Raw genomic sequence first — 144,179 nt, 5'->3', positions numbered from 1 at the left:
TCATATCCTTCTTTTATCATTAGAGAGATGCAAGTGGACTGTAGATTGTTTTCAGAATAAAAAGTGTTTGGGGTCTTTCTGTGTTTAACTGTGTGTTGTATTTGATATTTGCTACATACTTATAGCAAACCACTGTGGAGACAGTAAATATAAGGTATTTTATCAATTAAGCTATTATTATAAATCCAAAGTATATAAAGTATACAGCCCAATACTGAAACGTGGAATTTTTGTGCTCCAGTAAATTCCAGAACATAATACAGAACTTCTGTGTTGCAAAAATTTTGGAATCCTGGAATTCCAAATTCTGATAAGCAATCAGATTTAAAAAAAAAAAAAAAAGAGAAGTCACAAAATGCTATAAATATGAACAATTTTTAATCTTCATTAAAGTTTTACAGGGCTAACAAACACTTCAGAAGTGTTTTTGAATAATCTGCTATTGGTGTCCAAAGGGACACCCTTGTATTATTTTTCAAGAGTGGAATTTATTTAATTTGCTTTTAAGTTGGACACTGATGTTACCAAAGTTATTTGTACTCATGAAGTAACAAGAAATGCATCTTGACATGAAGTGTTTCTCTCTGAGATTTAGAACTTGATTCTGTTGGATGAAGGCAAGAGTGCAGCAGCTGCAGAGCACTGTTTCCTCTTGCATTTTCTTCCCACTAGAGTTTTTATCACGCTTATAATATAGTAACGTTATGCTGTTAATTCCAGATTTCTGTTTCTTCAAATCTGGTTAGTTGGACTGGAGAGTCTATGTAAGTTAAATTGAAGATTCTGTTCCTTATGCTTTTCTCCTCATTGTCACTGGTCTGTTGGCAAAAGAGAGTAATTTCTCTGGAAGATTTCTGGATCATGATGATTCACCTACAGTTCTTCAAGTGGTTTTTCCCTAGTGCCCTGATTGTTTTGACTATACATGCACATACTTCAAGAGTTTCTACAGAGCAAAGTAGAAGTATAACCTTTGTTATAACTCCTCTAAGATAGTGTTACTTAATTTTGCTTGTTAACTGGTATAAGATCATAAGCAGCCAAACTAGTTTACTTAAATAAGGTTTTTATTCCTATTGCCTTACCAATTTGCCTGATGGAACTAATCATCTGAAATGTATATTACCTAATTTAACTGCAATGTTACCAGATAGCCATCTCTTCTAGATCTGCTTGCCACCTCTTCTGACGTTGTTCACAGATCCCTATAAACACAGTAAAGGTGTACAGAAGAGTCTGCCTTTGCTGTAGGCAATTATTGGCCTTATTATCTCACATAATTGACACAAACACAGAAGTGACATTTATTCTACCTGTACAGATGACTCCTGTAACTGTATATTACAGCTATGAATGATGCCTCCCAACAGAAAATAACTACTGTGTGATCACGTTCTGTTTTGTGGATCTTGTAAGTGTGAAATGGTAATTTCTAGTTAACTGATATGTATTTGGGTAGCAGCAGAATATGGGGTGTCTCCATCAGTTTTTCTCTTGGAGGAGAAACCTGGGATATGCACCTGCAGTTGTTCTCCCAGTGCAGCCTGTGTGTTTACAAAACATAATGTTCTGTTTCTTTGAGAAGAAATTTTAACAAAGGAAGAAGGAATAATTTATAAACAAATTTAAGTGAGATCTCATCTCTTTATTACTCCTTGTCTGGCAGTACTGTAACTTTCTGAGGAGGTTTTTGCCCTGAGTGTGTGTGCTAACCCTGGAGTCAGAACAGTTTCATGTAGAAAAGTGTTAAAACCATTAATCCCACTTCAGTGTGCCTTGTTATAAAGGACATACTGTGGTTAGAGAAGGTACAGGGAGGAGTGCTTAAAGTGTTTAAGGGGATTGAACAACTGCCTTATAAGTAGAGACTAAAGAAGCTGTAACTCTTCTGTGTGGAAAGGAAAAAGCTGAGGGAGGGTATGGTCAAGATTTGCAAAACCGTGAAGGGAATAGAGATGGTAAATACACACCTGTTCTTCACTAGATCCTGTAATCCAAGAACCAGGTGACACTAACTGCAGCTAGTATCAAAACAGATTAAAGAGATGAAAGGAAGCTCTTCTGGAAAAGCAGCTGACCTTGATTCTTTTATTACCACAGAAAGTTATAGAGGCAGGCTGTTTCAGCAGGTTCAGAAAGGGTGTAAGTAGCTTCATGGGTAACAAGTCTATAAACAATTATGAAATGCAGGGTTTTATTCTGTAACTGTCCAAATGCAATAACTGAACATACTGTGTAAGTAACAGGGGAATTGATTATCGGAAGTGGCTGTGCTGTCTCTGAAGGGTATTTTCTTTTCCTGTTGTCAGAAACTGAGTAGTGGCTTAGAGGGACTTTGTTCACACATATGGTATTTCTTGTGTTGAGAACTTCCAACTAGAGCGCATACAAACTCATGACAGTTAAGCTATGTTTATGTCTGAGTATTTTAAAGTCTTAAGATAGTATAGGTGTTAGGTTGAAATGTAATAGGCAGGCAAGAATTGCTAGGTGTGGTGTAGATATTTGTTGACTGAGTAGGGTTTTGTTTATGTTGCCTATTCTGGTGACTTTTTGTTCACTTGTTTTTTCTATGATTAGCTATGATTCACTGGTCAGTTCAAAACCTGTGCAACACTTTGTCATTCTCAGGTTCTAAAGTTACTCTTTTGACATTGCATGCCTAGTTGCGTCTTGAATTGTGTAATAACCACTTCCTCATCATGCTTTTAAAAAGAAATGTAAAAATGGCAAAATGGATGTTTGTGTTCACGTTTTGACAAAATTGTTTTAAATTCAACTTCAAAAGAAAAGTCATTAAGTATATAAAATATCTGCACATGAAAAATCATGCGTGAGGTTTCACTTATTATTTTTTCTATCCATAAACTTACCTTTTCAGTTATGATGTTTTCTTTAATTCTTTGGGAGTTGAAATTAGAGTCAAACATTGGAAAGCCATCGGTATCATTCAGATAAAGGTTGAAATGCCAGATGATTGTTACATCTCTGACCAAGCTGATTCGTATAAACTCACAAACCATCTATGTGGATTTAACCTGATTAAAAGATTGTGGCTTTAGTCACAATTAAAATGTTTTATTACTTACAAGCTTAATTTGTTGCTTTGCAGGTTTCTAAACTGCATGTAAATAATGCCATTTTTAGCCATCCTTATCGCTTTTAAAAGAAGGTAAAGGCTACAATTTTGTCTCAAGCTGAGGAAGACAACATGTAACAGATGTTGGCAATAGTCTTTTGTAATTTTAAAGTATCAAAAGGTATTCAAAGTCTGTTACCTGATGGGGTTTGTTTAATCTGACTCGTTAGACATGAAGAAGCAATTACAAAATGCTGCTACAATAAAGTCTCCTTTTAGAAGGAAAAAAGAAACATCTTTTAAATACTTAGCAAGGCTTGGAGCTAGTACTAATTTTATACCTAACCAAAGCAAGTTGCTTTTTCAGAACCAACTGACATTCTTCTGGTCCCTATTATCTACATAGTGTAGCAAGTACTGAGTTTAAAATCTGACTGCAAGGAGAGTAAATTAATCCGACAAGATGCCTGGATGTACTTTGTTTTTTCATTCCTTGATAAGTGACTTTAGGAAGTATGGATTGGGCTTGCAGATACAGTTATAACTTAAATCATACATGATGGTAAACTGTGGTTTATGTAATTTTCCTGTATAGGCAGAAAAGGTTAGTAGAGCATGACCATAATAAATAAGATAAATAATAGTGCTTGGATACTCTGTTTGACTGAAAGAAAACAAAGGGGGGGGGGGGGGGGGGCACAAAAGAAACAAATGTATTATTCCAGCAGTATTTTATTATATTTGCTTCTTGCAACATTTCTCAATAAGAAGAGCACAGTCTCACCACACCTATTAAAAAAAAACCCCACCAAACCCAAAAAGCTCTGTGCGTCTTGTTTGTTCTCTTTACCTCATCTGAAAGACGGGAGTAATGAATAGACCTAACATGTAGAACCTCAATAGGGACTCCAGGAAGTAGTTAATTGAACTGAGATCTAGCTGGTCATTTGATACTGGGATAATTGACAGGGGTGTGGTATGGTGTGTGTGTTCAGTTTTCTGTTTTTATAAATGGTTAAGAGAGTATTCATAGCTGTAATTGTAGAGTGGCAAAAGCTTGACAAAACAAATAGTTATTAATCTCCTTTAAAAGGAGTTCCACATTTCTTTTCTGTCTCATGCAGGTGGGTAGTTTTCTTTTTTCTCATATTTTCTTTTTTATTTTTCCCCCCCCGTTGTCTGAGGTAAGATAAGATGAATAGGCCATACGGGCTCAGCATTGTTATGTCTATGTAGTCAAAGAAGACACTAAGCAGTAGTCTGAAATAGTTTGCTAAACAGCGTTAGAGTCTGCAGAAAAGAATTCATGTCCTTCCTTCCTTAGATGTCTGAACACATCTTCTGTCTCCTTGGTCATTGCTCTAGATGCATGCTTATAGGCTGTGCTTGGTAAACTAGTAACAACTGTAACCTTTTGTAGCTTTTCCATTTGTCATAAAAGTACTCTGTTTTTAAGATGAGCTTGGTAAGTCTATGAAAGGCATTGTAGGACTGAGTTCCTGCAATAGTAGGATAATAGTTCAACCCACGAGGTCCCTTTCAATCCTAAATTGCTGATTAGAGACTTTTAAGATCTCTGAGAGAGAAAAACAGAACAGGGCACTTCAGCCTTCTTTTTAGGATATTTGCAAGGGGTACAGGGAAAGATCCTGAGTTCAAGCTCTGGTGCCAGGTGACTATTTACTATAAATACTCTATCTTAATATACAAAGCTAGGAGAGGTAGAGAACAGTGGTTTCCAGCAACTGATACGAAACAAAATGACCCAACAGCATGATTAATCAAAACTGCTAAAGTAATGAAGTATGGCCGTTGATGCAAGTCCACAGAGCATGAAGAGAATAAGGTGTTTCAAGTGTCATGAGTCTATCTTAACAACTCTGCAGTACTTTGGTAAGTCAGTAACTTTGAATATTACATGCCTTGCGACAGCTGTGGGCCTTCAGTAGCAATGCCTGTTAATCTTGTTACAACTCTTGCATTGGGTGTGATGGGAAGCGTGCCAAAATCACGCTCTGTACCTGTCACATACCGAGAAGTCGTTTCCCAATGTTTGGGTAGCCACCAACACATCCTCATGCCAGATATCCCAAACAAATTCCTGACTTCTATAATCTGTGTGTTTCATTCTGCAGACATTATGATGTACTCTTAGAATGTCATACTGAAATCACCACCATCCACCATTTTAAAAATCAGAGGACATCTTGGTGTTTCATTTAGAGAAGTCTTTTCAGAGAGCTATCCCTTTTTGTTCTTCAGTTTCTACAGTAACAGGCATCTTCACAGAATTTCCTTGTCCCTATTTCATCTTTGTGCGTTCTTCTACATCTTATGAACTATTTGCCACCTTCCTTGCTTTTAAGCAGCCCTGGTAATAAAAGCAGTCTGTCAAGCTCTCTTCTGAATGCTGCAGAAGCCTTTTTTCATCTTGTACCAAATATCAGTCCCTCTTTCTTCATCATATTGACATGCTCCATCCACTCACAACTAAGAAATGCATCCCTACTCTGCAATTCCACCATCAAAATCTGGTTTAGGGACCAGAGCCATTCACATCTAAGGCTGTCTCTTGGTTTTATAACTACTCCTTTTGGAACACCTGCTGTGTAATTTTACATTGCCCCTTCTTTGCAAGTCGCTTTGAAATTTCTTACAAATACAGCATGTAATTATTCAAATATTAATTTTGTACTGCTTTATCTGGTTTTAAGAGTGTATCTGGTATCATTTCCTAAAATGGTAGGTTTTCCCTGTTCCTCTTCCACCTCTTTTATGCTGTTCCTGGGCTTAAAGCAACCAGAAGGCTTGTAGGCCTGAATGTATAGAATCATTCATTTAGGGCAGGGGATCTGCTTTGGAACAGAGAGCAAATTGAAAGTCCTTTTCTCTCCAAACTGCTCTCATTCATTCAGTTTTCCATGTAGCCTACTTCCCTTGTGCTTAGGAGGCAAGCTAAATACCAGAAGGATGGGGAAGAAACTTTTAAGATCAAGAATTCATTTCCATTTATCTCAAAACTATAGAAAAGAATAGTCTTAACAAATTAGAACTCTGACAAGCTATAAAGAAAACTGAAAATTTTAATTATATACCTAACATTTCTCTAGATACTAGAAATCTGTTGTGTTTTTTTCCCCACTGATGGCATACTTACAATTTGCTTTCAGGCCAAAGGTCTCAAGTGAGTAATCGTATGTATATTTGTCCATGGTTTTTTTATGACTATCCCATGTACTAACCTTTGAACTTTCGTAGATTTAATAGTTTAGATGTAATTCTGCACAGCATAATGCCAAAAGGCTGTATTAAAATAAGAGTATTAAATAGAACAAGGAAATTATTTTTGAACAAGTAGAAACTATGTATCACTGATACTGATATTCTATACAGACTAACTCTAAAAACTTGGTTTTAAACACTTGCAGAAAATAATATTTTGCACTACTGACATGTGTTATCCTTCCTTTTCAAACAAGTATTTTATCTGCTTTTATTTTCCAGGTATCTTTTCTTCTTTTCTCCTCCTGGAGGGGAAATTTGTATTAATCCTTTCAGTTTATTTTCTTTGCATCTTCTTTTCATTAATACATTCTCAAATATAGTTGTCTGGATATGGAACCACTGAGCTTGTGTCTTGCTTGTATCATATATATATATATGACCTATGGAGAATTTCATTAACCACTTTTAATAAGCATGACTCTACATCTCCTACACTGATTAATACTTAAGGTTTTCTTGAAACTGTGGTTGCTTTCCTTTAACTTTACAGTTAAACATTGTTGTAATCACATAATCAAGAATCCTAGCCAGATGCTACAGCTGAATTACCATAGTTTTGGTTTTGGTAAACCTGCTAGAGCAGTGCAGTTTATATCTTTTCTTCTAAAGAATTCACAAGCATACAATTTCTGTTCCTTACTTAGAGAATAAGATGAACTAGATGTATTAATTTGAATGCAGTAAAGGCTTACATTTTAAATCTGAAGTCCTTTAAGATCTAGAATCAGAAAATCTGAGCTCTGATTTGTTTTGCTTGAAATGAAATGAGGAACAAGAGAAGAACTTATTTTCTACCCAACATGGACATCTCTGCTTAGAAACATTCAATTATGATGTAAACCCATCTGTGCTTATGAACTACCAGGGAAGCCAAAATTGGACAGGAATAGTAGCATGGGTAGATAATTGCTGACAGAGACTTGTTGGCCCTAATTTTTGACGGAGGGGAGAGCAGACGCACCATTTCTTAGTACAGAAATCTTCTATCTCCTCTGCAGTCCTGTGCTGATGCTATCATAGAATAATACATTTCCTGTGTTTTCCTCCTCATAGAAATGCTCATCTTCTGCAGGACCTTGTCCTTTACTGAACTTTCAGTGTTTTAATTGATACCATTAAGTGTCTCTCACTCTGTACATTTATAATAAAGCCCTCTTGGGAACCTTGAATAATATATTGAACATTTTTCTAAGAGAAATTGAATCTTCTTAGTTTCATTCCACGTCTGTGTTAAATATATGCAAGAGAATCAAGATGTTTGGACCAGTGACCTGTTATATTTTCATTTGTCCCATTACCCTATTAATCTATTAGGTATGGCTGAACACCAGTCAATCAAAACTGTATGTTTAGGGAAGAAAATTTGTCATTTAATGAATAATCTCTTTCCACACTGTAGTTCTACCAGCAATTTTGAAAGGTTGGTTCTTTTGTTGGTAAGGCACAGCAAACCTTGATCAATTTTCAGTTAGTGTAATATTTACTTTCTCTGTGGTGAGAGTTGTTGTGGCCTTCCCCCCCCCCCCCCCCCCCCCCCCCCCCCGCATGATTATAAACTGAGATTTTTGGGTTTATGTGCTGTGAATGGAGAAGTGTACCAAAATCTATTACAGAACTGTGTCACATCTGGATTTGAGTATCTGGAAGCCTTAACGTATCTTCCTTATAGAGAAGAGCTGCTTTTGTTACCCCTGTAGAAGTTGAGGAATAAAGTTCTGAAGATTCTTTGTATCCAGAATAGCTATAGGCAGTAACAGAGAGATCCTTGAGCATGGGAATCATAAAATAATTTACGATGGAAGGTATGTCTGGAGGTCTAGTCCCAACCCTGCCCAGAGCAGATCATACTAGTTTTGGGTGCTTAGGGCCTGACCAGCTGAAATTTGAACATTTCCAGGGATGGAGATTCCACAGCCTATCTGGGCAACTTTTTCCAGTGTTTGACCACCCTCATGGTAACAGGTTTTTTCTGGGTATCTAATCAGATTTTTCTGTGTTGGCCTTTGTGTCTGTTGCCTTCCATACTACCACTGTGCACATCCAAAAAGAGCCTTGCTCCTTTTTTATACTATCCCATTAGATAGCTGAAGACATCAATAAGATCTCCCCTCAGTCTTCTCTTGAGATGCAGGACATTAAAGAAGCCATTAATCTGCATTCTTTCCTTCTTTGCCTGAGTGTGGGTTTTGGGTGATAGAGTGCCAATATCCCTCTGTACCTGCTTAAATCTTGGGCCTGTTTTGTAAATCTGGGTGTAGAGCGGTTTATGTGGAACAGGAACAGTGATTCCCAGAAGGACAGTGTTTGGAGACTGAATTTAAATCCTATGTTCTTGACTTAGATCAGATCTTGAAATCTGCAAAGGCTGGAGGGATGACAGAAGTTGTTCCTGCCTTTGATTTATTTCCTACCTGTGAAATATCTGAGAAAACACTCATGACGGAACTCATTACAGAGGAGGCAGTTTGAGGGGTGGAACAAAAACCAAAAAAGAAGAGACAGGATTAGTGAAAATGAAGGCATGACCAGAAGTTAAGTATAGAGGATGCAAATGCAAAGAGCAAACTGGAACTACTGTGTGGTGGGCAAATGGTCACAGAAATCACTGTATACATCTTAACAGGATCGGGGTTTCATAGATCTAAGTCATAGAGGAGCAGGAAACTACTTTTTTTTTTTTTTAATTTCACACTAATTTATTTGTGGACAAGGAAAGAGTAAAAAAAATAATACAAATATTGCAAGAGAGGAGTCATGAAAACCATTGAGTTGCATTTCTCTAGAGTAGTGGGGGAAGATTATTGGTAGAAGGGGGAGGAGTCGTTTGCTTTTCAGCCACTGTTTTGAATAATGAAATATTTATTCCCAGGGAGAAAAAAAGCTGAAACAATAGAGCTGTGTTTATAGAAAAATGGTCATTTGTCCAGACTCTGATTTCTGGTTCATCAATACCTCTTTGTGAGAGGTACTTCCCTGAAATATGCCTTTGTTTCACATGGAATGCAACCAGGGGCGTGTAGTGCAAGGATTCTTAGTTGGACAAGCTTAAACAAACAATAAGACAGTGCAAAGCGTGAAATTAAAATGTATATTTTTTTCTGTGCCATGTTCTATTCATTACCTGATTAAAGCACAAGGCAAACCAATACGACTTGAAGCTTCCAACCAGATAAATTGTATGTCTGTACAGCAATGTTAGATGTTTTTTAAAACGTAATGCAACATCATTCAAAAGGCAATTGCCAAGCTTTTCATACTGTTTGTTTGATGAGGTTCTAAATGATGGAAGTAACCAGCAAAGCTCTCTTAATTTGTGTCTGTTCACAAGGACAAACACCAACTTTTTCCTCTTTTCCCAGACTGCTGAGCTCAGTGATCCAGTGTTATACTTGGAGGAAATATGACAGGTGGTAACTGAGATGGGTTTAGGTCCCTTTCAGTGTAATACATCTATGTTCTCAAAGTGACATCTGCTTGCCTAGAGGCTGCACTAGTCTATTTTCTTCTCTCCATGCCCCAGTATTGTTTGTTGGAAGCAATTAAGAGCTAAGAATATTTATTAATACGCTGTTGTTGGTCATGTCCCTGTTGTGATGACAGTGTACGTTAAGGCTTCCTTTTTCTGTCACAGAACCACAATGTGGCCTAGTCATAGCAGAAATCTAGGATTGGTAGTTTAATGGCATACGGGATATGCTTCTAGTTGGATTTGTTGTACTTTTTTCTCTCTGTAATGGCATGTTGACCTTGGCTGGTATTTTGACTTTTGTTGTTTGATTATTTTTGAAAGCACCATCTAGTGGTAAAAACTCACAAGGAGATTTAGGAATAGAGTTTTGTTTCTGCTTTAGTGCTTGCTTTCTGTGGTAAATCTGTCTCTCTTGTTTTCCCTTTGCTAAAAACAAGGCTCAAGAGCATTTCCCTAGATTCCTCTACAGCCTAGTTCCCATTTGGAAGCTAATTGGCTGCATCCCACCTCTGTGTTGCTTATTTTTTGCCAGAAGCTTAAGTCAAATGGAATGATCAGCAGGAAGTGATATATGATTTGATGATAAGTTATAAGAGATGATTGCTGTATTATAGTCAGATAAACAGGTGGTACTGTACCAATGGAACCATGTATGTGCTCTAGAGGCAGGTTAGTCTGCAGTAGGGCTAGATGACGGAGAGCTGCTCTTATGTCAATTATTTGGATTTTTTGAGTAAAGTGATTTATGTATATATTTGATACAATGAAGTAGTAAATAAGATGAAAGGATACTGCAGTCTCCATAGCAAAAAGACACATAACAGAAGGGTGGCTTCCAAGGAACAATGTGTGCCCCGTTGAGAAGCAGGATGTGAAATAAGGACAAGGATGGCAGTCAGGGGAGAGACAGCTTCTGTCACCTATTGTAAGAGCAACAAGTGCCATAGGATAGAGGAGTGGGAATGACCAAGAGCCAGAAAGTAAGGAACTATGTGAATGATAAATCATAGAGAATATGAATGTGAAGTCAGTGAATTCAAAGTAGCTGAATACAACACTGCTTATGCATGGGGAATTCATTGAGAAGTCAGGACAAGCAATCAAAGAATTTCTCAAATGACTTGCACATGTTCATGACAAGGTTGGCAATAGTTGCTTTATTGTATCCATATGACAGCCTGGTTTAACAGTATGAACATCATTATGTCTGCACAAATAATTGATTTGTTCTGGTCGCTGAACAAAACATAAATGCATGCAACCCAATGAAATGAGCAATATTTTATTTTGACTATTTAAATACAAAAAAATAGGGATTTTCTAACAAAACAGAAGAAATGTTTATGAACAACAAAATTTCACTACCATTGACAACCACAGTGATGAACAGATGGTGTCACACCTTGCTGCCTTGCCTGGATCAAATACTTCATTTGACTAATGGGTTGTTGAAAATCTATCTCTCCCTCCCAGAATATGGCTACCTTCCCTTCTCATCGTCACCATATTATAGAGTACCAGAAGTGTTTTTAAATGTCATTAAATATAGCAAGGAAAAAATGTTTTCTGATGATTGGTGAGTATGCAAATACATAAGTGCAACATCTTAACAGATAAATCATGAAAGACTTGTCCTACAGTATGCTATGGCCTGATTTTTTTGAGCGTTTGGAGAGGAAAATGTGAGGTTGAGCTTCTTTAAATAGGAAGGCATTTGAAATCCTGTCCAGGGAAAATGGCACATAATTACTAAGATCAAAATAAAAGGTTTAGTGTTGTTGATTTTAGAAGTATTTTCAGCCTAACCTGCATTCAGTTTTGAACGAACTGATACCATGTTTCTGGTATAATCGAAAATCAACAATGAAAGAAAAACATTGCTGTGTTATTATTGTGCTGCACACAATATATCTGAAATGTAGGGAGCCAAAACACTCCTCAGTTTTATCCTTACCAATCACGGCTTTTTGTTACATCAAAGTTATAACACAAAGATAGATTATATCTATATGTATGTTAACTTAGGCATAGGATTCATTGTTAGCATAAAGACTTTGCTGAGTTCTGCCATAATACTGTAAAATTGTATTGCCATGTATCTTCCAGGCACAGATGTGAAAGACAGATGTGGGTGCCTCCTTCTGTTTGAGTAAGGTACAGTGGTGCAATTACTTGTATTTAAAATACATAGCAAGAAAAACATTACTAACAGGCCAGTTTCTATCTGCTGTGGGATAAAAATCTCATAATTTTCTTAAGTCATAAAAGAGGGTGTATCCTCACAACATGAAACTTTGAGCTATCACCAGATCTTAATTCTTGGCTTAGCCATCAGAAAGGATCACTCCTTTCTTGTCAGAAGAGATGGGACAGAGGCTAAAGGTGCTTGAATAAGTCAGGTCAAGTCAGCAAAGCAGGTAATGAAACAGTGTCTTTACAATATGTGACGAGTAAGGACATGATAGTGATAGTGACTCAGAAATTCTTTTGCAACCCATGATGCAGTGTAAGTCTTGATTAGAAATAACCCTCAAAAACTTGACTCCAAATTATAATTAGATGTGAATTATCACACAAACCTTAAGGCACCTGTGAAACAGTGTGTAAGTGTGATGATTAATGTGGTGATTGTGTAGTGAACTGCAACTGTGAATCGTAGACAGGAGTTGCTGAAATGCTTTCAAGTTGCGTAGTAAATGCATGTGAAATTAAACCTATGTTACCTGTGATTTCTGATGTATAATGTGTGGTTATCGCTTATGTTGATAAAACCACGTATGTGGAGTTGAGCAAGTAGTGCAAACAGTAAGAAAGCATTGCTATCTTCCTGATAGTTTCCGGAGTTTCAGTGATAAGATTCTTGCACAGCAAGTGTCCTGCTTCTACTTAGCTGGAAATATTTGCGGATAGTAGTACTCTCATACCTCATGTGCCCGGTGAGTGGATACGCTGCCTAGTGCAATTAAGTACAGTCGGTGTTAGGGGTGCTCCAAACAAATCTTTCCATAATAGCAATTGACTACACTTCAAAATTATATTCCAAGTTTTGATAGGTCACTAAATTTCTAAGTGCAGGAAATGGTAATTTAACTAATTCTTGCATTATTGATCATTAACATTGTTTGTCTAATGGGGGATTTTAAAAAAAGGACTGCATATGAAAATAGACAATTACTTTTGGACTAGGATCTTTAAGGCTTCTTACCACAGGGGCAAAAGCCTGTAAATCTCCTGGTCACGGGCTGTAGGTATACGTGTGAATGTATATCTGTGCTTAGTTTGCCCTCTGACAGTCAGATAAATTTCCATTCATTTTAGGTTTCAAAATAAATTTTTGCATATTAATGTTATCATAAAATACTTTGTTTAAAATGCATTAACATTTTCCCAGTGAAAATCTATTTTACTTTAAACCTTCTGAACATCTCTAAACATCCCCAGCAACTCTTCTCATATATAGATATTTATGTTGTATTCTGCTATTGGCTTCAAAACTCTGCTCAGAACTGTAGTAGAACTACATGGTAAACTTCACAACGGTGTTAACAGACAAGAATCTATATATATATATGTTCATTGCGGTAGGGCACCTGTGCAATCTAACAATTATCTTTTGGATAGCCATGTAATGGAAAGGAGGAGGTTTCATTATGAATCTGGAAACATGCGGGCTCTGTCTAGTACAGAGGATTTGTCACTTCCAGCGATGGCCTGACAATAGCATGACAGTTGTTTCCCAAGAAGTGCGTTAAAGCTTTTCACCTCTGGTCTAATTCTCATGGGAAAAGAAAGTGACCATAAATGTCAGTTGAAATTTTGGCAAAATTATGTAGTATATTTATTGTGCATATTGTAGAGAAGAACTGTACAACATGACACGTTTTTCAACAGACTTAGGCAACAAAATTCAGCCAGACTACACTTATGTTAGTTCTCGTGTCTTTTTGGTAATGATCTGCCACTCACAGTCCTCAGAGGATATTTCTTGATCATTAACATACAGTTGCCAGAAAGTACAACTATCCAGGAAATTTACTTTGGCTCAGAAAACAACAGGCTCTGTTTCTTGGTGCTGAGAGGTGATGTGATTTACTCTTCAGGAAAACATTCCACTCAGCAGAGCCAAGATGTTTTTAAACAGACAACTTATGTTCAAAGACATACTTAAACAAGCAAGAGGGACCAACTGTTTTCTCTGTAGAGAGAGGATAGGATGGGTAATGTATGCAATATATAGCACTACCACCATTTGACTGATGGCATTAGCAACATAAATTACACCCCATTGCGTCTAATATCATGACACTAAACGCCATGAAAGGAAACACAGAATGAAAATCTACAGACTGAAACAGGGAAGATGAAAGCATAGTAAGCAAAACCTGTTGTGGAAATGCATTATACCTAGAACATTGCTGTGGCAAGAACAATGCAAGTAAAATGTAAGTACATGAACCTTGCCAAAAAATAATACTAATCCCTGTTCCAAAATGGTAACGTCCTAGTAGATGAAGCCTTTAGTAAATAGTCACACCGTTAGAAAAAATTATTGCTAAAGGTTGGAAGCTATAATATCATACTAATTTTAAAATTTGCATCTAAAGGTCAGTGTTATGTAGCGTTACAATGTCAAATAATGTGCTAGAAAAATAAATCATTTATATACCAGCTATATGAGATGGGAAGCTACAGTTAATGCTCTGACATCCTTGTTCTAGACTAATCCCTTGGGTTTTAGAGGTTATATTTACCTGGTCAAGCTCATTTGGGGCCTGCAGCAATGCATTTTAGCCCTGAAAATCAAGGAACCATGGTGGTATTCCGCTCTTCATATGCCACAAAAAAAACCCTCAAACAAACAAACACAAAAAAACCCCTAACCCAAACAAGCCAACCTGCCCACTGCCCCCAACCCCAAGAACACCAAACAAAAAAAACCCAAAACCAACCAAACAAAAAAGACATACAAAAACCTGTTCTGTAAAGCAGAATCATTTGTTCTAGCTAACATTTCATATCCTTGCAGATTCTGATCAGCTTAAAGACTAAATAAAAGCAAGTAATTTATTTAAGGTGTTGTGTGTCAACAAGGTAGAGATGGAGTAATGACTGTTGCTCTCTTCAGTTCTGTATGTTAGCAAGTTGGTAAACTAATTTCGTGCAATTTTATTTTGGCTGAGTTGATTTTCATCTCTGAGGTAGTGTTTGCAATACCTGACTGATGCTTCTGCCGTAGTGTGGTGGGTGATGAATAACCTAATTTCCCAGTTGTAGTTGTATTGATACTACCTTTTGTTTGTCCTTTCTTGGATTGGTCTGTGCAATGGATGTCAGATTCTGTTGTTATTTTCTTCATTTTCCAAAATGCTGCTAATCTGCCATTAGAAGGGAAGGGTGTGACACACTCCCATGAGTCTGATTCCACTATAATGCAGGTAGGCTAAAAGAAATGTTGACTGTCCACTGATCTGACTACTGAAGGTGATAGCTTTTAGAAGAGCAGGCTTATTGGCAAAGATCTTACCAAATGTGATTTTAGTGATGGTTTTGTTCAGACTGATATAAAAAGAGCATTTATTGATATTTCAGAGGGAAAGAGAGATACATTGCATAACAACATGCTTCCATTGAAAAATGGATGAACCTCCAGAAATACCTCAGAATTAGCTGCCATATAATGCACTGTAAACACTTACGTACCAAGCAAGAAAGCAGGGTTTGTGCTGGAAGAAATTGTATGGGAACAAAAATATCTTCTCAGCTGTAAGCTCCTGCACTAGTTTCAGTTTCTGCTTCTGTACCCAAATACCTCATCAGATACATGAGATCTGGCATGTGTATCATTTGTATGCAAATTGTTTAATTTTCTAACTTGTAAGACATTTACATATAGTAGACTGTGAATTTATTCTAATGAAGATGGGATATATCCTAGGCAGATTAATATTCCTCTATACATATGGGGCAGAACTTGCATGTGGCGCTGTTATAAAGCTTCACATTAGGAAAGAGATTTTTGCATGCTCAATCACCTTATTCTGGTATTTTCCAGTCTCTGTGAATTCACACAGGTGACCTTTTACTGAGTCTTCTGTGATTGCATGTCCAAAGGTTTGCCTAATAGAAGACTACCTCTCCCTATGAGCCTTACCTCTCCTCTATCCCTACCCCATCACAGCAACAGAATTACTATCTTAATTTATTGTTAAAGTCTTTGATTGGCATAGCTCTTTGGACAAGCACCTGCCTGTCTTGCTCCAAAGAGCCTATTAGCCATATGAGGCATTGCCTTGGAAGTGCATGGCAATTATTAGCAAGAACACAAATGTTATTTTAGAACCTTACTAGGTTCAACCTAAGGATTTTGGGCAGGATGAGCTGGATAAGATTTTGGGGAATGCACTTCCCTCCTTTCAGTAATTTCAGGAACAGAACACTGAAATGAATGTATTGATGTAAGGTTATACATTACACAGTGTTTTCAGCATGTAATTCTCCAGATAAGTTGTAGGTCCATGGTCTTTATGTCTTCGGCATGAGATGCTTGTGTGATGTTTAATATGTATACAAACATATGCAAGTTTTTTTATGATTTTTCATATTCTTTTTCAGAATCACTTTAGTCAGAGTTCCTGGTACTACCTTGGTATAAATGAGGAAAATATCTTCATCTGTTCTTCTCCTTCAAGGCAGATCAGCTGTGAGGGAAACACTGGGAAATATGTTTACAGAAACCTATTAAGCAGAACTCTCAAATGCTAAGTGTTGTCCATGGGTGTGTTTTTCCATTCCTATTCAATTTATCTCTTTTTGTAATACTCAAGATATCTCTATGCCATGCTTTTTACCTGGTGTTTTTTTGGTTACTCTTCTTCCAGTTCTACTCATCTTGCTTTTGCTTGAATCCATTTTAACTTGTTTATTTATGATTCCTCTGTCAGTTGCAAATTATAAATATATATGTAAGTATTAATATATATATATTTAAGAAGATAGTCTTAACTTGAGAGATGGATCTGGACCCAAATATTCAGTCTCTCTCCCCTTCATTCTGAAACATTCTGGTGAAATTAGGATGAGAATTTAGAACCATGAAATTGATAGTGACTTGTCCTTTGTGAGATACCAAAAGGACTTCAGTGGGGCTTAAATAGAGGCTTAACTGGCTCTCTGCACAGGGGCAAACCTCCTTCTTATTATCAATAGTTTTAAACATTACTTCTTAGACTTGGCAGGGGAAGCAAAGGGTTGTTGATATGTGATACTATGTAAGGAATCTTACAGTAACAAGCTCATGTGATGTGAGCCATGCTGAGCCTTCAGATTTCCTGTACAATATTCAAGGACATCAGGCACTGGGTACCACATAACTATGGGTTTTAAATAACCCTCCAGATCATCTAGTCTACCAGTCATCTGTACAGAGAAACTCACTTTCAACCCCGAGGAAGATCTGAACAAACATTTCAATTCTCTTTATTAATGGTATAATAACAAATCATTGGTAAAGACAATTCTCTTCTTAATCTTCATGCTTGACATAGTCTTAGGCAAAAATCACTGGATTGTGTCATAGCCTGATATTTGCCTTGACAATCAATGCCATCCTAATATATTCACAGTGGCTGAGCTGGATTCTTCCCCAGATAGGCCTGTAAATGTCGGTGTGTTGATACGCATCTATCCTAGATGCAGATCTAGCAAAAGCATCATCTGTTTAAGAGGCATTAGCTTTTGCCTACATGTGGACCACTGGATCCACCAGTGTATTTTGGAAGCCATTCATGTGTGTGACGAAGTATTGTGAGGACTTGGAGAGCAGAAGTAGTTAAAGAGTCACTACTTATTCTTTGCATAAGTACTGCGGGGAGGGAGAATCTTAATGACATAGTTTCTTTCCAGCAAAGAATGGTTTTCTGGGAACTGGGAGGGCTGTATAGATTATGCATCAAAATGAAAATGCAGATGCCGCAGACCATCATGGCTCCATTACAGTAATTTAAGTAATCTATAAGAAGTTACAGGAAGTTTTCAAAAAATATTATTTCCTAGTACTTCTTCCCTGGGAAGAATAGCATCTTTCTTGCCTTCCTTGAGTCGGGATGTTGGCTGCTGTCTGTCTTGTGAGATACATCTTGAAAAGATATAAGTAGTGAACTGGGGACTGCTGATAAAGCAGAGCATTCTAAAAGCAATATATCAGAAGAGAGCACTGTCTGAATTTTGGCTCAGAACATGAGCACACTGTCCTCTTATTGTATAACTTCACAAACTTTGGGTTGGATAAAATTACTCTTGGGCTTCATTTCAATGTGTGTACTAGGTCAAACTCTATTAAATCTGTGCTATTCCACTGATAGGTAAGCTAGGGATCTTCCTGCTTATTGAATGTCTGTAAATGCTAAATGAAGCTCAGATGCATGCTAAGGCTTATCATGGGATGAGTACGAATCATCATTAAGTCATATCTTACCTCTTAATAACTGAATGTATCTCAAAAAATGATGTATGTTGAACATGCATATATAATAAAAACATTACAGAACAAAATATTGGGGGAGGGGGCACTTTAAATCATATTGGGAAATGTGGTATCCTTAACAGCATTTTACATTCAGTGGAGCTTCAGAGGTATAACTGATGAAAAATGTGATAAGATCAGGACAAATCAACCCATTCTCTCTACGTGTCATCCTTCATTCTTGTGAACCAAAGCTGTTACAGATCCACCTTAATCAGGTAGAGAAGTCAGGTAAAAGGCTGCTTTGCCTCACCACAAGAGCATAAAACAGCTGAGTGAATATGGTTTCATTTCATAAATAAAACAGTAGGTGAGCACAACCTTCAAATTATTGGGCTACAAGGAAGTCAACAGAGTTACTGGGATTATTGTAGAATTTAGTCTGAAATTTTTTTTACTCTTACTGACTTAGGAGAAATCTGAAAATGGTGGTTTGTGGGAATCCTACAGAACTTCTATAAGACAAAGTGATTTCATTCATAAGAAATTAGTATGAGTATACTATGAGTGACAACCCCTAGCATTATATATGCCCAGACTGATGTTGTGCTTTGCTACAAATGTGTTTAAAAAGCATTGGACTTGGAAGTTTAATTATGTATTGAGTTAGTACTTGCATACCTATTAAAGTCTGCCAAGCTTGAGGCTGCCTGAAGTTTCCACAACAGAAAAGTGATCCTAACAATGAGTAAGTCAAGGTAATTAGAGTAATGTGATAAATCAGACTAGCTGTAGCAGAGACTGTTTTCCCAGCATGCCACCATTTGCTTAGTCATTGCAATCTTTTGTAAGAGAAGTATATGATCCGTATCAGGATTTTTCAAGTGAAACTGAAATCCTGTGTCATAAATACCTTGTTCGCAATGCTGAATTAGCTGTACTGGGTTTATAGTGGCTTTTTGGTTCACTTGTCTGCAAAACTGTAGTTTATGAAATAATTTTAGAAACTGCTCCAGCAATATATTTTTGGAAAGTATTTCACATAAAAATTGTACTTATGTACTCCTCCCCCCCCCCCCCCCCCCCCCCAAAAAAAAGTGTTACTGCAATGCAATCATAACTTTGGAAAGTCTTGATGTATTTCTGATAGAAGCTACTTTATCATGCATAATCTGTATCGCTAACTCCACATACTTTTGTGTACTTTGCTTTTGTGTATGTAAATGGTCAGTAAAATCAACATATTCATAGTTTCCAGATCAAAACTCAGGAGATACAGTTCCAGTTTCTTCCTTTGCCAAATTTTCGTGACCTCATTCAGATTCCTTCATATTTTGCTGTCTCAATTTAGTGCCTTTGAAATGAACATAAACCCACTTATTTCTTCCCTAAACTTTATCCACCCATCTTTAAGGCATAAAAGATAACTACTAATTTTAAATGTTCTCCTTAGCAGGGTTTTGAAGGAATGCCATCAACTTTGCAGTGTCATTCAGAAAAAGCTGTTGAGGAGAAAACTGCAAAGGGTTCAGTTCAAAAGTAGAGATTGTATCATCATCTGTGCATTGAATAGTGATTCTCGACAGTGTGTGACACCAAGAAGAGATCCCTGGACAATCAAATGTAAACTTTATTGAATTGACCTTTTCAATATTTGCTTTCAACGTTAGAAGATAGCTCTAGATATGCAACTACTTCATATTCTCACTACTAAATGGCATTTATTTGCTTAAAATGTAGCGACCAAAACTAAAAATCCAGGGTTTTAGAAGTTCTTTATGTTCTAATGTTATCGGTCAGACTTACTCTATTGAACTATACAGTTAAGGAACAATTTGTTTTAACCTTATTTAAAATCTGGGTCAGGAATGTGGTTAAAGATCTTCTTTTAAACTAAGTCAGACAATGGTAATCTTCTGTGGTATCAGAAAACCCTCTCTTTGCTGGAATGCTTTAAGAAAAGTTGACTTTGTTTTACACATTTCCTGTACAGAGCCACTACTGACCTTGTATCAGCTTTTTCCAGTGTGTTAAGTGGTGGTGGGGCCACACCTGGGGTACTGTGTCCAGTTGTGGGCTTCTCAGTATGAGCGAGACATGGACATACTGGAGGGAGTGCAGCTAAGGGCCACACAGATGCTTAAGGAACTGCATCATCTCTCCTGTAAGGAAAGCACTGTGGATGTTCAGACTGGAGAAGAGAAGGTTCAGGGAGGATCTTATCAATGTTTACAAATACCTGCAGGAAGGCTGCAACAAAGACAGAAGCAGGCTCTTTCTGTGATGCCCAGTGCCAGGACCAGAGGCAACAGGCACAAACCGAAACACAGGAGGGTCCCTCTGAACAGCAGGAAACACTTTTTTCCTGTGAGGGTGACTGAGCACTGGCATAAGTTGGCCAGAGAGGCTGTGGAGTCTGCTGTGTCAGAGCGTCGGATCTGTGAGAGAGCCTGGGACAGCACCAAAGTCCCCTCAAAAGGCATCAGAGCATGACTTCCAGAGGTCTCTTACAACCTCAGCTGTTCTGTGATTCTGTTAATGATTCATGAACTGTGACATTGCAGGTCCAAATTAGTTATGCTTTAATGCTTTAAGATCTGACACTCTGACATAGCTATACTAAATTGATGCATTAGTGTAGGGAAGTGTGACTTAGCCATTATGCGTAGTTAAAATAGTACTAGGTCTAGGAACTTCTAGTTAAATTATCGCATCTTTCTGAATCAGTGTGTAAGTCAATAGCTTGTCCAGCTGTATAGTTTGGCCTCTTAATCTTCAAAGGGCAAAATTCTGAGCTTCTGAGCAGGTGATGTGACAGCAGGGAAACCTGGGACTGTATTCAAGCAGTCTGACTGTAGGGGCATGCTCTAGCCACATCTGTGCGTACCTTGGGACAGGCCGAGAGGGCATACCAGCCCTCTGTAACACCTCACTCTCTGTTGAAAGACGACCAAGGCCCAGGAACAGGGAGGCAGTTCTAGAGGAGGCAGCTGAACAATGAATGAGGAGAACAGAATGGCAAGGTTTGTGAAGAGCAGTGATCAGCTTGCTCCGCAGTTTAGATTAATCCTAAAACGGATGGGATGTATGGAAAACCTGGCTGTCCATTTTGTTGACTACATAAGAGCTTTAAAGTGCTATTTGGAAAATCCAGTTCTAATCTAGTTCAAAATCAAGATACAGCTTTGTTTCACCTTCTTTATATGTTTTGGATTTTAATCACTGCAAAGTCTTTTTTTTCAAAGTTACTTTGTGTGTTTACAGAGAAATGCTGTTTTGTGATGCTTATCATATTAACGAATTGCTCATTTGATGAAGAGCGCTGATGTCAGGGCAATGCAAGTAACTCCTTAGTTGCCTTTGTCTGTGGAGCTCTGTAAGCTTTCTCTTTCATTACCTTACAGTGAGAATTCTAACTGTTCTTCCTGTTAATATCAACTGTATGCATTGTCTAGGCCTCTAAAGAATAATCATAAGAATCTAATAATCCAACATGCAATTGAAATCTAAAACCCCACCCATTTTATACTATTTTATATTTTTCTATTTTAATGGGATTTTTTTGGATTAGCCTAAAAGCCTTTTGTTGTATCTCTTCCTTGTCTCTGACTTCACTATGTCATTAAACACTGTGCATTCCATACTAGACACCAGGAAGTTACACTTTTCAAGGTTTTACAAACAGCAGACTTATTGTAATGTCACTCATTAACCAGTCCTGTGAGCCATTAAAAGCCCACTTTCCATTTACACAGTACTGCTCTTCCCAAGCAGGGCTTTGAGGAACCCTTGAATTCACCCTAGCTCTGGCTGTATAGAATAAGTATGTGGTGTTTATGCCTCTTCAGTGAAAGGTTAAGAATACAACTCTAAGTATATTTGTGATTCTAAGTATAGGATCATAGAGTAGTTTGGGTTGGAAGGACCTTTAAAGGGGTTTTTTTCTATCATTGAGGTCTTAAAGACGTGGCTATAAGGTTGGTGAGTAATAATGCTATGAAATAACAAAAATCCTTTGTATAAATATTTAATCCCTTGGCATTGTATTAATTGTATACTTGATGCTCTGATTTGAGACAGCATCCAAAAAGCCTACATAACACCATAATAGGTAGCATACTGTTTTTTAATACAAGTCACAAGCATGCACTCCTAGGATGCCTTCAAACTTTCCTTTAAAGTCAGAGCCTATACAGATTTCTTACCTTTCAAGAGAATGCACTCAACCTTTCTTCTAAAGTCAGGGTTTGTCAAATTTCTTATTTTTCAAATGCCACTTTTTCAGCTTTGGCTATATAGTTGTTATCGTTTCATTAAAAGAATCATGCAGAGAATTACAGTGGGTTTTCTGGGTTTCTTTTGTCAATTTTTTATAAAATACTTTTTTATATTGGTTTTTCCAAATCTGTTTTATGGTGACTGCAATAGTACTAAATATGAAAACAGTCTGTTAAATATATCAGTAAAGGAAAGGTGAAATTTCATTCATATCAATAGGAAATAATAAATATTATCATCATGATTAGGAAAACTCCAGAAAGCACTATTTATCCAGGCAGTTTGTAGATAATGAAGACTATTGTTTAGTTTTTATTAGTGCAGTTATTTGTATAAAGAGTATTGTGGTACTGCGGCTTTGGGTGCCTGGTTTCATGATTTCATGCTCATGTTGCGGCTTATGTAGTAGACTTCATTGTTACATACAACAAATTTGGGAAGCTCAGAGAACTGATTTTGCACGTTCATTAAAGGAAGCACTTCACACTCACACTGACCCCAAACGGATGGTGCTTCTGTATCTTCTTGGAAAGAAGAGAGGTTATATAGCAGTATCATGTTGTGTCATTATGGGAGAAAAGGTGCTTTTTTTTTTTTTTTCTTTAAACCTTAGAAAAGTAGTAAAGAGATCTCATTCAACTGGTGTAATAAAATTGTTCTATGGAACAGCCATGAACTAGCAGCTCTGAAGTAGGCTTTCAAATAAACGTGAACACAGACAAGATATTTAGCCACTTCCTCAAAATTTGTTCAGTTTGAAAGGTACACTTAAAGTGAGAGGATGAGCAATCAGAACAGTGAGATTAAATACTTTAAATTATTACAAATTCTTGTTTCTCAGAGCTCACCAGGGAGACTCCAGTGTAAGTTAAAGTAAACAATGGGGTTGCGAGGGGAGCAACTTAAACCACTACGTACTTTGGTACTGGTGCCTTGTTAGCCACACTATGGAGAATTTTGTTTATGAAGAGATTTCATGACAGTAAAACTTGGGTCTTGATGCTCTCAGTCCTTTTTTTTAATTCTTTTTCTTCTTTTTTAATTATTTTTTTTCTTATTACAACATATTCCCATTCTTGCAGGATATTTAGTAGCTGCCTGAGTGGTTTTACTGTAGTGTTGTTCAGCCCACACAAGGATGTTTGGTCTAAACACAAATGAAGAGTTGATTTTAGCAGCAAAGGATCAGAGGGAGAGGTGTTAAATAGTCTTTAAAATTTAGATTTCTTTAGGCCTATGCTGTGTGATTTTGAAGCTCTGTGTCTCTGGCCTTGCATTAACTGTTTTTTAGTTAACTCTGTAGTAGCGAGAAGCAGCTAAGAACATTGACACATTAATATTATATCTCATATGTCTGTTTATATAGAGACAGACAAAAGTCTGTCCCTTGGAGTATCTGGAATTGAAGATTCATGACTGAGCAAGTCTAAATGATCGTCTGTGCTCCAAAGTAACAACAAGAACTCAAGGGGCTCCCACTGCCCCACTCCTCTTTGCCTTCTCAAGGGCCCTGAGTGTAGTTAACTCCTCATATTCTGCCAAGAAGCTTTCCAGAAGTCCATGGCAATGCAGCACCAGAGGACAGCATATTCCATCTCTAGCCACCCACTGAGCCTCCCTCCCATCACTCACTCTAACAGGACTGTTATGACTGTCACAAAGTTTTCTAAAAACAGTATTGTAGTTTCAAATACTCTGGATGTGCTAAAGGAATGTATGTGCAGTAAAGGTTATTTGTGAAAGAGTGACGGATAACATTGTAAAATAATTTCCATGTCGTATGAGTTTAAAACAAACAAAGAAACAAACATCTCCTATTTCTAACCAACAAATTAGGTTCTCATGTGAGGTCTTTGTGACCAGGTCCCTTTGTAATTAAGGCATTATATATTTTTAGGGCAAAGTTTGATAACTCGCCTGTATACCTCTTAAAAGAATAACAGGCCTGCGATAGTAAGTGTGAAGTAAAAATAGCATTCTGGGTATAGATCTAGATTTGGTGAGGAATCCTCCAAATCATTAGAAAAATTATTTAATTCACTAAAATGTAGCTTAGAATAACAAGAGATAATCTAACTTTTCTAATCAGCTCAGACAATTTGACTAAGGACACGCAGTTTACCATTTTCTTGACATCTGATGGCAACCTTGAATATTGGTAAAGCTCCTCCTTTTCACAAAAAATAATTATTTTTCTACTGCTGTGCAATATCCACTGTGTTGGACCCTGCCTTTGCAAGGCTGAGCACATTCTCTGCACATTCAGAATTGCCACTGGAATAATCCCTCCTCTTTCCCAAGCCTCTGCCTATCCAATGTCAGGGCCTGTTATTTCCTCTGCTTACCACCCTGGCTCGTGGATCAAGCAGGGAGAGGACATCAATGTCCTCTGGCTGTTGTGTTCCTTAATGGCTGCTGCTGAGAAGTCCAAAGTTGAGTTTGCTATCTGGGGTTTAAGTTATAACTAAGATGAATCCTTAACACTAAAGATACATAGGTAAGCAGAGGAGGAAAGAGATCGTAAAGAAAAGCGATCTCTGTTTAACTCAGTTTCTAATACTCTATCTATAAATTTTGCAGCATTTTTAAGAGACTTGTTTTTTAATACAAGCTTCTGAATAGCTCAATTACCCTGCCCTACCCAGGATTTTCAGCTGTTGAAAGTAAGCAAATAAAACTACAGTTTCAAAGGTGTAGACTGAATTTGATTATTCATAAACTGTACTTTCATGGGTGTTGCCACTATACAACTGAGTAAGTCCCTAGGGGGATGTTCTGTTACCTCTCACGTTTCATTCTTAACGAACTATTTCAGCTCTCTGTTGCGTGGCTTTCCCTTTTCAGGTCTAGTTCTGGGAGTTTTTGAGATACCGCTATTTGGAATTCTGCTTTAAAGATGAAAAAGTAGATATTGGTAATGAAACGTTGATGTTACTTCCACTCACGTTGTTAAAAATGTTGGTATTTCCCTAAAGTTAGCAACTCAGAGCTTCTTTTGCATTCTTTTCTTGATTATTTTGCATTCCTGTCTACAAAGTAATTGATAGCCTGACCTGGTTACCTTGCAAATCCTGTTGTGTGTAGTGCAACTTCCTCACAGAATCATATATATCATATATATTCCTGAAGACTTTCTCACGGGATTAAGGATTCTGGGTTTGGCCAGAAGTTGTTTCAGTCATCTATGGTCCTTTGTCTAAGACCGGGTAACCAGGTGTGTCAAAGCAGGAACAAGCCCTGAGGAGCTGTGAGATTGTGCAGATACAAAGATTTCACAGAAGCTGAGAACCTAATCTGATAGATTTACATCCGTATAAACAAAGCCAAAAGTTTGTCTTTGTGGGGTTATTCCTGTAGAAAGGTGTTTATCAGTGAGACTCGACCTTGTGCAGTGAGGCAGTGTAAACTCTCTGGGGTGTTGGTAAAGTGTGGTTGCTTAGAACTGGAACAGTATGTTTTAAGGACTAAGCTATCACCAATGTGAGTAAGATACTGTATACAAATGGTGGAATCAGACACTTTAGATCCCCTCTGACTTGGTAAGATGTAAGTTAATAAAATGCATCTCCCCCTTTGTTTCAATAGAGTTTGGTTGAAAAGTTTAATGTGTTCCTGGCTTGCACTGTTTTGCTGTTACCTGTAATTGCAGAGGATTTATTTTTTTACTATTCCTTGATATGGTCCTAAAAGGATACAAAAAAAAAGAATTGTATTGATCTGATGAGCAGGATAGTCACATTTAGTACAGTAAACAGATTTTTCTGAATAACATACCTTTCACTTTGTGTCTTGTTCCCATGTAAGCATGTTCATGTTTTATAAGCAATTTCTTAGTGTCCTATTCCTGTTAGAAGATATGATCAAAGTCTGTCAAGGAATGTACACTCTGCTGAAGGCCCACAGTGGCAGGAAGGTGCTAATGGGAGTCCCAAGCTGTTGGAAAATACCCTTTCTAGGTATTGTGTTTGGTGGAAAAAACATTAAAAAGGAAGAGGCAGAATTACATAAGAAATTAAGTAGGAATGAAAGTGAACTTCTGTCTTTCCTTGTGTGTGGAAAGGTCATCTAATTTGGGTTTTTTACTGCCTGTGAATATGCTCAGAGCCTGTTTTAAAAAGGTGGTGACCCTTCCTGGGACCACAAGCTGGTTTTAATCTGTTAAATGCTAGAATATTGCTCAATGAAACTAGGCATCATCTGTCACTACCTGATTGTTGTTTGTTATTCTTGCTTTTATTGTTTATCAGACTCATACCAAGGCAAGGCTGATTGCGGAGGTACAATAGTGTTGGGGAGGGAGTGGGCTGAAAAAAACAACTTCATTTCTTATGCGCAAACGGGACTTGTGATCTACTCTTCTGTCTGTAGAGAGCAGAAAGCATCATGACAGGACTCAGGGGTATATAAACTGCAGCTTGATGAGTTAATGCATTCATCTGAGCTGCCAGAACTGACTTAGGGCATGCTACTAGCCCAGAGCAAGCTATGTACGTAGGGCCTGCCTACGTGATCTGCTGTAGTATTTCCAGATCCTTGACATTGCAGATCCACTGAAAAAACACTAAGAAGGCTCCAGAGGTGGTTTTTCGTGTGTGAGGAAGTAGTGTGAAACTTTACTGCTGCAATCCTGGTCTTGGCAGATCAAAGGTGGCCTCTTCCTAATGGGGAGGGTAGGTTTGTCTGCAGTTTTCTTCCACAAGAGAAGCCTATTATTTAGCTTAATTAGAGTGAAGTTATATTATCAGCAAAAAAACTAATTAAAAAATAACCAGAAGGTACAAAGGTATGGGTTTTAGTGATGCAGACATGTGAGCTATACCAAGGCATTTTTCTTTTTATGGTGGACTGCATAGCTTTCATTTGTAAACTCACAATTTTCTTTTTTTTTTTTTTTTTTTTGGGGGGGGGGGGGAGAGAGAGAAGAAATGAGGAAGATAATTCTAAAGATCATTAATCATGGCAAAACTAGAACTGTTTCAGCTAGTTTTCTGTTGGATGATTTTTTTCTGTGCTGGGTAAGTTTGGGATGTTTGCATTTCTGCTTATTTTAGTGCATACAAATTAACAAGTAGAGCTAATATTCTGAGATATAAAAGCATATTTTAATGAGTAACTTGATGATCATTAGCAGAGATGAACCGATCAGTCAAAATCCAAAGTACAGCTCATGATTTTGTATATGGAAGCTACATGTCTCTGATCTGGTACTAGGCTTTTAATCTTTTTATTGAATCAATATGCACATTTCTGTGTATTAATCCAAAATATGGGTATTTCTCATTTGAAAAATGATTGTGCAAAAGTGGCATTTTCTTTATTTCTACAATCACAACCATCTAGCACATTCTGTTTCAGTGAACCTGACAGTTTCCAACCAGAATTCAGATCATGGTGACAGAATTAACTCAGTTTCAGTTACCAAAATTACTAGTGCTGCTAAAAGGATAGGTAGATGTTAGATGTTGTTTGGACAAGTAGCCTGGTGAAGATCACAGATCTAGTTGATTGTATCGGCAGGAGCATGACTGTTTTTAAGGACTCCTGTGTTTAAGGACTTTAGCACAAAGCTAACTCATGTAATATGGTACTAGTCATGTCATCCTTGTGCCAAATCAAACAGCAGATTTCAGGTTTGAATGCCAAAACTTTTGTTTCAGGAGGAAAGGTTTGATGTGAGGATATTTAACAAATTCATAGACTGTGCTTTAGTTATGTTTAGTTAGTAGGTCTGGGGTGGTTAAGGATGCCCTTTGGGTTTCTGACTGCTCCAAAAAAGAATCAGCAGTTGAATGAGATTTGTAAGAAATTTTGGGAGGATTGCCTGAAGGGGAAGGTTATTGCAGAGGTAAAAGAAGCATAGGCCATGCTCACAACTTGGTCACACTGCTACACAGACTAAAAACTACTATTACGTGGAGAGTAGAGGCAGACAATATGAGCAAAATTCACAAAGAAATTAAGAATATTGAGAGAGATATCAATAATGTGACTGCTTAAAAACAGGTATTTATTACCATTTGAAATTGCCTAGGCTATTGAAGTCATTCAGGTAGAGCTGTCAGATGGCACAAGACCTAATAGAGGTGTGTACTTTTCTACAGTGAAATCTGGAAATTGGGCAGGAAATCCCAAAATAGCTTTAGGATGCCAAACTGAATCTTAGCTGTACTAGCCACTGGTTTCAGAGAGTTGGATATCCAAATGTTTGGGCAAATTAGGCTTTGGTTTCTGTTGTGTCCTATTCTGGTCAGAATTTTGTTCTTTCAGAGTTTTGTTCCAGCTCTGGGATGCATCTACATTATGTTACATTACGGTCCTACAAAACTAACATGTATAAATGTCACCATTTTGTAATTTGCTTCCACTGGGATAAGTTTGGGCCCTATCTGAGATATTGTATGTTATTACTCATTAGTTGGGGAAAATAGAGAGAGAATGGGCTTAGGTGGAATCTATTAAATACCATGGGTGAGAAATTGGTGTCTGATCCCAGATGGGACTATTATAAGATGCTTTATTTTTTCCTCCAGTGTGAGCTGATCAACTTCTGAGCTGTTCAACTTAAGGAAACTTTCTAGACTTTAAATTAATATTGCATAGTTATTGTAAAAACAGTGTTAGTCAAGTCAACAGAAAATTATGGATATAGCTGCACTCTTGTTCCAAGCACAACTGGTCATGTGGAGTATAGTGAAAATGATGCATACTGAATTCTTAAGTCCTAGTTGTTTCCAAATGGTCCACATTAAAAAACCAAAAACATTCATTCTGAAAGTTCAGTCATGCATGCACCCTGGAACTGCTGTCACAGCAGGAAGAGCCTAATTTGAGCAGCTTGAGTAGCACGATTGCTCACAGCATTGCAGCACGCTGTAGGTCAGTCCTCTCAAGGTCTCACAGCAGCAGTTTGTTTACTTTTTTTTTATTCCCAGGGAATTATGATGTGTAGGCAAGCTTGTCTATATTAATAGTATTCAGAAAACTTAAAAAAAAAATTTAAAATGTCTGTTGTCTTAAGTCCTTTCAAAAATAATAAAACAGGATATTTGGAAAATAATGGAAGAATGCAAGAATTTATTAGAAGTATTCACCTTTTTTCAGCTAAATAACTTCTGACTATACAGGACTTCTATCCAACAATTCCATTTCTGCTTAGATCAAAACTATAGTCCCTTTTCTGCACTCAGTGCACTCACTAGGCCCTCACTAGGCAGTATAACAGTATATTTATACATCACAAATGCTGAAAATAGTGCTGCTAGACTCCAAATAGAGAATGATGGATGAATGAGAGGCAAAAAAAAAAGAAGAGTTTGCATTAGTTTTTGACAGCTATAGTTACATTCGTTAATTTATAGTAAAGTTTTACAATGTACAAGGTCATGTTTGCATACAAACAGGATCCTTCCTTCTTCCTTCCTCATTGGGGCGTGTATACCAGCCCTTGCAGGCTGGCCGTGGAATTGGGGGAAATCTTAAGTAATACTGTGAATAATAATTGATGGGGTCCAAGGGAGAATATCAGAGTTAAGTAAGGAGTTAAGAGTTATTGCTGCTTTTCAATAGTAAAGGAGACTTACAAAGAAGACAGAGAATGACTTTTTACCAGGGCATGTAGTGACAGGACAAGGAGCAACAGTTTTAAACTGAAAGAGAGTAGATTCAGTAGATATAAGGAAGTAGATTCAGATTAGATATAAGGAAGAAATTTGTTTATGATGAAGGTGGTGAGACAGGTTGTCCAGAGAATTTGGGATGCCCCCTCCCTGGAAGTGTTCAGGTTGGACGGGGCTTTGAGCAACCTGGTCTAGTGGAAGGTGTCCCTGCCCATGACCAGGGGGGTTGGAACTAGATGATCTTTAAGGTCCTTTCCAACTCAAGCCATTCTAGGATTGTGATTCATTTTAGGCATCTCTTAGGCTACTTCATCCAGCCTATGGGCTACTTTTCTGAAAGAGGATTTTTCTCTGTTTTAATTACAAATTTTGCCACAGTCCAGTATCAGATACTTGGGATAGGTCAAAACTGCAGAAATAATTAAATGCAACTACGTCAGTGATTACTGCTGATACAGACAATTTATGCATTAATCACAATTATGTAGTATTACAGATGTGTGAAGTCACAAGGTAACAATTAAATGAAGCTGTTTTCCCTGTAATTAAATGGGAATTATTAGTTTTTAGTAAGTAAAATTTGAAGCCTAAAATAGTCAGAAGCATTTCTTCACCACTGTGATTATGTACCTTACAGAGCATTATTATTTTGGTTCTAGAAAGTGTCTGAAAATGCAAATGACAGCACATTATGCATAACTATTTAGTCCTAGAAAAGCAAAGCTCTTATTTATGTCTTCGTTTCAGTTTTAAACAAAAAATGTTATTTGAGGAATAGGCTGGCTTTGTTTATGTTTACAACACTTACAGAATTGAGGCAGTATGATCAAGTTGTAAGTATACAGAATACTCTGTCAATGTGAACTTTTCTAAAACTTCTTAATTATTTTTTAATACTTTTTTAGGTATTTTTTTCTGTAGCATGTTTCACAGACTTTCATCTTATGGTCTCATTTCAGTAATAGCAGATGCAGCTCTTTGTCTCTGAAAAAAACGCTTTAATTGCAGAGCTAGCAGTGCTAAACCTTCCTGTGGAAATATTATATTTCCATACCTCTCAATCCTTATAGAGAGTGTCCAGCTGAAAGTTATATGGCCTGTGAAAGTGGGGAAAAAAGTAGCATCCTCTCAGGTTTTCTTGCTATTAAAAAAGTAATGCCCTAACATGCAGATAACCAATGATGTCCTTGTATTATGTGTACATTATCTTTTCAGGCAGTGGAGGAAGCAAATAATAAAGACCCAAAGAACTAGCTGCGATGTCAGCACTTCTCAGAAAACATGCATTAGTATTATTAGACAGTAGGTACATTTCTAGAGTCCAATCTTTTCCAGCCTAACTCAACTAGAATTGAGGTTGCTGGGAACAGGAGCTAGCTATGTACTTAAAAATAACATTTTGTCATTTTTACTACTTTTGCTCCTTGGATAGGAAAATTACTATCATTCAGAAGAGGCTATATGAATAATATTCTATACACAAGTACTTATCTGTCTATACACACATAATATTAGAGATAACAATACATAGTATAGAAAATGGCAGGTAGGTTCTAAAAAAAAGCTAAGAAGGTAATTAAGATGGATAGTTTATATTTCTGTAAGTAAAAGGATAATCCCCCTGGCAAAACACATTTAAAAACAAGCAACCATAGATACAAGTATGCAAATTTACTTTTTTAAGGCATAGTTTAGTAAACAAAAGTACAGCCTCCCAGTATTTCATCTGCAACCCTAAATAGATGTATAGGTTTCATTTGGTTTCTGTCATTTGGGGTTTTTTTTATAATTAGGACTTGACCTTTTGTTTGCTCTAATATTTGGTCAAGGCTTATGTGATAGTGATATCAACTTGTGCAGAGTCCTGGGTTGTGTTGAATCTTTTTTTTACATTTTAAGTACAGTTTAAGACAGGAGTTGGCTTTTATTATCTTGAATTCTTAAATTACTGGAGCTGTAACACAAGCTCACTTGTATTCTTCTGATTCATATTCAATCCAAGCTAATAAATATTCTCTTACTGATCATGTGGAGACCATATGAACAATTAAAAATATGGAAATGTTTTCTAGGAATGCCATTATACCATAAGTATTAACTGAATCCAGCTCAGGTGTGCTCAGCATCACATCAGCCCAGAACTCCTAGCTATAATCTCTACTAATACTCAGCCTATTGCTGATATAGCTGCTGCTATGTAATGGGGAGTTTTATAGTTCCCAGCTATGTCCATAGTTAAAGATGATTTGCCAACACTGTTTATAACTGTTGACTCAGTAAAAACAGCTAGTGGCCAAACCCCAAGATTTGTTCTTCATGGACCATGGTCAGTAGAACCAGCAGTGAGACTTTTGTAGCTCAGAAGACTAGCTATGCTGAGCTGAATACAAAAGCTGGCCATGCAAACTGATGGATGAAAGGAGTAGTAATCAGTCCACTCTGTCTTTAGTTGGTGGTTGTGTTCTTTCATTAGGAGTGAGCAGCTTTAACTTTTAATGTGCCTGAAAGACCTATTAGCTGAACATGTTTCTTGGTTGTATCGTTACATCTTAAAGAAGTGCGTTTGGAAATTATTTGTGTTACCAGCACAAGTGTCATCTGAAGAGCTTTAATAATTTTCTTCAAGGAGTTTTAAAGCCATGACAATCACACAATCAGTAGGACAACTGCATTCATTTTTAATGTATTTCTATATGTAGTTCTTAAAGGTCTCTAGTCCATGTTAAAAAAAAAAAAAAATAAAAGTAACTGCTTGACTGCTTGCCTTCATTATGAAGGTATACTAAGTAGCACAAGTAACTAACTCAAAAAGAGTCAATACTCACGTCAGATCTTTTTATGCTGAGAAAAGGGGATCGCAAGAAGAGGCATGGATAGTGAATGGCTCTGGAAAAGAGGAAACCGACAGATAAAAGGGGTAAAGGAAAGCTGCGTGGTGTTCCACATAAAAGTCTATATTATTTAGGAGTAACAGAGAGGTAGGTTTTCTGCTGTGTGGCTTCTCCGGTAGAATACATGCTGTCGTAATTCTAATCTGATTTGATTGATTGATTTATAATCAATTATATTTCAGTAGATTGTCTTCTGTTTCCCCCCCTATCCATACTGTAACTTTGACTTGCATAGTCCAAAACCAACTCATTAGCTGAAGAACTGTGATATAGAATATTGTACTTTGCCCCTGTAACTTGCAGAATTACTTTTTATCACAACATTGGTTGTAAATACATCTCAAATTACTTTACCACTGCTATAGCAGTTGGGTTTTTTTTTTTCTCTGTTGTATTTGTCACAACCATGTGATTATGAAACCAGAGATTTATGAAGCATGGCAAGTCAGAAGTACTAATTTATTAGTAGTAAAAACATGTCAAGCACTGAATAGTATGAATGAAATAGGAGATAAATTCTGTGAAAAGCTGGTCCATCTTGATACTCACCAATGCAGTTGGATTACCATCCAATAATTTGACTGATGCTTGTAATTCAAGCACGAAGTATAGGCTAGGATTTTGGGTTCTGCTCCTTAGATGTTGTAGGGAGCAAAAAACAGCAACATGAGGTTCTGGTAGAACAGGATGGTATATTTTTTCATTCCTTCCCCCCCAACTACTCCTCCCCCCAGAAATATGGGGAAGACATGTATCTATCTCTATTCAAAATAAATGTCAAGTATGGAGGTAGAGGGTGTGAAGCTATAGAAATAGGTACTGGTAGGTGAACTGCCTTGGTATATGTTCTTATATATCCTGTTGGCTGTCGATAGGGTGGACCTTGTTGTTTCTTCTGTGAATAAATGCTCATTGAAAGTGTGTATTTCTCCATGAATAACACCTGGCATATTGCCATGTAACCTGATATGTTAAGAGTTGAGCACTCCTTTCTTTTTTGCTACTTTGTGAAAAGCACCTCCTCCTCCTAACCTATTTGTTACTTTGAAGAAGCTGGTGTCTCTCTCTACCACAGTTCTATTTTGAAACAGAGAAATACTTGCAGCAAAAGTTTTGTTTGCAGTGGTGTGAACTTGTTTCAACAACTAAATCTTTCTGAGACTCTGCAAAAAGAGAGAATTAATGATCAACTTCACTTATATTAGGAAATATTGTAAAACTTGTTAATGACAGAAGCAGCTCCAACACTATCATGTTTTCTTTCTACTCTATTTTGCTTTTTTCTTATCCAGTGTCCTAAACAATAAATATATTTGTTTTCCAAAGACTTTTTGGAAATAGCATATATCACTTGAGATGTGTGTTGTACTATATTTGACAGCTCTGTAGGCATTCAAATAGGTAGTGAAGTGGAAATCTATTATTGCCTAAAAAAATATTTTGAAGGCAGAAAAGAAACACTTTAATGAAAGATATTAGCCTCTAGGAAAAAAAAGTGTGATTTCGTATTTTTAAACCATTTGACTAACTGGAATTACTGTAGTTTTAATGCCTCTCCACTTTTATTCAGATGGGGGGGGGAAGCAGGAAGGATCTGAGTTTTCTTTTAAAGCTCCAAAGCTAAGAGGGGAAGAACAAATGAGTGTATTCCCATTTTGATTAAATCCACCCTAGTGTCAGGAGCTTCAGCAAGGCAAATGCACTACACATAGTCTATTTCTGTGTAATTTTTGAGACTTGTATGCAATGAGTGTTCAGAGTCCTTTGCCTTGGAGGGTTAATTCCTCCCTCCAGAAGTTTAAGATTTAAAAAGTGTGCTAAGTGAAAGTAGCATAGAACAAAGTGCTTTGATACAGCACTGGATTTTTTTTTTTGTCTAACAACAAAGAAATGCATTCATTGTATATAATGAATTTCTCTCACAGTTCTGGAAAAGCTCATTGTTTATTCATGAAGGAAGGTCAGTAAGGCCCAGCTAATCCAAGCATTTCTTTTTTTAAATTTCTTTCCTAAAAAGGACGACTTTTGCCTTAAGAAATAGAAAGATTGATAGGAAAATGTGTGTGGCTTACAGAAGGGAGAATGAGTGGGAGATGCTAAGTGAATGTGTGTTTAGAGGAATTTTTAAGTCAGACCAGGTTGTAATTTAGAATTGCATTTTTTATTCTTCATGATCACTGACACCAGTATCACTTGCTGCATGTTAATTTTCTTATGTGTTGTAACTGGCCTCCAGTTCTACCAAATAGTTCAAATGTAAGCCTTTTTTTTTTTTTTTTCAGCTGGTAGGGCTGGGTCTAGTGACAAAAATCTGTAATTGGAGGCTTCCAGGGGAGAGTTCTGGAACAGGAAGTGGCAAAACCCCAGACAGACACGTGTAGTAACAAAAGTTAAAATGGCAATGGGTGAAGAGGAAAAGAGTATGCAGCAGCGGACAGTTCATGTTCTGTACCATTTTCAATGGGGAGAGCAGTTTCTTAAACTTTTTCTCTAGAAACATGACCCTGAGGTTACAGAGACATTATCTGCATCGTTTTAATGACCAAGGAACACCGATTCCATCAAGTAAGAAGGAGAAGGTATATGTAGTAGATGCCATGACCTCCAAGCTGCTTGGAGCACAGTGCAGTTTACCGTTTCCTAGACTGTGACTGTGACAGATGCACATATTGCCTTTTGATTTGTGCCCAATGTAATTTATGTATCAACTAGCCTGTACTTTTTTTTAACAGAGTTGCTTCTTACCTTGTATATTGCCCTTGAAAAATTAAAAAGCCTATTAGATAGTTTAAATAATTTAATTAGAGGAAACCGAAGGGCCAGAACTCTCTCTAATCCTACTGAAATGAGAATAAAATGCCAAACTAAAGGAAATTTCAGCTCCTCAGCGTTTCATCCTGACAAGGTTCTAGTGCACAATGATAAAATTTTCCATTCTCAATTATTAAAATCCACTTAAGCAGTAATTCACAAGCATTATGAAACACTATTATCTACTTTTAATAATTTGTTTCTAAGTGCATGTTATAAGACTTCAGTGTTAAAGGAAAGGTAGCCAGTAAATGCTTTTTTTTTTTTTTAAATTATTTTTTTAAGGCAGCACTGAAGCCTTTTTCTTATTGACATTGTTAGTGCAGCTGCCTCTGTTTTGATTTAGAGTTATTGTTCAGTGTAGCTGAGAGAGTGAACTGAGACACTGACTGTGGGAGTATGCCTCAGAGACAGAGATATCAAGTGAGCTATTTGAGCTGGTTATCAATTGTTAATTGTCTACTGATCCTTAAACTAGATACCTAAACTGAAAAGACCACTATCAGCAGCAGATGCAAATTATATGGATCCTGTAGGTGCGCAGGTCCTACAGTATAAGTGGGATACTAAATTTTTTATTGCCTATTTGAGCTTTCATATCTAGGCAATTCTCCTAGCATGGGCCTCCAAACCCAAGGTTGTTCTAAATTCACTTGTAACTAGAAGATAACACTTGAATTGAAACTGCATTAATGGCTGCATATTGACCAATTGTCCATAACTCTATTTATTGTTGGATTTCCTATGTCAAATACACTTCCTCTAGGATAGCCTGGTGCAAAAACTTGACTTTTTTGTGCTTACCATGAGAGCGGTTTCTGTGTTTAGATATCTCTCTTGAACCACCTGCCTATTGTTCTTTAACATTCTCAGCCTGACAGTTTTGTATGCTGTGGTGAGTTTAGAGCTTGTTGCTGGTACAACTCCATTCAAGTACTGGCTACCATTTTTCTGATGTAATATTTTACTTTCTAGGAGAAGGCTTAGCATCTTCAAATGGCAGAAGGAAACAAAAGAAATAGATCCCATCTGAATATTGCTCTTGCCAAGTAGTAGTGATTATAAGCCCAAAAGCTGAAAGTATTTTGTCTTTGGAGGTTCTGTGATTGTAGTTGTTTACTGTCAAATGCCAAAGCATGAGACTTCCAGTCAGGGTGACCAGCCATTTGGGATGTCTTCCAGCCCCCAAATCATCCTTCCTTACCTTGTCTCTATGGGGGTAGTTACAGAAGTTTTCTTCAGTTGCTGCTGAGTGAAATAGCTGAAAACCTTCAAGAAAACTTGCAAATCAGCCATAATTCATCTCTTAGTTACTGTTGCTTGTAATGATGTGGATTGGGGTAGGGAAACAGAGTAGGCATCTGGAGACTTCTGTCAAATAGGGGCTTTAAGGTAGAATAAAGCACATCTGGAGGGGGCTTCTTGACAATAATTCTGTGGCTGTCCCTTCAGTGTGTGTGGAGCAGGAGAAAACATTTACTTCCTGTCCCTTTTTAAAACAGCCAAAACCAACTTCAAATTAATCATCCCCTCACAAGCATCCATAGCAAAAACTGCCCAAGTAATAGTGGTAATCATTGGGAAACCCACTTAACTGAAGAGATGGAGATCTTGTAGATCTTCTCCCTAAACTGGAAATTCTAGGTGCCATTTCAGCTATGCTATTATTCATGCTTCAAGATAATACAATGCTACTGTTGTTCATGAAGGTTACCAGTACTGTTGAGGTTGTTATTGTTTGGTGAAGGAGTTACTTGTATTCAACATGATACAGATACTGTATTTAATGATTCAAACTCCTTAGAATGTTACCTGTTTGCTTTCAGTGCTATGAGATAATGTGCTGATGTTGGGATTTTGTAGTGTCAAGTTGGAGCAGTCCTTGATATATATCTGTGTATGCTTTGTTTGATTATCGTGTATGCCAGAGGAGAGAAGCACTGCTGGAAACATGTTAAGTGATGTTGTTAGGTGACAAGATATATTGTTGCTGTAAAATGACCCTGTTTGGGGTTTTTTATTAAATAAAAACAATTTAGAATTTGGCCACCTCTACATCAGATTTTTTTGGACAGAAGCTTAGGAGAAGAATAGGAGCAAAGAGAACACCCACTCAAAGGGATGGATCAGGCTATGACCTTTAAAGACACTATCATAGGGTGGAGTAAACTTCAGTAGTCTGAGTCAGTCTCAGACATCAATGAGTGAGCCACTTCCCACCCTTGGACATAATTCTCTTGCTGCAAAGGGTGGTGGCCATTCCAAAGGTGAAGACATCAAATTACATGTCCCCTCTTTTCTTTTTTTTTTTTTTTAACCCTGTTCTCCCAAATGGTCTCTTAATCATTGTCCAAAAATTTTGCACTGCCACCTCGCCTCTCCTGCTGTAGTCTGTCATGTATGAGCCAAAATAGTTGGGTATTGACACTGCTCTTTGCATTGCACAGATACCTGAGGACAGACCATTAAATCTGTGATCCTTCTGAGTGCAGCAGCACTTTTTGTCAAGTCACAGCACATGCTGCTGTTCCCTGCAATGTGGAAGCCTGACTGAAAGCTTTTCCTCATGGTACATTAAAAGTCTATACAGATAAATTAAGACATACCATTCCCTGAATAAACTTGATTAATAAAATAGCAGTTTGACTGAAACCATGTGGTTTTTCTTTTTGTTTGTTTGGGTTTGGGGTTTTTGGGTGTGTTTTTGTTGTGGGTTTTTGTGTTGGGTGGGGTTTTTTGTTGTTGTGGGTTTTTTTGAGAAGCCCTGGATGAAACAGTTGCAGTGCATTTCCCACATCCCTTGTGGTCTGCTTTTTCTGGGGTTTAGGTATAGATGCGTTCAGTACTCTGGAAGTTACCAGCTGATATCCATTAACTATAGCTTTGTGTTCATAACACTTTCAGTACTCGGTACTATAAAATACCAAATAGTTACTGTTTTCTTTATCCCACCTACTATCATAGACTATTACTTATTTTTCTATTTGAAAGTGTAGTTCTGTGTTTATCTGAAAGCCAGAACAGTCTTCTGTAATATGAGTTTTTCAGTGCCTGAGATTGCAAATGCCAGCCTCATCTGTCTTCCATGTTCCCTTTTCCAGTCTTGCATGATGGAACTGCAGCAATTTCACCATTTCCTGATTATTCCTTGATCCACAATATTGACAATTTCCCTTTTGGAGACAAACCTCAATAGGATAATTGCATATACTTTGAGATAAGATATTTAGCTAGAAAGGGGTAGTTGCATTTCTGCTTCAGTTTGCATGTTTTGTCTTACTGAATCAGCTGTGTTTTAGCTTGGCTGAAGACATTTTTGAACCCTTTGAGGATAAACCAAAACTCCCCCAAGACTACCTCCTGTCTGTGGTATTGTTATTCATATAACAGTGCTGAGGAGAAATCTCACAAGAACACAAGCAATGACCCTAATGTCCCATTCCTGATTACATGCTATTTCATGCATTCACATAAAACTTCCTTTGTAGGGTACCCAGAAGTGTCTGGGTTTTCTTTACAACCCAGTAAGCGTCATTCACAATTTGGTGCTTGATGTCCCAAACAAGATTTTTTCATTGAAAGTTTCTGGTTGTGCATCTGTTCTTGGTTTATCATTCTGTAATGCTTATGTTTAGTCAATGCATGTCTCTGCAGCCTCTTTTTAAATGATGACTGGAGGCCTTTTGCTGCTTTATAGAATTTGTGAAATCAGGTAAGCTCTTCTTGTCTGACTCATAGCCAGTCCTATCTTCAGTCAGAAGTGGGACCTTCAATTTGAAACTTATCTGTACTGCAAGGGGGATTCTACTGGGTGCAGGTTTCATTGTTGGGCTTCATTGAAAAGTAGCAGTTAAAAAAGGACACCCTAGATATTGTCAACTTTCCAAACTTTTACTCTATACAGTCTGCACTGTCCTTTCTCTTAGTTTATTTTTTCTTTATCTCTGTTAATTAGAATATTGAGTTTCTTCCCTCACCATAATGGGCAAATATTTCTCACCAATTCAGATTTTAAAATAAGCAGATGCCTTTCACAAGCCTTAAACTGATGCCCCTATGATTTACCATAGTTTGCTAAGAGTCCCTTAAAATGTGGTAATAGTTTGTTCTTATCCACAAAAGCTGCAAAACTGTTTCTTTTGAAGAGGGGTAAATGCCAATCTGCTAATTGCCTTCCCTTCTCCTTTGATCTTTCTGACCAATCTTTCTTAACATTGCAAGACTTCTCTGAATTCAGAAATGAAAGGAGGCATCTTCTAATCAGTCTTAATGCTCTGCATAATGCTTTTTCCCCAAAGAAGCTAGTTCATAGCTCAGCTGAGCAAATACATTTAAAAACACAGCCTGGATCATCTAAACAATAAAGCAGCTGGATGTCAGCATCCAGTTTTCTTTCAAAGGCAAAATTTAGGAAAGTAAAGCAGTCTGCAGCATATATAATTGGGTGAGTATGAGAGATTTTGTAGCTTGTTAAACAGTATATCCTGTTCTGCTTGTACCTTTGGCGGTGAGGATATGGACCATCAGTGGGTTCCACTAAGACACTGTTGACCTCCTTGCTTTGGCATAGGAGTATGCAATAAAGATGAAGTTGCCAAGTTGCTGACAGATGCACTTCCTATCATTTGTCTGATCTGAAGAGACACTGAATCAACAGAATAAATATCTCAGGGCTGCCTCACTGCAAACAGCTATGCCCTTCAGAATGATACCTTTGTCCTTCAGTGTTCGCTCAAGTGCTTTTAGAAAACGATAGCCCGAGCATTAAAATAGCACAAAGCATCCAAGTCCTCCAGAGAAGGGGAAAAATACAGATGTAACATAAAATGATACGACATTGTTTTCTTCTTTTATCCTTTTGTCTTTCATTTTGAACTTTTTTATTTTTTATTGATAAGGCTATTCTTTCTCTGGCTGCATCATTGTGTTTAATCACTTATGCTCTGTTTTGTGTGTCATATATAAAGTTTAAACCTATGTATGGGCAAGTCCCTTCCCTACTGCAACTGCAGAAATACACAACCCAGTTCAGATGTCACCAGTGACTGCAAATAAAAGCATGACAGTTTACATCTCCGAAGCGGATCCTGTTAGATCCCTGTCTGGTCCAAGCCCATCCACTGAATTTTATCTACAGGTGTTTTCCAGCTGAACGCTGCAAATCCCAAATTATAAATGCAAACTTGAATATTGGAAGAAAAAGGCAGAAACTAAGGAAATCTTTCATGAGTGCACCTTCTCACAGGTGAAACGCAATTCTGAGATTAATGTTTCGCAATCTAATGAGAGGTAACACTGCTACATGGTGTCTTCTCTAGAAACAGGGACTGCAAGGTTAACAGGTAAACATTTGTTTTGCACAATTCCTGAGTGATGGGCAATGAATGTGCCTTACACAGCAGAGCGAAATTGGGTGCAACTTCCTTTGTAAATAATTATCATCTGTCTTTTAATAGGCTACAGTTATCAAGTACAGTAACAGTTTCCACTAAGTGGGTATTCCTGAGTGATAAGTAACAATGATATTCTTGTATGATCATGTAATCTATGTGTTATATATATGAAATCAATACTACATGTCATAAGGAATGCTTCAGCAGTGACACTTAATGGTTTAGTGTTTAAAATTAGATTTACCAGTTTGACACTTCCTTTAAGTATAAAAAAGGAGCACCATTGAGATTGGCAGTGTGCAGTGAATGAACCTGCTATACATTAGCAAGATGTGTATCTAATACTGCAGATTAATGTACTTCTCACACTGGTCCCTTACACTAAGTATTCTTGTTATTTAAATGTTAACAACAGTGCATCTCCAAAAAGAGTCGTCTCCTTACAGCTTCTTACAGCTTATCCTTTAAAGCACTAGAAGTTGTGGAATACATAGAATACTGTCATTAAAAGATACTTATATATTGATAGTATTTACCTAAACAATTTGAAGTAATTTGACATTTCCTGTTCTGTGGGGCAGCTGCCATATCTCTAGTGGAGTTAATAAATCCCCTCCAGTGTGAGCACTGTGGCACTGTTTTAAAGAGCAGTTGGCACTTGGGTAATTTTCTTTTTCCTATAACAGTGTGCCTTTCTATTTGGTACTCGTTTTCTAATAGGACTCAGTCTATAAATCAGGCTTTAGTCAGTGAAATTGATGCAAGAATGAGAAGAGTGTTAGTTGCTCTAGGCATCACGCTCACAAGTTATGAGTTAAGTGCACATTGCTTTTGTACGTTCTTTTTTTTCCATGTGTGTATGAGAGAGACAGAGGCAGAGAAAATTGTGAGCCAAAATTAAATTATTACTTTACACATATACTGTATGATGTTGCTAATGGGTTCTAAATTGTGAATGCAGTATGTATGGTTGCCATGACTGAAGTCCTGTTTCTATCATAAAATCCAGTGGAACAAATGAAATGCTGGCATCTATTGTTGCTGTTCTTCTCTCTCTTATGGTAATGTATCTTTTAAATTTCCCAGCCAATAACTACATTTTACTTTCTTAAATAGCGAACAGTGGTTCATTTTAGGCTGTATCTGAGTTTGAATACTAGGTAATTTGGATTATTTTTTTCTTCCTGTGGAACTATGAGATTACATTGAAGTTTATCCCTGCTATTTTGTTACGCTGCCTTGAGACATTTCTCTTGTTGTATATCCACACATGTCTGTGCAGCCTCTAAATAATTTTTCAGAATTCTAAGATACTGTCACAGGGACCAATGTTTTCCTATGTGGCTCTATGGTTTGGTATTGTTTTGTTTTGTTTTTTTAAAATTTTTTCTTTTTCTCTGCAGTGGGGCACATAAGGGTTTGGATCTGGTAATTAAGCTACCTAACTCCCGTGGTTCCTCGTCTTGTATTTTGTCTAGGTTACTTTCAAACAAATATTTGGCACAGGTGAAGATACATTGCTGTTGCTTGTTTCCAGTTGTGAATGCAGACAAAAAGTCTGCACATCTGAAGTTGCAGCAAGCAGGCATGGTGCTGTGATTTTATATAGCTTTTGATACCTAGTGATATAAAAAAGGAGAATCAAGATGATGGTAACTTGCTAGTTCTGTTTGCAGAATAATTTTCAAGAAAGGCTGTACTTTTCATGATTACTTCATTGGCTTAGAAATGGAGTAACCCTGACTGATGATGTCATTTTGGGGTGAAGATTATTCAACTGCCCTGGTTGGTTCTTTTATTCTTACTGGTTTTGGTTTTTATTAATCTTGTCAACACGCAGTTGAACATGATACTGTAAATCAGAGTAGGTTTCATAGTACTCTTCTGTACTCGATAATGTGCATCATGTAACTTTTGATTTCTGCCATCTTCATAATGCCAATATTGGGGAAAGGGCTTGAAGAGGAGAACAAACAAAATTCAGCTTAGAGAATGTAAGTGGCTAGAGATGTTAAAGGGCACTGATGACTGTTGATTTGATAGAGCAAGAAAATAAATTTTTAAACTGTGAGTCTCTAGAACCTGTTTTGAGTGTAGTGATGAGAAGGAAGGGGGTTAAGTGGTAAGGACACAGTCAGAGTCTTTGATCCATACAGTCTGGTAACAGGCAGACTGTTTAAACAGAAGAGGGGTAAAACCCTTTTAACTCCTTTCTCTGTGTAATTGCAAATAGAGCACATAACAGTAACTGGCACACCTCCCAGGGTTTCTTAATAGATGTGGATTTTTGCTGTTACCTTGACAGCTGTGTGAATAACTGACCCTTGCATCTTTCTTGTGCTCCATGATGGCACTGACCACAAAATTACAATGATGGCAGGGATCCTCTTAACATCTTGATCTCTGCTACTGTTAGAGCTCCTTTCATTGACTTGCCATTAGAAGCAGCTTAGGGGCACCTCCTTTTGTCTGCTGAACACTACCTTGGAAATACCTGCATTCCAGAGAGTCCTCTGTGCCTGGGATTAAACTGGCAGGACTCCAGTGAGAGCAGCCAAGTCTGGGAGTAGTTTTCATTACACAATGAGAAGAATCAGAGGAGAAGAGGGGTGGCTTTAGTAGGTAGGCAAAATGACTGTTGCCTCCAATCACAGGGGAGATGATACCCAGTTGGAATGATCCTGAAGCAGCGGAGAGCATTAATATACAAAAGCTGATCAGTTTACTTATAAAGCAATACTGAACTGATTGAAAGAGTAGTTACAGACACTTCCCTATGAATTGTAAAGCAAAGCATCTCTGTGAATCCAAGACCCTTTTTATAACAAGCATTACTTTCTTCACTGTCAGATGTCTCGTCATTGATTTCAAAGAATATTTGTGCTGTGGGTATGGTCTACTTTCAGACTTGCCAACTAGTTCATAAGATGCAACATGCCTCTGGAGATAAAATGTACAATGATAGAGCTATGGTTCTGTAGAAATACATGGTACATTTTAAAATAATTTAGAAGGAAGTGCTTGAAAGTGGGTGTATCCTGATGAAATCTGTTTTTTCAAATTCAAATTAACACATAATCCTACTTTTTGGAAAATAAAACAACCCAGTTCCAGGATACATGAAGTATTATTAAATTTACATGAGCAGGAGGAATATAAGAAATTATTCCATGAAACAGCATCAGGCAAAACTGAGAGTATCAAGGTGGTGGTCTTTTAGGGGATGAGGAGTGTGCAATTATTTTTTCTAAAGGACCAATGGAAAATGAAGTGTGATTCAGGGTCTTTTGGAAATCCTGATTAACTTCATGAATTTGATCTGAAAGGAAACATTAATGGCATCTCTTTGACTAATGGCACCGGTGTCATGATACCCACTGAAAACCTGTTTCAAGTAGTGGGTCTACGCTATACCACGCCATTCTGTACTACCACTGGGAAGTGCTCTCAGGTGTTTAGTAGTTTATTTCCCCAAAACTTTTGCAACTTGCAATTCTTCCATACTTCTTTAATGTGTCTGTTACGTTTATATTTTTAGATATGTTCACCAAAGCGTTGCCAACTTCTACCTATAACTTCAGCACAGAGGAATGCACTTTTGGGTGCTGCTTTCAGTAGAACAGGAAATGTGAGTCTTGAATGAGAAGAGGCACAACCTTCCAACTTCATATCAGGTGGTTCTTCCTCCAGTTTGGGCTTGTGCCAGGAGGTTGCTTAATCACTTAGGTTAACGCGGTAGCTTAAGACAAGCTCGTTTTCAGTTCAATGTCAGTCAAACATTAAATGTCTTCACTGTCTTGACTTTTGTGTGCTTTGCTGTTGAAAATGGTCTGTTGTGTTTTCTGTCCACTTCTGGTTTATACTGTTCAGTACAGATTTGGTTTCAAAAAAATGAATTTAGAACTGATTTTTCTTCTTTTAAGCTATGTTTAAGTAAACTCTGTGTAATCCTTTATCAGTGATGGTGCAGTTGTTCTATGTAGCAAGAAAAAATGCTAAGTGTATGAAAACTCTGGATTTTTTTTGTTTGTCCTGCATAGTCTAATCATAAATATACATAGATCACAAGTATTAATTACAGAAGAAAGTGATAGTGCCATCTATTGTTATAACTGCTTGGTACTTTGCATCTTAAAATCCTGTCTTGTAGCACACTAAAGTATTTCCTCTTTTCAACAGATTGATCTGAAATTTTCCGTGTATTTTTGCCTGCCTGTGGCTAATGATCTTATAATTTTGACTATGATATGTTGGCCATTTGAAAAAAGAGATCAGGATGAATACACTACTTTTTCAAAGTTAAAGAACAAAATATTAAGGATCAGTAAAGCTTTACTACCTCTATTCTGAAAAGCGGGGATTTGTCATTTGATAGAGGAATAGTTTATTGAAAAAATACATATATTTCAGAAACATGATAGATCTTTACATGCTTCACAGAGACTTACTAAAGTTTGGAAGCTAAATTCTGCTAAGATTGTGTGCTCTATATCACAGACCAGGATTGCAATCATTAAGAAACTCTTTTCTGCAATTTAATTTCCTGATAAATAGAGATGGTTGTGGCACTGATTGTTTCTGGAACTGAGAACCCCGGGAATCAGTTTCTGCCTGTAAATAAAGACTGTACTGTAGTGTATATGCATACAAGGGAGCAAGATTAACTTCAGTGCTCTATACTTCATCTTTGACTTTGTAACATTAACATTTCTTTTAACTACTTTCTGGCAGTAATGCATGTCTATTCTGAGGTATGCACCTGTTCTCCTCTGCTATTAGTATACTAAGAAAAGTGATTGCAAGAAAATGAGGGAGTTCATGAAAAACAGCAGGAAGTCAAAAAGCAGAAGAAAAACTTGAGGGGGCTGAGATCTTTCCCTGTTGTTATCAGTGTCATTCACTTTCTTAACTGATACTTTGGCACAATTGATATGAGGAACGTAGTGCCAAAAGCTCTTTTCCAAATGGAGAAACGAAAAGGAAATTGAGTGGGCATATCACAGGGATTTGTCATCATTTCTGAGGTAAGATTATCTTTCGCAAGGTTTTGCTATGGAAAATTTTCTTTATAGGGTGTGTCCCAACATAATGGGTGACACTTCATGATTATTGTTCTCCCTGTCCTGCCCAGTAGTGTTCCCTATGGGCTTGTGTGCTGTATGACATTCTAAATCCCAACTAATCCAATAACAAGTAAAGTCATTAAAGACACAAAGTTTAAGATTATGTCTAAATTAACTAGCTTTTCTTTTTTGAAGGGTGACTTCCTGTTCCAAAGTTTGTACACAGAACAGAAGCTCAGAATGGGTTCATGTGTCTTAAATTATGAGCATCCTCCAAACGCTTGCTATGAAAGTACAGGAATCATATCCCAGTGCCATTTCTCCAGACAGAACAAAAATAGGAGTAATACATTCATAATGTTAGAGATTCCAAGTATAAATGAAGTGCTATATTTTAGCTGCAGCTGAAATCTACTACCGAAATAGTATGTGGATAGATTTTTTTTTCTTATATCTTTGGAATTTGCAGATTATGTCAGTCTGTAAAATATGTTTGAACTACAAACATATTCTGATGTTGTTGTGTGAGATGCTGTAGCTTGTGCTATATGAAAGGTCATACTGTACCTTTTTCTCCTCCTGACCAATGAATAAGGGGTGGGAAGGAATGAAAATGAGAGTAAGGATTATATCCAATAAACTCCGAGATGCTGAGTTAATAAGGAGCATTATGGAGTTGTCCACATTCACAACTGAGGCATACACTTTGCATGGAAAACCAGAGTTTACAGATATGTTTATTTGGTAAGATATTATAGTATAGGAACTGTATCATTTATCTCTTGATTTGCTTTGGTTCCCTTTGAATTAAATACAATTTTATTAAAAAAAAAAAGTTCAATGACTTAAGCAAATATAAGTGATGCTGCAAGCCACTCAAGAGAAAATAAGGATGAAGTTTGAAAGTCAGAATAGCATAGCAATGGATGAAGGTAACACAGGGCATGTCCGCACCAGCTGCAGAGGAACAAAAGCTGGTCGTGCGTGCCAGCTAGATACAAGTGAGCTTCAGGCTGGAAGCTGAATCTGTTGCACCAGTAAGCTTATCCTACTGTCAGGATAACGTGAAGCTGGACTCAACAAACTGTATCCTGTGCTGCTTGACCCAGGTGATTGCACAGGGTAGAGTGCCTTTGCTAGCTCAGACTACTTCACTGCAGTGTCAGAAGGAAAGAGGGAATGCAGAAACCTTTGCATTCCTCAATCAGCCACATAACTAGATAAGGCCTGTGTTAGGGTAGAACTGTGTTGCAGAGCCAAACTGAGCTTTTTGTATGTGTACTAAATATTGGAAGTCTTTGTACTTCCTTCCTTTCCTATTTAAGAATTTAGTACACTTACAGGGCTGAAAGATGGCTCTCATCCCTAAACATGTCCTGTTTTGTAACTCTGAACCAACAAATACTACTTGCATCAACCTGATCTTCAAAAGTATTTGTGAGGCGCAGATATTTTTTCAGAATCTACATGGCTACCTGGTGTTTATTACATATTTAAATTGTGATTTATATTCTTAGCTTTATACAATCATCACCTGAAAACACACATACACAATTCTTTTTTTTTTAGCTACCAAAATAATTGGAATTGTTCCTTTGAGTGGTATGTGGCTCTCTTTTGTATCCCCATATTACTACCCTACATTGTGTTCTGTTGCACTATTGTATCCAGTTGAACTTGATGGAATACATTATGCAAATCTGTGACTGCTTCTTGTGTATCAGCAAGAGAGATCTCTGAAACGTAAGCAGTACTGCAGAGTTACTGATTAAAGTCAGATGCAGTCGAGCCCTAGCACAGTCCACCTTTTGTGAGAGGAAAGGGTGTTGTAGATAGTATGGAGCCTTAGCTGCTAACTTATTCTTAATAACGCAAAACAATTAAAGTTTGCTGGTTCTGATCTGATAAGTAGTTTCTAGTGACCAAAATAGGTAAGGTTCTCAGAGTTGGAAAGTTTGAGAGAATACTGTAATACATACTTAGCAGTGCTGAGGTGGGGGGAAATCAACTAATGGAGTGTCAAAGGGACATTCCAAGACTTTTGGGAAAATAGTATGTTAGAGAAGCAAGGAAAACCATACCACACCAGCTTGATCCTGTGTTCTGTTTCCTATCACTGGACAAGGATAAAAGTAAGGATGGGTGCCATTAGGCGGAGATTCATAAAACTACAAGACTGGAGAACAGCAGTCAGAGGAGAGATGTCAGCCAGTCCTCTATGGAACTGCAGCAAAGGGAAAGAGTTATCTTGGGAAAATGGGAGAGGCAAAGCCAGGGTTGTGCAATGCACTGGAGCTGAAATAATCATTGATTAAGACAGGCCTACTTGATTTCAGCTGAACAGTGCCTCAAGGAAGAGGACAGGGCACAGAACACATGCACGGCTGAGCTTGCCTGAAACACAGTTTGAGCTATCTGTGAGCACCATCACTGGGGGTCTGTGATGATGGGGAAAACGAATCGGTGCTTTTAATTTATAGATAGGCAAATCACAATTCTTCTGTTTATAGTTCTTCACCCAAGCTGACATCCTTGAGCTGTACATCTGAGAACCTTGCAGTTAGGGATGTGATAACTGGACATTTTTACAAGCCACAGGTTCATCTGATATTAGGTAAATGCAGTTCCTAATTGAGCCATGAGCTTACTAAGCTGTAGCATCTCATTCATCATGTAGTGCCATAGTCAAATACCTCAGGTGCTACTGTCTTTGCTTGATATTCAAGTAATGTTGGAATTCTCTAATCTGTCTAGGAAGAGTGGTTGCTGCTGCTGTAGCATGTCAGTGTTTAGTCTCGATTGTAATCAAACACTCTGTTACAGTCTTGCAGTTGCTACCCTCATTGATGTCACAGTGAGATAATTTGCAAAGGAGTTAGTTCTTCATTATGCACCTCCATACAGACCTACGCCTATTATGTGGGGTGTGAAATCATATCCCAGTATTGAGGTCTGTATGTATTCCCCAACCTGGAATGGGAATGAGACTTGAATATATCCTTTCCTGCTCCCCTACAGTGATCTATGTACTCTGTACCTTGAGGACAACCGGGAGATCAGAGCTATAGCATGTCATTGATACCACATCAGCCTTGCAGCCTAGACTGCTACAGAGATTTAGTGCTATGAATCCATCACTTTTGTCTTACAGCTGAACTGTTGTATGCTCCACTTCTGTTCTTACAGTCTATGTTCTTTCTATCCCACATGCATTTATCCCATTTCTATCCCATATGCATCCTGTCCTTATACTCCACATCCCTGCAGACAGGAGAGAGATTGCACAGTCATATATGCGTGGCAAAAACACTGGACTGAGTTTAGGACTGAAATAAACAAAACACCCCTGTAGCAGAAAGCAAGAAAAGGAAGAGATTTGTGACTTCTAGGGTCTAGCTCTCCCCCTCATCCCAAGCTGAGCAGTAATTCTGTGACAAACTTGCATTTTCAAGGCCACTGAGAATGTCATTCTCCATGGACTTGCTGAGGTTAAAAGATCCATGTATCAAAAAAGGTTATTTCTGTCTCATGTGATGATAAAGTTTGAGAAGACTTAAGGAATTCATTTAGGATCCTAAAAAATAAATGACAATTTGAGATCCTTGCTAAGGTTTTTGGGATGATTTCTTAGCTACGATGTACACTGAAAAGATGATGAAAAGCCCCTAAATACAGGAACGTGTCATATTGAAAATGAGTTGGACGTATACTCCTTAGGGCTTGTGTGTCATTTGCTTTTTTATTTATTGTGGAACACTAGCTAGGCCCTAACCAGCATAGATTAGAAAAGAATAATCTTTGGTTTGTTAACTACTTGAACTATTTTGCAGCAATACAAGCCACAGGTTGTATGGCTGGAGTAGGACATATTCATGAGACATTTATAGGGAGGGTGTACTTTATGATGAGCTTATTCATCGCTCAGCTTGAAGTCCTTCTTACTTTTCCAGGACAGCATGTCTTGTTTTCTGAGGTTTTACAAAACAGAAAGTACAGTGCCAGAATTTATGATTATGAAACTCTAAATTGTATGTCAAAGCAAACGTGGAGGTGACAACGTTGAGAGGGATAAATACTTAGAAATGAGTTGGCAAGGCTGCAGCTAAATCATATTCATATGCTTACACCAAACAAAATGTAGGACAATTTTCAATATCCTGTAAATGTATTCTCAGTCTGAGCCCTTCAGAGCTGTCTTAGGTAATGAACAAGGTGTTGTGTTCAGCAGACAAATTTGTTGCAAATTCTTTTCCTCCCAACTCATTAACTACTGTCAACAATTGCGACAAGTTTGGTGATTCACACCTACCTAAGTGGTTAGCCAGAAATAGTGGGAGCAGGGGAGTTGTACAAAAAAAGTATGATAAACTCAATGCCCGGTGTGGATCAGATACTGTCATTTGCAGTAGTCATCAAGTCTGCTGTGCCAAGGGGTTTCCGAGGCTTGTGGCAAAAGGTTGCTGAAATCAGTCTCCCTTGCTCTTACTTTAGTGGGGATTCATCTGCTTGGCTCACTGAGCAGCTGTAGTACCAAGGAGACCCTTCACACTCTGAATGCAGATAGCACTTTTTATTTTCTCTTTTACTGAGTGTTTATCAGTAAGGTAGCCTATGCATAAGCACAAACTTCTCAAGAGTATGCAAATCCTTTTGGGATGTAAATTAAGTGCTTGTGAGGAAGAATTGATTTTCTTTCTGTTTGTGTGTTATCTATTTCCATGTGTATTAGAGAAGGCTTATTGCTGCTTCGGAATCTCATTTCACAATGAAGTAATGTTCCTGAGAAAAGGACAAAAGTCTTTGGCATTCACATTGCACCACTGTCCTCTTTCTGTAGAAACTATTTCCTTGAGCACAAATAACATGAATTGCCAGTGCTGGGTATATGTTATAAACATCTCCAAGGTCCCATGGCGCATTCAAGTGTGCAGAGCTTGTCAGGTTGCCACAGAATCAAAACAGTCAAGCATGGGTCTAATTTTAAAATTTGGTTAGTGGTCTCAATAATATTATTATCAAACTAAATACCTTTGGAGAAAGGTGTTGAAATCATTCTTGCCCTGAGGAGTGGGTTTATATGCACTCAGAAAGTGATAGCCTCTGAATTTAGGCTCCCATAACTGAGGCCATAACCATCCCACTGTGGATGTAGAGGAACCATCCTCATTGCTGTCTCTGCTTCCACACAGTATATGATTCTATCCCTAGGAAAAAGAAATCTGTCCCGAATATTTAGGGAAGTCAGGCCAGGATCTCAAATAACTTCAGGCTGACTGCATTTGCATTTCTACGCACACACGTGCGCATATGCGCACACACAGAGGCTTCTACTCAGATGCTTGTCATTCTTCTGCAGTTTATTGCAGTAGGCTGTAGATGATGCTGACTCTGAGCCCTAAAGAATGTCTTAGCAGCATGCATTCCCTCCCAGACAGTCAGAGTGGGCTTTTACTGGAATGTATGCAGACCTCCCCTGCCCCTTTATCTTCCAAAGAATACACAATGTCTGTACTGGAGATAACTCACATAATTAGGTGCAGTTTGCCTTTTATAAAGGGAGTGATTATATTTTCAAAACTTAGTAGTTTCTTTTAAGACCATGAGCATATATGCTGTTTGATGTTTTGACAGAATATTGATCCATAACAAGTGCTTGTGATGGTATTCTTTAATGCAGTTTAAAATGCCTTTTAGTAGATTTAGTTGCCAGAAACAACTGCCCACTGCAGCAAGTAGGCTGAAGGCATTTGTTTTAACTTTAAAATAAAAAAGGGAGAAAGAAAGAAAAAGTATTGACTGTAGTTGTAGGAGTAAAGCTCTGTGCTACTCAGTAATAACTGTTTATGAAAGATTTCTTCTATTTACGAAAACAAATGTTACGTATCCTGGCGTTTGAGCTAATTGTTTAGTTCCACCATATGAAAAATGAGTAGGTGTCCTGGAAAACAACTCTATGCCAATGTCCAGACTGGAGCAAATGAACTCAGAAAAATGTGTGTGGGCCACATGGTCATCTGAGGATTTGTTTTTATTTTTCTTAGTCCTTCTAAGTTGCTCTGTTGTCTGTATTGTGATAAATTGTTCTTCTGTCAGCAGGATGAAATATTCTGAGCAGCTGATTTAATCATGCATTTATTACATTCCATTTGCTTCTTGAAGACTGGAAAATTAAGAAATCATGGTGATAAGCACAGCAAGAGAGCCTAAATGGATAAAGAGGGGGAAAAGAGAGGCAAAAGGGAAGAGAGGTATTCTGGCCTATTCCCCTGGAAAACCTTACCTCAGCAGTCTGTACATACCCAATCCTGTAACAAGTTGAAAGGTCCGTTAGGACATCTGCCTATTTGCATACCTGACTGTAGTGAGGGAGAGCAGTTTGTTTCTGCAGCTGCATAGTTACTATATTGCTGGAAATAACCTTTGCTGTCACCCTAGCTGTCATTGTCTCATGGGGCTGGCAGTGTCTGTCCTCCTCTCTTTTATTAACACACTTATCAAACTTATTACTTATTTCCCTTGACTGAGATTGCATGTGCCTTAAAAAACACATGAAGAAGGGGTAGAAAAAAGTAGAGAAAATACTCAGTGATGTTCCTCAGCATGCTGTTTAGGGACCCTGAAAAGTGATACAAGAACCCAAGTGTCATATACTAAATTGTGTCTTCCATTGTACTACTCATATTCTGCTACTTTACTACATTTTCAGACAAGGGCCAAGTCTTAGCTAGCAGTGATTTGTTCTGAGTTCAAACACAGCTCCACTGTTGAATTAATTTTGAGAGGGTCAAATACAGTATGGAAATTGGTATTTGTTCTGATCTTCACTGTTTTGTATTGCCTTGCTAGCCAGTCAGAAAGATCATCCACTGTTCTTGCTTCTTCAGGACAGAAACAATACAACTTCTAATAGAAAACCCCAGATTAAAATACATAAGGAAATAAATACAGGCATGCTGACACTAGAGCATACAGTGGGTTGCACTGTAACTCAATGGTGGTTATACTAAACAGTTTGTAATTCACCACGCTATCTCTCCAAGTTGGGAAGTCAATTCTACTGCAAATAGTTTTGAAAATGCCAAACAAGAACTTCAGATTTCAGTAGGGAGTGGCTGAATCACAACCCAACTACCACCCAGGATGGACATCCAAGTAAGAATTAAAATGATCATGTAACAATATTGGTGCTCTCAATCTTATATTTTTTCACTGGGTGGAACCGGCAATGTTACTAGTGGTTCTTGAAAGAGATATGGGTGTATCAGCCTTTACCTACTAGGGCACTGTCTGGCCATCCAGATCAGACGCTTGCCTGAGAGTACTGCGTCTTCCATTATCTTGCACATCTGGAGAATTGTTGGTTTGTTTGTTTTGCACGGAGGTCACACCACAGAATACGTAATGAGGTCAGATTACAACACGAAGTCGTCAGGCTGTCAGGGTGTGCATCCAGTATCCAGAATCTGCAAGCACTCCCAAATCCCCTAAACTACATGATGTCGTAGAAGAGGAATGACATCCCCCCAAACGTGTCACAGCTCAGCAAACAAATTGCCGTATGTTTAATGCAGCATATATTATTGGCTAAGAGATCTTCCAAGGAAGGCTTAACCTGTATGTTTTTTCCTTTTGGAAGAAAACTGCTGGAAGTGCCAGAAATTTGTATGTGCTCTGTGGGTGTGCTCAGGTGTACAGTAGGCTGGGATGCAGACCAACAAGTAACGGGTGGGCTATCAGAAAGAAGATTGTTGACATTTGCAGATGTCAGAGCAGAAGGCAATGTGACATAAAGCAGTACAAGAGAGAAGAGGGACAAATCTCCATCCACCCAAGAATAAACGTTAATTTATGTATGTGTGGGAGAATGGCAAAAGAAGCTAATATGGTGACATGATCAACATGAGTGTTACAAAGTGTGTAATAAGCCATCCCACAAACACTATTATGTAGGAGAGAATTTTGACCTGCAGCTATATGCCAGGGAATCGTCATTATTCCTGAAGCTACCACTGGTGAAGGCAGATTACATCCTAAACTGCTAGTGAAAAGTCATGGAAATGTGGGGAAGCTGTTTTTGTGTAGTTTTCATTTTCATCTGTTTATTCACTTATTTTAGATCTCTCTTCTTGTATTTCCAGAAGGAGGAAGAATGTATGACTATCATATTAATCTCTAGTAACATTGTTGAATACATGCCAGTTTATACAGTATTTAAGAACAGGTTTGACCAGAAACCTCAAACATTTACAAGTTAGCTTTTTAAAGTATGAACTACAACACTAATTTATATCTAAAATAGCATGTGTGTGTTGTCTCAAATGCACACACATTCTTCAGAAATGGCTTTAAGATCCATAAGAACTTCAGAAATGCTTTTGCAATTGTAACTAAACTGTGTTCATTTAGCAGTTTTACTGCTTTCTCCCCATATTGCTTTCCCAGTGAAGAAACAAATATAAAAGTCTCTCTTTTTATGTTCCTTTAATACGTAAATATACTATTTCCCAGATTACCTGGGAGGTGGGTATAATTGTATAATTCTAGATACGCGATGAGCTCCATACCCCATGGACTAAATGGAATATTCATATTCTTGCAAATCCGAGGGTTTCCTTACCATAATTTTTGTGCATACTTTTGAATCATATAAGGTATGGTTCTGTCAGTTTATCAGAACTGTTGAAAAACTTTCATTTTTTAGAAAAGGGCACGCAAAATGCAAACTAGTTAAACACTGTGCAATTTAGGTCCTGCTGGTAGAAAGTGTGTGTGTGCTTGTCTGTGTATTTGTAATCATCAGTGTTTTCATAGTCCAGTACTGGGATGTGAATTTAGAATGTAAAGAAACAAATCACATTGTTTCTGTAACTTTGTTTTAAGAGGGGGTCTGTTCATGTAAAAAGTGCAGTAGATTTGAGAAGTCTTGAAACCGGAGTTAGGAGAGAGCTCAATTTGCACAAAGGTTGCAACAAATTGTAAAATTATTTCTTCACTTTTAAGAACTGTTAACTGTCCTACATTGCTTCAAGAAGAGGAGCAGGCTCAGCATCATCCAAGATGAGGTCCGCTATACTTACGGTAGATGACAGCATTGAACTTTTAAGCTTCTGTTAACTAAGCAGCGCTCGAGCTAAAAACCAATGTCCAACTATTTATCTGCTTCCTGTCCCTGTTTAGACTGAATCTTGGAAAGTATTTTGCATGCTAGTAATCTGTAATCCTTATCCATGAGTTCTTATGTCAGTGAAGACTGGGAGTTTGTCTTTTATTGTTCTGAATTAATAGTTTGTGAAGCAAAACTTGTTATATGTTGTACAGCATAATGCCCAAAACCATTTCTTGTCAAGAACTACTACTCTCTTTCATTTCTGGAGAAAACAATGTCACCATTTTTATTAGGAAAAAAGATGGATAAACTCAGTACTGTAGATTTCAGAGCACTGTAAAACTATAATTGTAACTTGGTAAATGTTAGATATTGATACTTGTTTTGTAATAAATTGAGTCTGGTAGCAGTAACAGCATCCTTCATTGATGTGAACATTCATAGAGGAGGAACTCCTGCTGATGAGCAGTTTAACTACTTGAAGTTTCAGTGATCACAGTTGCTATGTTTGTTGTGCAGTGTGTTGTAGCTGAATCCTGCAGCACCCTTTTCTACACCTTTTTCCATTTCAGCCTGCCCTAGTGATATGTATCTTGCTATAAAAAAAATCACCTTAACAGTATCTCATTTGCTTTAATAGCAGAAGTAGGAAATTATTGTATAAAGAATTTTTTTAAAAGTCTGTTTTATTTAACATTCTTTACAAATACAAATTATTGACTTGAAACAATTAAGGGCAAACTCAGATGTATTACCCACACAGACTTCAGTCACAAAAGTGGTCTGGGGTAAGGACTGTAGATTGTAAGAAAATATTGAAAGAAGTGTCGAATGCCAGGAAAAGCATCCCAGACTGTAGGGATACTGAGCTATTGTAATAAAGTCCTTTCAGAATCTATAGAAAAGCCATAGAATCCCCTTTTTAGAAGTTTCAGAAGTAATTAGATAATTCTTATTGCAAGATTGAGTTGGAATTCTTGATCCTGTTTCTGAGGAAGGGGATAGGCTTGATTACTTGGACTTAGTTCTATCATTCTCTTGAATCTGTATCATGCAACAGCTGCTTTGTAAAGTTGAACATTAAAGAAAGTGTTGGTTAGATTCCTCGTCTTGAATTGTAGCTTGAATTTGCTTGTGGCTAGTTTACATTCTCTTGCTATTGCTTTAACAATGTTCTGAAGTTTAAATAGTGTTTCTCTGGTGTTTACTGTAATGGATGTCAGGAGAAACACATTGTATCTTCATATTGCTGATTTGTTTTATTGGTAAAATTTTAATTTATCTCATTCATTAATGAAAACGTGAAGTGAGACAGTTCATAGGAGAATATCAATAGTAACCCCATTGCCATTTCTACTTTCCACATCTCCTGTTATCATCTCTCCTTTAGCCAGTTACTGCTCACCCAATATTTCTTGTTGTAATCTCTCTAACATGATTATTTGTAATAGAGCATTTCATCAAAGCCTGAGTTAAGCTAAATTAGATTTACTGTTTCCTTGATTTCCTTTGATGCTATCACTGAAATATTCTGCTTTATAGATTCTACATTTACTAGGTTCTAGTTGTATCATGCTACCATTGTACGATAGAGCCTTAAAAGTCTACCAGAGTTTTGTTGCAATTTGATGTTTCGGTTTTTTCAAATTATTTATTCCAAAATACTGGAGGGAATCAAGAAAACTGATTTTCCCCTCAATCTTCCTGTTGATTTTTATTTTATTTCCGTGGAAATTTCTTCCATATTTACATCTTTTTACCTTTGTACCTGTCAATTGTATGTTAACATATCTAAGACTAAAAATGCCTTACAAATATTAAGATACATGCGCTGCACTTCTGAGAGGCCACGAATATTATGTCAGTCTTTGCAGACCACTGTCACCACAGTATACAGTTAAGAGTTGCTTGTGACAGCTTCAATGCAAGTATTTACTTTGCTTCATACTACTATCTTTACAGCAGTTAAGAGGTTCATAAGGAATAATGTCTGGTTTTCATCCAAAAATAAACAGCAAGCAGACTTTTATTTAATGTGAGGGAAAACATGCAGTTGTCCTGAGGATACGGTCTTCAGTGTCTCTGTGGCCATATTAGAGAAGGATCTCAATCTTTTAGATTGAGTTAAGGGGATATTGCTATGCATTAGAATAGCTTCCAAGTTCAACCTACTAGAGAATATTTAAATCATATTTCTCCTTCGATTTTCAATTTGAGAAGTTAACTAAGCAATCTAGCACAAGAAATGTAAGAAAAATGTAAATAGTTTTGACAAATTAATGCAAAAATAATGTGTTATATGTGGTTATATAGCTAGCCAGATTTCATTTAAAAGATCAAGAATGAACCCTATTGCCAGTTGTGATGCACAAATGAGAAACAGTTTGATTTTTTTGTTTGTTTGTTTTTAAATCATGACAATGCGCAGAGACAGGGATGGGCTATATGTTGTCCAATTGTAAAAGGTAATGTAGAAAATAGTAAGTTTACAAACTTGACTGTTTTTAGAGCACAGGAGGAAGAAGAAATTTAATGCATATATAAAGCTATATAAGTACAGAACAACCAGGCCCAGTCAGCATGAGTTTATAAAACGCAGGTCCAGCTTGACTAATCTGATTTCCTTCTGTGATGAGGTGACCCACTTAGTGGATGAGGGAAAGGCTGTGGATGTTGTCTACCTAGACTTTAGTAAAGCCTTTGACACCGTTTCCCACAGCATTCTCCTGGCGAAACTGGCTGCTTATGGATTGGACAGGCATACTCTTCACTGAGTAAAAAACTGGCTGGATGGCCTGGCTCAAAGAGATGTGGTGGATGGAGTTAAATCCAGTTAGTAGGCGATCACAAGTGATGTTCCCCAGGGCTCAGTATTGGGGTCAGTTCTATTTAGTAGCTTTATCAGTGCTCTGGACGAGGGGATTGAGTGCACCCTCAGTAAGTTTGCAGATGACACCAAGTTGGGCAGGAGTGTTGATCTACTTGAGGGTAGAAAGGCTCTACAGAGGGATCTGGACATGCTGGATCGATGGGCCAGTGTTAATTGTATGAGGTTCAACAAGGCTCAGTGCTGGGTCCTGCACTTGGGTCACAACAAGCCCATGCAACACTACAGGCTTGGGGAAGAGTAGTACCTGGTTTAGTGGTGGACTTAGCAGTGTTAGGTTAACGGTTGGACTCAATGATCTTAAAGGTCTTTTCCGACCTAAATGATTCTATGATTCTAAGTTTTAATTACAATGCATAGTTTATAAAATATGCATCAAATTCTCCATATTTTTTCCATAATGGCTATGATGGGGGGTGTCAAAAAGAAGTTGTGTTTTAATTAGCCATTCGATGTTACTTGTTGACTTCAACTCATCCATAAAACTAGATTCAAAAGGAAACTTTTCTGTGACACTTTTTGCATGGTATTTTCCCATTAATCAAAGTATCAATTTGTAAATGGGGATGACAAAAAGAGATTCAGCATATTCTAACTTGTGCCAACATAAAAATACAATTGGTACTCAAAAAGTCGAGGCCTATGTATTCACCTCAAAAGAGCATGATGGAGTAAGTGTGTTTATGGATGTTTCTATTCTATTTTCCATTTTGTGGAAGAAAATATAGTGTTTGGAGAAAAAAAAAAAGTAGTATCTTTATGAGATTTTAAAATTAAAGTTCAAAGAAATCCTGGTACATTCTGGTATCAAAGCTTAATCGAATTTTCTTCTTTTAACACATCAAATAGTAAAAATAAAACAACTGTTCACTCTAACGCATAGGCTTCCTTGCATTGCATTGAGAGAACAGCCGTCTTCCTCACTCCCCTCCACTACCCTTGTGTTAGGCAGGGTTGAGTCACATAGAATTTTGACTGTATTTCTGTCTCCAGCATGCCAGGGAGTAGTGTAAGCCAGCATTTCAGAGCACTTTGTTGTTTTCTTCAAGAATATTAAAATGCTTACGTAAAATACCAGCAGAAATAAGAACCATATTGGACTTCTTAATAGTTTAATGAGGTCCTTGTCCTGTTCCTTGACCAGATTATGAAAAGAAGTCCTATTAAAACTTGTAATATAAGTTCAGTTTGGTCTTCATATGTAACTAATGGAAAAACACATCAAATTATCCTATATCAACTATTATTTCTGCAGTGCTTTTCAGTACAATCACATTACTTGGGCTACTCATGTAAAAGATATGGATTTAGCTGCCCTACCCTGCTTTAAATTTTCAGTTCTGATATCTCATTGCTCCTTTTATATCTCCTGTGAATAGCCAAGTATGTACAGAGAATTCTTGCTGAGTAGGCTAGCATTGGTACAAAGTATACATTTTGAATTTCACAACATCACAAATGTCAACATCACAAATATTCTACACCCCCATGCTACAGCAAAGAAAGCCTATTTGTGAGAATAACTGATTCTATTTTACAATCTATTTCTTGGAATGTTTTAGATATTCTGTAATTCGGAAATAATGAAGCAAGTCAAAATACTTGAGGGTAACAGAAGTCTTCTAGTAGAGTAAACTTTTGCTCTGCTAAGTAGTAAGGATAATTAACTTCAAAGGAATATAGAATGAAGTTCTGGCTCCTTTGTACACTGATTAGGTAAGACAGGTGTGTCCTTAAAATTAATTTTGAGTGACAATGAAGCTCTCTTTCTCTTGAGAGCACATGAGAAAAATTGATTAGAATTTTTTGTTGCAATTGCTTTTAGGTAGCTTGCTGTATATGTTGAATAGTTGTTAGAACAGCTTTCACAGTATTTATTTAAGATAAATAACTCTGTGACCTCTTGTTACAGAATACTGCAACATGTAATAGCATGGGCCAACCTCTAAAAGAGATGTATCAAAAACCTCTGCATTTCAGAATGAACTTTAATGTACTTCCAGTTACACGAGGTAGCAAGGGATGGAAAGAGAGGTTTTCTGCTTTCAGATCAGCTTAGAGATCTGTCAGTACATCACTTCTATAAGAAAAGAGGAAGAAAAATCAGCCAAGAACCATTACTAGTATGGTATGCGAGTTTGCGTATTCTAACAGTTTGCTTTGTGCCCATTTCTGAGGCTGGCTTTTCAGACTTGCAGTGTTCTGCTTAGATAACTCAATAAGCACACACGTGCTTTCAGTATCAGTACATTTCTAAGAGAGACACTCAGTTCAGCACTCTAGGTATATTTTCACATGGTGCTTTGTGCACTTCATCTTCCTTTGCACCTTCCCTCATCTGGCAGCCACACTGCCAGTGGTGACTTCAAGCAGCTTGACAAACCTTGTTGAAGACTGAACACGGCCTTCACAGACTGCAGTGTTTGCAGGGGCTAATGTTTCAAACTATCGATGCTATCATTAACACTGAATAGTCAGAACAAGTTTTTGCAGGCCTCAGTCAACACTCTGTATATTTGTATTGTATGTATATTTGTCATATTTGTATATTCAGGATTTTATATGAATACATGGGTAATCTTGGCAATACAACAGCTTCAGAAAAAACTAGGTCAGCTAATTTTCCTGATTGATCTGAAAGTTAATCTGATGGAAAAAAGGGAAAGAAATCCTGAATGAATGATAGGAAAATGATTCCGACCTTTGTTTGTGGAATTGTTTTGATGTTGTTTTGTTGCTTTTTTTCTTTAGGTGGTATATGTGAATAGGGAGGGAAGAACTGTCAACAAAGCTAAACTGGATTAATACTTTTTCAGAAGGGTCGTAGTGAGGATGCAATGCAGAATTGAGTCCTTACATTGAAATTTTCTTTAAGACATTTGGTACAAAACCTGTACTTTATAAGATACTGAACTCTGTTGTAGTAATTATGACTAGAATCTTCCAGTCTAACAGTTGAGGTTAATTTAGTAATTAAATAGAAAAGGAAATAAGGTTTGGGTATAGTTTCCATTATTTGAATAATCTTTTATCACTTTTTCAGTCCTGCATTAAATATTTTATGTATCCCTTGAAAGTAAAAAGTCATGAGAATCTGATAATTATCTGCTTAAAAAATAAAATAAAACTCTTTATACTGATATTGTATGACAGCCAGTAAACATTTAATTAACATCTCTTTTAAATGGAGGTTACATTTTATAGGTTAATTAGAAGCCTAGGTTATCATTTGGATTGCAGTGACGCCCAAAAATCAGAACTGAGACCCTATCATGCAGGCTCTTGTACATGGAGAGACATGGTCCCTGCCTTCAAATACCTCCCATCTAATTAGAAATGATGTATGAGCATGACACATTGTAGGTGGGAAAGATGAGATTGAGGATAAGAGTAATTGACAGTATGATCAAGTTAGGTTACCCTTCTGCACAGAGCAAAAGGGTATAATTATCATAGTGATTAACGAACACAGGCCTGGGGAATGTCTACCCCACCAGCCAAGAAGCAGGGCCGTATGGAAAGTCTGCCAGTTGACCAAAGTAGAATTTATTGCTCTTCCAAGATTCCTGTTTCTCAAGTTGATGGCAGGGAAGAGATCCCATACCATTACTCCAGGGTAGAAATGTTATACTGCTGAACAGTAGCTCTAATGGCTTGTCAGAACTGGCACTCGGAGATCAGAAGTGGGACTCCTGCTATGCAGCTATGAATGAAGCAAGTCTATCAATGAGGAAGGAAGAGTACTTTAGAGATTATGAGATTAGAACTTCAAACTCCAGAGAATTAGAGTGAAAAATGTTACTTTAAACTATTATTGCACTTTCATAGTTCAGGAATGCCCATATACATTAAAGCCTTGCTTTTCCGTGTTTAATTATTTCTCTCCATCTTGTTGTACATACGAACTTTAAATGAGCAAATTTAAGTTAATGGAGCTGTGCATCTCCTTTAAAATGATTATTCAATTCCACTTATTTCTACTTAATTAGTGATGGTTTACAACAAGCCCAAGAAAGTTAAACCAGCTGTGTAACAGGAAAGATGCTGCAGCACACCTATATTTTTGTAGTGCTTCAATGGAAGATGTCCTACCAAAATAGGCAGTTTCTATCAGTTCCTACGGCACCAAAATTGGTGATTATAGAGACAACGTGGACATTCAATGATCTTAAGATGAGGCTTGGTCAATACATCCCGAACATGACCAGGAAGAACAACTGACTCAAACTAAGAAAGGAACGGAAATCATAAGTAATCATAGAGAGCAATTAGGCTCTGTTTAGATAGCACTACAATGAATATGAAAGGAGAACATTCTATGACGTAAAAAGGAAAAAAAGGAGTTTCATTTGTTTGTCATCTGCTGATGACCGAATGACAGCAGTTGCCAGATAATAACCCACGGAGGCTGTTATCTTCATAGCATTTACCGTATCCTGCTTTACAGTCCTTATTGGGAGAACAAATTTCTGTACTGCACTCTTCCCTTCTGACTTTGCTATATACCCTTGAGTACTCCTGTTGAAATTTGTTCAGGGAAACTTCAATTTTTAAGTGTGGTTTGTGTTTGTTTGGGTTTTTTCTCTCTCTTACAGTTGTAACACAGCATCACAGTCTTTATTCAGTGGCTTCCACAGGCACCCTTGCTTCTCAAAGGGAGAATCATACTTTCAGGCTGATGCAAGCAGGGGCTGCTTTTGTGCTGTCATTGCCAAAAATGAAGTTGCAAGGCAGGACCAGAAAGCACCTTCCACTGTTGAAATGGAGTTCAATGAACTGTGTTAGTGATAACTGCTAGTTTGGGGCATACCTGTGATGACCTGTGATAGTCACTGCCACCATATTTTTACAATTGGTCACTTATTAAAATGCAAGTGTGATGAGTAATTGTTCAGGTGAATGCAGGAAGAGAGATGATATCTTATGTTATGGATATAGAGGCATGAAGGTGCAGATCTTCTGATGCCTCTCATCAGCATAAATCCTTACAGAACCTTAAAGTTAAGGCAATTGCAACTCGTGGAGGACCTCTAGAGAGCAAAAGTAGTATGTTGTCATTCCTCTAGAGAGAGGAAGTGAGTCATTTCTTATTGTCCTGTATTTGTATACTACACAGAACAGTGAGTCAGGATGCACAGCACTATCAAGATAAGAAATCCATAGGTGTTGAAGGGGTTTTTGTATTTACATAATAGTTGACCCTCCTTGTCTAAACCTGATTTTTACAGTTCATGCAGTCATGCAAATTTTAAAATTGTTTTCAAATTATTAAAGTGTCTGAGAACATAAGTAACCTTTTCCTTAGCTTTGTATTGTGATTGTTCAAGAGTTTGGATGCTAGATGACCTGCACTGGTACTTCAAATTCATATTTGTGTATGGCTAAAATTTACGATCTCCGAAGTAAATGCCTGAGGATTTCGGTGAAATTACAATTTATATTAACCATTATCATGTCAGTGTAGTAGGCATTTAATAACCTATCAGTCTTGATTGTTGTTGCAGCCTTGGGGTTTAGGAAGGATGCATCTTTGCAGAATGCCCAGGAATGCGATCTAGTGCATTGCATACCTGATCAAGAATGTTGACATTTAAGTTCTTTCTCAGTCTTTAACATGCTGATTTCAATTCATTCATTGTTTATTTTTTTTATATGGTAAAGTGAATGATATGCTTAACCTTTCAATTTATATGTCCTTTTAAAGATTAAAAACATTGATGATTATAAAGCAATCAAAGTGCTGTAGAAATGAACTTTGCAAACAGTCACAGTTTACGCTCAACTTTGTCTGAATTTCTTCAGTCCTAAATAACACCAACAGTCTTGTAATAAGTTGTCTGAACAATTAACTAATAGCATAACGGAGCTCTGAAACATTTGACTGTGTACAACTAACTCTAGATGTAAAAGTGGTTTGGGGGTTTTTTGTTTTTGTTTTTTTCTTTTTCTTTTCCTCCTCTTGCACATTTAAAACTGGAAATAAAACATTTGGGAGAAGATGAGCGAGGACAAACATAGGGGCACTGGTTATATATGATGAGTGATTATGATATAGTTTTCCTTTGAAAAATAAGCAGACTAATCTTCGTGTGTCATCTTCATGGTCATGTAGCTTCAGTGTGTGAAATGAGAACTTTTCTGGAACACTGAAGCTCATAGATTGTGTGATTAGAAGGGAAGAGTTTTGTTCTCTTGTCAGCTATAAATTGAAACCAGTGGTCAGCAGCGAGCCTTTGGCCTGCTGTGCGAGGTCTTACAGGATGAACCTCATGACTCATTGAGAGGAATCGCATAATCTAAACAAGAAATCCAATAAGCTGCTGAATTCCTCAGCAGGAAGAAAAGTTTAAAGAGATTTATTCATCTGAGTGTTGTTTGTTCAACATTTCAGGTTGTTTCACATTGCAGCTGCTGTGGCACAAGAAGGGTTGCTCTACAAAGGTGAGCTCCTCCAGCAGGTAGCCTTGCTAGGCTGCCCTGCGCTGCCAGCTGATACCCTCTGGTGGGAAGAGGCAATATTCTGCATTTTCTTGCTTTTTGATATTATTCTGCCCATTTTATGCCTCTTTTGTCATTCTGAATGAGTCGTCAAAAATATAGTTTCCATTGGACGGATTCCCAATAAGGAGAATATTTAACAGAGTTCTTTGTTAATAGTCTTCTGTTTAATCAGATGTCTGCAATATCTGTGTCCATGTTTTTATATTTGGTTTGTGGTAGTTTTATTCAGAGATGAGTGCTTGCTTGTTGCGGTTTAATAAAAATTGTTTGTGATAATACTTTGACTTACAGATAAACAGATTAAATATTAAAATGCTTAAACTTGTAAGGACTTTGCGAAAGGCCTTAACATTGTTAGGTTACCTTGTCCTGAGTTTCTCAAATAGGTTAACTTTTCTTGAATCACCTATTACTAAGACATCCGAGAATCATCACTTTTTTGCTTTCCTATATAATTATGGCCTTCAAATCCAGAATAATATTCACCAAAAGTCCTTATTATGAAAAATCTATTATTTTTCCCTAATAACAGCTGCCTGAAATGTCAGGTAAGCACCTGTATACTGAGAATGACTGTGAAAAATCTATATTAACAGTTTCTTGGTTATACTGAATTTAGGGCTACTGGACAGATACAGATTTGGAGATGAAAAATAAATTTTCTGCAAGTAGGCAAGGATTTGGGGGTTTATACACATTCTGCTGTAGTTCCTCTTAAGACTGTATAGCCCGTGTGGATTTTTCGCTATGGGAGTTAGGTATCTTTCATCAGTCATTCTACATAACGAGGAGCCAGTGTGAGTATCGCAGTATGACATTGCACTTGGGCAGATCTGTGGAAAGTAGACGGTAGTTTAGAGGATATATGAATAAGGGGGTAGTGATCCCTTCTGGCCTTGAACTCTACTGAAGGCTATGAAACTGAAGAGAACAGCACCACAAAGCCATATTTTAATTTCTTTGTCATGACTGTAAGCCCAGAATTAGTCTGTTTACTTGACTTCAGTCAAATTAATCCATATATCCAGAGTGCACATGATTAAAAAGGCTGACTAGAAACAAATGAGGAAATTAAAGGAAAACTGTGCTTTGTTCACTTGTACCAAGATTATAAATTGATTAGAAGAAGTTGGCTTTCCCATAAAAAGTAAATCCTTTGAAAAAGTGTTTCATAAAGAACTGTTGATTTTATTGACCTTTTCTAGGATATTTTGTGAACCTTCATGTCTTTTTACACATATTTAAAACATTACTCAAATCACATATTGGAAAGGCTGCAGGCATTTTCCATATCTATGTTAACACTTTGAAAATATATATGCAACTGTGCATAATTCATTCAAAGCGAAAAGAGTCAAGTTTTAAAAATCTTCAAAGGAAAACTCCTGTTTCAATAATTATTTCTAATGTGAATGGTTTATATTAAGCCTATCCTATTATTTATGTACTTCAATAGCTCTTTCACCTGAAGATGTCAGTATTTTACAGTTGTTGAACTAAACCCTAGTGAAATAGATTGTATGTAAATTATTAAAACCCTGAAAATTATTCCTGTCAAAATAAATGCCTAATACTCTTTCATTTTAATATGGCCTTAAGAGAAATCTACTACTGTTTCAATGATTCCAATTTGATTGCACTTCCTATATTCTTTTTCTAATTTTCTTATTTAATTTGCTGTAGAAGAACATTTTTGTGTTAGGCTTTAAAAAGCAGAAATCAGATTATTTAGCACCTGCTAAATATCTTTGATAATCTGAAATTATATAAAAGCTAAAGAACCTAGAAGGAGAGAATCAAATCTGGAAGGCTGCTATCAAATACTTTATGAAAGCTGTCAGGTTCTAGAAGATAATCAGGTACCGAGTAGCTTGTCCCTTTGCTAAAACATCTTATGGTAAAATTGAGCAGGCATGTTGATGTAGAAACCAGAGACAAAAGACAATCTATATTTCGTTCATTTAAGGTCTATTTCAAAGGAAATTTACTTTCATCCATTAATCTAAATCCTTTTATTTGTGATGCAGGGTACAAATAATGTAATTTCCATTCTTGAACAGCCACTCTTTTAAAAGATGAAGAAATCTGTATAATTTGGCATTGTACCTCATGGCAACTCAGATACACAGAAAAGAGGAAGGTAGAATAATCATAGTCAAGTCCTCAAGCAGTCCTGCTAAACTAAAGGAGAAGTTTTAGTTCTTTGATTCGGTGTGCAGGCTCTGTTTTGCAAACAGTGCTGTTTCTAAAGAGATGGTGTCAATATGTGGAACAGCTAGTTGTTACCAAGTATGTCATCCATTTTTCATGTCTGCTTAGCTGCAGCATTCTCATAAGGAGATCAAACAATGAAGTGAGCATTATCATTTTCATTTCATCAGTGTGAAAACTGAAAATTAAAGGTGAAGTCATTGGTGTATGGGTTGGTATGAGAGCTCAGGTAGATTCCCACCTCCCCTTCAAAATTCAAGAGTGCTCTTTTATTATCATGAAGATAAGAAAATAAATTTTATTGCAAACTTTTATTATCTTATTAATTTTTATTATAAACTTCTATTATAATTTTATTATAAACTTTTATAATCATAAGATAGAATAAATTAGCAGAGAATTAGCAGGCTTTTCAGTTAGGTAAGCATAGCTGATCCAAACATACCAGCAGTGTCCAGCAGGTGACACTCCAGCAACATGGATATAGTCAAGCCATAATTAAATTGGTTTGGGTTACTGTGTCATAGAATTGTAGTGCTTTTTAAATTGAAAATGAATATTTTAACTGATAGTTTTATATTTTACTTCTTATTCACCAAACTACAGTTTGTTCATGCAAAACAATTTTCTGTTAAGTATATCAATTCCTGTCATGATAAACAATACAAAAATACTTTTATCACTACTCACTTTACTAGCTGGGAGTTTAAAGAAAATGCTAAATTTTGTGGAAGGCGTTCAGCATTTTTATATTAGAAGATAATTCTATTTCTTTGCCAAAATAAACTCTCTTAACAATTTTTAAAATTATAGAGGCTCATCAAATAGTTGAATCAATCATAGAAAAAAACCTAAATGAGAAATGTAAGATAGAGAACCAATGGGGATCTTTCTGAGTTACAAAGTGAATGCCATCTCGTTGTGTGCAACATACCTACGTGATCCTGTCTATACAATTTGTCAAGATCCGTACCTAAGTTGTCTGGCTGCTTTGAATCTCCTATGAATCTTTGTGAAAGCTTAATACAGAATTACATGTCTCGAGTAATTTCAAATTTTCTATTTTCCAGCCTAATTGTAGTAATAATTGGTTTGTAAGTATTCTTCTTGTCTCTGTGTTGTTTTACACACTCTGCACATAGTGAATTGTTCACAGAAAGCAGTCTTGTCTCCTCTCAGCTTCATTTTGGAAATTGACACCAACTTCTCTTGACAGGAAAAAGGCATGGCTGGTTCATGGTTTGTGGCTGGAAGTGTTTGCAGAACCAGAGTTAATATATCACTGGCCCCAGAATAGCTCTAACAGGTGCAAATTAAGGGTTACAGTTATGTAACAGGAATAAAAATTGCAGGACTGACAGTGAGAGAAAATAAAGACATCTACTAATCAAATACAAGTTGGTTCCAAGATGTATCTGTGAAAGAAAAAGATAGCATCCCATTTCTCAGGTACCTTACATATGCAGAGTTTTTGATCCCTATGATTTAACTGGAGTTTTCCAAGGTAATACCGGATATGTTGTGCTTACTTCCAAAGACATAGTTGCTTTAAATCTTGTACATGCCATAGCCAAAAGATCATCCATGTCAGGAGTAAGAACTATTTGGTCTTCTACTTGATGTTTTACTACCAGATCTCATAAATGCATGTGATAAGACTATGAGAGTAAGGAGGCCTAGCTGCTGTTTTGATAAGCAGAAGAAATGCGCTTCATAAATCTTCACTGTTCTGGTCTCAGAGACCAGACTGTACTGGTACTTTAACATTTGTGCAATTACTCTAGATTTACACCAATAAAATAGTGAATGAGGATGTCCAGAATGTGTGCTGTTGTTGAAGTAAAAACAGTATACGAGCTTGCTAATATATATGTGTCTTGATATAAACTCTTGATTCAAGCACATTAAAAGAAATGTATTTTTTTTCCCCATTCAGTTAAAAGGCTATTGGAATAATATTTTATTCAGCATTTTTTATTCTTTTTCAATATACATTAAGTAACTGTAATGAGACACAGTGAATAAGATTCACCCTCTATGTGAGGAAAATTTGGGACAAATGCTAGTGAAGTTGAGTCATGGCTAAATGTTTTATTGCATTATTCTCTTCTCTTTGGTTAGTGTTCATATCCCTGATTACCCAGTTTTGCATGCTTCATGTGTGTTATTTTTCCAGACAATTTTCTGGGAGAAGAAAACATGTTTAGGAAAGGTAAAAAAAGACCTGGGTGGCAATTAAAGTACCTGGCAGGTGTTTCCTGGTTTTAGATATTTGTTTTGATTACTTTACCTGTTCATGGTATTTAGGTCCACATGACCTTCTGCATATAAAGTTGACTGGAAAACCTGAATGCCTGGTATGGAATTGTAACAGTTTGAAAGAGAAGAAAATCCTAAATTAAGATGAAAAGCCAAAAGGTATAGCATTTTTGTAGCACTCAAATCCCTCACAGTATTTTGTTTCACTTGATGAAATCCTTGGGAATCTCAGCAGTTAATCAGGCCGTGCAGATTCAGCCTTGTAGGGCTAGGCAGTGTTGTGGTATGAATTGTTACTTAAACTAATCTTGCAAAATATAAAGTCAGAGCTTAATGTCCTCTTATGTAGAGGATAGCAGGAGCTTTCATGAAGATCACTGGGGGTTGTTGCTTTTTTGGATTATTTTTTTATTTTAAGCTTTGTTATCCAGGCAGGAAACCTTAGCTTTTATGTGCCCAACATTAAAAAAAAAAAACAACCCTCATGATTTGCTTTGTAAGAGTAGAGGTTTTACCTCTTGAAGTTGCCTGAACTTCCCTTTCTTAGTGTAGCCAAATCCAGTTTGCCCAAGCTATCTGGCAGCTTTCACCCCAGATCTCCATCCATAACCAATAGCAAAATTGTGCTCTCTGCAAGCCCTTGAGCTTTCTAAATGTTTCCCTCTGCTGTGCTTGCCACCTAGCAATATGGTTTTGCTCACTGTTGTTACATTATGTTTTCAGAAAAAAATATTCTGACATAATAATTGTGTGGAGTGTAGTTTCATCCCCTCACTTTGTTAGATTACTGTAAGTGACAGCCAAAATAACAGTGGGAAGCAAGAGATTTAGAAAGATAGCTCACTTCTGAATTCACATCAGGGAGGAATGTTCCATCTATTCCTAAAAGAAAGAGAGCCTTTATAGGCTCTCTGTGGCTTCTCAGCCTGAAAAACTGATGGCTTTAAAGTCTAGGCAAATATCAGAGAGGCTTAGCACGTAAATAAATGTGCCTTTGTCTTTATCCCAGGTATCGAAAGCTCAAAATCGTAATCAGAGAAGACTGTGTGGACATTATTTAAGGCTATAATTTATCTAGCGTCCAAAAACATGTCAGATGTTTCTCAGAGTAAGAAAAAGGTCTGTGGCCATAGAGATTAAATATGATTATTCATATATGTGTGCCAGAATCTTACATAAGCACAGCAGTATCTCTAAAGAAAATTATTAATATTAATTGTTTTTTGTATTGGGATTCAGTTTTGGGATGCGGAGAGATCTGCTGGCACCATAAAAAACTCATAAATGTCATTGCATTATATGACACTACTAATATATTTCACTGCTATGGAATGGCCTTAATTTACCAGTTCCTTTGATCCTAACACACAGGATCTGATTCTGAAAATTATTATTTCTCACACAATGAATTTGTTTTCTCTCTGCTCCCCAGATGGCTGGGATGCAGTTGCATCCCCTTCGTTTTTCTGGCTTGGGGGTTGCTTTTTAAATGCCAGTGACACATACTACAGCCTTTGATCTTCCCCTGACTCCCTTCCCCCACTACCTTAATGCCTACCAAAGAAGCAATAAGTCTGAAGACAGCATCACTTGTATAGTCAAGCACGTCTGGCAAAAGTCAGAGTGTGACTAGGAAAGCTCATCAAGAATTTCTGTCTTGTCAAAGCCAAGGGATGAGGTTAGTGTCAGTCAGCTAAGATTCTGTGAAAATGTATCTTCCCAGAACATCCCCAAGCCTTAATGAGAGAAAGGATTCATTCTCAAACAAGTCAAGATGCTGCCAAGTTCAAGAAAAGTCAAATTAATCTCTTACTTTTTGCTCCTCAACTCCTACTTTCAGCTTCTCTTTCACTGCTGGTCATGAGTTCTATAACACCTCATATGAAGTTTTTGCATTCTTCCTTAAAACCTACAAATACTGATTTAGCATAAGGAACAAACCTTTGTAAAATAGATTCTGCTTAATCATAGGCTGAGGTGGAAAAGGCCAGCAGTTAATCTGGGAAGCTTTCTTTGCACCAAGCCCCAGGACAGGAGACAGAATTATCCAAACTTCTCAGTGGAGAAAAAAGATGCTGATTTGCTAGTACAAAAATGCAACCAATTAACAGCATGCTGTCCTGGGAATCTGGTTACATGGCTTTCTTGGTATTCAGTGTATTAAAAAAAAAAAAAAATTAAGAAAACATTTTTTATGATAGAAATAGCTCAAAATTGGCCTGAAATATTGATTTTTGATGTTCGGAGTAACCCTCTTGGCAAAGCATTCTTCACGCAATAGAAATCTGTATGGAGCAGGTCATATGTAAAAGTATATACCGGGATGAACAAGTCATCTCCAAGACACATTTGGTTTATGAACAGAAGTAAATTGAAAACACTGATTGGAACATCTGGACACAATGCTTTTAAATGACTCTTTGCAGGAAGGCATGAGCAAGAGTAGTGTATATTATGTTTTTAGGTCTGTTTGCAGACAAGAGTAAGATTGCCAAGAGTTGAAGACTCATGAGTGTTCCTGTCACTATTTCCAGTGCTGAGGTAAAACAGCAGCTAGCAGAATTGAACACCTTATTGTGTCAGTCAAAGCTAAGTTAGTCTATTCAGCAGTCTACTGAAATGTTTGGGGTTTTTTTTTTCCTTCACAGAGTTTGCTGGCAAACTTTTTCATTTTTTTAATACAAATGTTGTTCTTATGTAGCAAAGCCATTTGCAATTCTCTTTCAGATGGTATGTGTTATTTCTGCCTTGTGATGTGTGAGGAGGTCTTTGAAGTACACAGTATAAAGAGAATTAACACAGTAGAGGCTTAATCACAGAAGGATCTGTTTATTGGACAAAGGATGTATGCAGTCAGGTCTCCAACAGAAGGACTCACCTCTTCTATCACTGAAGCGTATCTGACTTCTGTAGAAGTAAGCCTGTTGAATTCAGACACTGTTGCTTGCCCAGCAATTTGCTATACCTGGCTGAGGTGGAAAAAGTTCTTAACAGTCACAATAAATGAATCTGTTTAATTAGAAAAGCAGATTGACAATAGCATAAAATGCACACAGTATGAAATAATGGCTGAGACAAATCCGATAGTTTTAAATACTATTTTATGAAAGGACTAGAGTTTCAAGTATGCGCATGGGATTTTGGAATGGTTTTATTCTTCTCTGCCATGGTTTCAGACTCAAGTGGGCTTTTTTGATGACCATTTGCTACTCACTAATGTGAAGCGAACATGATCCAAAGCAGTTCATATACATAAAAGCCATGAAGAAATGCTGTCTCATAATAATGAAAGATGATAAACTCTTGTCTTTGTTGCTTGAAAGATCTGTTCTAACAAGTATGTAGTGACCACTGAAAGGCAAGATGGTGGAGGCTGTGGGGAGGTGAGATGAATTTTCATTACTGCATTGGCAGCAGTTGGCATTTTCATTGGCACAGTGGTTTGTATGCTTACTTGAAATGTGAAAGACTGACATTTAAAATTCTGCTGTGCCTGAATTACAACAGAGTTTTGTATTCAAATATGCTTGAAGTATTTTAAGGAAGCCTCTTATCAAACAGTAACATTTTGTACAAATAAGTAGTTATTGGGGCAGGAAAGGAAGGAAAAACAGCAATCTGCAATCATATATGAGAGAGCTTGACTTAAGTCCTTGACGCAGTGTATGTTCTATTTTATGTAGCGATACAGTTTTGCCACCTTTTTCCAGTATGGTCTGTTTGCCTGAGGTGTGTATATCTATCTATCTACCTAGATGTATATCAACTCACCTTCCATTCAAGCAGATCCTCCTGAGAATATTCAAAATTATCTGCATCAGGAGGGAGAGGTTTGAAGACCTCTGAAAAAGGTGAAAAAGCAGTGGCACTGAAGAAGTGCCTAATTCCATGGGAGACTTAGAGATAAAATGTCTGTGTGAGGACAGGCATTACTTGCTATCACTGAATTAACTGCTTAATCAACTTTGAAGGGTAGGACTTAGCTTCAACTCTTCTTGGCATTTCTTCACTCTATTATCAACTGACGGGCCTATTCCTTAGGCATCTGCAGAGAGTCTGGGAGTTTAACATGGGACTGTGAAGAAGCTAGCTATTGCAGAATTCACTCATACAGCTCTTAAATTCCTGTGTGACTGAAATGAACTGTCTTGAGTGGTTCATCTAGGTAGCACTAAGGATGGGAATACAATACAGGTATGGATAACCAACTCCTACTGCCTCTTAATTCTGTGTAGTCCTGCTCTTAATTTGTACAGGTCAGGCAGTTGTAAAAACAAAAATCAGATTATAATCTTGGGTTTGTTTTTATTTTTTTAATTTTTTTTTACATTTTTGCAGCATATAGAAAAAATTCACTCTGAAGAGCTATTTTTCTAGTTCCTGACTAACATTCAACCCCATCTTCTGAAAATCATGTCTGAGTGTTGAAATTGTGTTTAAAAAATAGCATTTCTGCTTAATGATTTCCACAGTTCCTTTTTTTTCCAGGAAAGAGAGTATCTATATGAAGAAGGTTATGTTTATAAGTGACTGGGAAAGAGGTCTTTGTCTATTAAAACTGTATGCAGGACTGAAAATGGTAGGAATTTTCAGTCTAGGAAAGACAAGCATTTCTGCATTTGTGCTTGCTCTCAATGTTCAAAATCACCCATGTATAGCACTTTTGGTGTCTTTGTATGTGTTTGGTCCTGAGGGATGTCTTAATTCTATGCACCTTTGCTAGTCTTTAAAGTCGTCTGGTGAAGCCAGTTAATCATTTTCTGAACAAAAAAAAGGAAATTCAGAAATTCCAAATCGCAAAGTTAATTGAAATCAACTGAAAATTAGGGTCATGCAATTACCAGTAGGACCATAGAACTTGCCTGGCTTTAGGTGTTGTTTTCTTTCCTCAGAGACTCTTTACAAGTTCCCTTACCACAGCATCACATTTCTGATTATTTTGTTCACCCTGTCAAAACTGCATCCTAGACTCAGTTTTTAAAAATGCCATTTGTATACAAATTCCTGTGAAGGCCTGAAGGTCCTTCTGTTCTTTGTATCACTGACTCTCAGATCTTTGCTTTATCCTGGATGTTTATTGATGATTGGGAATTACTAGGGATTTTGTAGATGGTAAGGAGGAACTCCTTATTTCTCTTCAGTTTAAAAGAAAAAAACCTGAAGAAACCCTGCAAATGACTCAGAACCATGAGCTATGTGGCAACTCAATATAGAAACGCAGGTTATAGGGAGTAATTAGACTTTCATTTTTCCTTTTCATTCAGTCACATTAATTATTATTATTGTATCTTGAGCTGTCAGTACTTAATGTCATCTTCTGCTGGCAAGGCATTTTGATCTTAAATGGACCTGTGTAGAAAGAAGGGTGTGGAAAAAAAGTAACTATGGAATTTAGTGAAAGGTCATTTCCTAAGTATATGGGTTTCCATTTTTTTGATTCTTCAGTGTAGACATGCCACTTGTAAATACATTGCATCTCTTTCACTTTCTTAAAGAAATCTACTTGGAATACTTGAATAAACACAAAGTTTAAAAGGATAGCTTGGGATGCTTGATCTGAGAAGAAATTGCATGAAATTGTTTTGAAAAACCACTTCATGTTTAATATTGACATAGATGCCAGTATTATATCTTTCAAGAATACTTATGTCTGCCTGAACATCTCAACCTTAGCAAATTTATTTCCTCTTGTGTTAATAAGTAGGAGAAAATATACCCCAAACATTCCTTTATCTTAAGGATGGAGGAAAAGGAGTGAGAAACCATAAGACAAAATACTTCAAGCTGAAGTCTTCTGGCAGATAATTCTAGGTGGGTGCATACTAGTTTTTCTTCTGTTTGCAGCAGAGAAACAATTCTCATTATGAACCTTTTACCTGGCAGTTACAGTAAAACATATGGTCATCATTTAAGTGATTATTTTCCATTGCTTGCTGATAGACTTGTTTCCATACCCAGTTCAATGTGTCCTATTCCCATCAGTCTAACACATAGAATACTATTCAATAGAATGTACACAAGATAAGTAATTTGATGTGGTTTTGAAAGAATTTGTTAAACCTTTCACTTGCCGTTATACAAACGGTAATTAATTTTGAATTAGTAGGCCAGAAAACTGAAATGTGTGGAGAGAGATGGGTGGTTTGTTTTGATTTGTCTCTGCCTCCATGCATGTATGTCAATATCTCTCCATTTCACCATATATGTAGAGAGCAGATATAGATTGGCAAATCTTTAAGTTGAATTCCCATCTCAATAGCAGTGAATCAGTTCTGTTTTCCACTGTAATGACTTCTGAGGGTTAGAGAAAAACAAACCTGAAAATCACTAGAATTTGAGATTGTTAGGTGAAGCCCAAAGATGTTGGTATGTGATCCTTAGAGGCCAATTCTGCCAGTATGATTTGCCCAACTCTGCATCTTCTGTGCATTGCAGAATAGGAGATTTACAATATATATTTGAAAGTTATTTTCAAAGTTCTTGTGTCTTTTGAAAAATTTCTGTTTGCTTCTGTATTCTTCAGCTGTTCCTCTTTGTCTCATTCTAGTAGCACTGCAAGTCTTCATTTCGCATTTTACCACTGCAGAGAAAAGAGGGCAGCTGGCATATCTAACCAGAAAAGAAAAAGAAAAAAAACCCAAAGATGACTTAAGCATACTAGCTCTCTTTTAAGCCTCTTACATATTAGGGGACTGATTAAAAAAAAAAAAAAATCCACTGAAGCTAATAGGACTGACTGTACTAATCTTATTGGGTTTTGAACTAGACTTCATATCTGCTCTTATATTAGCCTTTAGAAATAAAAATGGAAGCTGTATTTTTTAATGTGCTGCCAGCAGATGTCTCACACATTTTCTTACAAAAGCAGGATTAATGATTTAACTCACTTTGATCACACAGTTCCAAGAAAGTGAAAGTTGATGAAATGTTTTTCATTATGTTATGGACAAATCTTCAGTAGCTTCAGCATCAATTATTTTGAGTCCTTTTCTGAGAGATAAGTTTACATAGTAATCAAACCAGAACAAAATTTCAGGGGGTTCTTTCAGTGTTTTCATGCTCAATATGAAACTTAATGTACCTTAAAAAGTCTAACTCCTCACACTGAAATTAATTTATATTTCAGGCTTTCTCATTTTTTATTTATTCTTTTGCCCTTCACACTGTTCATGCAAAGGGACTCTAAAATGGCCTGGAAATTATGATTTATCACAAATATAAGGAGTTTGGCAGAGTACTGTTGATGCAGATGAGGTTGGCTGTGTTCTTCCATAATAACTGCTTGCATTAATTATTCCTTCTACTATCAAAGGAACACTCTGAATTACTGTATTTTATGCTGTTTGGCATTATACAGAAATTGCTACTAAAAGCCGCACAGATCCTGTTCTGCTGTGCTACATCAGCCATTTTCACAGGCTTAGTGCTTATGCTGTATGCCTGACGTCTGTGCAGGCTGCAATCTATTTAGTTCGCTTAGCCATGAAGCCAGAGGATGATTAATAAAAATTGTACTCTCTGAAAAATTCTTATTAGCCTGATTAGTCTGATTTCAGGGATGTAATGAAGCAGTAACAGTAGACCAAAAAAAGTAGAAGTGTTATATCTGTTCCCTTGAGATACAAGAGTGATTATACAAAATTGAGAGGTACTTCCATTTTCTGTAGAAACAAGAGAGATCTGTCTCCAGAAAGAGAAAAGCTGTTAAGGTGCTTTTGTGCTATAGTAGTTGCAGGAGAGTGGCAGAGTTGTTATTCTGCATTCAGACCCAATGAGCTATATACCTGGAAAAAAACAAGCTGTGTAACATAACCCAGTTGTTCTTATTCACGAGAATGCTGGTGCCACAATAATAATGATTACTCTGAATATATTACATTTGCTTGTTATTCTGTATGAAGGGGGAAAATAAATGCGGGGATGCATGAGGTGCAGCTTTTTAGGTAGGCAGAGAGATGCCTTTTGAGACATTTCACAATTGATTAATCATTTTAATAGTCTTATTTTGTACATTCCAAATTGAGTCCAATGTTTCTAAAAAGGGAAAAGCAAAGGCCTGGATCAGAGAGAGAGAAAAAAAAAAAAAAAAAACACCAAAAAAAACAACAACAACAACAAAAACCCAAAACCAAACCAAAACAAAAAAAACCCACACAAATGAGAGGGAAGAGAGAAATAAAAGCATGTGCAACGTAAGAATGCAACTCTATTGTTTTGCTTGTATATTATGTGCCCTTCTGTCTGTCTTTTGTAATTTACACTGTAAATTCTGTATTGTGAGCTTGGTAAGTAATAACAATTTGACCTGAACTGAGCATATAGAAGGTGGATGGAGTATAGGCTGTCATTCTCTGCTAAGCATACTTGCCCTTCTAAAGCAAGAGCAATCTAAAATGATCACAAAAGCCAGCAGCAGTAGTAAGGAAAACGGTAATGATTCAGACAATGGGTCCTATATTCCTCAAGGGCAACAGAGAGCACCATAAACTATGTGGTTCAGCCAGCTCTCAAAGACCACAACAGAAATCCACACAGAAAGTGCTTGTCTCATTCTTGTCTCATACAGCTATTTTTACATGTGCCACCAATGTAATAAATCATTTGGGAATTAAGTTTTTAGTACCTGGGACTTTGACATTGAGCTTTAAAATCTTAGTCTTTGGTAAATATCTGTTTCTGGATGGAAATGTGCTGAGCTGCCTTACAATGCAAACAGCTGTGAATGTAGCTCCATCAAGGTTTGGAAAATAATTGTCTTTGGTTTTATGAGCCAGCTGGATTGAAAGGTTATATGAAGATAGAGGAATAATATGCAACTTAGAGCCTTTTCTTCATTCTGCAGCAATATTTTATTCAAATGGGAACAGTAGCTTCAAAACTCATTCAAGTCTATTTTACAAATCCTACACGGGTCTCTTTCACCCCTTTTGTAACTTTATATCCTTGCTTAATGAGTAGGTCATATATAATCATTACATGTGTTTTGTACTTCCCATATTATTTCAGCACTTGTATCTACAATACATCAATGTTGATGAATTCCTGTCAACCAAAGAATTCCTTTAAAAATGTAAATATTTGCAAATGAAAGACTAGGGGGAAAAAAAAAAAAAACAAAACAAAACAAAAAACAAAACATCACAAAAACCCCAAACAAACCCCTAAAGAAACCCTCCCTAAAAGTTGTAAGTTTGGGTGTCTCCAGTTCAAATAGCTCATAGAAGAAAATACTAGATACTTCACACTCAGCTTTTCCACAACATCCGTCCTCTGTAGGACAGCAGCATGTAGTCATGTCTCCTATATAAATGTGAGCAGTGCAAGACTGTAGTTGGTTCCCCAATGACAGGGTTGTCACAGGCTTGAGGTATGGACTCGCTGGTGTCAGTTAAACCAAGGAAAAGGAAGTATAGACTGCATAAGAAGTGACCTAATATGGCCCCTTGAATTTTATTCTGCCTTCGTAAGGGTTATGGACTTAACTTGCATTTTGTGGTTTGGCCTCTAAGCTCTTCCTAATGTGCTAGAAGAGCTGCTCTCCCTATCCCCACCCTATCCTTCACGGTATGAGAACTATGCTTGCAGAGCAGACACAGAACATTTTGTATCCAGCGTGATTTCTAATAAATTACCTCCAGAAGTAATTTGTCATAAACATAGCCTCAGGTTTACATGCATAAAGTCAAATATTTGCCTCCTATTTCCACCACTGCTTTGCTGCCCCGGCTGCACTGCTTTTCGTCCCCCAAAGCAGAGCCAGGCCTCCAGGCACACACTTGCACGTTTTATTTGGGCTTCAGTGAGGCCTAAACGTTTGCACTCAAGTAACTTGAATCACCAACAAAGGAAATAACCTTGAACCACTGAAATTTCTTGGAATGCTTACTAACTTTTGAAAAATTTGCTGAAATCTCCAAATTGAAGAGAGGGATTGTTATGGTAACAAGCAGGATAGAGTGGCAGAATGATCCACAGTCATGTCTCCAGGACCTCCATGTCCCTGCGGAAGTATCTGACACTTCTTGGCTGACTGGAATATTTTAGAAGTAAGCAGGAAGCTGGATTTAGGGACAGTATTTGATCACATCGATATTCATGAGGCCTGTATGGCTTAGCACACTGCTTTTTTTTCTTGAGCATATGGCTGTGTTGCTCAGAGACTTGCTGCTCTCAGAAAACTCGGGTTTCCCTGAGAAAGGAGTGTAGCACCAGTGTGCTTCTCCCTGCTTTCAGATTCAGCCTTGATTGAACTGAGGCTACTTCATCTGATTTAAGCCATTGTTTGGCTCAGCCTTTTCACCAGTGCCCTGAAAAAAAAAATGAGTAATTGCCATATAGTTGTAGAAACAGATAATTTAAGGTTAGACCTGGCCCTGTGAAATGGCATTTCAAAATAATGCCCCTGTAAACGAAACAAGCTGCGAATGACTTAGATGTTATCTCCCAGCTATTCCCCAACAAACAGTGCACCAATATAATATTGTGCTGGTAAATGTAAGCTGATTCTGCCTGTGCTCTGAGCCTGATACGGTTGTACATGACATGCGTGATGACTGGAAATGCTGTCCCTGCTTGTATGACCTCCCTTGCCCAGGCAGTTGAGCCTGGCTTAGCTTGGTGCCAGCGGCAGGCACACGGCTCCTGGCTGGGTCTGAAGTCAGGCAGGCTTAGAGTAGACCTAGCAGACAGACACAGTAATTGATTACATTGTAAATCAAAAGAAATTCAACAGTTCTGTCAAACAGGATTGCACTTCTGCTAATCATACTTTATTACGTTCCAAAAAAGAGATGATGCTGTGATAGAGTCTAATTAGGGGAAAAGAAAATATAATTTGTACATGCCTTCTTCACTGTATTTCTGCACAGATGTTTTCTAGGTTGGTTTCCAGGTAACTAGTAAAATAATAATATAACTGTTGGATACTGATTACGTATATTATTTAATTATCCATATAGCACCAAGGGCTTATGCTGTGCTATACAAATATGATTATAAAATATACGATGGGAAAAGATGAAGTCATATCCCTTCTAAAAGATAAACAATCTTAAAATTTGTCTTTAAAATGAGCATAGATTTTGCCTTTACCTTTCACGTCTTTTCAGAGGCAGAATTTTGTTGTAAAAATGCAGTTCTTACTGAAGTGCTGCATATAATGCCAATTCAGTAATGTAAACGTCGTCAATATTACAAATTCTTGCACTTTCAACTCCAATTCAACATCTCCTACCTCCTTTATTTGAAAATCCATCACAGAAATTATTTTACTGAGTGAAACGGAAAGGAAAGAATCTGAATAAAATAACATTCGTAATGAAAATGCACTAAAGTTTTATGACAAGATGTTTAAAGGCACAAGTACTGTTAGGTTAATAACACCATTAATTTAGCACTGTATCATAAGAATCTATTAGGCTTCTGTTTCTTCTGTAGGCTTTCCATTAGCTGAGGACATTTTAAATTATAAATTGGAATTTAAAAAAACCCAACACTTCAATTGTGGTATTAAGGCACTTTCCCTTCTCAGTTTTTTCAGACTCTTTTGTTACTTAGATGATAATCTCCATAGAATTTCTCACTTTAAAAATCCAATCAAAATAAATCAATTCCAAAAAATTATTTTTAATAGAGACTTCCTCCAGGGGACTTCCTGCAATATAAAAGCAGAAAATCATATCTTTGTTCTCTTCAGGAAAAGCAGTTTTAAATAAAAGTTCTTAAAAATCAAACTTGATATGTTATGGACTTCTGAGAATTACAAAGTCATGTATTTTTCTTAAAAGCAAAATAAAGAATCCATTTACAACTGAGATGAAAAAGGTGAGAAAGAAAACGTGCAGGATAATAGTTGAAATACTCTTTCGCAGATCTTAGTGTTTTAAGTGTTGCATAAATATTTAAATGATAAATGTAATAGATACTGAACCTCAGAAATTTAAGGTGATATTTTAAGATGACAAGATTTGCAAAACCAACAAAGCAGAGAAGTGTTCTGAAGTAAAGCATTTTAGCCAGCTTTGCTCTCTGGTAGTATTACATGTATATAATAGCAAGAGCATTCAGGAGTCTATCAACGTCTAATGTCCTCTTTAAGCCCAAAAGTTTAAACAAGAAAAATTACAGTTTGAGATTCACATCTTAGACCCACTGAAACCCAGGGCAATTCTGTCATCAGATTCAGTACAGACAGTAATTGAGCTCAGAAATGTGTGTGATTCATGTTGACTGTACAGACTAGTCATACATGACGTTTCAAAGGGTCAAATCTGCTTCTTGGGTGTGTGATGTTCTGTTTTTGCTATCATCCAACATATACATTTTTTCATTTCTGAAAAAAATGACTGTCACAGAGACCTTACAGCCTAACAGATAGGATAAACTATGGTTCACTGGGCATATGATTAGACAGTCAAAGGCTTAGATGATTCTTCAGCCAAGACTTTGTTGGAATTTAGTGTCTTTTCCAGCTGTTGTTTGGCGAAGAATGTTGCACTGTGTTTCTGTAGATACAAAGGTAAGAATCCACCCTACCACCCCCAAAATGGAAACTTTACTATAATGTGAATGACTACAAAATTGCTTCATGTTTGTTTCAAGTCATGGCAGCATTTTATTTAAAAAAATAATCAACAAATTAAATTATCTGGAAGAAGCCATTCTGGAAAATTGGGGTTGGATGTACTAAAACTGCTTTTTAGAAAAGCAGAATGACATTACATGAGAGGGGTTATAAAAAAAAAATATTTTTTCTTTAATTAGGTGATCTTAAATCTAGACAATTCACATCCAAGAGTTTTGAAACAATTGGCTGCAGATCTGTCTGCTGTTAATGTTTATTTGAATAGGTCTGGGAACACTTAGAATGTTTCAGAGCAATCTTTAGATAAGAAAATGAGTTAACACAGGTATTTTAAGGCTGGCACTCCTATGTAAATAATAGAATTATTGGTATTGACTTGCATAAAAGAGAAAATAAATAATAATGAATGGAGGAACCCCGGGAAATAGTTCTTACAAAACCAACTGTCGGAGTCACCATTAGCCGGGGTCCTTATTTCTCCGTGCGGGAACAGAAACGATGCAACACCAATGTGATGATCAGGTTGTCCATCTTTTATTATAGTTATTGTTCTAGTTTTTTTCTATTCCTTTTCTGGTTACATTTATACTCTACTAAGTTCCGTACACGCACTCATCTATCTTCTAATAGGCTACAGGTCATCTACACGCGCTGTTCACGCGCCTCTACAAGCATTTGCATTGGTTAATTGCAATTAGCACGTAAAGCCCAAAACTTGCCAAAACTCCCTTATCTCATACCCTGTTTTGCTCAGACTTGTGTGCTTTTGCTGACCACAGGTGTTTCTCACTTATCTGCTGTCTTGTGTGTTTTTGCCAGCCTTATTTTGCTGGCCTTGTCTTCGTCCTTGCATTCTTCTGTCTGCACTAACTTTCTCCCAGCGCGGCCCAGACTCCTACAACCAACTTGCTATCTTTATGTGTAACTAAAAGGTTGTTGATAAAATGTAATAATGGTAAAATAACATGCTTAGAAACAGGATGTAATTTTAATTTAAAAATTAGTGCAATATAAAATCAATATGAATTCTATTTCAAATAACTACTAAGTTGGAAATTTGTTTGAGTGAAGAATCAAAAGTATATAGTGCTAGTTTCTCTGGATTTGGTGATTGTTCCTGTAATTTTATTGGAGGTATTTGCATGGTTATAGAATACCAGAGTAGAAAATATACTTTATCTTACAGTGCAATTTTGCATGTGCATGTAAGAAGTCTGACACAAAGCATTTCTTTAATGGAGCAAGAAAAATTTAAAACAGAAGAAACAAAATCCTCAAATGAAACATGTTTGGGGAAAAATCAAGGTATTATAGTTAGAGATCCTGCATAAGGGAGAAAATAACTGAATTTTTTCCATTTTTATTTATTTATAGAAATTATTTTTCAGTTCTAAATACAATAAATCAGTATGTATATGGTGGGGAGCGGGGAAGCTGTAGATGTGGTTATCTTGTTCAGTTGCCTTTAGTTAGTAATTCTCCTGATTAAATCCTGCAATTTGAGTCCTTCATTTCAGTCTGTGTAGATGTAACTGCTAAAATATTTCCTATTCTCCTGTATTTCCCTTACGTGTGATAATTAAAACTGACATTATTTTGAATGCATTAGTGTGTCTGTAGGGCACTTCAGAACTGCCTGCTCATGTTTTAACATACCTATATTGCTATGAAAGTTAGCATGATTGTATTCTGCTTTATGTCTATAATTAGTCAAACTCCAGGTATTAGCTAGCATTTATTGACTAAATCCAATTTTACCTCTAGTAACTATATTTTCCTCAGGTCTGAAACAGCAGTCTTGAAATCTGTGCCGCATATTAAGCAAAGAATGTATTTTAAAATTTGTTTTGATGTAACAAGTCAGATAAAGCAGTAGATCTTTTCTGTCTAATTATTACCAATATTTCTTATATTTGAAACTATGGTAATGGTAAAATTAATAAAATTGAGAATCTGGAAATTTTTGTTCATTATAAATTGTCCGAGGCAACAAAAATGTCAGCCTGTTTTTAAAAACGTTTGGAAAAGTTAAAAGCAACTGAATTATTATAAAGACCTAGTTGTTTTGCCTAAAAGTAGGTGAAGTTATGACTGGTAAATTTAAAAAAAAAAAAAAAGTGAAACACTTACAAATCAAGCCTCATTTACGGATACCTTTTTTCTGAGTAATTTTATAAATGTCAGGGTGAAAATGGTTTTACTGAAAAATAGAATGAGAAAGTTTTATCACTAGTGATAGTAATGTTAAATTTATGGGGGCTTTGGGAGAACCAGAGTGTAGACTCTTCCTTCCTTGTGACCACAAATTGGATCAACTGAATCACTACCTATTTTACTCTAACAGGAAGCTGAAGGGTTGGCTTGTTTGGCAGTTGCCTTAGCTGCTTTCTCCCTATAGAAATACCTTTATTTTCTTATTTTCTCAATCTTCTCAGATATAAAGATCAGTGTTTTTGAAGTGATTTTTGATTTTCAGTTTCTCCTCCATGAAGGTGTGCACGACCACAGAAGCCCTTGTCTTAACTAGAAGCTTTGGTTGCTTGAGATTTCTGAAAATGGTATCTCCTGTTCAGTGGACCAGGGCTTATGGCACTGGAGAAGAAAAAACTAGAACTTCTTCCCATAAAAACCTATTTTGAATGTCTTTTTGATAACTACTAATAGGTAAAATATTAATTTATAGGATATTAAAAGATTTCAAAATTTAATATCCAGACTAACAAAGCTGAAAATGTGTTTCTGCTTCACGTGATTGTAATTAGCTTTGCAAAGTGTAACAGTTAGAGAGAAATGGCTTCACTGACATTTATCAATAAATACTAAAATATGTATTTTTATAATTCCAAGGACCATTCATTGAAGACATAATTGAAGCCTGAAAAACAAGAATGAAAATTAATCTTCGGAGAGTTTCAGAATGAAAATGAAGTTCAGGCTTCAGGAACATCCTAGTTCAGGTATGTGAACAGCATGTGATTGGAGATAGCCCTGTTAGGTGTCATCTTGCCAGTAAATAAAATTAGCAGTTAGGAGGTATCTGCCAAGCAGTTCATACCCCCAGCAGTAGACAATGCTGCAATTTTTCTCACCATTTAAGACCAGAGTCATCCTTTTATATCTTTTATTAGTCTCACATTTCAAACTATGACAAGTTTAAAAACTGAAACAAATATATTCAAAGCTTTTTGTGTAACAACCAAGGTCCACTAAATAGAATTAGCATGGGGAGCGTTGGCGCTTAAGCCAAATAAAACTATTTGATCCATGTTGATTCATGAGCTTGTCATCAACTAATACAGAAAACTGCAGTGACTGTAAATCATAGGGTGCTATGTGTAAATTGAATTTCAGAACTAACTTAAGAATTGCCCCCATATCAAAATTCAAAAGAGGGGGTAAAGAAAAGGAAATGCAAAAAGGTAATAGCAATAATATATTTAGGATATGGTAGTGCTAACATAAAATACTGCTGCTTTTCAGAAGTTACTAATGAAAATGGAGAAATTTTTGATAGTACCCATGTCACCAACACAGCTGTTATAGCTAGTGGAATGTTTTCTACATGCTGATATAGACAGCTAAGGAAAAAGTCCACTCAATTCTTGAGCATGCTGCAGGTTTCCAAAATCACTGTGCTAGCAATGATCACTTTCCTGCCACACACAGGAGAAGGCTGTGTTTTAAGCGTCTCACTCTTCTTAACTGTCTACATTCCTAGCAATCTTTATCTCTCATAATCTTGAAAGATGACCTTTTCTGGCTATCATCCTTTAAATTATAGCCACAAAAGTGTAAAAACTATGCTTTTCAGATGTAAAGCCATAAAAGGGAATTTAATGTCTATGTCCTATTGACAATTTCTTTACGCCAGGTTTGCCAACTACTTTCTCAAATGGTCTTCATTGTAAAATGCACAAACTTTGTTTCAGCCCCCAAACAAGGTTGTTTTCCCTGATATTGGATACAGTGCAAAAAATGGGGGGAGCAGGAAAGAAGGGAAGGATATCATAGGAAGAAAGTTAGAAACAAAAATGCCTGCAGATCCTCCCTGCACAGATTCTTAGAAGAATCCATTATTTGAAATTATTTGCAGAGTTTTCTAGAATCTTTCAGAAGACTAAAATCACGTGAAATATTCTTCTTTCTTTAAAAACTAATTTGAAAGGACTGACTTGTCCTCTTTTTTTCTTTTTTTGTGGGAGCATACTGCCAGCATGCTTGTTGTCTTTTCTCCAGTGAATTGTATTGCCAGTGTATGACTTTTTATACCATTGTTTTGCAAGTGAAATATTTGTCAGTACTGCTTCTTAAGATCTTCAGATTTTTGTTAGCCATGGGATAAAGTGGGACAAATTCAACTCTGCTGGACTTACAAGCAAATATGCAGCTTTCAATTAATTGTTGAATCTCCAGTTCTTTGAGTCAGCTCTTTGGCTTAATCTCTTTTTGAGGCTTTTAATGCTACAATTCCCTGGAGAATGACAGGAATTCATATGGGATTTATTGACATCAGCCAGCTGCTGCCGTCTGATGCTAATGCTGTGATCTGTCAATCGCAGGTAAAGTAATTTAACAAAATGTGTTGTGCTTTGGATGGATTTTTTTTAGGGACTGTCCATAAATGTAAAAATAAAATCTTATGATTTCTTAATTGTTTGATCATTTGATCTCTTAGTAAGAGTATGTGATGCCTTTTTGAGAAGAGGTGTAGTTCTCTAAACAGACCTGGTTTTATTTTCTTCGACTAAAGAGGTATTAGTTCACACTAAGTATATCCAGATGTACTGGTCACTGCCAAGAGTGTTCTGACATTACATTCAGGAGTTTTCACAAATATCTTGCTGAAAATGTAATCTATAATCTTGGATGTATTTTTCCATATCAAACAATATAAAACATCTGTGTGAGAAATTCTATGCTGATATTGACAGAGCTAAATTTGTGCTGCATGAACTGAACTGAATATTCATACTCTAAAGTGGTTTCTGATAATTTGTGATGTGCTGCAAGACTTTCTGTGCTTAAGATGTAATTTTCTACATCAAGAACTACAGTATGTTTTGGCTAAACAATAAAAATTGTCACAAGAACTATATGCAGATATATATACACACACACAGTGTTAATGTTTTTTAATAAGGATGTGGTAAAACACTAAATTTGGTGTTTTAAAGTACCTGTTCTGAGCACTAAGTTCTTTCCACAAATGAGTTGTATGGTGTTTCAACCTTTCTGAGCCACACGGGGAATAGTACTGATCAATGTTTAGTATCGTGGTTCCACACACAATTTATGTTGTCAAACAGTAGTTTTTAATTTTGAATCATTTGTCTGCTTAATGGAAAACTCACAGGAACTCTACAGAAGGATCTGACTGGCTTGGCTTGGGGTCACTTGTTCTGAAAGAAAAAAATCCAGTGTTTTAATCTTCAAGTGTTTGGTCACTCCTATACTGGACGTATAATCATGTCTACTCAAAAACAGTACAGAATCTTTTTACATTCAAATTCTAAGTTGTACTTTCTAATAAAGGAAAGGTTTTTACTAAAAACTAGTGATATGCAGCTTTCTCGAGGCAAACAAAAATGGGCAGTCATTTATTCAGTCATAGAAAATTATCCTTAATCTATTATTGTTGCCGAACTGACAATAAAGAGAAAGCTGGGTGAATCCATTACATAGAAAGTTTCCTATTGAATTGTCAGTCCAAATCCATTCAGAAGTTGTAATATTTCAACCCATGTCTGAAATTCACGTTCTGATCTCACCAACGGAAATTTTGTTTTATCTCCAACTGAAGAGTGGATATGGAGTTACAATAAAGAATAGCTTAGAACTCTCTGGGCATGTTTAGCTCCTGAACAAAATCCTTTCCTTGGATCATCCTCTTGATTCCTTTTACAGAATCAAGATTAGAATTCTTTGAATCTCAAGTCAGTTTCTTTTTGCTGCATTTAAAAGTATGTAGAAGTGTGCTGCACGTGGAGTCTTGTCCTAATGGGAGATCCATCTCTCACAGATTATACATATGGACAGAAAGTTGGAATTTTGAAATTGCATTTCTAAAATGAAAAGTATGCAGAACGTGTCTTTTCTGCACAGAGTGCTGACGTTTACTTTTTTAAATGAAGATTTTGAAGACTACGTCAAAGCTGTAGCTGAGATGCTTGAATGTCCTTCTGCTTTCATCTGGTTAAACTCTGTCACAGACAAAGACAAAAGCACACATACATCTCTCAAAAAGGATTCCAAGGTCTTTAAACCATAGGAAAGGACACAATGCTAGATAAATTGCACCATTGCCAGATTAGACTATGAGGATCTCTGGAAAGGTTTTCTAAGACCTAACTGGTAGAAAACCAGTTACCTTGAAAGGCAGGAATGCAGAAGTGGTTTGTGATCACCAGAGTTCTTACCTCGAGGGAAGTGTCAGGCATTTCTGGCCTATAACACTGCAAATATGCCTGACAGTAGCTTATCTTTGAAAATGCTTGTCCTGTTATGTCTTACTAGTAATAAGTGATATGCAGATGATTTTTCTGTGGTCACTGCCCTGAGCTGTGTTCTTGGCATTGGTGAATGACTAGATACTGTCAGGGGAAGGGCCTTTGATTTAGATTTCCCTCCTCCTGCCCCTACTGTTGCAATTTGTCAGACTCAAAGTTTGACCAGTTTCAGGATACAGAATAAGATATATCTGCTCAGTTTGGAAAGCAGAAAACAGTGAGATTTATTGTCAATGAGAAGGATGTTTAACTAGTTGGAAATTGCTGATAATTAAGGATGAAAATTAGGGAAGAATCTGTTTTAATAGATTATTAATACTGTTTGTTTTAAAGGGTTTTATCCCTCTGCCTGTGAGCGATGCCTAGAATAAAAAAGACACATCTCAGAAAAATCCTGTATGACTCAGCTTTTATTCATATGTATATATTTAAGGTTGAAATAACAATACCCATACTGAAATCTTTCCTCAAATGACTGGGACTTTCTCCATCTCTAGGCCAATCCTTGCCAATGCAAGCAAGATTGGAACAGCCAGATAAAGCATTTTTAGCTAATTTATGAATTTAGAAGCTGTAGTGTTACCCAGGAGGTATGCAGATAAATGTACAGTCTTGACATATATGTCAACACAGTGCATGCCTGTCCTTTTTCTCTGTAAAGCATTGGTTTTTACTGTCACAGTCCAGCGATAGGTTTCATTGTCAATATGAGGATTTTCTTTTCTGTAGAAATGGCTGTGGAAGCAGCTTAAAAAGGAAGAGAAATATGTGCATCTAATGCATATCACTAAGATAACCAAAGGGAGCCACATAAACTAAAAATGAATGTTGAGATGTTCATCACAATTCGTAATTATGCCTTTTTAGAACCTTTTTGGCAATGCTGTGCAAAACAATGGATACTCTTCTTTATTTTCACATGGCACTGCAGTACATTTTGCCCACTGAATTAATTTGCTAGTAGCATGAATTATATGGTGTCTGATATGGTACAGCTCTGGGACATGAAAGGTTTCCATTGCTCTACGGGGAGAGAGCTGGAAAGAGATCAAGAAAAAAGAATGATGAAAGGGTAGATGCTCAAAACTTGCTAAAGGAAATAGAAATCTGATTTGATTCTTCTTGTAGTATTAAAAAAAGACAACCATTTAGTAAAATGGTACATTAGGAGATCCTCAGCTTATTCCTCAGTAGAGATCTCATTAAACCAAACAAATTGTTCTTAAAAGCTCTGTGCACAAGACCAGATGTCTCAAGATACAACTGCAATAGTTTATATTTTTATTAAGTATATTAAAAATATGAACATTTTTTTTTATGGATTGTTGTAATGTTTAAAAGCCATCAATTAAAAATAAATAATATTTAAAAGGAAAAGATGTCAGGATCCAAGTGTTCCCTGCTGGATCACACTTTTTAATAGCATGGGTTAATGTCAGTTTCTTAAGTGGCACTAACCAAAAGTTCCAAGTACAGTAAGTACCACTCTTATCTACTCAAAATCAAGTGAGATGTAAATCTTTAAACTCTCTGTAAAATTATTGGTAATTAAAGTTGTTCTAAGAATTATGCTCTGGGATAGCTGGACCAGGTACTTGTTCCGACATCCTGTAAACCTAGGCTATATTTTCATGGTCTTCTGCAGAGACCCAAGCTTACTCACTTGATGCTTAACCCAAAAGCATGGGCTTTTGGCCATGCTGTGATACTATAAGTAGTTGTATTAACCTGACATTCTCCTCCAGATACTATGTGCTCTCCAGCTGTGTAATTCTGGAGAACTGTATAATTCCCAGTCTGGAAGTGGTTTATGTCTGGCTGGTTTTTAGCTCAGAAAGACTGAACTTGGATTCATCTGCAGTAGAGTTTGTAAGCAGACGCTTAGCTTCTCTGTGTATCTTGTTCTCCATATATTGCTGTTAAGGATAATTATAGTTTCCAACTGCTGTGTTTTACAGATAAACACATAAGTTGTGAGGTACAGGGGAAGGGAAACCATAAACATTAGTTTATTAATTTGCTAAAACACATCCAAGGAGATTATGCAAAATATATATGTATTTCTAAAAGCCTTGGTTTTTTTAATTAATTTATCTAATCTGTTAACAAGATAGAACTAAATTATTATTTATTATATTTTTGGAACACCTCTGTTTAGTGATTTTATAAACATAAAGGATACAAAATACTTTGTCTGTTCAAGGATACCAATTTGAAAATAAGAGTTTTTTAAAATGCTCCTGTGTTCTTTTAAGTGCAGTAATATTTAAGCTAGGTACCTACAAGGTAGCAGAAGAGCAGGTACATATGTTGCAGGGGAAATAAATTCTAGACCTAATCTCACTGATGTCAGTGGTAACATTGTTGCTGATTTCAGTGGGAACAGATATTCATTCTAAAAGCATCTATGGTATGCTAACTTTAAGCAAGTGAATAGTTGTATTGAACTCCAAACCAGTCAAACTTACAAGTATATAAAGAAATGTCATTTTCAGTGGTGTAGGTCTCATCTTATTGTCAAGTATGGCAGAAAATACTTGACACATTCACCCATCAGTTTTACCAAGTTATTAAAATCAATCTAGAGTAAGCCCTGTGTTCCTACTGTAATTCATGACTAATTATATACTGTAATTCATTCCAAGTTACCAAAATTTGAAAGGTCAGTCTGGTTCAGTATTTGTTGCAGAGACATAATGCCACTCAGAAAATACACAAGATTTATGCTAGCAAATACCATTACCAAAGCTAGGATATATTCAGTGACACTGTTGGATAAATAAGGCTTGCTTACCAATCTTTGAAAACATTTTCAAGAAACACCTGTCCAGAATAGGTCAAGATACTTTTCCATTTCTTTGTGGACTTCTGTATGTTCAGATGGATTTATGGTTATTTTTAAATGCATGTATTATGTTTCAAATGAGATAAAGTTTGTAAGATCATCTTGTTGTATGTGTAGGGTTGTGCTTTTAAAAAAAAAAAAAAATGCAGTTCTCACTCACCTGAGCATTTACTTTCATTGTTGCTTATATGTAGACATAGAAGCTTCACAAGCTTGGAAGCAAAAAGGAGTTACCTCTATAAAATCAAGGTTCAAAATTTTGCTGCCCAGTCTGTTACACATGAAAGCAGAAACTTGTCTGAAAGTAGTTTAATCAAGGTGGGTAAAATCTGCCTTTGAAAGCATCACCCTGGATAATTTTCCAGCTTAGCTGTATATAGAATAGTTGCCATCTAAAAAAATAATTATCAACTATAGCGTACAGAAGTATTTGGGAGAAGACCACTTTTCCGGCACATTCTTTGGAAAGAGAAGCTCGCGTTTCTGAAGCATTGCTTTATTTGATCTTGTTAGTTTTAACACACTCTTCTATTTTTTTCATTTGCCTTGAATCCATATCTCTAGCTGTTGTGGTGTTCTGGAGGTCCTTTTCTCCATCTGCATTTAAGTCCAGCTGCACTATTTAACACATTTATTTATAGATAAAATAATCACATTGGTGGTATCTTTCAATAGTATCTTTCTGGAAAAAAAATTGTGTGTGAGTGAACTTGTCCTGTGTGAAACTGTGTTGCTGATGTAATCTCACAACCATCGCCTGGTAATTTGTAGGTGAAAATACCAGCAAGCCTTAGCTTTAGCAAGAAACATGACATCATCATACATACAGTATCCCTTTGCTTTCTAACTGAAGCTGAATCATACATAATTGACCGTCTGTAGTGTACAGAAAGTGTTTTCAAATCTGTATAACATTTTTATACTGATTTGCATGCACATTGTGCTATATTCTGATTGAATACATTCTGAATAAGTTTTAAAACAGAAAACATTAGAAAATTTCACAAATAATCAGAATGATAAAAGAAAAGCAGAACTGAAAAGAAGAAAAACTTCCTGAGACATTTTAAATGTTTTTCTAGAAAGTTAACATCTGTAAAATGCTTTCAGTCTAAATGCAGAAGTTTTTTATTCCAGTCTGTAAGAAGGGATAAGTGTAATACTGATGGAATAAATCCTTTGATATTATTACAGACATGACCACTAATGCTGTTAATTTTGGTGTGCTAAAGTTAGGTCTTTGAGAAATGCTCATTTTCAGCTGTAATGTAAGATTTTACAGTTGTGATGTATATTTTTTAGTAAAGTCTGTCTTAAGACTAGTCTGAAAAAAATGCTACTTTATGCAGTTGCTGCTTGCATGGTTTTGTATCCAAGAGACCAAGACACATTGCAAGGTTCCAAAATGATACAATGGCCAAAGTGAATATTCCAACACTTACTTTTAACTATGAGCAATTTTGAAATGTATGAGGGCTGAATGCCAGTGGCATGAATCATTTGTTGATATAAATTGATAAAACTCCATTTAAACTGAATGATTCATGTTCACTCACACCAAAAATAATTTGATCCAATGTAGATTCTACTTGTGCTAAAAATCTAACTTTTAACTTCCAAATTATAATGACCTTTGAGAGAATTACATCCTTCTTATTCCCAGCTGTGGTTTATCGTATTTCTGATAAATTACTTTTCTCAAACATACTTGAGTGGTGATGTGTTTTGCTTAGGCTAATATTTCATAAATTGTCAAAGTGACCACAGACCCTGTAGGAGGTTATAAGAATAAGTAAACCAAGCTGTTACTTCTAATATTGTCCCAAACTTTATTACGCTTTATTACACTTTATGGGGCTTAGCTCCTGAATGCTTGCCATTGGTTTTCAGATGTAAAATCATGACTCAGTCATTAACCTAGTGTTTGCATGTGGCAGTCATTATTATATGCAAAAGACACTGAAATAATGTGAAAGATCTGTTAAATTGGCTGAGCAAGGAAATCTACAGGACTTCCTGCCCGTGCATCAAAAATTAATTGCAAGATGAGAAACAGAATCTCTATGAAGTGACATAGGGGCACAACTGTTTGATTTGTGGATGGCGTTGCATGTAGATGCTTAATTTAATTAGAACTGCAACATCATGGTCTTTTCAATATGCAGTTGGAGCAAAATGGGTGCGGCGTTGGGTTCTTCCCAGCACCTTTAACTAGTAAACTGGATTGGCTAACAGAACGCTACAAGTAATGTAATAATGTATTTCATAAATTTGGTTGCTGTTGACCGAGCAAGCATTTTGCCATTATTCCACCTTGCTTGAGGTTGTGGAATATATTTTAATTGATTTGTTTCATTTCAGGGCTTCATCAAAAACTTTCTGGCTACGTTACCACTGGCTCAATGTTAGAAAACATTGTTAGCACTTTTGTTTGCTGATTTTATTGGAAGAGCGGCTAGTCCTTTCCACTAGTAAGAAAACATTTGAAGACTTTTAAATAGAATGCATAGTCTTATCTGAGAATGCATGTAGCATGTAAGACAGAGGACTCTAAAGTAAATAGAACTCACTAACATCTATAACTAAGGCAGGACTAAGCCTGCCTTTATATTAAAAAATACAAAGAAGCTGAACAAAGCAGAGGGTGTACCTCTGACCAGTCAATATTCACAAAGGGTTCTGATCTAGCAAATATTAATCTGTTTATGCATGGTCTTTCAGTATGGCTAAATGTCTGCCTCCAGATCTTCACCTTTGCTGTACCAAGAACTTCACATAGACAATAACATGTATGGAAAAAGCACCACCATCTCCAGTGATGCTACAGGGTCTGTTTGCTTCTAGCATGTATGGTCTTAGTTTTGAACTGGCCAAGAATTTTCTAGGTATCTTTTGATATCAAATGTAAATCTGTTGAAACTAAAACTAAGGTAAAGGGAGTGGAAAAAAACAAGGGGAAAAAAGTTTTTGTAATCAGAGATTTTGAATTTGTTAGAACAAAGTGTTTGCAATCTCCAGTATGAAAGGCAATGTGGCATGTTTTTTTTTTTTTTCATTTGACTAAGTTCTTGTTTTGAAATGTGGTATGTTTACAATGGTTGAGTTTAAACTGAAAATTTTCAAATTGCTCAAAAAGTGTATGAGAGTTTAACTTGCAACAGTTTTTAAGATTTTCAACTTTCTGTACACACTAAAAGTGGAAAAACCAGTATATCTCCAAAATGTTCAGAGACAATAAAATTGTTTTAATTCCCACTCTAATGCAGTATCTAAATGCCAGGAATCATCTGCATGGGGTCTGATCTCTCCATCAGATCTTGCTTATTACAATAAGATAAGCAGTGGAGTTGAGCTCTCTAACCTTTCCAAAAATGAAGCGACATATTTTTTAAAATCACTACGAGACCGTGAACAAATGAAAGTGCACATTGGAAATGAAAGGAGGCAAACAACAGAAGTGTAAGACATGAAAACATTAGATATTCTGTCAACCAAAAGTGTAACCTATAAGAAGTAATTGAAAGTTTGCCACACAAACAAATAACAAGTGAGAAATAGCATTATGGTGATTTAGAATATAGGAACTTTAGCCTAGAGGCTTGAATTTTATTTGTGGATAAACTGTTGAATTATGGAGTTGGATGATTTATTTGTGTTTCAATTTCATTTCTGTTTCTTCTGTCACCGTTAGCCATGTGTATTTAGATTATTACTGAGGAAGAATTATTTCTTAATAGATGTTTTAAGTGAGTCTTGAGCTCAGTGTAGGATTTCTAGGGACCCTGTCATACAATACTAAGATATCCCCTGATTTTATGTATCAGCTGCTGTACACTGATGCATGTGAGAGTGACCCAGCAGCCGTTCTCAACTGCACAGTGATCTGCTCCCAAAGGCAGACAAAATAACAGTTTTAGTTCCATCTGCACATCCATTACCGAGGGTTGTCACTGGCAAATGACTATTAGCACACGCTTTCAAGAGTATTCATTCATTTTCAGTTGATCAAATGGCTGTTTTGACCCTGGCATGCAAAGGTGTATTATTCTCAGTATATATATGTGGATTACTGTTTATTAAGAATTAGGGGGCTGTCAGGGTCAAATTGTGACACATTCAATTTATTAACAGGCTCAGTCTGGCAATTTTTACAATGTGACCATTCTTTTTTTGCTGTCAGTAAGCAAAATGGAAGTATTATTTAATTATTTAATTCCTAAAGAAGACTCAGATGAAATTAATGTCAGTGAGGTTCTCTCCACAAGATGCTGTTGCAGCACATGGATGACAAAGCCCCACATTTGCCAAGAAAAAACGTGGGCTGCGAACAACTGCATATCTAGAATTTTATGGATTTGCTATTATGACTTTTGAGGTATGGAATAGGCCACAGGAGCTGGCAGAAAGGGTTAATGCTTGACTTTGATCCTAGCCTTATTCTCTGCCCGTCAACATGTCTCTAAATCCTAAAAAGATGATGGTGTGGGAAGTAACAGGTTTTGTTACAGACTTGTGTATCTGTATTGCACTAACCCCCTACAGTTCTATTGCTTCCTCCTTGCTTTCTGCCAATTTACAGGGAGAGGTGTGCATAATAATAACACTGTCCTGTGCCTCTTTAAGTGCTGAATGATTTAGGCAGTGTGATTAATAAGCCATTCAGTGGTGAGTGTTACAGAATACAAACCTCACACGTGCATTCAGCTTGCAAAAATAAAGTAAAAAAAGGGGTCCTAACAAAGAGTGTTTATACCTGTGAAAGGCAATGGCTCTGCGTGGACCACATTTGTTCCTACTTTCTAGTCAAAGGAGATCTACCTCTTGAAGTCTTCTTGAGATTTTGCAAGTGTTTTGACGTTTGTCGTCTCTTTCTTATCACACTGTTCCTCTTTCCCTCTTACTCTCATACCTCTTATTGTTGTATTCCTTCCATTATCCTTTTTCCTAGGTTTGTTTATGTCATTCTTCATCTGCTCAAGTTTCTTCACTTCTACTTTTCAGTTTCTTGAGCACCACTGTTACTTCAGTTCATACATAAGCTTGCCAGGTGAGTTTGGACAAAAATCTAGATAGAAGTAGCCCGGTTTACAACACATTTCAAGTGTCATTGTCAATCAGTTATCTGAATATTTCATGACTAGGTTGAGTAGTTCCAGCCCAAGTACTTGATTTGCAGTCTTGGTCGCGTTTCTCAAATAACTTGAAGATCTATTCATGTACCAAGTCAAAGGTCTGGCTTCTTTTTTCTTTTTTTTTTTTTTTTTTTTCTTCCCACAAGTGAAGCATGCTCCTGTTTGATGAGCTAGTACAATGCATATCTAGAAAGGACTTAGGAAGGTTTTAAGTGCAAACACCACCATGACTTAGAACACAACAAAATTTGATCAAAATCTGAAATGTAAATCTAACTGAAAAAATGCTGTAAAATAATATGGAAGCATGGATCTATTTATATATATTGCACATATTCAGATAACTGTAGACACTATTCTGCTGAGAAAGGCAATCTCTTGGAGTACTTAAAAGTAAATATTTATCTTCTGTTTCCTGTTTTAAGTGTGCACTATATGTACGAAATTACATTGGAAATAAAGTTGTTTCATCATTACTGCTTGAATAAAAGGAAGATCACAGGAGACAAAACTGAAACAAAAGAGAATTTCATTTGATTGCACGGAGTAAACCCGTCTATTTTCAATGTGGATTGTATATGTCATATTGTATATGAGACTAGATGTAGATTACAGATTAGCTAATATGCTCCCCGTAGGCTGCACATGCATATAGCATAATGTAAATATGACATGCTATTTATCAGATATTTATGCAAGAGTATTTTTGGCCTATATTAATTTGGATAAACTTCTAAACATTGACATGTTTACATAGTATCTGACCAAAAGTGTTGGAAGGGGAGAGCTTTCTGTTACACCACAGAAAAAGTAGGACAAAACAAATATAAAATTTCCATTTCTGTGCCTCAGGTTTAATTGCTTTCTGAAGTTTCATCTTTGATTCTCAAATATTCCACCTGATTGCTTTTTATTTTGCCTGGAAAGTCTTGAGTGAAGGCAATCAGTTGTTCCTGAATCTGATGAAACTGAGGGGTAAAAAAAATCTCAATACCAAAGTAAAATATATATGTGTATAATTTATATTCATTTCTATTTAGAGAGTGACTTATTTTTAAACACTTTCACAGTCAAAACCGCTGGGAGTTGAAACTTGAAATATGGCTTGGAAATTGCTCTCACCAAGAAGAAAGGCTTTTGGGTTCTCTAGAGAAAATTGGTTTTCACTGGACTGAGTTACGAGCATTTCAAATTGAATATTGAGAATGCACTGGCTTTTGCAGGAGCTTTTCAAATGGACTCATAAATTGAGCAGATAAGGATGCCTTGTGCTAACAGTTGGTGCAAACATCTCCTTAAAGGAACTCTACTCAGTAAAAGTTTCATTGCTTCAACAAGCTCGGGCACTAAGATACATGTAGATGAATGGAAAGCATTTAATCTAGTTGTGGGCAAGCTTTATCTTGACAGCAACCACCTAACTCATTCTTAAACATGAATTTTCCCCTCCATTGTAGTTATTTAGAGTGTATTTAGTAGAAAATATTAACTAACAGGTTTTTCAGCTCAGTTTACTACTTTAATCCAGCTAAATCTTTAAAACAGCTATGAGATGTTGCAGGTACATGGACAATGCCCTTGATCTCTCTGGTTTCCATCTCTCTAAGAACATTTTAGGTGTTATGGCCTCTGGTCTTTTTTGCTAAAGATCAAAAGTTTGTTATAGGAGCTAAAAGAGAAGTTTTTGCCTCTGACTGATGGTTGCCTCTGACTGCAAGAGACTGGCTTATGACTATGCAACCATCCCTAGAGAACAGGCAAAAACCTCTTCTCTAAATCATGTTATAGACTTGAGGACTCCTTTCTAGTGCTTTGTCCCTAAAAGCTTTCCTTCACAAACATGGAGGTTGTCTTTCAAAGAGAAAGACTCTTCAGAATTTGAATGAGGAGGGAAAGGAGTGATCTGAAGTACACACACAAGGGACAGACCAGAAACTGCTACTCCTGAGGGTGTAGGGGAAAAAAAGAATATTCTCCTCTGCTTCCTCTCCCCAGATAAATATGAATCAGAGCTTTTTCTAGACTGAAACCTTTTTTTTTGCTTCCCACCACAGAAACCAATCTTTAATTATTTTATAAATGACAAGAAAACTGACAGCTGTCAGTTCTTTCCTGATCTACAGACATCACAAATTTCTTTTTTCTCCACTACATTTAAAGCTTCAGCTTTAAATCCCGTATAAACATGCACCAGGGAACAGTGAATACAACCCAACTAGAATCGTTTTTTGTCTGCACATTTTTCTTTTCCTTGCTTACACTTTGATTTCAAAACACTAAATGAAATCGTGATCTTAATACAGTCAGGGGTACAGGTCTCTAATGACATCAAGGGAGTCAGTTATAGCTACCATATTAGCATTGTAAGACAAGATTATTCAGGAGCCAGTAACAAAACAAGATAAATTAAACTTTCTCTTTAAATTACAGTAATAGGTTACTATTTGGTACAAATAACTGAGAAGTGTTGATTATTACCACTATAGTTTCTTGACTTAAAAAGGAAAGACAATGATGTGTTAGAAGTATGAAAGAAAAAAATTCTGACCCCAAGAGTGATAAATGTTTTGGTTTTTTGTTTTTTTTTTTTTCCCCTGAATTTGCAGGGCCCAAGTAGATGGAAAGAGATGACATGTGGTTTTTTGACAACTAGGTATTCTGTTATTCTAGAAGGTTCACAGGAACAACAAACTTCAACAAGTACCACCTTGAATTTGACAAATCTTTCATGAAAGTCATTATTATCTGTCAATTTCTATAGTAGTCAAATACACCCACCTTCAAGCACCTTCTGTTCCACATAAACTTATTCTGTCTGATAACAGCAGAATACCTTCCATCCAAGTAGATCTTCAGATATTTTTCAAAAGCAGAATGCAACTCGGAGAAAGTAAAAACTAATATGTTCTGATTTTTAACTCCTGAAGTTTTCTGATTAAACTAATAAATGGAGAAGTTACGATAAACAATATAAAGCATCCATTTAAGCTGTGCTGATAATAACAGCATTGAGAGAACAAAGGAGCCAGTAAAGCATCTGCTAGAGCATGTAGAGCATGTTTGCTAAATAAAAGTGACTAGAGTACTAGAGTGCTTTGAATTATAAAAAAACATCATGAAATAGCAAAGTTCATGACATATGTCAACCAAAGTTCACTTCCTCCATCAGAAAAAAGGAGGACATTATTTAAGTAGGAGATCTCAGCTTTGTCACAATCTAGTTATGCTACTCCAATTAAGACATGTAAAACTGTCTCTTTCACATTATATTTGTGCGGTCTTATATCTTGTTATGTGTTTAAAACTTAGGCATTTGTGATAAGCTGGTATGTCTAAACAGTTGGGCAGGACTACTCCAGTACTTTTACCCAAGGTTGTTCTTGCTTTAGCCCTCACACTGAGAACTTAGCTAGAGTATACATACCGTGGCTGTCTTCAGCCATGGAGGCTCAGGTTTCCTCCCCATGGAAACTAAATGGTGTGCAGACTGGCAAGAGAAGGAAACTGCATGCTGAGCCTTGCTTCAGCATGGCACTGGGGTGCAGACCATGTGTGGATCTGGACCTAAGGGTTGGAGAGTACATCTAAGTCCTATTTTTTAGACCAAGATGCTTCACTTTCATATTTCATTAAACAGTATTGTCCAGTTAAAAAATGGCCTTCAATTTAAATACCTGGAAGCAAAATATTTTACTCTGTTGGTTCATAAAAAATCAACTTTTCAGTCTTTTGCTGAACTGAAGAGTAAAACTCTGTATTCACTTGTATCTTTTCTGCAGTCAGATACTGACCCTCAATGGACTCATGGGATTTTAGTCTGATAGTACAATGTCTTCAAATCTAAAAGTTCAAACACACAACCCAACTCCTTAAAATACAAATTTATTCACTTTCTAGTGGAGACTAGAAATGTGAAGCTTAGATACTGTTCCATGAATTTCTTTGCATTCCTATTTTGTTTATTTAGTGTGAGTTGGTAGTAACTTGTGTAAATACAACTCCTGGTGTAGCTCGCTTCAACAGCAGCAAGGAATGGTGTGACAATTAATGACAAGCTTGAAGTCAGATTTGCTTTTGGAATTTTAACATCACTATATTACTCTCATTTCAAATGCTGCAAAAATAGACGTTAAAGACTGCTGAAATATGCAGATGCTTTTTAGCAAGCAGAAGAGTTCAACTGATCTTGCAAATTTTACTAGGCTCAAGCACTTTATCTCAGTTCTAACCTGAACTGCTTTCTGCTTTTCTGAACAGAAATGAAGCACAGAGTTGCACAGGATGTCTGTGCATTGGAAGGTCATTCTTACAGATACAGTGCCCCTACTCAGTCCCAAATTCTCCAGCCCCAGGCTCTAAAATTCTCCGTGAATTTTGGTCAGGAAGTACTTTCCTTTTGTCCTTCTCACAGGTCTCTGTAGTATAGCATAGTCATATAAATCAAAGGTGAAATCGTTCTAGCTGCATTAAATACAAACCAAGCATTTTGATGTTGGCCTGAAACAGACATAAAAAAGCAGCACTCCATCCATTTTCAGGACAAATCTATCAAAATAGATAATCGCAACAGAACTGAGCAGGCTTTGTGAAGGAACACCAGTTGGTAGTATGCCGAGAAATTACTTCGCAATGGCAGCAGGAGTTGGCACACTGATAGCATTGTGTTTCTGCCATTCTCTAGAGTTTGTAAAGTGTCCTATCAGATAAACAGCTTCAGAGAGGTCCTAAAGAATTCTGGACCAGATAAATCAGTCTGTGCTAACATCTGTATGGTGGTTTGCAACTTCTACAGAAAAAGAGCATGCTCTAATAAATGCTACAGGATTATGGCATCTTTCTAGTTTCTATATACTTTTATTGATTTCATACTTGCTGCTATTCAAAAAGAATACCTCTGCATATATTACTGTTAGAACTAGAAATCGGAACGCTATCCAGGTACCATATTTCTCTTGAATTGCATCCAAGCAGCTTCCCTGATTTGCACCTTCCGTTCCTTACTTTCTCATGAATAGTTCAGTATCAGTCTCTTTGGAATCTTGTTTTCTTTTTTTTGCACTTTTCCAGCCTTACAGATATTCTTGTTCTTTAGCACAATGTGTTTATCAAAAATATGAAGCTGCTGCCTTGATACCAGAAACATCGGGTGAATAAAATGCAAACAGAAAAAGTTGTACTATTAAAAAATCTTTGCTGCCTGATTTGTGTCTGAAAATTATGACGAAAGTGTCATGTTTGACTGCTAAGTTTTATTTGGAGTGAAATAGCAATAAAACCAAAGGCCAAAAATCAGGGTTCCATTTTCCACAGGTATCAGCTGAACAACAAGGTTATGCTGATGCTATAAGCAACTCAGAGTGCAGGGGGGAAATTCTGGAGGAATTGCAATTTCCCCTTTTCAATAAATGTAAGTTCCTGGCCAGTCATGGTCCCTGACAAAGCAAACAGTTTCATGGTTGTTACTTACACAAAAGCTGGAGAACCATAAGACTCTCAGTCTATGTTGTTATCCTGTCTTTCGCTCTTCAGCAAATTGCTACAGTTCCTTCTGAGACTGATTCATACCCCACCCCCCCCCCAGTTCATAACTATGTGCCAAAGGATCTGCAGGTGAACAAATGAGCTTTCTGAATAAGGCTGCCTTACAAGTAGTTTTCTGGTTTCCCACTTTATCATCTGAAGAGTCTGTCATTACAGTATTTCATTTGTTTAGGAACCATTAATCAGCCAAGTGCTCATAATAATTATGTTCTTTCTGTTTTCTTTTGCACCAGCATAGCAAAAAACACACTCGGGGAAAAAAAAAAAAAAAAAAAAAAAAAAAAAAAAAGATTAATTATATTTTCAAAAACTGAAAGAGTGGGACAGTTTTGGTGGTGCATCAAAACCTACATGAACAGCTTTTGGGCCAGGCAGCTGTTTTGCTCCTTCAGAACTTCCCCCTGTACAGATAGGAGCAGAAGACGGGTTGAGACTTGTGAAATTTGGTTCCTTTTGCCTATTCCTCTATGTCATGAGAACAAAGATACTGAAACAGAAACTGGCATGCTGAGACTAGAAAACTAGAGTGGAAAATCGTTCAGAACAGACCTATGTTGCTGGAACACCAGGTGTGTTTGTGCGCTCTGCAGATGCTTTTAAGCATGAGAGCTTCTGCCAAAGGTCTAAATCAAAAGGAAGGAGAAGTATTGACTTCTATTGCATAATGTTTCAGGTGCACTGTATTCAGCCACCCAGTTTCTATGAATTAGCAGATACTTGCAAATTTGCTTATGGACTGCAGAGCAAACAAATTAGGTTTGTCCTTCATCTTCCTTCTATAAGCCAAAACCATATCTGTGGGTAGTTTTTTGCCTTTCTTCACTAAGAAAGGGTTTTATTCTGTTTGCTTTCTTATTTTGTTACTGCTATGTCATCTTTAATGTTGTCAGGGTTTTTTTCTAGAGTTATCAAAGAAAGAAAATGACACAATCATCCTCATCTTTTTATACTGCCTTGGTTGTTTATTTGGCCTCCCATAAATCCAAAATTTATCTGTACTCTATGCTGCTTATGCCAAACTCATGCAGGATGCTCACTGTAAAATCTATGACAGATTTATATATGATCTCCCTGACAACCTTGTTTCAGCTACCCTGTTGCTTCTTATGTTCGTTGATCCATTCTAGACATTCTTCCCTAGGTTTCTGTCATTGTGATAAAACATAGCTTGTATTTGAGGGTCAGTTTGTATCTATGTGCTTTATAAATGTCTATTGCTTTCAACTAAAAAGACTCACTCTCTTGCCCCTCTTTTTAGGGCTTAAAAAAAGTTTTCAATACAAATGGCTCTGCACGTAGAACCACATTTTTGGTCTGTATCACAGTGTTCTGGGTGGTAGAAAGAGAAGGGTTGACTGGTAGAATTCTTTCCATCTAAATATTTTATTCATGGTTTGTCCTTCTTGTTGTTCTGCAGTCATTATTTCTGTTACAGTCTAGACTAGCTATAATGTATCTCAGTGGAAGTAATCCTTTCTAAAGTCCAATAACAAACTTCACAAATTAGCTTTGAGAGTACTCCTCTATGCATTTCTGGGATCTGCAAACACTCTTAAAAATAACATAAAAGAACTTTCCTGCTATATTTTCTCTACTTTTTATGTCCTTTGAGTATCTGCCCAGCTCTCCAGCGCATACCTTAAAATAAAAATACCAAAAACCACAAGACACTATATGGCAACATCTTTGGCTCTGTGCACCAACCGTTAGAGGCATAAAGAACTGTAAGTGATGAATGATGCTTCTGGACATATGTATCTGTCAAAAAGAGTTTATGGTGTTTGAAGATGCATGTGAAGTTTCATGGAAGGCCTACTGGTAGTCTGCCCATATTGTACTGCCTTGGTTATGCCACCAATTTGACTATGCTTTGGACACTTTGGCCCTTCATAAGTTCTGCAGCACATAGACAGTTCTGACTAAATTTGACTCCTAAAAGGCCTCTGACAAATAGACAAAAGGGATTTTGCTATAAGGTAGAAACTAGAATTTGAAACCAGCTGCTTGGTTAATTTGAGTAATTCTCTATTTATGATATCTTAATTTAAGGTTCCAACAAGTCTGAGTTTCTGTCATTGTGTTCAAACATCTTCCTTGGAGGCCCGTAAAAAAGAGCAGATTTTCTTTATGATCCTTTGCCTTAATTTGCTGCTTTATTGTGCCAAAAGCTGATCTGTGCTTCTCTGTCCCTGTGAACTGTTGTGTGAGAATAATTTTAACAGCGTTGGGAGTTCTGCTTCTCCAGTATGAATTTTCCTGAACCCGTTTTGACTTGATATATTCTTCAGTGTAGTAAAAAACCATGTACGCTTCACATCTACTCTTCCTAAGGTTTCTTCAGTATCAATCTGGTTCAAATCTTCCCCCCATCCAAGCTGCCATACTATTCTCTCACAAAATCTTTATTTTACATAATTGCACAGAAATTATTTTAGAACATCAGACTTTAGTGTTTTATTTCTGCTTCTGTTGCTGAGACATGAATCTATGAATGGGTTACAAGGTTTTGGGGATCATTTTGTGACCTGTTAAGCTGTTTGTGGAGTACATGTTCACCAAGACCTTCTGGATTAACCATCTAATCATCTCATGATGATGGTGAAATCTTCCTCTCCTGTGCAGGATATTCTGACTTCATTGAATGACCATAGAAGTCTACTCACAGGGTATCTGTTAGCTTCAGAAACTATTCTTTCTTCATTAGCTGGGTTGGTTTAATTCATACCTCTATTCTGCTACTTCATTTATTAAGCTCTCCATCATCTGAATATCACCCCTGTTCCCCAGCAAACATCATAGCCATCATACAAGCACTCCAGGCCCAACAGTGGTCTTCTCTCAAATGCATCATTAATATTTCTTAGTTGTATATACACTGCTCAGAAAGATGACACCTTAACCCATGTGAAAACACAAAACAAGCTTCATCTCATAAAAATGCTCTGGAAGCTAGCTGCTAGGCAGGCCTATACTGTTTTTTTTTTTTCCTCTATACTATGAAACTTCAAAACTACCACAGTTATAGTCATCTTCCTTTTAACCATTGGGTCTTGCATGACATGCTACCTCAGCTAGCATTATTAAAAGTGTGGAACATGAGCAGAAAATGAAGGGTTTAGATAGAATTACAGATTTTAAGGGCAGAAGAGATCACTTTGATATTCTAAACTGATGTCTTGCTTCACTTAGCATAGAATTTTGCCCAGTGATTCCTGCCATAAGTAATACTTTCTGCTGGGTGAGAAAACTAGCAGTTGTCAACAGTTTGATTTTAAATACTTATGGTATCATTTTGTATCTAGTACCTGACTTCCATTTTCTCTTATTTCTCTTTCTTTTGTGCATATAAGAGAAAAAAGTGTATTTCTTCAGGTGCAGATAAGTGTAGAAAGTAGATGTTCTAAAAATAGAAAAGCATTAGATATGGCTTCACATATTTACAGCAGAGAATTATGCTGCAGGATGATAGAGATCTGTGCAAACCAACAATACTCACAGAGCCTATTTAATGAAAAAACTGTGAGAATAATTTGTCTTCGTGAAAGAAATCAAGTTGTAGTTTCTTTATCTTGCAAGTTGGTGCTTCACTGATTTTTTTTGTTGCTAACAGGGTAAAATGAATTATGATGAAGTAATCATATAGTTACTATCCAGGGCCTTGTATATCAGTAGAAAGAAGTAAATTCAGGAGTAACTTTTGAAGTTGTAGTAAATTGTTCTGTGCCTATATCTAAATGACTGGACTGACTGCTACATAGGAACGCATGTTTTGGCTGCATTCCAACTTGGAGTATTTCTTAGTCTCTTTCCTAAAGAACATAACATATATTGTAAAAATTAGGCATATATTAATATCCTCAAATCAATGTCCCATCCCTGTGGGTGCATTGTGCTTCCAGTTCTGTTAATATTTTTTGGCACAAAAATTAATCTACACACCCTTGAAGCAAATATGGAAAAAAGGACTTTGAAATGTAGATACTTAGAAACAGTTTAGTTAGGTAAAAACTGCTTGTGGGAACAGCTGAGTAGGTTGTAAAATTCTTCCATTAATGGTAAAAAAAATTTTGAAGTAATAAAAAATTAGAAAAAGAACCATGACTTTTATTTAGACTATGATGAATCTAATAATTGCTCCTGCAAAATGTTAGTTAGAATTTGCCTACAAATAAACAGAAATAATTCTATACAAAACATTAAACTGACAATGTTAGGCACAGTTATGATAAGTATGCATTGCATAGCATGAATTCACCTAGGCCAGTTCCTGGGGCGACTATTTCTGAGAACTGCCATTGCAGTTCACGCAGTACGTTATACCTCATCATACTCAGGTATATGGTTTCCGAAGCAAAATATTCAAAAGGCTTGATCTGATCCATATTCAAATCAATGAGAAGCTTTCCATATGAAGCATATAAAAATCACACCTGATTTATATTAAATGCTTATTTGATGTGTTTTCTCATTTTACCGGAAACCCCTTTCTAGGCGATGACAAGACAGGAAAGCAGGTTCTGTAGAACATTCATTAAAGATGAAGGCATCATGCAGAGACTCAACATCACGCAAATGCATTCAGACAGAATTCTGAATAAATCAGTATGGTGAGGAAAAGGGGAAAGAAAAGTTTCACGTACAGACATCTTGTACTGAGATATCAGCTGCTAGACATCCTTAATCTCTACACAAAACCTTATTCATGGTTAGGACAAAATAGTTTTGAGGTTTAATATACCATTACTGCTAACACATGTCATTAAAACATATGCATAGTCTAGTTGAGTCAAATAAAGGTTTTGTCCTGTGCTGCTTCTGTTCATTGTCTCTGTGCATCCTCAATATTCCAAGGATTATGTATAAAAGAAGCTGAGAGATTGAACTGATATTGAATTCTGTCACATGGTAGCACTATTATTAGAAATAAAAGCCAGTATATGCTGCAAGACTGGGCCAAGAAATAAGGCATGAGACATTCTTACAGTCTATCTTGTATTTCCTCCATTATAGTTGCAGGACATAGACCGTAAAACACTTAAGGAACTGTCAACCTTAATTTTGGAACTGTGTAAAACGATTTTCTGTAGTGGAAGATTTAGAAATTCTGAAGTCTGGCTACATTAGTGAGTGGAACAAAACGCTAGGATTTCAGAATTCTTCATGAAGAAAAACTGTTTAGTATTTTAAACATAAAAATGTTTTACTCTCACAGTGACATACATTTCAACTTTTTTTCTGCTTTCTCCTGAAACAAAAAGATGAAATCCATGTGTTTTCACAAAGTTTTGACTTCAGTAGATCTGCATATTCAAATAAAACATGCTTCCAATGCTGTTTTCCCAACAAGGTGTATGAATTGAACTTTTGTTTTCAAATGGTTTAACCCAGCCCTATGATGTTATATATTTGTCCTTTATGTACATCTAAATATGAATGAACTTTTATATATCACAGCATTTTCCTATTATAGACTCAGAGTCCAGGTTTCCTATGAGGAGGTCAAAGTCAGTTTTCACTTACGGAGGCCTGGCAAGCTTGCATAGCTGGGTTTTCACAGAGAGGTCAAAATTCCTCTGATGAAGGGCCTTGTCCCCAGAGGCTGGCCATCCATCAGCATGTAAGACCTAAAAGCCACAAAGAAATTGCAGTGGTCTTGGACCACATGCATAGAAGTATGACATCCGCATCTGCATTTTGTTATAGAATTCTAGTTCTGGTCAGTCTTTGTGTGAATTCCACCCCAAGGCACCTAGAAGCAGAAGGGATGATTTGGCTCTCAGTCTTTCCTTTTTCTGATTCTTGCACAGAGCAATGTGTATCTTTGGCTCTCATCTCCATTCCCCTTAGACCAAGCATCAGCCAGCTGGAAGTAGAAGTCATAATATAACTCAACTAGTGGGATCTTTATGTTGTTATTAAACAGCTGTCCAAATACTAAGACAGAGTTATTTAGAAGAATTCTTTCTCTCAGGTTATAATGCAGATTTTCAAGCAGGTTCATAATTACACATCTGTATTTGAGAGTAGATTTATTTTGACATTATATTTAATTCTTGAGAAGGATTTGGGTTGATTGTTGCATGGCTGTAAATGGGAAGTGAATTTGGGTCATTATGTGGCATGTGATGCTTCATTTGATATATATTGGCATAAATGTTCCAAGTCCTGTAAAAAGAATATTTCATATCACTGCAAAATAGTAATTGTCCTTTACAATGATCTAAATTTTTTTTTCCTCTATAAGGAAAAGTACTTATTCAAAAATATTCATTCAGGGAAATAGTGGAATACTTACTTGTAATTATATATGTTTTCCCTGTTATTTAGTGCTATGGCTTTAATCTCCAGGATTTCTTCCTGTTATTGTTAGCTAAGATGTCAGGTAGCACAATAAACAAGTAATGTAAGGAAGGAAATAGAATGTTAAAAAAAAAAAAAAAAACAACAACCAGACCAAACCAACCAACCAAAAAATTTCTGCAAGTTGACTACATGAAAAATAGGAAATGCCTTACTGAGAAATTAATGTGGTTTTGATTATTTGATCCTTCTCCTCTTTCTTACTGTCATTTAATTCCTCGTGGTTCAAGGCTCAACTGTATGCAAAAGTGAACTTTGTGAGTTAAATACTTAAAAGTGAAAATCATACCACCTGTAAAAAGTTGTCTATTTTAGAATTTAGAAGACTAAGGCATTTAGAAATCTTAGGTGTGGAGAACCTGGAGATCAAAGGAGTATGGAAAAAACAATGTGACATGGAAGTGGTTTAATTTTAGAATCATAAGATCACGTGATAATTCAGACTGGAAGAGACCTCTGGAAGTCATGTAGACCAGTCTCCTCCTCAAAGCAGGGTCACCTGTGTGGTCAGACTAGGCTGCTCAGGACTTCATCCAGTCAGGTCTTGAAAACCTCTAAGGACAGAGACTGCACAGCCTATCTAGGCAACCTGTTCCAGTGCTTGGCTGTCCTCAGGATGAAAACATTTTGCCTTATATGCAGTCTGAACCTCTCTGATTTCATTTTATGCCCATTGTTCCTCACCATTCCATAATGCATTCTGTGAACAGTCTGGCTCTGTCTCCTTAATGACCTCTTCATATGTAGTGGCAGGCTGCTATTAGGTCTCTATAAAGCCATCTCTTCCCCAGGCTGAACAAGTCCCATTCCCTCAACCTTTCCTCAGAGGACAAGTGCTTCAGCCCCCAACCATTTTGATGGCCCTTTGCTGAATTCTCTGCAGCTATCAGGGTTCTCCTCTGATCTTTGTGACATTCCAAGGATGACAGAGAACAGCCTTGAAAGGACATTGGCCAGTTCTCTGACCACCCCTGGAGACAGCTCATCTAATGCCATGGACTTGTATGGGTGAAGACTGTTGGCCTTATTGCTGAAGACTGAGGCAGAGGCAACACTGAGTACTTCAGCCTTTTCTGTGTTCACAATCACTAAATCACCTGTCCTCTTCAGCACAGGTAATGTAGAAGTAGAATCTCTCTTTCCTGCCCTTGATGTCCCTTGCAAATCTAAACTGCAGATGAGCTTTGGCTTTCCTAACACAATCCTACACGCCCCAGGCAGTGTTTCTAGATTTCCAGTTTGTCCTTGGTAGTGAAGAGCACATCCACCTGTGCATCACCCCTTGGTGGCCCATGCAGTACCTGTATCAAAAAGTTATTCTTGACACCTTCCAAAAGTCTTGATTGCTTGTGTTCTGCCATTCTGCCCTTCCAGGAGATCTCAGGGAAGTTGAAGTCCTCCATAAGAACTGCAATACAGCCTGCAATACAGAGACTTTCTCAAGTCTACTTCCTCACACTGATTAGATGTCTGTAACAAACTCCCACTCAATGTCACCATTACTGGCCTGTCCTCTGATCATGACCCACAAGCCTTAACCAGACTGTCACCCATCCCGCAGAAGAGCTCTGTACGTTCAAGCTGCTCCTCCACACAGAGGGCCTGTCCATCCCAAGGGGATTGTACACTTCCATCACCGCACTCAAGTCATGCGAGTTGCTCCACCATATCTCCATTACCGCAACAACGTCAGTTTTGTGCCACATGCAGAGCTCTGCTTCCTGCTGCTTGTTTCCCAGGCTGCATGTATTTGTGTATGTAACAGTCTTCAGTCCTTCCCCCACCTCCTGGTTCCTGAGGTGCCTCTTGTACCTGTCTTATATCTTCCTTTCTTATACCTCTTACATATAATACATTTCAGTTCTGAAAGTCACTGCTAATTGACATCAAAATTGGTAGCTTCAGACTTAGAGTGAGGTGTAAAATATCACAGACTAGTCTGGAGGATGAATGTTTGTTCCAGTTTTTTGTTGGTGTGTTATAAAAAAAAAAAGTTTACAGTTTTGCATTTGATCAAATTATTGATTAAATATTCCCTAGCTACTGTCCCTCTCGGAAGAGACAAAAAAAAGAACAAGAGGTCAGACTCTAGTCACAGCTGGTGTGTATGAAGCATGCCTACTTTACCTTTTAAAGGTCTTTCTAAAAAATACTGAGGAAAACTATGGAGTTATGCCAAAAACAGAAGAGAAGAAAATTCATACCAGAACAGATTAGTTAATTGTATTTAAAGCAAACTGTCAGCTGGAGTTGTTGCTAAATAAGTCAGAGAAAGTCCTGGACAAATGAATTGTATATAGTTTCACGTATATAGTTATCTTTAAATAGGAAAGTTAAAAGTAGGAATGTGAATTTCCGAAAGGCTAAGAATATGCTAAAACATTACCCACCAGTTATGCCTGTCGGTGTTCTTTTTCCCAGAAGATGATAAAAAAAGGTTTCTGGAAAACATTCAAAGTTGAATCCTTTTAACAAAATATGACACTGCCTCTTAATTCTAATTGAAGTTGTCTGGTATGTGCACTGCATACTGAACCCACAGCAGATCACAGAATTATTAGCAGAAGGGAGCATGACAAGGTTTCTGAATGGGAAAGCTGGGTCTGGGTTCACCCTGCACACCTTAGCAGCATCACAGCAGTACCAACTGTCGCAGCAGTGGTTGCCTCAGACATTTCAGGCTTTCTCTCTGGAACACCTGTGATGCGAACGAAATTACTACTCTTCCTCCTGTGTACCAAAATATTAGGCTCCTTTGCTTTGTCCTCCTTTTAGTTGCTAAGAAAGTCATCTGTTCTAAGCTAAAGTTACAGCATCTGGTTTGTAAAATGTCTAGAAACTTCTTGGCATGCCAAAGCGTTTTAAAAGAACATCTTATGCCTTCTACAGGGCCTCAGCACAGCTCTGCATTAACGATGACTTGTCAGTTTGAACTTCAACCTTTCCTCTGAATTATCTACCATGGCCACTGTTAGAGAAAATGAAAGAGATAATTGCTATCTGTGGGGTTTTTATTTTAATTTTTTGCATTTAGTACAACCTAGACATAGGTATTTTTTCTCATTATGATAATTTATAACAGTGCATTTCAAGAAGGGGGAAGTCACAAAACAGAAAAAAGGCCAAAACCACTGCAGAAGGACATATGACCTGCCAATATGGGACAGGCAAGCGTAGCTGGGGTTACTGTGAGGGTGTCTCCACTTTGCAGTGGAAAATACACATTAAGTACTCACAGAGACATTCTTAATAGGAGCTGGCTACGTTGGTTACTCTCCAGAAGTTGAACCCAGTATATATATGAATATCAGAGCTGGTTTTCTTTTCTCAATACTGCTGAATATTGCTGAATAGGTTTCACCTTGGTGACTGCTTTGAAAACAAACAAAAAAATACCCTCTATTAAGAATGGGCAGACGGGCACAAATATTTAGTGTTGTGACATGTGGGAGCCACTAAAATTAGCTGCACAGCTTGGGGAAAGTAGACCTCTAGAGCAAAATCTTTTTAAACTAAAAAGAAAACATAGTATGTATTTTTAGCAGTAAGAGAAGCACTTTTTGCAAGGTCTGCTCTTCCCCACTTTGCTGCTCTATGTGTGTGTTTTTGTGAAGTTTTTTATACTTTGGTGTTTGCCAGGAGCAGAAACATTAGCTAGATTCTCTGCTAGTATAAATAATTTAGTTCTATGAACTGCTGTCTTTTACACCCACTGAGAATCTGGTCCATTTTTTGAAGATATATATGGGCATATTAAAGTGACTAATCTTTAAAAAATATTCTGTTCAACCATTGCCCACCCTTCCGCTTCTCAGCTGCAGATTTGCTTTTAGTTTATATTGGAAAAATAAATAAACTGAATGTGCAAATCCATTCTATCTTCCTGACCTATTCCAGCTGCAAAGATTTCCCTTATTGCTTACCCCCTCCCCTTTTTGAGCTATGATTTAATTGTTAGGGGTTTTTTAAAATTCATATCCCTTTTGCTATCCAGTTCCCAGCTGCAAATTCCCAATGTTATATTCAGCGTTTTCACCATGTGTTTAAAATAAAGAGTCGTCCTTTCCCACCTCTTTGGAGAACAGATCGCTCCAATTCAACCAATAAGAATGTGGGGAAGGACTTGCTAAATATCATAAGGCACGAAGGGGAAAAGGCAGCATTCACAAAGATTCTCCTGTTTCTTCTCTCAAACAGTGCTTCCTCATTGCAGCCGAGCATGGTAGGAAGTTATTCCCATAGGACTGTGCTTTCAATAGAGTCAAAATTTACATTATGTTAGCCCTTTTCCTTCCTGCATGTGCATACATAAAGAAGATTAATTTATTTCTTGAATCTTGTAATACAGACATTAGCAACTTGTCTGAACAAATACAAAGAGGACATTTCTTGGCATGCAATGCTTTTCCATGTTAAAAAAGTGAAAAATCACTGCATTCACTTACATCTTCCCTCTCCTTCTCAGCATATGGACACCACTCAAAGAACTGGACACCAAAAATCACATTTTCTGAGGCACTGAGAAACCTCAAGGGTGGCTGATGTCATTGGGAGATGTGGTTAATGGCTGCCTTTTAAATGAGGACTCCCATATCTAGGATGGCTAAACTACTGAGTCTTCATATATCAGAGCTCCATCAGCTGTATGTTTTGTACTCCTGAGAGCCATCAGGTGGAAGGAAGCCAGGAGTCATGGATGACAGCAGCCCCTGGAAGCCAAACCTTTCCCTTGCAGGATGGTACAGGCTCATCTGGGATGGTCAGCCAGATCACAAGCTATCCCTGGGCCATGTAACCTCAGCAGTCCCTTTGCTTTGCTTATTGCCATTGCTAGGAATTTAGATTATCCAGTCAGCTGAATGCCTCGCATGGAAGCTGCATTTTAGACAAATCCCTTAGCAAAAAAGCCCCACAGTGGCCACTGGCATGTGCAGTGAACCTATAGTGTGCTCCAGAGTGCTAGTTTTCCATGCCAAAATCACAAGAACTTTTCAGCCCACAAGCATCGCAACAGACACTTCAGGCTCTTAGGCACTGTATGGTAGAGCTAGTTATAAGGGAATTGAGAGATCAGCCTCTTTATCTTCAAGCATGTGCTTTACCATTGTCAGAATTGCTGATCTATTGCTTTTGCTGCCATCCCTACATTCACATCTCTATTTCTATATGAGTTCCAGTTAAAGTTATTCTGAAAGACATAGATCATATCTCAGAAATTATTCTGCAGCAGCTATGGTTGCAGAATGATTTTTACCATGTATGGAAAATCTCAGTGTCAGCAGGTAGCAGCCCTCCTGTAGCATATTTAAGTCCCAGAGATGGTTATCCTAAAAGACTGGACACCCCTTACATCAGCAGTGGAAGAAACAATAAGCTTAATGCTTTTGCAGCCCTTGATTTAATGAAATAAAATTATTTCTTATCACACCTTTAAAATTATATATCCTGTTTTTCTTTCAGAATGTATTTGTTGTCTACTGACAAGTTCCAGACGTAGCAGATCTGGTCCTGTGTCAAACAGAGATGTCCCTGCCGAATTGCTGTCAAGAGCCACCTGCAGTACTTGCTGTCTTGACATTTCTTGGACTCTTGGCAAATTTTGTCTGTCTCTTTCCCAGTTGCACCTGGGGCGATGGAAGAGAATTCCTCAGGTCCGTGCCGGAGTCCATAACTCTGGAGAAGAACCAACCATTACCCAGGGTTACAGACTAGTGATACCTAGCATGAGCTGCTGCCACTGCTGTGATCCACAGAGATGTTTCATTTAAAATTTAATTGTTGGAAAAGGCTCTTTTGGAAAGGGCCACACAACTTGGAAACACCTTTCCCATTGTTGGGTGACAGCTGGACAGGTTTGTTAACCCTCCAGCAGGTTTTTATTCCTAGTCTACTGGCTGTGAAGAGCAGATATTATCTGAGATTCTGGGAACAGTTTTAAAAGTACAGACATTTCAACTATAGTTAGGGCAATACTGTGACTCACTGGCAGTGTCTGTGTGAAGCATATTTTCAGGAGCTTGTCACAGGTATCTAAAAGGGGGAACAGGATTTATTTGCAGTTATGAAGAAATAATGGACATATCAGCAGGGCACCAGTATATTTACTTCGTAGCAAGTAATCTCTGGAAAAAGCTAATCTTTGCGTGCTATAAAGTAGAAAAGAGTTACAGCTTGCTTATAACACAGACATACTCTTCTGCAGAGCTAAGAGATATATTATTGAAATAGAAATAATATTTCTCTGGTTTTGTGAAATGAGGACTTAAGTATTTCAAAGATTAAAAATTTTTAAGTCAGTCCTTTTATAGCAGGGACAATTCTTCCAAATCTTTGTAGTTACATCAGTGTGTAATTTGAACCAAGAGTAACAAATTAGTATCTCATAAAATACTAATTAACAAGAAAAACAGGGCAGAAGATATGGATTGCTGTGAGCAAAAATACCTTTTATATCTCTCTAGTCTTCCTCTGCAGTCTCAAATTATGAAAGAGCAAATTCAGCCTTTGTGTAAAATCAGTGATTTTCATGAGGCTGACTTAGGATTTGAAGTGAGGAGAATGGAAGTGATTCATTAGTCTTTCTCAGCTAAAAGAAATTGATAAGTGATGTTTGTATCAAAAGTATGGAAATAGTTTTCTGGGTTTGAAATTTATTTACTTAGCAACTGTACTAAAACTCTTCTTCCAAAATACTGACGTTAACTCCTTTGGGTGACTGTGGGTGAAAGAAAGTCTATCGTTTGAATCATTTACCTTGGCCCTCTCAGACAATTGCTGGGCTAGTTGGATAACAGAAAAGAGACTCCCAAATAAGAGTCACGCAAAGTTACAGACTAAGTTCAAAGCCTCTGCTGAATTGTTAGGGTAACCCTTAGCTGTGGGTGGAATTTGACACTAAGTGTACGTGGTGAAGCCCCATAAACCCCATCTGAGCTTGGTGGAGTCAGAGTAGCATAACCAGGAATAGAATTTGATCCAATCTGATGTTTATCTAGGGAACAGTATGTTATTCTTCATCTCCTGTTAAACAGGAGACATCAACTTTGGTCTATGGCTTGGTACAGCACTGAAAAATCAGTATCAGCTGAGAAGCTGGCCCAAAGTCTACTGAAGAGACCTAAGGGTATCAGACAGCTGTGATACTGCAGTTGTAATGTGGAGTTAGGTGGAAAGGTATAACTGCATTTTTACAGTCACATATAAAGTTGTCTAAGTCATTTCCTCTGGAAGACTTAACTGCCCAGATATGGTTCTGGTAAGAATACAGATATTCTTAGCCATATAATCCATAATGTATTTGTGGGGTGGCTTTTTTTAAGTAATACAGCAGCAAAATGGGGTAAAAATAACATTCCCTTCTGCTTTTCCATAAGCCCTAGAAAAAAAAAAAAAAGTAAATCATTAACAGTTGAAGGTTGTCTGAAATATGACACCTTGCCTTTGATTTTCACATCTTTGTAAAAGAAATGCAAGAACTTTAGAGTTTGGTCACTGTCATACAATAACCCTGGGCAGCAATTATGTCCCTCATTATTAGGCATGCAGTTGCCAAAAATATAATTAAATAGCTGGTTGGCAGGAGCGACATTTGCTTTCTGTTAGTGCAGCTTTTATTCTTCCTTGAAGCTCTAGAAAGGAGAACCAATTTCACTTTTATTGAAATAAGTGACAGTTCCCCATTCATTTCATCGTGCCTAAGATTATACTGTGTCTTGATAGATCTGATGAAGCTTGATTCTTTTCATCTCCATGCTATGGGTGTGTTGTCTCAGCGAGTATAGTCTTGTAAAGGGTAGGGCCTTGCTTCATAAGTAACCTGGTGAAATAACTGAGGGTATCACAGAGGAGAGAACAATTCAGCATGCAAAAGAATGTCGAAAGAGACCATTAATTCTCCTCAAGGTAATGGTTATGTGTTATTAAAGGTCAGTGGGATGATGACCCCTGAGCACCATAGAGGTCTTTTTTGTACACTGTGTTCAGTCTTCTTTATAGACCCGTTCCCTTAATCTATGGAATAAAAGTATTCTTTGCATTTCAGTGGAAGCAGAATTGAATTTATATCATGAAAAAGAGACTACACAGTAAACTCTGAGTCACCAGAGGGTAGTTTGGTCAGCATGAGGGCACATGTTAATCTCCTGCAGTACTTTGTTTGCAAACTTAAAATTCTACTAAATATACTCAAAATTTCTGCCAGTGTCATTTACTTTTTATTGAAACAATCAGAGAATGATTCACTTTTCTCCTTTGCCAAAAACCCAGCTAAAGCAATACATTCCAGCAAGCACAGTTAGTAAAAAGATTTGGGCTATTTGAAGGCACGACAAGAGAGTTTCAAAGCCAAGGAGAAATCCCAAGAAAATAGCAGCCTTTTGACTCCTGCCAGGAACTCTATCAATCAACAGTGTCAAAATGGGTAAAAATAGTGCATCTTTTCATTAAAGTACTGTACGGGGGGGATAAAGCAAGGGAACAGTAACTGTGTCACGGTTTAAGGCAGTTCTGGCCACTGGAGGGCTCCTGTATTTTTCTTGCTGGTTGGAGGCTGGACTGTGCTTTTTGCCTGTGATACTGGTTCAGAGGATAGCTCTCAAACAGAGCTGTCAGTAATGGTGAAAGCTATCTCCTATTGTGTAGAACAAACAGCAGAGGATATAGAGTACTTCCCTTCAGCTCAATCATGTTAACACTTTCTCTACCTGCAAATACTAGCTTTTAAAAACATGAAGTTTCCTGTTCTTCTCCTTTCTTCAACTCTAATGTCATTATACCGAACCTCTGCAGCCTGCAGTGGAAAGATGTTTAGAACATGGAAATACCTGGCTACTGTGGGGAAGTGGGTCAAAGATAACTCCAGTGACCCATTCTAGCTCCAGTCCTTCTCTTTACTAAGAACTTGAGCATCACCAGCACCTCTGCTCCCACATTGCTCTGGAGATTGCTCAGCCTGCCCTGCAGCCAGCATGTAGAAAGGCATCTGGTTTATGCAGCCTTTGTTGTTATATAAACAGAGTCAGCCCTGAATGCATTTTTCCATTCATTACCAACAAAGATTAGGATTGATTCCTTGGCTCTATAATGAGTAACTCTGTATGAAGGTATTAGCACAGTGACATATAAATTAAATCCAACATTTTGGAAATACGATATGAAGTAAAATGCTTGGAGCAGAGGATTTTCAAGAACTTTTGGCTGCACTCCCCTTCCCAAGTTAGAGCACTAACAGTGCTCAGAACATAATGAGTCCTTGTGTGTGCTACTGGCAGAAGCAGATCTGTGCAGACACAGCAAAAGGACAGAGCTGTGTGGCAGAAATTCTTGAGGCTGCTTCTCCAGTGCCTCACACAATGCCTGGGAAACTGTAGCAGTACTAATATTTCTTTAAAAGTCCTTTCATGCCACATCTTTTAAGGAAAAGGGTCAAGAACTGAACTGCAGTCTCTGAGTAAAGACATGGCAGGTATGCAGCTAATGAGTTACTAGTTGGGTGACTGGAAATAATTAAAAAGAAAAGCACTCGCAGGTTTATTATGAGCGTCTTAGAACAGCTTTAGTGATAGAAAGTATTGAATATTGAAATAATATGCATTTCTTAAATCTGATTAGGACAGTCTTCTATTATTACAAATTTGCATTACTAGCCCCTAGGAGCTCTAGCTATAGATCAGAATCAGTTATGTTACACAGTGTAGAGACTTCAAAGAGAAAGACATTTACAAAGAATGTTACTGTCCAGTTAGGAGATAATTAAATATCAAGTTGAGTATGAAAAATGGGTAAGACAATACTGACTGCTCTGAGAAACAACTTGACACAGATACATTAGAAACTCCATTACCACAGGCTATCTAAATAAACCTACACAGGTTTTCCACTTACTGCTGTTTATTTGCCTTTTCTTAGTCCTTAGTGAACCTGATGATTCCGAGATCTCAACATTGACTAGATGTTTGTGCATAATTGGGATTTTCATTTGAACTCTTTATCTTATTGTGGATTCTTTTGCTAGCATTTTACGAAGGGCTTGTCATGTGAAATTTATCAGCAGTTTCCCAAAAGGCTAAGTGAAGTATGCAATGTGTTCTGCAATTTGTGTCCTTTCTTGAATGTAATCAGGAAGATTATTTTAACAGCATCTTCTTCTGCTGAAGCTGTGCTGGTTAGAGGATGACTGTACATGTTCTCTATATTCTCTCATCCCTCAGGATGTTATTATTTTTAATGTTATAAATATCAGGATAATGACTCAATGGTCTATTAGGTTTTCTTAAACGTTCTAAAGCACAGTGTGGTCGGAAACTTCTTTGAACTTACCACTTCACTGATTTTTAAAAATATACCAAAGCCAGCATTCACTCTTAAATGCATCAGAGAAGCACCATAGATTTAGTTGATGAAAAATCACAAGATCTGAGCTTACACAGAGATCTCAATCTTTCTCCCCATGGACAGCAAAATGACAGGCTCACCAAACCTCTCGTGATAGAGGAAACAGACAAACAACTTCACTGCTTCTCTGTCTGAGTTCATTTTCCAGAATAGGCACTGATTTCTCACTCCTCGTATGTTTATTTCATCAGGTTTTGAGATTACCTAATTTCTGAATTGAGATGATCTTTGTGTACAAGCACAGAAGGACTTGTTGCTGCAAGGAGAGGATTTTAAGGCAGATGTATAGAAGGACCTATGCACCTGAGATGTGTCCAGTTCCCACTTAGGGCACCAAGTCCTAAAATACACTAAAATACTTCTGCTTTTCTGCTACAGTGCTCTAAAAGCACCCAAATCTTTAACTGGTATTTTGTACATTAACATTGCATTTCAAAACAGGTCTACAAAGGGCTCTGTCTTGACAGCAAATTATCTGAGCTTCTATGGGATCTGCATGTTTTGTCTGAATGGTTCAATCCAGTAGATGCAGGCTGCATAAGACTGCCACCATATTTTATATTAGGTTGTCTACTTCACATTAGGTAGGCATTGGAAGGACTGACATCCAAGTCTCTCCCCTACCAAGTGACATCCCAAACTGTTATTCTATAGTCTTAAAATGGACCTTCAGGAGGAACCTACTGATGAGTTCATAGCCTAGTTGAGATGTGTGATAAAGGGTTTATCATAAAATTCAAGTGATCTTTCCAGAATCTGAGTAAAAGCTCTGACAACTGTTAAAAGATAAAACCAGCCACTTCTCCTCTTACCTTTAAAAGAAAGGGCCAGATCCTTTGCCATTTTTGAGAGAAAAAGCCAAAACTTGCCTCAGCAATTGCTTTCAAGGCTGGGAAATCAAATGGAAGACGTCAGCCTACCATAAAGCACCTACATCTTTTACAAGGTAAAAGCCCTTTAGTTACTACCTTTGGTATCTTATTAGTTCATATGGTGGCAGCCTTTGGCAGCCCTTACCTCTGTGCACTGAATAGAAGGAAATGCAAGTACTCAGTTAAGGACTCTGAACTCTGTTCTGAACTTGCCTAAAATTCAGCTGTTGCAGCAATGGGACTTGAATTACCTAAACCCCTAACATTCCTTATTGTATTTCAAAACACTTTATCAAAACAGACCAAAAAGTAGATGATTACAGGTGGATCTCCAGTCTGAGACTATGCTTTATTTTTCTGAAAACACTGAAAAATCTTTCTTCCCTCTAAGCTCTCTTAGGACAGAAAAAAAATAAATTACAAGTTTGTTTTGCAAATGTCGGCATCATTGTAAGAAAAGTGGTATTTTATCTGTGTGTTTTTTAAAGAAGCGAGAACCCAAATGGGATTTGGAAGGAAAGAACTTGTTCAGAAAGACAATGGAAAACCAGTACTTCTAGCTCCTTCTGAAGAGATATGCTACAGTGGGCACTGTTAAGGGTTTCTCCTTGAAAACTTACTCCAAGAAAGAAGGAACAGACTGAGATAAAGTGACCTGGACAAATAAGCATATGTGGTATTTCAGTGAAAGGGTATGACCCTTGCATAAAAAGTGGTAAATGTAAAAGGATTTACATGCTAAAGGTATTTTGAGAATCCCAGTGATAAGTTTAGTGAGGGCTGCAGCAGTAATAGTAGCGTCTGGGCGAAGAGCAGTTAAAACAAAGTGTTCCCATAAGTTCATTCTGTAACTCTGAAAAATCACTTACCTCTTCTCAGTTTTTTTTTCTCTTGTCAGTGATCTGTGCATGGGGAAAATGCAAAAGCATTATGAGTCTTCATTCATAAATATTGGTAAAGCACTTTCCATTCCCTGAACCAAAGATGTTATAATTATAGAAGATCAAGATTAGAGGACTTTCTCTTTTTCAATGTGAAGTGTTCCACCATTAAAAGAATAAAGATTCAATATATTTAATATGTGGCAACAATTATGCTGTGTACAAATGTTTAAAAATTTGGTCCTTATGTGATCTAAGTTTTGAGAGAGAATGCTAATCAACAGTTTTCAGTTTGGGCCTGAGACTTGCATGGTGAAAAGAGAGAACAGGAAGCACCTCAGAACTGAGGTGCAGAGCTAAATGCCAAGAACATTTGGAAGAGATGAATGTTGTGTTATTAATCATATACAGGCTAGAAAGAAATGGTAATAGCTATGGGTGAATCAGCAGTGGGTGGTGCCTTGGATTTAGAAAAGTGGTGTCACCTGTTAGGCTTGCAGCCACTATGTTTCAGTAAGGTTTTTTTTGGTTTCCATAAACACCCCGTAATGTTGAAACTCCACTTTCTGTTGCTGATGGATATAGTGAAATTTAATCTGAACTCTGTGACTTTACCCATTTGGCAGAGGAACCACTTTAACTGTAGAGAAGGTGTCAGTAGGAAATTGTGAAGTATTTATTTGAGACTGTACTAGAAGAGTGTTTCCTGAACCACAGCTGTAGGGACAGGCCTGGGGTTTGCACTGGTGAGAGGGAAATGGATTTCTCCTGTTGGAAATAAATTAATTGAATGTGTATGAAACAGGAGAATTCCTCCTGTTATATAATTCCCGTTCCAGTTCTCCTCTTGCTGTGGGTCATTTATTATTCCTGCCATGCTTTATTGAAAAGGGTGTTTTACACAGGGAAAACTTTAAATAAAAGCAGAAAACTCAAGTAGGAGAGTGCAGTATTACAATATTTATACTGAATATGAAGTGAATGAACTATAATAAGAGTAAATAATAAAAGAAAATTATATAATTCCTGAGAGACTGCTCTAAACAGTAAAAAGTTAAACATGTAGCTCTATGGTATAAAGGAATGTACCATGAAATCAGAGAATCACAAGGCTGGAAGCAACTTCAAGAGATCATTTAGTCCTTCCCCCCCCCCCCCCCCAGGATGTAACAAATGTATTTGTCATTCCTGACACAGTTGTCTAGCTCTTTCTTAGTTCTCCAGTGGAGATATTCCAAAATCTCCTGAACCAATCTTGCTGTTGAGGGCTTTTTATAATATGAAGATTTTTTTAAATCTTCATTGATCCAATTCAATCATTTTTTTCCCTTGTCTTATCCAACATATACATGAAGAAAGAGAATCACTCTTCCATTTTACAGCATTTATTTGTATTAGGAGTACAGGAATGTGCTAATATTTGCATATCTTAATACAGCATTCATTCTTTCCTTGTGGGCCATGTCTTCCACACCTGTTACAATTACTGCTGATTCCCTCTGACCTTTTCCCAGTTGTTGCAAGTTTTTACTGAAATGCAGAATCCCAGCTGATCATAGTGCTCTAGTGGAGGTCTAATCAGTGTTAAATTCAAAGATTCTTTATAGATCTCATTAATATTATGATACTGTTTTTACATTCAAGCATAACTTGTGTTTTCTTCATGATCCCAGATCTTTTTAATTTCTCCATCTTATATTTTTAGGCTAAAAATTTCTAAATAAATAAAATCTCTTGCACTAGTCCCTACTGAATCACAGAAGAGAGGAGGGTAGGCCCTTTCACTTGTATTCTAATTCTGTCCTCTCAACATACTTCAGTCACCCCAGTTTGATGTCATCTTCATAAACATATGCTCTGTCCCATCATACAAGTCATCAGTGGAAGTACTGAATAGCACCAGAGGCAGTGTTTGTTCCTTTGGAACTTACTTGATGCAAACTGCCCTTCTGATAATGAACCACTGATATCAGTTCTATGGAAAATTTTCTGACAGCCTCTCTATCCACCCTGTATTAGCTCTCTAGTTCAGGCTCTTTTTATTTGTTCATGAGAACACCATTTCAAAAAATGTTGAAAGCTTTTGGAAATTTTTCTCTTTCTACAGGACTTGTTACTTTGCTCTACAAGTAAATTGAATTGCCTTGGCATGATTTCTCCCCAACAAATTCATTGGCTGGCTTTTATTCATCTCCTTCTTTTGGCCCCAGTCCCTGATTATCCATTCTGAGATTTGGGGGTCTTTTTCCTAATAAAGTGTACCATTCATTTTTATTTGAAAGTTCTGTTTGTTTCTTCTCTTATTTATGTCTGTCTTAAATAGCACTGCTTTTTATTTGCATCAGTGTAGAGGAAAAAGAAAATGTAGACCTCTGTATGTACTCTGATAAAAGTGTTGGGTGGCCTTCCAAAGCTTTTAAATGTAAAAGAAAGAGTAATAGAATTGAGTCTGATATGACGTAGATTTTAAGGCTTTTTAAAGCAGGAAATACATCATCTGTCCAGTGGGACACTACAGAATTAAAAACAAGAGAAGACTGGGATCTCATGTACAAATTAGAGCCTTGTGGTCCACATAACTGGCACAGCAATCTTGAATAGCAGTTTCCCCACCTTACTAGTTTCTGAAGGGCAACCACCACATCCACATACAAATCAGAGATGATACTGTTGAGATCTAACAACCCTTTAATAAATTGTTCTTATTTGCTAGCAGAACCAGCAAAATACTCTTTTTTTGCTCCTTACTCTACCTTGGCTTAATTAACTTTTATTGCTTTTTGTTCTGTGGTACTTGTTTTGTTTCCTTGTGCCTGGCAGAACTGTTGTGGCATCATGCTTCCCTTGAGTGTGACTTTGTTGTTGCAGACACGCTGCTGTTGTCTGATCCAACTTTACGCTTTAGAACAATGTGGGGTTTTTCTTCGTGGAAATGATACAATGAAATGTGTGTCATCAAATCTCTAAAATCTGTGCAGTTTGATGTGTTATGCTCATAAAAAGATTTGAAGAAGATATTCTTCAAATATACCGGTTGGTTTATAATGGTAATGGGCATATTATAAGTGCATTGCTCCCTGAACTAGAAAGGAACAAAAAATCAAATGGTTTTTCAGTGAGATGTTATGTTGTGCCTGCAACATGAGCTTAGTTTTGGAAGTATAAAGATTCAGAGTTTGCTTATTTTCTGGCCTCTGTAATCACATAGGAAACTGCTACTTGTTTATGCGTGGATTCCTATTGCCAGGTAGGCAGTTTCATCTCAATTCTAAATGAAAGAACATCTTGTTCTTTCTGTTCCAGTGGCACAGTACCCACATGCTCATTTGCATTCCTAGATATTCATTATAATTTACAAAACAAAAAAGATTTCTGGTTTGCATAGCTAGTTTTCATAAATATAAATAAAAAGAGACAAAGCTGTCAAAATTGATCCTTTTGGCTACCTCCCACAGTTGTGCCAAAGGAAAAACTAAGGATTGAAAACCCACCAAGGAGATAATGATAATGAGAAATCAGAACTTTTTGAAATATTTCTTATGAATTTTGAAATAAATCTTTTGAGGAACCTGATACAAGATACATAAATGTATATATTCTGAATAATTTCTCAGTTACTTCAATCAAAAAAGAGAATGCAAAGAGTTGTAGCATAAATGTAATGATGATATGGACAATGAATCTGTATTAGTGAGCAATTTGAGAAAATTTTGCGGTATTGCTCCTACATATGCAGAATCTTCAGAAATCCTTATCTACTTTGCCTTACCCCCTGATCTACGCTGCTGCCTTTGGCCAGTTATTCAAATTCTCCATAACTAGATTGCTAGCGTAGCTGGAGATTGTAACACAGGAGTGAGATGTTTGCTATTTTGTGGCTTATTCAGTCTAACCACAGATAAAGTCACCCCAAGGAAGCCATTTGCTGTTCATAATGGAAATTACAGTCACTACCATGGCCAAGTTTGTTTCTACTCTCACCTGTTTGCAACAGCCTATAATTTTACAGCAAGAGACTTTCCTACCAGGGTTTGTTTATCCAAGAAAGCACATACACAGTAACCAAGGGTGTGGATTTACTTCATGTAATTACTGTATATTAAAATCTTACGTGCATATTTTCGTCACACTGTGACATGAAGTGAACAGTGCTCCACAGAATCATTGTTAGTGCATATTAATGCCATATGCATGCAATGCCGGCATTGTGAATGCATGCCACAGCTTGCTACCTGCTGTACTAATTTCCTGTGGAGATTAGAAGTTAGTCTTCCCCAGGAGCAACATTTAGTTGAGAGTTGCTCACAAAAGCTGATCAGTAATTTTCAGGGAGCGAGAACGAAGGTCACTACAGAACTTCCATTATTTTACTAAGTAAGTTTGGAGATCAGTTTTGAACAGATAGTCAGTTTAATTGAACAAAAGCAAAAGGTAAACATTCGGTTATAGAAATCGTTTTATTAACAGAAGTGGTCTTTCCAAAACAGATTTTTTACTTAACAAGACTTTTATTTTCCTATTAACATTTTTAATTAACTATCTTGCACAGTTAATGGCATTTGAGCCTAAGAAACCTGCACTGTACGTGGTATACCCAGACTCCAAAAGCAAACTATCGCCACTAAGCTGCCTATTTTCAAAAATCACTTCATACAGACCTCCCAGGAGCTGACAGTAAGAGATGTCTGTGCCAGTTATTTGGCACAGTTGCATTTCTGTAGGCCACTTAACTTTTCTCATTTTAGGGATTATAGAAAATATCCTTCTCCTTTCTTCATCTTTATCTTATTGCATGCCAGGATTTACCATGCATGTGTAGCAGACCAGCATTTCTGGTAAGCACTGGATTTACTGCCTGTGTGCATACTACTCATTCTTTGGCCATCTCCCTGCTGCATGATGGAGGCAGTGGGCTGTGCAGAGGCCTGAGGGACCCCTCCAAAGGGAGTGGTTGGGAGGGGTCTGCTGACAGCTCCAAAGTCATCTGGCCTGCATCCCACTCTGTGATTACTCACAAATGATCCTCTGGGACTGAATGTCACTGGACATGGGCACAAGCCAAACTGCTTTACCCTGGGAGGCTGTCAGACTGAGCTCTCCTTCCGTAATGCTTAGCCCTGCTCTTGATTCTGTTTCTCTGTTTTGGCTGACTTGGTTAAGGTTGGTTCGGGTTTTTTTTGCACATGCTTTTTCCTACGTAAGCATGTGCAAACAGGCTTTAAAACTCAGGCCGTGCTGTAACCTGGCTGGCTGTGAACAAACGCATAGCTACATTTGTGCAAGGTGATGCTCAAGCTAATGTTCTCTGCCTATCACTCATGAAGGTGTGTTTGTGTAGACATGGCCTTAGTTCTCTGTCCAAAAAGTGGAGACAGTGATATGAATCATTTTTTGTTAGGGTTAACGATTATACGAATGAACAGCAAGATATATTATCTAGACATTACGGTTATCATCATTATATGTTGGCCTTTTAAGAATTGCAGAATATACCAGACAGTGACCACTAACGCTCACTTGATAGTGAGAGGGAACTAGGGTAAGGGAGATCCAATAGTCCTGAACTACAAAGTGAAAAGCCTTACCTGGCCAATGCCTGCTATCAGTAATTCAGGGCTTCTGCCAGTTCATGTGTGAAAATATATGCACTCAGCATGAACCGAATACAGTTTTCTACATGGATCAGTAAGATCTTTATATGTGCTTTCCTGATCTTTTAGTAGTTACCCAAGCAGTGACAAAATTTCCTTACATGTAGAGATGAGTGGAAGATATGTGCCTCTTTATTCTCTAGCTACTTTCCTTCTCTGGTCACTTGCGAAGCCTGTCATTTTGTAATGACAGACACTGATACTGGGCAGCACACATAAAATATGTATGTTGAACTGTATTGCATATAATACGTGTATTTATCTGGAATCTACCTCCTCTGTCATCTGTGGAGGTATACTGAAGTAATGCAGAGCTTAAAATTAATCTTGCACAGAAAAACAGTAGCTAACCAGTGATTTCTCCCCCACATGAATCTTTCTTTCCTTCCTAAGTAACTGCATCATATAAAGGGCTGCCTCTATTCAGTCCAGAGATTGCTGTATTTCAAGGATGAGTGAGGTAATCTCTTTATATAATCTGTGAATTATTTGATCATGTTCTGCCAAACCAAATCTGGCAGAAGGTAGGACTTTTCTATCTTCATATTTTATGAACTTCTGCCTAAGCTGCTGGTGTAACAAATATTTACAATATTATCAAGAATATTCCCTTTATTTGCCCCTCCATTTGTATCAACCCTGCAAACACACTGTATTGCACAGAGTGGCTGGCAACAGTTACGCATTTTGTTCACTCCGTTCACTCAAGCTTTGCTTTCAGTGCTGGCTTTTAATGAGAAAGGTTTTCCTAGTGTAGGTATCTTGTCTGTTATAACTGCTAAACACAAACACTGGGTAAAAACCCTAAACTTGAAAGATAACTTTTTAAAATTATTTATTTAGTCTGTTGTTCTTCCTAGCACACGTAATAATATGTTTCACAGTTGGATAACTTAAGAAGTGAAAGCAATTTGACCTGACAGTTCTCAAATGAAACACTATTCTAACATACCCAGTGGCCCCAAGTTCTTCCTCTCCTTGTAAAACAGTCCTGTTATCTCCCAGATAATGAGGTCTCACCCAATGGCACCAGTATTACACTTTAAGTGGCTTTATAGAGCAGAATTTCATAAAAGAAATCCAGCTGGGTAACAGAACTTGGTACCTTTATAGGCACTGAATCATTTTATCCCTTAGGGGTTATTTTCTTCATTGGATTTTATATTTTTGGCAGCCTTTAAATCTATTGATGTAGTCTTCTGTCTTACAGAAATGCTAATGAAACCTGGTTCCAATAAACAAATACAATGACAAGAAAGAGATTCCAACTTAACTACTCAAGCAATGTAATTGTTTGTTTAAGTGCAAGATGCAAAGTGTGGGTTATGGAGAAGAGACAGTCACCAGGCAAATTGACATTCTCAGCAATGCTTTGGAAGCAAACATTGAGTCATTGCTGATAAAATAGGCCAATGACATAAAGACTCCTGGAATAGAAAAAGATAATAGGGACAGGACAGTCATACGGTGAAATCCAAAACTTTGGGAAGCTGGATCTATGTATGAAAAATATGATTAAATGCAGCCAGATACAAAGCTGCTCATCTAGCAACAAAAAACATGAGTCATTGTATTTTCTACAGAATGAGGGATTATTCTAATTATTTTTTAAAAGTAGGTAGAAGTTTGGAAGTCATTTTACCTCATAGCTATCACCACATTTTTTATTTACATTGTATTTCAATTTGCTTGTACATATACTCTGTGAGGAGGTACATGTGCTCTGCTCTGTGTTTGTGAGTTCCTAACACATCTCAGACACAGAATCACAGAATTACAGAATCATGTAGGTTGGAAAAGACCTTGAAGATCATCCAGTCCAACCATTAACCTAACATTGACAGTTCCAACTACACCATATCCCTCAGCGCTATGTCGACCCTACTCTTAAACACCTCCAGGGATGGGGACTCCACCACCTCCCTGGGCAGCCCATTCCAACGCCTAACAACCCGTTCTGTAAAGAAATGCTTCCTAATATCTAGTCTAAACCTTCCCTGGCGCAACTGGAGGCAATTATCTCTTGTTCTATCACTTGTTACTTGGTTAAAGAGACTCATCCCCAGCTCTCTGCAACCTCCTTTCAGGTAGTTGTAGAGGGCGATGAGGTCTCCCCTCAGCCTCCTCTTCTCCAGACTAAACAACCCCAGTTCCCTCAGCCGCTCCTCGTACGACATGTGCTCCAGACCCTTCACGAGCTTTGTTGCCCTTCTCTGGACACGCTCGAGTAATTCAATGTCCTTTTTGTAGTGAGGGGCCCAAAACTGAACACAGGAGTCGAGGTGCGGCCTCACCAGTGCCGAGTACAGGGGTAAGATCACTTCCCTGTCCCTGCTGGCCACGCTATTTCTGATAGAAGCCAGGATACCATTGACCTTCTTGGCCACCTGGGCACACTGCTGGCTCATGTTCAGCCGGCTGTCAATCAACACCCCCAGGTCCCTCTCTGACTGGCAGCTCTCCAGCCACTCCTCCCCAAGCCTGTAGCGCTGCTGGGGGTTGTTGTGGCCCAAGTGCAGCACCCGGCATTTGGCCTTATTGAAACACCTACAGCTGGCCTTAGCCCATCGCTCCAGCCTGTCCAGGTCTCTCTGCAGAGCCTCCCTACCCTTGAGCAGATCAACACTCCCACCCAACTTGGTGTCATCTGCAAACTTACTGAGGATGCACTCGATCCCCTGATCTAGGTCATCAATAAAGATGTTAAACAGGAGTGGCCCCAAAACCGAGCCCTGGGGGACACCACTCGTGACCGGCCACCAACCGGATGTAACTCCATTCACCACAACTCTTTGGGCCCAGCCATCCAGCCAGTTTTTTACCCAGCAAAGCGTGTGCCCATCCAAGCCGTGAGCAGCCAGTTTCATCAGCAGAATGCTGTGGGAAATGGTGTCAAAGGCTTTACTGAAGTCAAGGTAAACAACATCCACAGCCTTTCCCTCATCCAATAAGCAGGTCGCCCTGTTGTAGAAGGAGATCAGGTTTGTCAAGCAGGACCTGCCTTTCATAAACCCCTGCTGACTGGGCCTGATCATCTGGTTGTCCTGCACGTGTTGTATGATGGTACTCAGGATGAGCTGCTCCATCAGCTTCCCGGGCACCAGAGTCAAGCTGACAGGCCTGTAATTTTCCGGATCATCCTTCCGACCCTTCTTATACATGGGTGTCACATTGGCCAATTTCCAGTCTGTCAGGTCAGCCAGGACTGCTGGTAAATGATGGAAAGCAGCTTGGCGAGCACCCCAGCCAGCTCCTTCAGCACGCTTGGGTGTATCCCATCCGGTCCCATAGACTTGTGTATGTGTATGTGATGCAGTAGGTGACTGACTATCTCCTCCTGGATTGCGGGGGAGGTCGTTCTCCCAGTCTCTGTCTTCTGGCTGAGGAGGCTGGATTCCCTCAGTACAACTAGTTTTATTAAAGACTGAGGCAAAGAAGACATTAGGCACCTCAGCCTTTTCCTCATCACTTGTTACCATGTTTCCTCCTGCATCTAGCAGGGGATGGAGGCTCTCCCTGGTCTTTCTTTTGCTGTTGACATACTTATAGAAACATTTCTTGTTATCCTTGATTGCTGAAGCCAGGGTAATTTCCAGCTGGGCTTTGGACCTCCTGATTTCCACCCTGCATAGCCTCACAACCTCTTTGTAATCACTGTGAGTCGCTAGCCCCTTCTTCCAAAAGCGGTAAACTCTTCTTTTCTCCCTGAGTTGCAGCCAAAGCTCCCTGTTTAGCCAGGGTGGTCTTCTCTGTCGCCGGCTTCTCTTACAGCACCTGGGGACCGCCTGCTCCTGAGCCATTAACGCTTCCTTCTTAAAGAGTGCCCAGCCTTCCTGGATCCCTATACCCTTCAGGATCATCTCCTAAGGGATCCTGTCAAGCAGGTGCCTAAACAAGACAAAGTCAGCCCTTTTGACGTCCAGGATGTCAGTTCTGCTTAGCCCTCTCCTGGCCTCCCTAAGAATAGAGAACTCTATTATTTCATGATCACTGTGCCCTAGTCAGCCTCCAACTGCCACATCATCCACCAGTCCTTCTCTGTTCACAAAGAGGAGATCTAGCAGGGCACCTTCTCTGGTCGGTTCACTCACCAGCTGTGTCAGGAAGTATCTTCCACACATTCCAGGAATCTCTGGGACTAGTTCTGCTCTGTTGTGTTGTCTGGAAAGTTAAAGTCTCCCATAAGAACAAGGGCAAGCAATCCTGAGATTTCTCCTAAATGCCTGTAGAATATTTCATCCACCTCTCTGTCCTGGGTGGGTGGCCTATAGTAGACTCCTACTACAACATGTGCCCTGTTGGCCTTCCCCCTGATTCTAATGCAAAGACACTCCACCCTGTCTTCACTACACGTGTACTCAAAGCAATCATAACAGTCCCTAACATACAGCACCACCCCACCACCTCTCCTTCCTTGTCTATCCCTCCTAAAGAGCTTGTAGCCATCAATTGGTACACTCCAGTCATGGGAGACATCCCACCACGTTTCTGTAATAGCCTCTACATCATAATTTTCCTGTTGGATCATGGCTTCAAGCTCTCCTGTTTGTTACCCATGCTGTGTGCATTGGTATACATCAGATGGCCTGGTGTTTTGCCCCCTTCCCCCTTCAAATCTAGTTTAAAGTTCTGTCAATGAGCCCAGATAACTCCTGCCCCAAGATCCTTTTCCCCCTCTGGGACAGGTGCATTCCATCTAATGCCAAAAGGTCTGGTGTCCTGTATACTAACCCATGATTGAAAAATCCAAAGCCCTGACTGTAACACCAGTCTTGGAGCCACAAGTTCATCTGTTGAGTTCTCCTGTATTCTTCTACATCCATCCCCACAAGTGAAGGGATGGAGGAGAACACAATTTGTGACCCCGACCCCTTAATCAGTTTCCCCAAGGCCCAGAAATATCACTTCATTGCTTTAGGACTTCTCCTGGTAATGTCGTCGCTACCCACCTGAAAAACCAGGAGAGGGTAGTAGTCCTTGGGTCTCACTAGAGCAGGGTGTTTAGCCATGAGGTCCTTGATATGGGCCCCAAGGAGGCAGCAGACTTCCCTATGAAGCAGGTCCGGTCTGCATATGGGGCCTTTGACACCCCTCAGAATGGAGTCCCCCACTGCAATGACTCTTCTGGGGTTCTTTTTAGAACTGGTTTTAATACCTGGTCTAGAATGACCCAGCCTTGGTGGACCTTGGTCTTCATCCTTGTTCAACTCATTCTCTTCCTCCTTCTCTACTTCATTCAAAAGTTCCAGGGCCCCGAATCTATTGTGAAGGGACACCATGGAGGGTGAGGGAGTTGGGAGAGGATTTTCCTGCCTCCCTGAGCGGGGACCTGTTTCCAGCCCCCCCCATCTCTTAGGTCCCCTCCTTCTGCCTGGTAGCAAGAAGATGAGGGATTGCCTGCCTCGTTTGGAGCCTGTTTGGAGCCTGTTTGCTCCTGTTGCTTTAGGGGTGCTAGGGTGTTACTCCACCAATCAATTTCCCTTTCACACTCCCTAATACTTCTTAATCTCTCGACCTCTTCTCTGAGTTCTGCCACTAGGCTGAGCAGGTCATCCAGCTGATCGCAGCGCACACAGGTGTTATCACTGGTGCCCTCCAGCAGGATTGACAGGCTCAGGCACTCCCAGCAGCCCGGGACCTGGACCGCTGCATGTTTGCGTGGCAGCTCCGTCTGGGTCTCCACGTTCTTTCTGGTGGTGGTTTTGACGCGAGTGGAGACCATGGTTCAGTCTACTCGTGGAGGACAATAAGATGAAACTAGCTCAGATAAGTTCTAGACCCCGGAGATGGCCTGTGCCCTGTCCGCTCGCCCTGGTTGCTCGCGCTCCCTGGGGGCTGCTCTTGTACGTGAGGGCGTGGGGCTTCGTTACTCCAGTCTCCGCCCACTCTGCATCACCGCTGTCCTCGTTAGCAGCAGCTCACTCTTCCCGCTCAGGGGGGAGGCGACTTGAGGCTCTCCCTCTTCCCCGGGCTTCTGCCTTCACGTCTTGCGGTTTTGCCGTGGGTTTTTGACGCTTTCAGTAGGGTCCCCTGCCGCTATCCTCTTTGGAGCCCCTCTCCACAGCAGCTGAGCTGAAAAGACACAATACACTTAAAATGGTTATGTCTAAATTTTTTTGCTGAAGACCTGAGTCTATAAGTTTGGGTCCTTACAGTAGACTGGTGTTTTAAATAAAATCTACTTTTTACAGGTTTCATACATAGGAACACAATATGCATATTGTTTATGCAGAGACACAGGAAACACAGTAAATAAATTGCAAGTTGTTTAAGATCTGCTGTTGGATCATTTATAGGACTTCAGTTTAAGATTTTTAATGACTTATTGTTGTATGTCAGGCAGTAACCAGTGGTATAGGACCCAGTCCTAATTAATTAACAATAAACTGTGAATATATGCTTAGAGTTAACTCAGCGAAAAATAAATATTCTTTGTCTGGTATTCAGTGGTTTAGAGTTTAGTAATGAGATTGTAAATTTGAAATCAATTTTCTGTAAGTTACTATCTTAATCAGATGAAGTCACTAAAGAACAAAATTATTTCCAGTAGTTTTCAGAAATGAGCTAAATAGTCCGTAATATAAAGCCCATAATATAAATATAAAGATAATGTAAATTCTATGTGGCATTCCTACTATCAAAAAAGCGAAATGCAAGAGCTTCATATAGCAGGGAGCATATTTGAGTGGTATCATCATTAAAAAAAAAAAGGAGGAGCATAAGGTTTGGGCTTTTGAGTTTGCTGTGTTGCCTGGACCTATCCTGTGCTTTAGGTTCTTCATCTCTAAAACTGGAACAACACTGCCTGTATTTTTAAGATTCACCATAAAAGATAAGAAGTTTAGAAAATAAATACATGCAATCTGAATAATGTCCAGATTTACATTTCTTCTTCCTCAACATCAGGTAATATTTCTATCCTAACGATATGGTGTGGTATGGTGATATCTGATGTGGTGTGATATGTGATATGATCCTGACAGCTTACGTTGTCAAAGCCTCGTCTTCCCTGTGTAGAGGATTTGAAGGTAGAGAGTTGATAGTGCTAATCAGTACTAGGTGAATTCACTGTACACTGACTTTCTTGCTCTGTCCCTGGAATTAGGAGTACAGGAATGCGGTAACTCTCCTCAGTGGTCACAGGCCTGGCACAGTTCAGCAAAGACATGAAAAGGATAGGGAAGTGAACCCAAAAACTCCACAGCATTTCAACCAAATGTGGGCAGCCACAACGATTAACTTCCTGCCAGTGGTTTGCCGATTTCCTTAATACTGATGTGGGGAGACCAACTTCCCCAGCAGTCTTAACCGAGGTCTCTCCTGCTTTCCAGTCCACTGTGCACATAACCCAGCATCGTGATCAGGGCCATTTTCATCTAGCTGAAAATTATATACATAAGTCTTCCAATTCAGGAGATGAGGTGAAACATGTATGTCTGTGCTAAACTCTGTAAATCAATTCTGCGAGGAACTATTGATTATTTCTGGTTGGAGCTAAAGTTTTAGTTTAGAACTCTTTTTCCTTGTGCAATTTTGTTATAGAATACTTCCAATGACTTACTGTCTCCCAGTGTTTGGGGTTTTTTCCACAGTAAACACATACTTGAATGTCTGAGAAGCTAGCTCTGCTCTGCACAGGTCCCTTCCATCCTTAACTATTCTAATTCTGATTCAGTTTCCACAAGCCGCATATTTTCATTTAAAAAGGCAAATATTCAACTGGTTCTAGCAGATATGTAGACATGTTAGATTTCTTCACAGTGTTATACCTGCATTTCTGATGTAGAGATTCCTAGAAACTGGCTCATTACCAAGGTGTCTGTACTATTTACCCTGCAGGACCACCTATTTGAGGCTATATTGGACTCAGATGGAAGAGTATTTGAGATCATTTTCTGACACTGAAAATTTCTCCTGATACCACATAGTCTGTCCTCTAAAGTTAAGGAAGGATTATAATCTAAGGCCATTCTCTTTTGAAGTCACCGGCCTTACAAGGTCTCACAGAACTTTTGAATCTTCCTTATGATTTTTTTCCTGTACTGTGTTTGCCCTGTACTTCATTTTTCTTTCCCTTCCACCATTCAACACACAAATGGTAGTTCTTCTTCCTGCTTCCTCACAGTGCATTCTGATGTACGTAAGATGCCACTTCTTGTTACTGGTAATAAAGAAAAGGTTGGTTAATATTGGTGCTACAGTGGTGTTTTTAACTGAACACTGTCTCAGAAAGGAAAGTTAAAACTTTCTAGTGAAATGTTCCTTCTATAGAAATACCCAAGCTGGATTATGTCTCAAATGTCTGTCTTTTAAAAACAATTCAGCTGCTTGACTCACGAACTACAAATTATCTAGGGCTGTAAGAAACATGATTTCATCGAAGTTCCATGGTATGAACAACAAAAGCATCATATTTAAAAATATGAGCAAGGATATACTGTAAAGAACAGTGCAAAACCTTTAACAAAGATGTCATAAATATTTGTTACAATAAAACCAGAAACTTGTCTTGCATTGTTCACTGCTTGTAGCAATGCCTTTCTAATAATTCTTAACTTTTAGTTAAAATAAATGTGTGGCCGTCAGATATTCATGGGCAACAGATAAGCATATACAGTTTATTTTTGTTTAATGACATATTTGAGTACATAACAAGGATAATTTGAAAGAAAAAAATGATACTTGTTTTGAAAAACATTTTTTTTAAACTATTAATATGTTTGAATTGCAAAATCTTTCAAAAAGTTGCAGAGGAGTCTCTCAGTCTGAGTAACAGAATAAGAAACAATATTATTTGGCATAGATGATTCAAGCAAATGCCATCTTTTGCTAATCTTCTGACATATTTCTACCTAGGACTATACTGTGCTCGTGAATATATAGTTGGTAAAACAAATCTGGATATATGGATATGACATTTTTGTGCTTGAACTTACTTGCTTGTCAGAGCAGGAGAAACATGAAGCTTGTCATATTTTCTAATGCAAATGATGCCATTATGAGATTGTAGCAAAGTGTTTCTACCTCGTGAATTCAGTATTTGAGCCAAAATCATTTTCCTATGCTCCTGCTGTTGATTTTGAATCAAACATATTATTTAGTCTTTTGAAAGTCTCCCAGTGGTTAGGCCCAATTTCTCCAAATCCAAGCAAATCCAATTTGCTATGACAAAGTCAAAAACTTAATAACTTGTGAAAAGTGTGGTTTGTTTTTTCTTGACTGTCTTGCCACTGTGAGCATTCCAGAAATATTTCTTCCATTAAGTTCTGGCTCTCTCCCTGGTTTTAGAACCATTACTCAAAGCACATCCCATTCTTGCCACTGCAAGAATCTAAATGCCTGTGGATTTACTGTGTGGTGAAAATACACTACGTTAATTAAATGTTGTTTCTTTTCAAATATAAAAATAATTAAACTTTTTGCATTTGACATAACATCAAGCCAGTCTGTTAAAACAGAAATTAGACACCAGCTTCAATTTTGCTCTTGACAGTCTTGCCACATATTTTGCCCTACAGACCTGATAATATGTTTTGTGCTCAAATTACTCAATAAAAATCAGGGACAATTTCTTTTTTGGTGCACCAGAACCAGAATATGATTACAAAGTAAACAAATTGCTGTAAAAATCTGTCTGCAAAAGCAGGATGCCTTGTGGTTTATTATTAAATATTTCAAAAGCTGGCTTCTTCCAAACATGTCAAGGGTTTACTCACAAACCATCTAGGTACTTCAATTTGGCTAGGACCACTACATGCTGGGTAACAGTCCGTGGGCCCTGAGGAAATTAGAGTAGCCTAGATTCTTGAGGGAAGGAGAATTTCAAAACAATTGTTCAACTATGTGCTAAACCAACATGTGATGTCTCTGCTGAAGCAACAGTCTTTGCTTTTTAGCACTGGTGTTGCAATATATTTACAGAAGTCAATAGTTATTTTGACTAATGAAGTATCTGGTCTGTATCTGTTCTATTAGACTTTGCAAAAATTTCAGAGTAATCTAATTACCGTTGAAGTAAAAAATTTCAGAGTAACCTGATTACCACATATTAAAGAATGTGCACTGGGTAAAAATGTAACACCAATCATAACACACCATTTTGTGTAAATCAGGCAAAAGGCAAAAATAAATAAGAGAATGTAGAAAGAGGTAGATTAAACATCATTGTTTGTTCTTACCCCAAGTTCCTTCCACTGAATTGACATTTCCTGACCAAGAGTGAATATCTAACATTCATTTCCTATCCAGAATAACTGCACATCCTACTACTGAAATAAAACAAATGAATAGGTACGGATGTTCCGAACTGCCTACAGTATAGAGGGATACCAGTAAAGAGGTGTAGGACTAGGTAGGTAGTTATCTCAGCAGCTATTATACATAATAGGCAGCTGTTATACATAAGTGTAACAGGAAGCTTTTATACATAAGTTGGACACTGGAGCCAGGGATGTTTTATTAAACTGTGTGGTTTCCATGGCTGTATGTGGATCAGTCTTCTGTGTTTCTGAGGAGATTTTCTTCTGATTTCAGCTGTGCTTAATGCTTTCTTAAAATGGCTCTTCAGGAAATAAGAAAGGTCCTAAGGCTCTTGGTCTGGATTCTTAGATCCAGCTACCATCTGTAGCTGGATGGTGAGCCCATCTGACCGTTCATTGCTGCTGACCCTCAGGCCCTACCCTCACCACTGTACACCCTTCCTCTTTACCTTGCACTATCACGTTTGTCCCATCTGGCCAGTAGAGAACTAGCCTAGGAAAAGGTAGAACCATGCAGCAGTGTGAAAGCCACCATTTGTGGTGGCAGAAGTTCAGACTGCCTCAGCCATTTCTTCCCTAAATTTCTTGAAGTAGAACACCTAAACAGTTCAAGCAATTTGGCTTCATATCAGTAGCATAAATTCATCTCTTTTCTTGCCTCTTTTATTCTTTTTTAAACAGCTTGACTGAGCTTTCTGTTCCCTTTACAACTGTCCAAGCTTTGCCCTCAGCTTTTTACCACCCAGACAAATGGCAATTCCCAAAGAAGTTACACCCATTTTGTTTTCTTCCTCTCTTTCTGTCTTTTAACAAAAACTCTGCTGGATGCACAGTGGCAAAGTTCGGGTCTGAATAGAAAAGCCTCCACCCAGTTGATGCCACAAGGGAAGGGTGTTTTTAGATTTACTTGCAGGTTCACTGTAATTTTCAAAAGATTACACGGGGCTGACACAATCTGCTTCAACTCACAGCCAATAAATACTGGCAGCATTTTACGTAATGTTTCACTGGAGATTCAACTTCAGGGGAAGAGAACTACCTAACTGACATTACTGTCAGCTGGATTTTGGTACATAGATTTTTTTAGAAACAAGAGGCTCTTTTACTGAGCAATTTGGTTTTGCCTTTAATAAGGATCACATTGCCAATACTGGTTCCTGTCATTTTTATTAGTTCATTAATCCAGTTATTTAATTACAAGGATACTTCTGAAATCTTTCAGAACAATTAAAAGCTTCCCTAAAAATTTGCAAGACACTGTTTTTTTTACTTCTGTTTGAAAGGATGTGCTTCTGAGGGGTTGCATATTACTGATGACCTGATGGAAATGGGTGACCTGCAGAGAGTGTGCAGAAATGGACTGGAGGCCTGAGTGGAGAAGACAGGGCTGGGAGAAAGGAGGCACAAACCAGCACAGCGAGGCTGAAATAGAGAGAAAATGGTGTTTGATGAGAAGCATCTTGATGGCCTTAGAAAAGAAGCAGCAAAAGTTTAGGCCAGCTATGAAAGTACTGCATGTGTGAATAAACAAAGAATGCACCCCAAATGGGCTCAAGGCAATGGATGTGGCTTGTGACACTTGCAGGTCCAAAAGTTGTAGTTCACAAGTGCAAGTGTAGTTCTTAACGTAGATTTCTTACTAGAGGTTTTCCATTAGGGTAAAAATTTTTTTCATTTGTGAAGAGTGTGCAAAGAAGCATAAGGCTCTTGAGCTCAGCTTGCATTCTCAGTCAGATTTGTTGACTGGGTGATTGAGCTTAGAGGAGTCAAAAATGTCAAGCTCTAGAACCCCAGAAGACTTGACACTTGCAAAGTGTGGGCCACTTTCAGGACTGCTTTGAAAGGTTCACTCAGGTCTGTAGCTTAACTTCTCATTGTTTTTTACACTGTTATGGTGCATACAAGTTTTTTCTTGCTCTAACCACTGTTGTGAAATGATTCTGTTTGCCCTGTGATATAATCCCATGTAAATTATCCCAAGCAATCTGTGCTTTTTAGGCACTTCAGTAGCTGCCATCCCTGGAGACTAAAAAGCTATCTTTATTCATAGAACAAAATCAATATAATAACCAGCATGGTGCTTCATATTTATTTGCTTTACTATAGTCCTGATTCACAGGGAGTACCTAATAATGCTCCCAATTTCATTCCTTATATAACCTCTCTGCTTAGAATGACAACAAGCATAACACTTACACTTTGTCATGCACTCTCCAGGAATTACATTTACATCTATCAAATGATTTTACGTATACTGGAAGTAGTACTTGAAATAGTGTTACATTATAGTCAACAGCCATAGCTGGGTGCCCCGCAAAAAGGCCAGTAAAAACATTTCAGGTTCATTTACATACATTTTATTATAAGACTTACTTTAACAAGTGAAAAGAAAATCTGTTGCACACAGAAATTACACTTCACAATAAAACTCACATTTGGTATATACACTATCTAGGACAGGCTGTGAATTAAAAATGGCTAATATTAGGAAGTAATGTGAAAACCTGAGATACTATGAGTTACATTTTTTATCAACATGCTTTTTAAAAGATATGTCATTTTTGTATCTTAGTGGTACAAGTGGAACAGCATTTTCTGCTACTGTAAACATGAACATCCTTATTACTTATGAAGCCTTAAACATGCTAATCTGTTTCCCATAATGTTTTGTATGCACATCTTACATATGTGTTTGGACTTTATAAAACATATATACCTATAGTTCTATTAGTAAACAGATTGTGATATTCCTGGGGGTAAGTGAGGCCCTATTTAATAAAGTAGACCATATATAATCCTCTTGCACTTCACCTCTTCCCTTAATAATATATTTAAGAACTTTCTTTTGAATTAAGCAGTCAGTGAAGCACTAAACCTAAAAGCAGAAGTTATATCTAAAATACAGCTTCTTAGCAACTGAAAACAAGGACAACAACACTGAGTCATTTATTTTTCAGTATAAGATCATCTCAGCAAACTGATTAATTTTGTGAGTATTTTAAAAGGTTACTAAAGCACACTTTGAAATAGGAGATACTGAAACTTGAAAAAACATATATCTCAAATACATTTTTTTGCAGGAAGACAACCACCTGCTATAACTTTATAGGATATTTCTGAAGGATTTCTGTGCCACTGGAAATAAAATTTTTTTAAAAAACAACCCCCAAAGTAAATAATGGCCTGAAGAATTCCCTTTAAAGGGATGTTTTAATAAAGATTTAAAGTGAGATCTGTAGGCTTGGTGGTTTTCCCAGAAAATTATGTATTTTGTATGCTGCTTTATTTTTTTCACTCAGCTTGGCATTTTTTCAAGAGTATTTCTGTATGCAGGTGCTAATCCAGCCTATAGCAATAACACACAACAGAAAACTGAGTGCATTATGCTGTTCTTAAGAATTAAGGAAATTGTACATATATCCGAAAGCAGTATGAGATGTTTAGTCTTTAGAAAAATAAGCATTACTATGATTAATGAACACCAGTTCTTGGAGAGGATATATAAGACTCATTTTTTCAGAAACCTCAAATAAAAAGCACAATCAGATCATTTTGATTATTATCATTATTAACATAGGTTCCTATATTTGACAGTTCATGCTGTGGTAAACTATAGCTACTTTTGTGATTGTTAAATCACAGAAAGGGAAAAAAGGATATAGAAATTACAAGAAATAAACCTATGCTGAAAATCCTTGTGGATTCTGCTTAGCTCAAAGGTGACCCTGACATAAAAGGAAGGAAATTGCTTTGGGCTCATATTCTAACTTGCACTGGAGGAATCTCTAAAGGCTTAGAGTTTTCGCTTTAACTGGATAAACAGACAGATATTCACACACCATGAACTATCTTTTGCACCTGCCAAAATGTACTGGAAATCCTGTGACAACAGGTTTTTTGGCAAAAGTCAGTATTTTGCTTCCAGACATGACCAGACCTAAAAAGCGCAGAGGTGCAGAAAAATAAAAAAAGGAGAGGAAAAAGGCAATGCAGATTTTGAATCTGAGAAAAATTTGCTTGTTGCTTTTTGTGATTATTTAGATTGGTTTACATTTCACCTTGTACCAGTTTGAGTATTCTTTTATTTGTAATAAAGTATGGCAGTCTCCCACAACTCGTATGTTTGCTCATATTCTCATTCCCAAGCAGCCTACTCCTCCACATGTAGGTCCAAACAAGCAGAAAAGATATAATATGAAATGGATCTCTACCCTGATATCAAAAAAGGAGAGGCTTTCAACAGTGATCATTTCGATCTAGTTCCTTGGAAAAATTCAGGGGTACAAATGTGCAGAATGTCAAACAGTTGCTGTACATTCAGAGTTTGGGGAGAAATGGGGGAAAGTTTCTTCAGTGGGAGGGTTTGTAAGAGTGTCAATCATATGAGGACAAAAACAAGTACACGTCCATTGACTACAGTGAAGTTACATGGACTTACAACAGCATGATTTACTTCAGCTTTGATTTTCAAGTTTGTCCAACCATTTTATTTCATTTCAGCATATTTCACCTCTTGCCCTGGACCTTCCCTACCCAGTCACCTGTTCATTTCTGGGCAGCTATGCACAGAAGCCTTCTTTAATGTCCTGTATTTGCAAAATAAAAAATTAGAATACATGTATAAGAACTGTCCTATTTAATTTTAGAAATACATGTTCTAAACCATTTGGGTTTGTTCTTAAAATATTTTATAGTTACCAAAGAGATTATGGAATGAAGCAAGGACTTCTGGTCTTTGAAGCAAAGGTATGCCTAGCTAGCTTCTTGGAAAATTTCAGTTTAGCTATGTGAGTGATACACTGATAGAGTGTGCTGTGCTTGTGGTCAGTCATAGAATATAATCATAGAATGGTTTGTGTTGGAAGGGACCTTAAAGATCATCTAGTTCCAACCCCCCTGCCACGGGCAGGGACACCTTCCACTAGACCAGGCTGCTCAAAGCCCCGTCCAACCTGGCCTTGAACACTGCCAGGGAGGGGGCAGCCACAGCTTCTCAGGGAAACCTGTGCCAGTGTCTCACCACCCTCACAGGAAAGAATTGCTTCCTTATATCTAATCTAAATCTGTCCTCTTTCAGTTTAAAACCATTACCCCTCATCCTCTCCCTACACCCCCTGATAAGGAGTCCCTCCCCATCTTTCCTGTAGCCCCCTTTAAGTACTGGAAGGCCGCTATGAGGTCTCCCTGGAGCTTTCTCTTCTCCAGGCTGAACAACCTCAACTCTCTCAGCCTGTCCTCATAAGGGAGGTGCTCCAGGCCCCTGATCATCTTCATGGCCTCCTCTGGACCTGCTCGAGCAGGTCCATGTCCTTCTTCTGTTGGGGGCCCCAGAGCTGGACACAGCACTGCAGGTGGGGTCTCACAAGAGCGGAGTAGAGGGGGAGAATCCCCTCCCTCGACTGGCTGGTCACACTTCTCTTGGTGCAGCCCAGGATACAGTTGGCTTTCTGGGCTGTGAGTGCACATTGCCAGGTCATAGTCAGTCTTCCATCCACTAATACCCTCAAGTCCTTCTCTGCAGGGCACAATGTGTCATATAATCTCATCAACATAACTCAGCCATGGTTTATACTGTTATGACTTTGAAGAACTATGAGATAAGTCATACAGTGCTTGTGGTAAGTTTCTGTTGTTGTTGTTATTGTTTTAAGAGTAAAAACATTTGTGAACACTCTTGTATGTACAATTCCAGAGCCTGAATTACTACAGTATTTGTCTGGGTTTATTTTGGCACCAGTTTAAATGTTCTGGTCTACAGCATTTGTTTATTTGTTTAACTCTTGTCCTAAATTTCCAAAAGAAACCCTCAATTTCCATTCAGTCACTCAGTTGCTTTTCTGAAAATCAACACATTGTGGATTTGGGGAATATGGTAACAATGAAAATCCCTATGTTTGCATGGATTTCTTTTTATTCTTATTGTCCCCCCAAGTCACTGTGACAAGTAAATCTCACAGACTGAGACTGTGAGTATCCGAAGTCAGCCAGAATTTTGCAGTGGAACATCCTAGACTTTCAGTTGTAGTGAATTCCCTAAAAGGAGACAAAGATGATTTTATAGTCCAAAACCAAAAAGATTTATTAAAAATAGAAATAGAAGTTATTTTTAAATAGATCTTGAATATAAACTCAACAGAAACAAGAACAGTTTATACACAAGTGTCTCCCTGCCCACTATGCCTTACTAGGCAGGTCCTAGCTTGTAGACTTGATTTCAGTGGACTCAGAAACTTTATGACTGACAACACTATATCAAGTCCTTCAGGAGCTTTTCCATCACTTCTTTGCTTCCAGTTGTGTCTCATTTACCTTGTGGCTTCTTGAACCTTTTCTTCCCAAGCATGCTCAGGTAGCCCACCTGAATAAGGAGCAGTTTCTAACTCACAGAAGAAATTATCTGACCCAGTCAGTCATTTCCTCAAGGAACATAAGACAATTGTGAACATAAAAAAACAGTTTAAAAAAACAATTGTGGGTTGGGTTTTTTGTTTGGTTTTTTTTTTAAAAAAAAAAAAAAATGCACCACTCCAAAATGTTTCTCACACTGTGTTTCATAAGAAAATTAAAGTTTTGTAAGCACAGACTAAAAAATGAAAGCTCCTAAGTAATACCCAATTTTCCTACAATATTGCAGAAATACAGCTGCTGAAGTGTTGCAGTGTTCCTACTTTTGCCAGCAATTGCAGGGAAGCCTCGAGGTACTTGCTGAAATCCTGAGAGTAACAATCAAGTTACAGAATTTCCAGGGAATTGATTTCTGGTTGATATCATACATCATCTTGCTCAACAGATGATTGAAAGAGGACATTTCCTCTTTCTCTGGCAGGACCATCACCTGTTACTACTTTTCTTCAGGGCAGCTTGACTGCTTTCGAGTTAAATTTCCTTCACACTGCATGTCCAAAGAAGGTCTGCCTCAGGGGAAAGCCAAGTTTCCTGCTATTTCCCATGATGCTGGCAAACATTTATTTTATGTGCTATTCTATATCCTGTTCTATAATCTGATCTTATTTGTCACTCAAAAGTTTCTTCTTCAAGATGCATCTAAAGAGTTACTGATCATTTTTATCTTTTCTTTACCACAATTTTACTTGAAACCATTCCTAATTTCTCCAGCAAGAGAGGAAAATATGATGGTATGATTCTCATCACTGAAGTCAAGGTTGTGTCAGCCTTTCCATTATATAAACCCTTATTTTGAAGAGTTTCAAATTCAGCTATAAAAATTCAGTCTAGGCTGGAAACTGGCAAATTAAGTCTTTGCATGGGATGTGTTTCTTTTAAGAAAATTATGAAAAAACCTGCATTTGACTGACTTTGTTTCTTAAGTCCTTGAAAGACCTGTCAAGCTACACTTAGTATGTTCTTTACATGCTTGCAAGTTCAGTTTTCAGAGATGCTGAGTGTTTTTAGCTCTCAGTTTACTGTAATTGCTCAAATTTAGATTTTCAACATTTTTTTTAATATTTTGTTCTTTTGGTTTTTATTTTTACTGTGTTGATCTTCCTACAACAATTTAAAAATGTTTTCTTTCCTTTTGTAACACATTTACATTAAGAATGTACATTAAATTTGTATTAATTTCTATTCTTATGCTATTTTAAAATAAAATAGTTCAAGATTCTTTGTGTTGGATCATAACTAGTGCAGTTCTAGCTTTGGTACTTAATGCTACAGAGAAGTGGGGCAAGAATAATTTAACTGACTCCTTTGTTTTTGCTGTCAAGAGCTCTTATTGCAACCTAGACTACTACCAAATTTTACCCAGTAGTTCCTTCACCAGAATCAGTAAGATGTCAGGGACAAGAGGGATATGCCTCAAGGTGCTGACCAATGGTTGCTCTGGG

Source organism: Strix uralensis, chromosome 4 (assembly GCF_047716275.1).
Source record: "Strix uralensis isolate ZFMK-TIS-50842 chromosome 4, bStrUra1, whole genome shotgun sequence".
NCBI lineage: Eukaryota > Metazoa > Chordata > Aves > Strigiformes > Strigidae > Strix > Strix uralensis.
This window is presented reverse-complemented; position numbering follows the sequence as displayed.